The sequence below is a fragment of the Clarias gariepinus genome, chromosome 27 (assembly GCF_024256425.1).
Source record: "Clarias gariepinus isolate MV-2021 ecotype Netherlands chromosome 27, CGAR_prim_01v2, whole genome shotgun sequence".
In the NCBI taxonomy this organism is placed as follows: Eukaryota; Metazoa; Chordata; class Actinopteri; order Siluriformes; family Clariidae; genus Clarias; species Clarias gariepinus.
This window is the reverse complement of record NC_071126.1, coordinates 20,213,841-20,321,742: the sequence shown is the minus strand read 5'-3', so window position 1 is coordinate 20,321,742 and position 107,902 is coordinate 20,213,841. Positions and strand designations below refer to the sequence as shown.

Sequence of the window (107,902 nt, the reverse complement as noted above, 5' to 3'; positions counted from 1 at the left end):
TGTTTATCTAAGTATTATATAATTATTCTTAGAGAAACAGATGGGTCACAGCTCAGTCATTTTACAGATGAAGCGGACTAGGTGGAGAGCGAGAACTGCTAAACCCGCCTGAAAGTAGACTTTTTAAGTAACAATTTAAGTAGACTTAAATTGTAAGTCTACTTAAATTTAAATTTAAGTAGACTTACAATTTAAGTAGACTTAAATTGTAGGAGGTATATTAATAGTAAATAATATCTGTTACACACATTTGTGTGGTGTGTGATGTCAGTTAAGACCCTGAATGTTATTTTTTTATTTAATTTTGACTTTGAAAATGAAAAGGAATAAACAATATCTTAATTGTTACTAAATACAGTCGGTGTTAGGACTTCACTGATGGTCCTGCTCCATGCAGATTGTTGTGCTGACTGTATAAATGTTCTCTTACTCTATTTAAAATGTAGAACTGGGCTCTGGTGGACTGTAGATACTAATAAGTGATAATGAGTAAACCTGATTGGGTTGGTGTTAGCTCATTGTGTAATTTAAATTCATTTAATGTATATCCAGATTTAAGAGGTAAGGCTAGAATATCTTTCTGGAAATTTGATGATGATGATGATGATGATGATGTACATGGATGCATGTTCAGCAGATTATTAGATTATTAGAACAAACTTTCTAAGAACTTCATCATGTTTATTCTATCTGGCTTGGGGGAACAGACAAGTCTAAATATAGGAGAACCTGGAACAGGAGGAAGTGAGGACTGCAGGCCTTCTGTTAATAGGGAAGAGAAAGTAGCAAAGAAAGTAGCTGTGTGTGTTACATAATCTTGTTAGATTCTGCCAGCTCAGCATTGTTTAGTTAAAGACTAAGCTTCAGCCTTAAATTGTTAAACTTAAACACACTTTCAGTAACTGATTTTCTAATCACTGGATTATACAAGTCTTACATCTCTTAAAGAAAGAATAAAATGCTTTAGTTCATATTCCTCACTTTAAACCACTGACACACACTATCACTCTAGAGGTGGAAACTAGAGGACAAACATCTCAAACCAAACAGCAGCGTTAGAACATTTTTTTTTTGGTAGCAAAAAAACTCAAGGTTTTGCTACCTCAAAGGTGCTGAAATTCATAGACACTATATCTTTATTCTTTTCATGCATATGTCTAAATAAGGGAATATTTTTTTGTAATTTAATATTTATTTTTAATAATAATAGTTTAATATATTTTTTGAGAGTATTCCAAAGTTTCCATCATTTAATAGATCCTTACACTGATTACTGGTTTGATTGATTTTTCTTTTTTTTTATTTCAGGCTGGGGGGGTGAACCCAAATAAGTAACAGATAGGTCTTTAGTTTAGACGTCACTTAAAGATTGCCAATTACTCAGCTGTATAGACATCTGGAGGGAGTTCATTTTACCTCCTAAGTGCCCGAACAGAAAACAGTCTAAATGAATGTGTTCCTCGATCTCTGAGAGATGGTGGGACCAGGCGAGCAGTTCTAGAAGATTGGAGGAAACGTGGTGCTGTGATTAGACATGAAAGGTAAGTGAGTGCTGTTTAATCAGTCTTACCGCACACATGCCTGCTGTATGTTTGAGCAACTGGCCATGATGTGAGTTCTCACACTGTACCCCTTTTTTTTTTTTTTTTTTTTTTTACAATGTACAGTTTAATTTTTTAAGAAGTGCAATAACGGTCTATTCAAACTAAATGAAGTAGTGCAAATATGGCAGTTGTCCATGTCTTGAAGCCATCACACTATGTTTGACTTTTGGTATGATGTTCTTTTTATGAACATTTCTTGCCATCTCTTCTCATTAAGTTCTTGCTATCAAGTTCTCTTACAGTGGTTATATTGACTGACTATAGATACTTTTTTTTTTAAATGTTCTAAATCAAACTGCCAAATGCACCATCATGGTGCCATTCATTTCACTCAATGACGGCAAGGAGGTCAGAAAGCAAACTCTCAGTCCGATTTACCCTAAGCCTTTAAGTATTTACTCATGCTTAATTAATGCTTCATAGTGTACCATTATTATAAAGAGTTACCGATTTTTTTGGCAAATGCCAAAAAGAGCCTTTGGGTCTTTTTTGCTTAGCATTGGCGGTTGCCTTGGAACTCTCAAATGGATGCCATTTTTGCCCAGTTTCTTATTTGCTCTTCACTCTGCATCTTTGCATTATCTCTCTCTCTCTATATATATATAGTGTAATAGAGCACAGTTTTGCTTAAAATATTGCAATGCACACAACATTATGGGTGACATATTAGACTTCAAAAGAGAATAAATTGTTGGTGACCAAGACAGCAAGGCTTTGTGATGTATCAAGAGCCACAGTATCCAGGGGAATGTCAGCATACCACCAATAAGGATGAACCACATCCAACTATGGACACAAGAGGAGGCTGTCTAAATGGGATGTATCTACATGCCAACAAGCTGTTAGGGAGGCATGCAAGGAAAAAGCCTTTTTTCACCTATGATCACAAACATAAACATCTGGAGTTTGCTGGGACTTCAACTGGTACTGAGTGCTGTGGTCAGATGAGACTAAGAAAGAGCTTTTTGGCAACAAACAATCTGGGTCTGGCACAAAACAAAAGATGAGTATACAGAAAAGTGCCTCATGCTCACTGTGAATATGCTGGAGGATCTGTGATGCTGTGGGGCTGTTTCTCTTCCAAAGGCTCTGGCTTAGGTTAGGGTGCATGGCATCATGAACTCTAAAATACCAGCACATTTTTATCAAAACCTATCAGAAAGCTAAAGATTAGTCTTCAACAGAATATTTACCCAAAACATGTTACAAAATCTACACAAAAAAGGTTTAGCAAACACAAAATCAAGCTCCTCTCATGGCCATCTCAGTCCCCAGACCTCGACCTAATTAAAAAAGCCTGTGGGGTGAGCTGAAGAGGAAAGTGCATAAGAGAGGACACAGGACTTTGGATTATCTAGATTGTGCAAAAAGGAATGATTAAAGATCCCTCTATACTGTATCTATTCTCCAATCTTGTTATAGAAGGAGATTATGTCCTGTCTTCAGGTTGTATGAAGCATTCACATAAGGGATGCCAATAATTGTGGCACATATGATTGCATGTAAAATAAGAATTTAAAAAATCCACTGATTAATTGTACTTCAATTAAAGGTTGGATTTTTTCTCTGTTTTTGCATTGGGGTTCTACAGTATATTGTTTAAATAAAAAAATAATTGATTAGAAGCCTAAGAACACAGACTTAAAATGGGGTGCCAATAATAGTGACCAGTACTGTACATCTACACTCATCTAAAGGATTATTAGGAACACCATACTAATATGGTGTTTGACCCCCTTTGACCCCTTCAGAACTGCCTTAATTCTATGTGGCTTTGATTCAACGAGGTGCTGAAAGCATTCTTTAGAAATGTCGGCCCATATTGATAGGATAGCATCTTGCAGTTGATGGAGATTTGTGGGATGCATATCCAGGGCACGAAGCTCCCGTTCCATCACATCCCAAAGATGCTCTATTGGGTTGAGATCTGGTGACTGTGGGGGCCATTTTAGTACAGTGAACTCATTGTCATGTTCAAGAAACCAATTTAAAATGATTCGAGCTTTGTGACATGGTGCATTATCCTGCTGGAAGTAGCCATCAGAGGATGGGTACATGGTGGTCATAAAGGGATGGACATGGTCAGAAACAATGCTCAGGTAGCCCGTGGTATTTAAACCATGCCCAATTGGCGCTAAAAGGGCCTAAAGTGTGCCAAGAAAACATCCCCCACACCATTACACCACCACCACCAGCCTGCACAGTAATAACAAGGCATGATGGATCCATGTTCTCATTCTGTTTACACCAAATTCTGACTCTACCATTTGAATGTCTCAACAGAAATCGAGACTCATCAGACCAGGCAACATTTTTCCAGTCTTTAACTGTGCAATTTTGGTGAGCTCGTGCAAATTGTAGCCTCTTTTTCCTATTTGTAGTGGAGATGAGTGGTACCCAGTGGGGTCTCCTGCTGTTGTAGCCCATCCGCCTCAAGGTTGTGAGTGTTGTGGCTTCACAAATGCTTTGCTGCATACTTCGGTTGTAACGAGTGGTTATTTCAGTCAAAGTTGCTCTTCTATCAGCTTGAATCAGTCGGCCCATTCTCCTCTGACCTCTAGGATCAACAAGGCATTTTCACCCACAGGACATATTTTATTTTGTGTCTGTGTGTGTGTACAGCGCGCACATAAAGTAAAAGCAAGTCTTATTAGAGAGGTTAAAGATCTATTTCCCTCTGCTCAAGGCTTAGCCTGCTCTTTGTGTCTGTGTGTGCATCATTGGACACTGTGCCACACACACATTTTGTATTAATTATTTTTATGTATTTATTTTATTTGGGCTGTGGAATGAATAATTTGAGTTGGGGTCTCGACTTGACTCCAGTTCTTTATCGTAACGGATTTTAACAGATTTATGAACAATATTTGAAGGATATAGTTATTTTGTGTATTTAGAAAATGTTTCAGATCTTTGAGTTCATCTCATAAAAAATGGGAGCAAAAACAAAAGTGTTGCGTTTATATTTTCGTTCAGTATAGAACAAACTTTCTAAGAATTTCATCATGTTTATTCTGTCTGACTCTAAATCTAAATATAGGAGAACCTGGAACTCAGGAGGAAGTGAGGACTGCAGGCTTTCTGTTAATAGGGAAGAGAAAGTAGCAAAGAAAGTAGTGAGAGAGAGAGAGAGTGAGTGTGTGTGTGTGTGTGTGTGTGTGTGTGTGTGTGTGTGTGTGTGTGTGTGTGTGTGTGTTACATATTCTTGTTACATTCCACCTGCTCAGCATTGGACTACAGTTCGGAAGATCCCAGGTTCAAACCCCACAACCACCAAGTTGCCACTGTTGGGCCCTTGAGCAAGGCCCTTAACCCTCAACTGCTCAGATGTGTAATGAGATAAAAATGTAAGTCGCTCTGGATAAGAGCGTCTGCCAAATGCCTAAATGTAAATGTTTAGTAAAAGACTAAGCTTCAACTTTAGATTGTTAAACTTAAACACACTTTCAGTAACTGAAGCTTTAACCTGAAATGTTCTAATCACTGGATGTATACAAGTCCAACATCTCTTATAGCCCTTGTTACATGACAACCAGCTGTTGCAGTCTGTAATTCACTGGTCCCACTCTTTCCAATGTGATGAAGGGCCCTTGTCAGCAGGTCAGGAATTTACAGGTGGCACTGGGAAGCAAAGGACATGATAAATATTATTTTCCAAACCTTTCTACAATAATGTATTCAATTACTGATCTGAAGGGTGATGGCTGCTTCATGGTTCATCTGTGGGTGTAACACAAAGGTGCAGATCTGCAACAGCCGACACACATCAGACATTAACTTTGACATAAAGGCCGTCACTTGGTCAGTGAGGATTTCTTTTATTAATCCTTACACAGATGAAGAGCTGTACCAGTTCACTAGTGATGTTCTTTAACATTACTTTCTGCAGAAGGACTGCCTTCGAATTTCAGGTCGTGTAGTCAAATATAACCAAGATAAATTCATGTACTTTTGCAGATTTCAGGAGGGGGCCGCTGATATCCATCCTGATATCTTCGAACGGCACATTGACAATCAGCAGAGGAATCAGCTGGGTGAGGGTGGGTTTTCGTCGGCACTACCTTTTGGCAGTCCGGGCAGCGCTGATAGAATTTTTTCACCTTGGTGTGCATTTTTCTGGCCAGTTGAAATGATCACAGATTTTTTCGATTGTGTTATTGGGCACTCAGTGTTCTTCATTGCGATCATTAAAAAAATTTTCGGACCACATTTCTTCCTTGAGCATGAAGGCTCAGCACTATCCTTCCAAATTTTGATAATGCAATGGACAGTTTTGGACCCAGTTTTGGTAGGTTTAACCCAGTTCTAGTCATTTCAAATCTCCTTAGTTGTTTTCTTTGCTTGATGCAGGACAATAAATAAACTCTTCTGAAACAGAGTGAATCTATTATTATTATTATTATTATTATTATTACCTTTGTCTTCGCTATGAATACTAAAAGTGCTACTGTACATGATTAACGTTATGTCGATAATACATCCTTATTGCACACACTTAAATAATTTTTCCCTTCTTCTTTTCTTTGTTTGTTTTATTTCCACTTTTCGTTCCTTAAACCTGTTTAAATACCTGATTTTACCAGTATTTGTACAAATAACAAATACTGTGTTTGTTTAGTGGATTACAAGGACATTATTGTGTTTTTTATGCTCTAATCACTTTTTATTCATGATTGGTGTAAAGGTTTCGCTGATGCTGAATTGGGCGTTTTAGGACGAATTAACAGGGCGAAGCTGACGTCTCTGCCTAAAATTTATTTCTTCAGCAAAACATCAAATAGATAAAAATACAAATGTTTTAGTTTAATTCATTAAACACACAAATAGGACAAAATGGTCATCACAAAGCTTTTATTTTTTTATTGATCATACGATTTGTCTCTTTTATGGCATTAGACTGTAGTTTTTAGCTACAGTATTTTTGTGTGTCCACGCTGATTATTAAAGAACTCAAACACAACATACAAAAACATATAATCTCAAAGCTTTTTATTATTTGAGTCATAAATACAGTTTTAGTTACATTCCAGTGTGTCCACCTTGATTTTTACCCACAACTGGAAGAACTTTAAACATCCTATTTACTGCAACCAAGTTTTTGTCAGAGTCAATATATTAATCTCTCACTGATGTCTCACTCCTTTGTCACGCCACAGGTGAGCTTGCAATCAATTCGTTGTTACTGTATGGCAAAAAAAAGAAACTGCACTTTTTTCACGTAACTATTTAATACGAACATACTGATTTGGGTTGATTCATTGACTGATTTGATTGGTCCATTAGCTGTAATGAGATGTGAAGCTCACAGTGAATTCTTGTCTATTCTGATGCTGTGATGAGTCACATGACTGATTTTGTTCACTTTCTCTAATAATACTTGGAGAAACAGATAAAATATAAAACATAGGGGAATGGGTCACGGCTCATTTTACATTTTCTTCTGCTGGAGGAACCAAACCAGACTCCAGACTCCCAGGAGCGAGAACTGATAAACCCCCTGGCTGCTTGTAAATATGAGTATGAATCATAGATCAAATACAGTTGGTGTTAGAACTTCACTGACGGTCTAATTCTTGGCTCTTTGTAGAAAATTTCCCTCGCTGTATTTAACATGTAGATCTGGCCTGTAAATACTAATTAGTGACTCGTACTGTAGTAGACCTGGTTCAGGTAGCACTCATTGTGTTATTTAAAATAATATATATTCAGATTTGAGTTTAAAAGTTGTTAATATTGATGGTGTTCGTACAGTAGCTGTTTCCAGATGTCCAGCAGATTATTAGATCTTTAGAACAAACTTTCTAAGAATTTTATTATGTTGGTTCTGTCTGGCTTTGGGGAACAGATACAGTCTAAATATGGTGGAACCTGTGTGTGTGTGTGTGTGTGTCTGTGTGTCTTGTTAGATTCCACTAGCTCAGCATTGTTTAATAAAAGACTCTCCTTCCGGTCTGAGTGCACACAGTCATAACACAACACGAAAGAAAGAATCAAACTCTTTAGTTTATATCTCTCACTTTCAACCTCTGACACACACTGAGACGCATTGGGAAACAGGAAGCAACGAAAGCAGATAAGATCTTTAGAAGTCAAACAACATCTGTGTGTGAGATGTAAAGTGCGGTAACTTTTCTAAACTGGGTACTTTAACTGCCAAGAATTGCTCTGAAGGTTCTAGAGTTGCGAAACAGTATTAAAAAACAATTATATTGCAATCTATCTTCTGCACCAATCTATTCTCAAGACAATTCAAACACTGCACCGAGAATTCTGGAACCACATGAACTTAGAAGTGCACCAACAGAACTCCACTGACAGTTCTAGAACCCCCCGTCTATGCTGGTTTATTTGAGACTCTCTGAACTGCACTAACCATTCTAGAACCTCACAGCACGCTGACTTTAGGTCTCGACCTGGTCCTGGTGACCTTCATACTGCACTGAGGTATATAGAACTTGCTGTCGGTTCTGTAGCTGATCTGAGCTTTTAGGCTTTCACATCAATGCTAAAGCTGTACTGAATCTGAACGCTTCAGTTCAAATTTAGAACCAGGACTGATCATTATCATTACCACACTTTGGTGCCTGGAATTGCTGGAACATTTATATATATATATATAGATCCATGTTGTGGGACTGTTAAAAATCATCTGAACTAAAACTCCAGAGATATGCTAATTAACCCAGCGCGGCTCTGCAGTAATCTTCTCCCCACCTAGCGTCTGTCTGTTATGCATGTCTCTGTTTGTGCATCCTTAAAGCGCCCGCATTAAATTTCCAAGTTCAGTCCTACAGTTAGAACGAAGTTATGAGCTGCTAGCTTGTAAATAATTTAGTCTTGTTGTGGATGCAAACGAAATGAGTGTCTACATATTTTGGATTGAGGTTGGTGTCCTTTTTCCCAGTTTTTTATGTTTTCAAATAAAGATATGCATTACTACCTTACACACTACGGGCATCTTGTAAATGCCAATTATCCTAACCTGCAGGTCTTTTGACTGTGGGAGGAATCTGGAGTACCCGGAGGAAACAAACCAAGCACACTGTATGCACACACAGATGGAAATCAAACCTGGCCGGGAATCGAACCCGGACCTTGGAGGTGCAAGGTGCTAGTGCTAACCACTACACCACTGTGCTGCTGTTTTAGTGTTAGTTTATCAAAATTGTAAACTCGAGAAGCATCTTCTTCACTGGAGCTTAAATTTGCCCGTAAACTGTAAACAGTAGCCCCAAAGTCCTGCCTCATTGTGTTTTCAAATCTGTGTTTTTGTTTCCCAAAGGCCTCAGGTTTTTTCAGGGATTTGTGTGTTCAAAGGACTCGTGTTTTAAGGGCCCTCTGTGTTCAGAGGACTCGTGTTTTGAGGGGACTCGTGTTTTGAGGGGACTCGTGTGTTTAGAGGACTCATGTTTTCTGGGTTTCGCCTTTTCAGTGCAGTGTGATATTCCGACACTTGGCGATTTCAGAGATCTGTTTTTCTCTGTTTTCAGAGACCCAGTCTTTCTGGGACCTGCGTATTTAATGACCCGTGTGTTTCTGGTGCCTATATTTTCAGTGACACATTTTTGGGGATTTGTGTTTTCAGGGCATTGTGTTTTTTTTAGGGCATTATGATAAACCGTATAATCCGTAGATCCGTAGATCCTACATGTTTGAGTTTTCAAAGCTCTCCTTTTTTAGAGCTGAATGTGAATCTGTGTTTAAAGCGCACAAGCTTTCAAAGCTTTATGTTTTCACAGGATTTCTCATTTCAGGGATTTTTTTATGTTTTTCAGAGCTGCGTATTTTACTACGATTATTACATATCCCCAGTAAACTGTGTTTTTAGGGTCTTGTCTTTTGGGGGTCTTGTCAGAATCTGATGCATGTTTTCAGAATCTCATGTATTTTGAGACGATTGCATCGTCAGGACCCTGTTTCTCTAGGGATCGGAGCATATTTAAGGCTCTGCACTTTATGCTTTTTGTCTAAGACTCTGTGCTCACTCCTTCATACTGAATAAAATGTGGGACAACTGAGGCTGAGGCTCATAGCACTACTTCCTGTCTCTTATCTGGTGAGTCAGTGACTGACAGCGATTGGTCTGAAATGTGACATGAATGTCAAGTCACACACTGAGTATAACGGCGCTGACGGGTACAGTGATGGCGCCACTGTGCTTCTGTGTGGAAACGGTTTATAAGGTCTCAGTAACGTAATGGGTTCCCCCCCCCCCCCCCCTCTCTCTGTTGTTCAGAGGTGGAAGCGAGGGAGGCGTGTGACTGGCTGAGAGCAGCAGGGTTCCCACAGTATGTGCAGCTCTATGAAGGTAACTGATAACAATCAATTAATCATCATGGTTTAATTCACCTAATGTCTTCTCCCTTTCTCTCTCTCTCTTACACACACACACACACACACACACACGCACAGATATGGAATCTTTCACACTCTGCCCTATACATACCTTTCATCTTCACCTCTCTCTCCATTTTATGTCAATTTCTCTAAACTCATACACACAATCTCTCTCTCTCTCTCTCTCTCTCCTTGTCGTGTTGGTTTATTGTACTCGCACATTGAGAAAGAATTGAAAGGATTCTTAGGTTGTTAGTTAGTGAGGGATTATTTCACACCTGAGCGCGACAGATATATTTAGAGCTTTAATGATGCCGCTGGTTGTTTTTAAAGGTGCGAGTTTACAGCGAGGAGTAAATAATTAAAGACACTGTTCTGGTCTGAGTGCACTGGTCACTAAATCACAGTCATAACACAACACGAAAGATATAAACTCTTTAGTTTATATCTCTCACTTTCAACCTTTGACACACACCCTCTGGTTCAAGATGGATACTAGAGGACAAATGTCTTCAACCAAACCATGAAAGTTTTTTCACATCTTCTTCTTCTTTGTCTTTCGGCTGTTCCCTTTCAGGTGTCGCCACAGCGAATCATCTCTCTCCATCTAACCCTATCCTCTGCATCCTCTTCTCTCACACCAACTAACTTCATGTCCTCTCTCACTGCATCCATAAATCTCCTCTTTGGTCTTCCTCTAGACCTCCTGCCTGGCAGTTCCAACCTCAGCATCCTTCTACCGATATATTCACCATCTCTCCTCTGAACATGTCCAAACCACCTCAATCTGGCCTCTCTGTCTTTATCTCCAAAACATCTAACAGGGGTTGTCCCTCTGATGAACTCATTCTTGATCCTATCCATCCTTGTCACTCCCAAAGAGAACCTCAACATCTTCAGCTCTGCTACCTCCAACTCTGCCTCCTTTACACTTTTCCTTTCATTCTCGCTGATACTCTTTTTTACATAACACACCTGACACTTTTCTCCACCCGTTACAACCTGCCTGTACACAAAGACATATTGCAAATACAAATCTAGTATTGTGATGGTGAATAAGGAGTAGTAATCAATACATTTTAATATTATATATATATACAAATTGTAAAAATCCTTGAGAGCTGGAGTGCAGACCAGAGTGGTAAAGGCATTGAAATAATCATGTAGTTCATTTTAGGTATTTTGTATTAAAAATAATGAGTACCTGTCTAAATCCTTCCATTTAAATATGCTCTTATCTCCCCCTAGTGGTCAGTAGGTCCCAGTGGGTAATCAGTCACCTACTGCAGGATTACATTAATTAATTTAAAATTAAGTTACATAATTTTTTTCCCTTTTGACCAAAGTGATAAGAAAATATGCGAATGTGTCATTTCAGGCTTAAAAATCATTAATAGTGTAATAAATAATGAGGATCATTTGGTGTCCCATGTCAAAAGATTTTTTTCTTTAATTTTCTTGTATGTCTTTGGCTTTCATGGCTTTTATATATAACAACACTTTAGGAAAAAATAGTATGATGTTTATTATAGTACTATATTATATACTAATTGAATAATAAATATATAACATACAGCAACAAATTTAGTATTTAAGTATGTGTGTTTTAGCAAAAAACAAGACAAACATAAAGAAAGATTAAAAAGTAAAGTTATTAACAGCTTGCAAACAGGTTGATTTTTTTATTTATTGTTTTTTAATACACATTTTTAACAGGGCCACTGTTGGGCCTTTAACCCTCGACTGATCAGATGTGTAATGAGAGAAAAATGTAAGTCGCTCTGGATAAGAGCGTCTGTCAAATGTGTAAATGTAAATGATAATGAAACAAACCACTGAAAACTGCTCCTAGAGTGTCACCTAGTGGATGCCTATAGTTATTGCATGTTTTTTAAATTTAATTCACAGTATTTATTTTCTTCTTGTATATAGATTGTAAACTGGGTGACAGATGTGTTCAGCTCTGCCACTGTGTGTTAATAAAAAGTTTTAAAATAGATTATAACATTCCTGCTTTTTAATAAGTTGTTGGGACATGTCCATACCTCTCTTACACCTTTTCTAGTTTTTAAGGTTTTAATCTTTGAGGACAAACATCAGATAAATTAATTTCTTCTCTGATCTTGGGTTAGGGTTGGGGTCATTATTAATAAATGGACAAACATCTCGAATTGTTTATCTTAGACATTCCTTTTCTCTTTCGTTTCCACGACTGAAAAAGGCAACTGAAAGTAAACTGGTGAGACACAGAGAGGTTGAAGCTGATTGGCTGTCTGGCTCTGTGGACCCGCCTCTCGTTCTCTCCATCTGTAAAGATCTCAGAGGAGCTCAGGTGACACCAGACAACCTGAAACACGGCCGAGTCACAAATCAGCTTCTGCTCGTTCCCAGGTAAGTGTAGACCTTCTGTACGTTCTCACTAACCCGAGTTATTAACATGAGAAGTTATATATGTGTTATTTATAAAGACATCTGGAGTGTGAATATAAGTCTGTTACCTGAATAAAAATAAAATCTGAATTAAATTTAGGTTTCGATCTAAATCAAGGTTAAGCTTAATTTTTGTTTTTTATTTGGAAGTGATAGTTTTAAATAAGTTTGTTTATCCTAATGGAGATCATTAATGTTATATTGTACAGTAGGTATAAAACACTCGACCTCATGGCTTTTATTCCAAATAAAATAACAGACAGCAGAGATGAAAACATAAAGAAATTTAAATGTTGAATTCTGTATTTTCCTATTGACCTGAACATTTAGTATTTTAGGTTTTTATACAGTATGTTTAGCTTAGTGGTAACTTAACAAATCAAAAGACAGAAATATATTAGTTATGTTTATTCCATTGTCGAGTCTCCAGACACAGTGCAGTTCTCTCAAAGGAACTCAAACCTTCTGTGTGGGATGCCAAAGGGGTCACATTCTACAAACAAGCCCTGTTTACTCCTAATATAGCTCATTGAATGTTTTTATGCTGCAACATTTTTAACTTTTGACAAATAACATTAAACTGCTGTGTTGTTATTATTTCCTGTTTGTTAATGTAGAATGCAGAGATTATACTTGCTTTTAATTTTGTGCTGGGGGGGGGGCACAAAATTAAAAGCAACAAAACATATCAGCACAAAACTGTTACACACCAATACACTCTCTGTTTTTATAATGAGATTGATTTTATGTCCTAACATAGCAGTTAAACTGTTGTTACGTTTATTATCTCCGAAGATATAATCATAAAAAATTGCCTCCTCCAATGTTGCCATGTTTATTGTTTTAATGCTTAGCTTTAGAGAAATACTCCAGTCCCAGCCAGAGATAGTGTTAGTGAATACAAATTGTCATCTACACGACATGCAGACCTGTGACCTGTGACCTGTGTCATTGACCTGTAACCTGTGACCTGTGACATTTAATGTCATTTACTGACTTTTTCATCAGGCTTTAGCTACTTTCTATTGAAAACATTAGGCACCGCTGCTGTCTCGTCTGTACAGTGTCTGCTTTGCATTCTATAAGGGTTACACACTGCATCTGCTACACTGTGACATGAAAGTAAAAACAATTATTGCAAAATGGAATTGTTTAGCCTCAAACTAAAAGTAAACTTTAATAACTGTTTTGATCTTTATTGTTTTATTGTTTTATTAGCAAGATACGGTCAGGTGTTCTAAATACTAAAGTGTAATATAATGTGATTATGGTGTGGAGAATACTGCAAAATAAAAATGTTTAATGTGTAAAGTTAGTAAATTGGAACATAACTTTATTCAATAAAAAGAGAAAGAAGAGAAAGAGAAGAGAATGATCAAATATATAAAAGAATATTAATGTGGATTCAGACAGAAAAATTAAATGGCATGTGGAAAAAGAGTTTTGTTTTTATTATTATTATTGTGCAGTAACATCGTCATCCTCTAAAACAGCCTTGTGTTTTTCTTCAACAGACACTATGGAAGAACGTTTTCTAAAGAATCACAGGAGTGAAATTATACAAAAGACGAGAGAACCAATCGCTCTGGCTGACAGGCTACGTGAAAATAACTGTATATCAGATGAACTGTACAATAAAATACAAACACAGAGACACAAAGAAGATCAAATGCGTGAAATTTACAAATGTCTTAATAGCAGAACACACTTTATCTGTACGTATGATTGGTTAAAGGAGAGAGAGTCCAATGTGCTCGAAGACCTGGGTAAGCTGATTTACTTTTCTTTTTTTACTCCATTTATAAACAATCCTCATTTATTGTAAGCAATAACAATAATTTTCCAGGCCATAATATACGTACGAGGAATATTTTAACCCTCATGTTGTGTTACGTAACGTACGTTTCCCCTCTAAAAAAGGGCAGTAAATTATATTCATTTCTTGTAAGGTTCAAGGACTTTGTTCGCACATGGCATTTAAACCCATCAAATAAATTTGAAATATTTAAAAAAAAAAAATTGTGTGTTTTATGAACCTTTTATATACTTATGGTGTTCCCAGTCAAAAACGACCGATCATTGGAAATGAATGGATGAGACTATAATTAGTGTAAAAAACAGAGTTCAGCACTTTTCTACACTCCTCTCGCACACCTAAACACACAGGTGTCTTTGAGCAGACACACACACACACACACACTTCTTATGCCGCTTTTTGAGGTTAAGGATGACCGAGTTAACCCGAGGAGGAAGACTCTGACACTGATGAGGAAGAAGATCCAGCTGAAGTTGTGGTCTCCTTTAGAACTAAACCCTAACCCTAACCCGATATGCCATATCCCGAGTGTAACCACTGTCATGAACAACCTGGAGGGGAGATGCGTTTATGGAAACATCTGGAAAGAGGTCGACCCGATGAATATTGAAGCCTATTCGTGTGTGAGGTTTTTGTGTGATGTCTACAGATCCTGCAACAAATCTATCTCCAGCCTATGGGATAAGAACTTCCTTATCTTGTCACGTGTGATTCGCTTTAATGACAAGAGCAGGAAAGTCTAGCAGAAGTGGGTGGAGCTTCTGTTACAAACCAAGACATGACATCACGGTTGATGAGCATCTCGTTGGCTTTAAGCAGTATATCCCAAATCTTAGTATGGTATAAAGATATGGGCAGCATGTGATGTGAAGACATAAACATGCAAGTGTACACAGACAACCCGGCTGATGGTGTTTCTAAGAAAAATTAGGAGAATTGATTTCACCCTACGTTAAAATAGTGAATATGGTCATACAGTGTATGGATCAAGCATTATATTTGTAATATGGTTTTCCCTGTGTACATCTGGGCTTTTGTTTACTATATATCATACCGGTCAGCTTTCACAGGGAACACAAAAGTTGTTATTGAAAAATCAATTTAAAAAATTTAACCTCTTTCGAAAAGTGACTTTGGTAAACATTTCAGTGAAGAACTCTGTGATAAACAGTACAATCGGTTTCATCTTACTACTTGTTACAGTCAAATAATATCTATATAATGTTAATTTCACTATAAAACGAGTGGTATGAGCTCAGGTAAATTAGGCCTGCAGGACACACACAGAAAACACAAGCTTAAAACTTGTAATGTTTACACGAGCTGAAGTAGATAAAACGATCTAATACAACATTAGGTGATAATCTATGTATTATTGTGGATTGATAATAAAATGAAATGATCCGGACAAACATTATGAGTGTGAGCCACACGTGAGAGTAATTACTTAGCTTACTTCCAGGTCATCTTGTATCTCTTTTGGAGTAACTGCTGGATTCTCTCTTACCTTTCTGATCATCAGTCTGGAAGAGCATTGTGAAGTTCTGCTCAGGTCACCTCTGTGGAGACAATTAGCTCTGGTTTCATGTCATTTCCATGTAAAAATGATCAAATAAATTGTATTGACAAAAATGATTTCGGTCTTTGCTATGGTTCCTCATTTAAACTAATATCACAGTTCACTTGGGATGCTCTCACATTATGGTCTACTTGTGTAGAAAAAGACACGTGTTGTAAGAACAATCGTACTAAGGTCAAAGAAAGAGGATCGAGCGGGGCGGTCTTACGTTCCAGCTCAGAGTCACATGTAATTGGACCATGCTTTTGTTTTAATCACACTCTGTCCAATATAGGTGATTTTTTAACGTTTTATGATATTTTTTGTTTGTTTTTATTTTTAACCATGCAGACAAAAGACCTAGAGATGAGACTCACCCAACTGTGGATGAAACTGATAACATTAGTTCAGAATTACCTGGTGAGTAATTCAATGTAATTACTTCATGTTTTATAGATTTAGATTCCTGGATGTGAAACAATAAAATCATTTTAACTTATGCATTATTGTAAATACAAGCACAAAACATGCTTTTTATTTTATCTAATGTTTATGAATGTTTGTGTTTCAATCTCTTTAGTTTCTTGAAATTAAACAAAATGACTTAACAATACTATGAATTTCAAACAGATCTCAAGATGATCTCCACCTTCGCCAAACTGGAAACCTGGGTGTCTAACAACAGTCAAAAGCTGATCAGTGACTTGAAGGAAAAACTTGGAGAAAGTGGCATGGAGGCTTTAAAAAACGAATTAAAGAACAGAGAGTCAAAAAATAATTTGTGCTTCAATTCTTATAATATTAAAGACATCAAGGGAAATAAGGAACTTGACGACTTTCTCAGTAAAAAAAACACAAAAATTCCTAAACTGACATTTAGCATGTTTTTTAAGAAAAATGATTTTGCATCATCGGGGGAAAAAAATGGAAACACAACAGACTATGATGAGCCCATGGACACAACTGAGTCTATAAACATCAGCAATACAGACTTTAATGCGAAAAAGGACAACAACACAAAAAGGAAAACGTCCACAACCGGAGGAGTAAAAGATGAGACAGGAGAAGGTTCAAGAAGAAACACTGATTCTGCTTCAGGATCATCTGTGAAGGGAGGCAGGAAGGTTAATAAGCTAAAGAAGAAAAATGACATGAACAATCTCCTTCGTGATTGGGCATCGAGACAGTGTGATGGTTCTGATGAAGAGATAAAGAACGTATTTCACCAGATCTCGATTATAAACATGGCAGAACACAGGGAGTATCCGTGCTTTACTGCTGAAAATGTCAGAGTGTACAAGAACCCAAAAACATGTGAAAGCCAAATCATCTTTATTGCTGATGAAAAGATGCCCAAGACCAGCGCTGACACCATGGTCCATTATCACATGTTTGTGTGTGACCTCCAGAAGGCAATCCTGTTGGGGACTAAAGACAAGACTGAACAGGAGATTAAATATGAAGAGGGTTTCATACGTATAGACAAGTGTAAAAGGTTCATTTTTGAAGTGTTTGCTCCCACAGTTGCATTGTTTAAAAAGATTCAGAAAGAAGAGCTGTACTCTCTCATCTGAGGACGATTATCCAAAATTCAATTGCAGATTATTTGTATAGCACTTTTAATAATGGCCTTTAATGGATATAAGTTTAAAATAAGAAAGTGTACAGTTTTGTCAGTTTATCCCTAATGAGTATGATGGGTGTGGTGGTGCTGAGTGAGAAACCTGTTGAGTTAACTTGAGGTGGAAACCTTGAAAAGAATCTGACTTAAAAGGAACCTGTCCTTATTTGGTTCATACACATAGCGAGACCATAAATAATCTTATTCTATAACTGTTATCTGGCCAAAAGAGCAAACAGATGCATAGCCAGATGTAGCCTGTTCCCTTGTTAGTCCATGACCAATCAATCAGATAAAGGCCTGGAGATGTTCCTGAGTGTTACATTTGCATTTCAAATTCAAATTAAAATTTTATTTGTCACATACACAGTCATACACAGTACGAAATGTAGTGAAATGCTTATACGACTGCCATTGACCCTAAAAGAGAATTAAAGTTTACAATAAGAAATAAATATGAATAAAAGAAAAACGATAGAAAAATTAAATAGAAAAATTAAATTAAACTAGGAAAAATAGAACTAAAAATAAAAATAGAAATATGATGTACATAAAAATAGAAATATACTGTAAAAATTGAAATATACTGTACTGGGTGTGCAAATATGCATAGAATAAAGTGTCTTTGTGCAAAGGTTATTAAAGTGTCTTTGTGCACTGGTCCAGGATGTAAACGTACAACATGTAGTGTAGATATGAAGGTAGGTGTGCGTGTAATTGTAAAGATTGAAAGCTCCAAGGAAGCTGTTTAAAGCTGTTTACTTTAAATCTCAATATGAGTCTATATAATGTGTCCAATAATGTGTCTATGCAACCAAAGGTGGCCATCATTATGCTGAAAAAAAACAACAACAACAACAACAGCAAGATAGCATAAACATGGTTTGGAACACATTTTAAAAGAAGGAATTAACTGTCAAGCTCAGGTACAGCAGAAGGCCTGGAATACCACGGAAGACAACTAATGTGGATGAGAGATAAATTCTGTCCATGGTGAGGAACTTCACTGTATTCAGCCAAGTCAAGAACAGAACACTCTTCAGAAGGTAGGTGTGTCATTGTCAAAGTCTACAGTCAAGAAGACTGTATAAAGTAAATACAGAGGCTTAACAACAAAGTAATGCTCAATAACAGGAAAGACAAATTAGACTTCAGCAGAAAACTTTGCTAGATTCTTTTGACTGATGAAACCCAAATTAACTTGGAGCAGTATGATGGGAAGAGAAAAGTGTGGAGAAAGAAATGAACAACTCATCCAAGCATGCCACATTATCTATGAAAAATTATGGAGACAATGTCATGGCATAAACTTGTACGGCTGCCAGCACAACTGGGTCATTGGAGTTTATCGATGTCCTGACTGCTGATAAAAGAATGAATTCTGAAGTGTACAGGGTTATACTCTCTGCTGATTCATAAACCAGATGAGCCAAAACATACCATGAAAGCTACCCAAGGCAAAGAAATGTGACGTTCTCCACTGGCCAAGTAACCTGGTCTCAACACAATAGGCCCTTCAACAGCCGAGATTATCATACTGTATTTATGGCGGAGATATAACAATAAAAAATTGCCACCTACAGTGTTGCCATGTTTACTGTTTCAAAGCTAACTCGGTAGACAAGGGAAATACTTCAGTCCCAGCCAGAGATAGTGCTAGTGAATACAGCTTGTGATCTACAAGATATGCAGAAAACTAAGCAAAAATGGCTGCAGATGTAAACAAATAGCGAAAGGTACACTATCAATAGAAAAAACAATTACAAAACAATTACAAAATACAATAAAAAAAGTGTTTTGTTTGTGAAAAACTGTGACACTTTTCAAATGTTTAAGGCTTCCACAGAAGCTGGGTGTGAGGTCACTCAAACCAGGGCTTTCCACATTATAAAGATATTGAGTATAACCTCCTACATATTAAAGAAAAATCTAATCATTACCTGAATCACTGGCATATTGAAAAACTTGTATTAATTATTTTTTATATTAATTACTAATTATAATTATTTTAATGCGAAAATGTGCTTTAATGTACATATCTAATGAAGGTTAATACATCACTGTTCATAAAAAAAAAACAAAAAAACAACACGACCCCCATCATACAGTATCTTCCAGTCTGAGTCGTCAAAGATAGCCGCGTGCTCACTGCCGAAGCTTCCGCGGTTCTTCAGCTCTTACGCGAAGCCAGATTTCGTGACCCTGCCGCCGAAAAGGAAAAGGCCGCAATGCAGTACACGTCACGGCCTCTGTTCCGAGCCGAGCAAAGCCGCCCAGCCGCCGGACGTCACCCTGACAGCAGAGCCAGCACGAGCAAAATGCGCAGGAGCTGCTGTCCACAAGGGCCCACGCTGCCACTCTGCCCGCTGCCCACTGCTCACCAGACCTGCATGTGCACATCATTCCTTACCTTTCTTTTCATTCTCCCTCCTTTAACCCATTCCTTCCCCATTTATCCTAAATAAATTACCCTTTTTCCCATAAGAACTTGTGTCTGTGCTTTATGGTGCCGCTGGTGCACAAAGGGTCGAACCCATAACAGTTGGGTTAAAACTTACCTGAGAACAAAGTGAAAGGCGAAAGCACCTGGGTATATGTCTGTGGATATCAATAACTGGACGGGCACCAGAGGCGTTTCCATATGCTCAGGCGTTGGAGCTCTTCTTTGAGAAACGAAGGAAGATTTGGGGCTCTGAAAACAGTTTCACGTTTGTACACCAAAGAATGTTAAAGTTTTGACTGTTTTTGTTTGTTGTATACTTCACATATGGGTAAATGGGACACCTATTTAGCTGACTATTTAAGACGAACCAAATTTACACCATAAATTATTCTAAAGTACTATACAAAAGATAACACAAGACAACATAAAGTACAAATGTGCAAACACGGCAGCAACACGACGACGTGACACGATGCAATGAACTGATATACTGAGATAGTGGGTTGAGGTCGTGCAAGTTAATGGCATGAGAGATAATAAACAGTAAACATTCTTGTGAGTTACAGCAGAGACGAGAAAGAGTCTATGTGCAAATAGCAGCTAATATAATTATTTGTGCAAAAAAATATTTCATGTTGGTGTTGCAATTTGCTGGATGGTTGTAGATCAGTGTGTATGCGCATGTGTGTTAATCTGTCTCACTTTATAGGGGTGAATGTTTTTCCAAATGCTTCAGTAACTTTTTCCAGATGTCGGGGGGCAGCAGGGTCTTGATATATCTCAAAACGAGCAGCTTAAAGCACTCACCCTAAAAAATGCTGGGTTAAAAACAACCCAATCTGGGTTGTTTTTAACCCAGCTGCTGGGTAACTATTGGACTAACTAAATGCTGGGTTAATTTAACCCAGCAAAATGGGTTATTTTTTTAACCCAGCAAAATGGGTTAAATATTCAACCCAAATGCTGGGTCATATTTAACTATAATGCTGGGTTAATTCTACCACATAAATTGGTTAAATGTTCTACCCAGATGTTGGTTCATTTTAACTGGAATGTTGAGTTAATTCTACCTCACAAATAGGTTATTATTATTTTCATGTTTTACAGTGAATCTGTAAAAAAAAAAAAAAAAAAAAAAACTACCCACGTCTATTAAACAGTTAAATTACTTTGATATACTGGTTTATTACAAAAAAAAAAAACTTAAAAGTTTTGCAAACCATACATATATGCAATAAACAACATCCTATTAAATGTTCATAGAAAAAACGTTTATTTTTCAAAAGCACAAGAACAGATAATCAACAGCGACATCATTACTATACTATTACTCATAAGGGCAGAATGGAGTAAAAACACAAATAGGCTGAGGCAGCTTCTACAGAGCAGGATCGCTCTGTGACATTAGATATATCTTTTCTGCAGAACAAAACTATCCAGCCCTGGTTCCGTTTTAACATACAAACACTGTCTATGACTTTTCAAGTAGGCCTCGCTATTTCATAGCAACATTACAAAAAGTCCTATACAGGTGCACACTACTTTAAATAGTTAATGTCAAAAATATAAAATGCCTTGAAGCACACATCAACCGCCCCAAGTAGTGTGCATTGCTCCAGAGCCTGTCCCACCAGAATGACGAATGCCTGAGAGCAGCGCTGGTCATTATCTCCCAACGTCAGGATGTACAGTAGGGGTACGGCCTTGACACTTCAGCCTGCTGGAGGTATTCCACCATGTTGGTGCCAACCTTAGAAAGAAATGAAAAAAAGTTAAAAATTGGTTGAATAACAAAGATTAAACTGAATAAGACTATCAATTTAATGTGTAATAGGATTTATACTAAATAAAAAAATGACAAAGCTAGGGTATAGGTAACATGAAACAAAAACATGGAGACAGCTACTACCAAAAATAAAATAAGCTAAATAAGCATGGCTTTTGGGATAAAGCTCATATTAGTCAGACTAGTTGATCTTGTGGTCTGTGTTGATTTTAAGCTAATTACCGAGGAGATGCATTGTCATATCTGGGGTCATACTGGCACATTACAATCACCCAAATATTAATACTTCCATCTAGTAGTTATCTGTACAGCTGACTGATAGTTAATTTAGTCTAAGTCACAAGAAACTCTGGTTAAAGAGGGCTACCTGGTTAGCTTACATGCAGCAGTCATATTTTCATACTACTTGCCAAAGGGGGAAAGGTGTAAAATATTGTTATAACTCGGGAGAAACGCGGGCGACTTTTGACCGCGGAGTAAATTACTAGCTTGTGAAAAACGGGAGGGTTAGCAGGTGTGTATATTTGTGAGAGGGTCAGTGTTTTGTAACACCCCAGCATTTTATTGTCTCAAACAGTGAGATTAATAAAGTTCTAATGTTAATGTGGTTGCTAACGCTAGCAACCTAACTAAATGCTAGCGTCATGCTAATACTACAGTTACAGTTTCGTCACCCTGCAAACATTCTACAGAGAAAGATAAAAAGCTCAGACATCTTATCCGTTTCCTTCACACACAGGTGGGGTTCTGTGGCTAACTAGCAGCTATTGTCAGCTAAATTAACTTACCTCAGACCAGCCTGAAAGTTTAAGTGTAACCGTAACACGGTAACAGTAGTAAATGTTATATATAGTAATAATATTTCAGTCATATGTGACTTAGGTGAGTGAACATGTGAATACAGACCTTATATTTAACGTCATTTTCCCCTAAATGAACTGTCATCAGCGGTGTAAGAGCTGAAGAGAGACACGAAGCTCTGACTGACAGCCGCTGAATCCACCGGTGACCTTTGGGGGAGGAGCCAATCAAACTTCAACCCAGCAGCTGGGTTACACAAAAACTACCCAACTCTCTGTAAATAACCCAGAAAAAATACCCCCAACAGAGGCAACCCAGCGCTTGGGTAGAAAAAACAACCCAGCGTTTTTTAGAGTGCTGCATTATGATGGGTGTGAGTGCAACAGGACGGTAGTCATTGAGACATGACACAGAAGACTTCTTTGGCACGGAGACGATGGTGGTGGACTTGAAGCACATGGGAACGATGGTGGTGCTCAGAGAAATGTCGATGTGAACATCTGCCAGCTGTTTAGCACATTCTCTGAGCACTCTTCCAGAGATATTGTCTGGTCCAGAGTTTTCCTCACATCAGCCGTGTTGAGACACAGCACCTGGTCGTTGGGAGGAGAGGTGGTCTGACCGTGTGTGCGCTTTGATTCTCTGATGGCCCGGGACAGTTAGGACCCTCACTGTTCTTAGGGCCACCTTGTCTCTGGTCTTCAGAAGTGCACGCACCTCTGCAGTAATCCACGATCTACTGCATAATTTCTTATGTTTATAAATGAGGTTAGTGAGTATGTAGGTCTACACGAGCTATAGATTTCTCACAGACAGACTGGGGACAGATTTAAACTGAAAGGAAGGTGAGGGAAATTAGGACCAAAAGGTGCAACATAGGACAAGGTTCAGCTTGTGTGCTCTCTCCTGAGCTGAACTGGGAGCTATACAGGTCCTTCTCAAAAAATTAGCATATTGTGATAAAGTTCATTATTTTCTGTAATGTACTGATAAACATTAGACTTTCATATATTTTAGATTCATTACACACAACTCAAGTAGTTCAAGCCTTTTAATTATTTTAATATTGATGATTTTGGCATACAGCTCATGAAAACCCAAAATTCCTATCTCAAAAAATTAGCATATCATAAAAAGGTTCTCTAAACGAGCTATTAACCTAATCATCTAAATCAACTAATTAACTCTAAACACCTGCAAAAGATTCCTGAGGCTTTTAAATACTCCCAGCCTGGTTCATTACTCAAAACCGCAATCATGGGTAAGACTACCGACCTGACTGCTGTCCAGAAGGCCATCATTGACACCCTCAAGCAAGAGGGTAAGACACAGAAAGAAATTTCTGAACGAATAGGCTGTTCCCAGAGTGCTGTATCAAGGCACCTCAGTGGGAAGTCTGTGGGAAGGAAAAAGTGCGGCAGAAAACGCTGCACAACGAGAAGAGGTGACCGAACCCTGAGGAAGATTGTGGAGAAGGACCGATTCTAGACCTTGGGGGACCTGCGGAAGCAGTGGACTGAGTCTGGAGTAGAAACATCCAGAGCCACCGTGTACAGGCCTGTGCAGGAAATGGGCTACAGGTGCCGCATTCCCCAGGTCAAGCCACTTTTGAACCAGAAACAGCGGCAGAAGCGCCTGACCTGGGCTACAGAGAAGGAGCACTGAACTTTTGCTCAGTGGTCCAAAGTACTTTTTTCGGATGAAAGTGAATTTTGCATGTCATTCGGAAATCAAGGTGCCAGAGTCTGGAGGAAGACTGGGGAGAGGGAAATGCCAAAATGCCTAAAGTCCAGTGTCAGGTACCCACAGTCAGTAATGGTCTGCGGTGCCATGTCAGCTGCTGGTGTTGGTCCACTGTGTTTTATCAAGGGCAGGGTCAATGCAGCTAGCTATCAGGAGATTTTGGAGCACTTCATGCTTCCATCTGCTGAAAAGCTTTATGGAGATGAAGATTTCATATTTTAGCACGACCTGGCACCTGCTCACAGTGCCAAAACCACTGGTAAATGGTTTACTGACCATGGTATTAATTCAATTCAATTCAATTCAATTTTATTTGTATAGCGCTTTTAGCAATTTTCATTGCCGCAAAGCAGCTTTACATAGTCAAAAGAATTATTTAGGTTTGTATGAAATGTGAATTTGTATGAATCAAAATGGTCAGTTTGTCCCTGGTGAGCAAGCCGAGGGCGACAGTGGCAAGGAAAAACTCCCTGAGATGGTAAGAGGAAGAAACCTTGAGAGGAACCAGACTCAACAGGGAACCCATCCTCATTTGGGTGAAACAAAAAGCAGTAAATGATCTGCATTTATACAGTGTGTAGGGTGGGAGGCAGTTCAGCTATAATAGCTGATGTTAATTGATGTTAATATGGAGTCCAGGTAGTTATTGAAGACCCAGGTAGACTTGTAAGAAGTTCCAGTCATGAACTATCGAACTGTCAAGTCCCCAGAGAAACAGTTGCCAACACCAGTCAAGGCCAGAACCATTTTCTAGGTAGAGAGAATCATTCCCAGACACCAGACGCATCCCAGAGAGACACACGGGGCATCCATGTGACGAGATCTTCAGCCAGAAGCGGGGCACCAGGATGGGTCAGACAGGTCCGGAGGGCAGAGGGAGTCTGGATCACTGGCAGCTCAGGAACGACATGTGTAGCTCGACAGAGAGAGAGAGAAAGAGTGAAAGGGGGGGACAGGAGGAGAGAGGAAAAAGAAAGAGGGGGGGAAAGAGAAGAAGAGGAGAGATGGCAGTTAGGTATGGTAATTGGCCTGCCAACTCTCCTGACCTGAACCTCATAGAGATTCTGTGGGATATTGTAAAGAGAAAGTTAAGAGACACAAGACCCAACACTCTGGATGAGCTTAAGGCCGCTATCGAAGCATCCTGGGCCTCCATAACACCTCAGCAGTGCCACAGGCTGATTGCCTCCATGCCACGCCGCATTGAAGCAGTCATTTCTGCAAAAGGATTCCCGACCAAGTATTGAGTGCATAACTGAACATATTTATTTGAAGGTTGACTTTTTTTGTATTAAAAACACTTTTCTTTTATTGGTCGGATGAAATATGCAAATTTTTTGAGATAGGAATTTTGGGTTTTTATGAGCTGTATGCCAAAATCATCAATATTAAAACAATTAAAAGGCTTGACCTACTTCAGTTGTGTGTAATGAATCTGAAATATATGAAAGTCTAATGTTTATCAGTACATTACAGAAAATAATGAACTTTATCACAATATGCTAATTTTTTGAGAAGGACCTGTATATTAGAACAACAAAGCACTTCCTGGTGAAAAAGAGAGGCAGCTTCCGTTCAGCAACCACAAAAATAGAGTCAATATTTGCATAATCCCTGTCTCATGCTTCCTGAACCACATTCTCACCAAAGGTTTAAGTTATCATGAAAAACTAAAACGCTGATTGGAGGCTGCTTTTTTCCGAGCTCCGCCAGACTGACCAATTTTTCTACTTTTTCGTCCCCTTACGAAGAGTAAACATATAACACCTTATAATATATTCACTCGAAACGCGTGTTATATCGTTTTCGTATAAGTTTATTTCGCATAAGATTTAATTGTTTTGCAGCACACCGCTTCTAGCCGGCTTTTCATTAGCATCGCTAGCCCGTTAGCCCGGCTATCACAAGTTTGTTTACGCTCTTTCGCACCGGTTATTTCTATTTTAAGACACCATGTCGGTTGTGTCTCTGCCTCTGTGTGCAGGTGAGGAGACATTGGAGCTGCACTCGGTGGACTTGGAGATGGAGGCCGTGAGGAAGCTGATCCGCGACCTACAGGTGAAGCTGGCCCGGCTACAGCAGCGGAAAGCCACGCTGGAATCATCGCGGACCGACGCTCACCTGTCCCAGGTAAATTCTCGGCATGAGAATTCTCCGACAACCTCTACTCCGCGTGCTTCTCTGCCCAGGTCCAACGCACCGAGGACGCAGCCCGCCCAGGTTTCCTTCACCCCGGCGCCGGGATACCACGAGGCCTGGATACTGCAGCAGCGGAAGACGCGCGCCAAGCCCCGGGCGAGGACCTCTCCTCCTCCGCCACCACCCGTCTTCGAGATCTCAACCCGAAACCGCTTCGCTCCTCTCCGTGAGACGGCACACGACGCGCTGGTCATCGGAGACTCCATTGTCCGGCACGTGCGTGCTACCATAGCTAAAGGTAAGGCGTACACGCGCTGTTTACCTGGTGCACGTGTTCTTCATGTTGCTGCACAGGTGCCTGCGGCCCTGAGGAAGAACATTCGAGCTGTGGTTCTTCATGCTGGCACCAACGACATCAGGCTGAGGCAGACGGAGATCCTAAAGAAGGATTTCAGGAGCCTGGTCGAGAAGGTCCGCAGCACATCACCCACGACAAAGATCGTCGTATCTGGACCACTTCCGACATTTCAGAGAGGAATCGAGAGGTTCAGTAGATTATTTGCCTTCAATGAATAGTTACAATCTTGGTGTCAACAACAGAGATTACCCTTTGTTGATAACTGGAATGTTTTCTGGGAGCGTCCTAGGCTTTACCGCACAGATGGCCTGCACCCTAGCAGAGCTGGAGCAGCGGTCCTCTTTGACAACATCTCCAGGACATTACGAACCATCTGACTTGCGGTAAGTCATACCTCAGATTCTTTAGATATCAGCCACAATACAACTCACCATACTAATAGACGCACACACATAGCTTGTACTATACAAACTGTGTCTGTTCCCCGAATAGTGAGAAAAAAGAATAAATTCGTTAAATCCAGCCGAAACAATCTGGTAACCATTAAACCAGAAAAAGGCCAAATAAGTAATCGAAGTCTACCTCTAAAGTTTGGACTTCTCAACATTAGATCCCTTACGCCTAAAGCACTTATTGTTAATGAAATGGTATCAGATTATTGCCTTGACGCACTCTGCCTCACTGAAACCTGGCTTAAACCAAATGAATATATTGGTCTGAATGAGTCTACTCCGTCAGGATATTTTTATAAGCACGAGCCCCGTCTAATTGGTCGCGGTGGTGGTGTCGCCACTATCTACAAAGATGTACTCACTGTTACTCAGAAAATAAGGCCCAGGTTTAACTCATTTGAAGTGCTCGTCATTAATGTTGCACTTAATGAAATACACAATAAACCCGCGCTATATTTTACTCTGGCCACCGTGTACAGACCCCCAGGGCCATATGCCGATTTTCTTAAAGAATTTGGACATCTGCTATCAGACCTAATTGTTAACTCTGACAAAGTGTTGATAGTAGGTGACTTTAACATTCATGTAGATGATGCTAACGACACTTTAGCCCTCGCATTTATGGACTTACTAAATTCCTTTGGGGTTAAACAAAATATAAATAGATCAACTCACCGCTGTAATCATACACTAGATTTAATTATATCTCATGGTATAGATGTCACTAATATAGAGATTTTAACTCAAAGTGATGATATCACAGATCATCACCTCCTGATATATACTCTACCCGTAGAACAGATTAGCTGTGTCTCTCCACGTTATCGATTTGTTAGAAATATGAATCCGACTACTAAAGACAGATTCACAAGTAATCTACCGGATCTGTCCCAAATTCTTATTAGACCCCTAAATGCAGACGATCTAGACGAAGTGACCAGCAGCATGGGTACTATTTTTACCAGTACATTAGACACTGTTGCTCCCATCAGATTAAAAAAAGTCAGAGATAAAACACTTGCTCCTTGGTACAATAGTCATACTCGCGCCCTAAAGAGAGCAACCCGTAACCTTGAGCGAAAATGGAGAAAAACTAAATTAGAAGTTTTTCGAATTGCGTTTAAAGACAGTATGTGCAGCTATAGACAGGCTCTAAAAACCGCTAGGACCGAGCATCTTACCCAACTGATAGCAAGAAACCAAAACAATCCCAGGTTCTTATTTAGTACAGTAGCCTGCCTAACAAAACCTAAGATGCCTGCAGAGAGTACTCCACAACATTTTAGTAGTGAAGATTTTATGGACTTCTTTAATGAAAAAATCGATAGCATAAGGAAGAAAATAACAGAGGTTCAACCTCTAATAGCATCTCATGATCTAGTTCAGCCTAGAGCTTCACATTTAGATTTTCAGTGCTTTACAGGTATAGGACAGGAAGAGCTGTATAAACTTATCACCTCAGCTAAATCAACAACGTGCCTGTTAGACCCAATACCAACCAGATTTTTAAAAGAAGTGATGCTTACAGTTGGAGAGCCACTACTAAACATTATTAATTCTTCATTATATCTAGGTCACGTCCCTAAACCTTTGAAGCTGGCAGTTATTAAGCCGCTTCTTAAAAAATCTAATTTGGACGCGAATGAAATAACAAATTATAGACCGATTTCAAACCTTCCGTTCATATCAAAAATATTAGAAAAAGTAGTATCAGCTCAAATATGCACATTCTTGCAGGAAAACAACATCCTAGAAGAATTTCAGTCAGGTTTCAGGCCCCATCATAGTACAGAAACTGCACTAGTTAAGATTGCAAACGACTTGTTTTTAGCTTCAGACCAAGGCTGCATCTCAATACTAGTCTTACTTGATCTAAGTGCTGCATTCGACACCATAGATCATAATATTCTCATAGACCGCCTACAGAATCATATAGGTATTCAGGGGCAGGCATTAAAATGGTTTAGATCATACCTGTCTGATCGATACCATTTTGTAGATCTAAATGGAGTACCGTCTGATGTAATGCCAGTGAAATATGGGGTCCCACAAGGGTCAGTTTTAGGACCTCTCCTGTTCTCAATTTACATGCTTCCCCTGGGAAACATCATCAGAAGGCATGGGATTAGTTTCCATTGTTATGCTGATGATACCCAATTATACATCTCAACAAAACCAGATGAAATACCCAAGTTGTCTAGATTAACAGAGTGTGTCCAGGACATAAAAGATTGGATGACCAATAACTTTCTTTTACTAAATTCAGATAAGACAGAGATATTGCTCATCGGCCCAAAAACCAGCACACAACAGCTTTCACAATTCAGCCTGCGTTTAGAAGGATGTACTGTTACTACTAGCTCAACAGTAAAAGACCTGGGCGTGATATTAGACAGTAACTTGTCTTTTGAAAATCATATTTCCAATATCACAAAAACAGCCTTTTTCCATCTTAGAAATATTGCCAAACTTAGCAGTATCCTATCCGTATCTGATGCAGAAAAACTAGTTCATGCATTCATGACCTCCAGACTGGACTATTGTAATGCATTACTAGGTGGTTGTCCTGCATCCTCAATAAACAAGCTACAGTTAGTCCAAAATGCAGCCGCCAGGGTTCTCACTAGATCCAGAAAATATGATCATATAACACCTATATTATCATCCCTGCACTGGCTACCTGTTCGATTTAGAATTAATTACAAAATAGTATTACTTACATACAAGGCTTTAAATGGTTTAGCTCCCTCATACCTAACCAGTCTTTTGATACGCTATAATCCACCACGCTCCTTAAGATCACAAAACTCCGGACTTCTGTTAATTCCCAGAATTTTAAAATCTACAAAAGGGGGCAGGGCATTTTCATATTTGGCTCCAAAGCTTTGGAATAGCCTTCCAGACACTGTTCGGGGAGCAGACACGGTTTCCCAATTCAAAAGTAGGCTCAAGACGCATCTCTTTAATCTGGCATACGCGTAACTCATCCCATAACCTCATACTCCAGTACACCTATCCTGAATGGCAACTACGCTAATTCTCTCCATCTTTTCTGTATTTTTCTACCCATCCTGAGACATCTGGAGATTGTGCAAGCTTCAGTAGACAAAGGCCAACCCTGCGAGGTTTCTAAGGCATCTTGAGAAGGACCTGCTCCAGCTAGATTCTGCTTTATGATGGCTGGAGCTACACATCCTGCTCCTGTGCTTCCAGTGATCTGACCCCATCTGCCCTCTGCACCTACTGCTGAACTGAATTTACACAACTTCTGATATATTGAACTTTCACCTGCACAACACACTTGATGTTATTTCTATCTGTTATCACCCAGATGAGGATGGGTTCCCTGTTGAGTCTGGTTCCTCTCAAGGTTTCTTCCTATTGCCATCTCAGGGAGTTTTTCCTTGCCACTGTCGCCGTCACCCTTGGCTTGCTCATCAGAGACATTTCATTCATCATTCATTCATTTCATTATTATCTAGACACATTTTTCTCACACATACACACTTCCAAATATTTTCTTTTCTTTTCTATAAAAAAAAAAAATCTTTAATTTTTTTTTTTTTTGTGAAGCTGCTTTGGGACAATGACCATTGTTAAAAGCGCTATATAAATAAAATTGAATTGAATTGAATTATCTCTGTTTATGAAGTTATCACAATCATTTAATATTTTTTCTGACCACTTTTCTTCCTTGAAGATGAAGGTTCAACACTATACTACCAAAGTTTAATAATGCGTTATAATACCAATATGTCAGGAAAAAGTATATGAATCTTTTAGAATTTCATTATTTTCTGCATTCATTTGTCAGAAAATGTCATCTGATGTTCATCTTATTCAAGAGTATTGACAAATATAATGTGCCTAAAATAATAACAAAAAAAATTATATTTTATGTCTTTATTGAGAACAATCATAAAAACCTCTAATGGTGCGACTTCTTGAGTTAATGACCTCAAAAATGGAGTCAGGTGTTACCTAGAGTCTTGTTAAGAAAATGATTGTGGAGGTGTGGACTGGAGCTACTTTGTCTGATAAAAACCACTTAAACTTTTAAAACATCCTTAATAAAAAAAAAAGTCATAAAATAAACATGTTTAACAAAGTACAAAGTAAAGAAAATAAATGAACAACAAAAAAAAACTGTACATGGTTTTCAGAAAGCAATCAATGTATTGTGTTAATGACACCAGAGTACTACAGCTGTTTCTCTATGCCAAGAATAATGGACTTCATACTTAAAATAAATAACAATATAAAGTAATAGCATAAAATGCAAAATTATTCCTAATATCAGGGCTGGCATTATTTTACAAAACAAGAAATTTCAGGGTTTTTTTTTTTTTTTTTTTTTTGCCTCTACTCTAAATCTTGTGTTCTTAGTTTTCTTGTGTTTCTGTTGCTGTTGGATGTTTACCAAAGGTGTGGTCTGAAAATGTTAGCCGTTATTTCTGTGGTTGATATCTCTTGAGCCGCCTCTCTCTTTTGACAGAAAGTAATTTGTTGTTTCGACATACGGTATCGTTTAAAGTTCAGCTCAAGCGAGAGCACACGATCTGAACCCTGACTGTGTGTAGCAGACCTACTACTCATTTACAGGTATGTATAAACCTACATTTTCATCAATGTTGGCGACATTACTTTTTAAAGTAACTAATTACATTACAATTTTTTATTGTAATTTTCTGCAATTTCTTATGACAATACTGTCATTAAAAAAGTAATCAGTTACATTACAGTGTTACTGTGTTAAGTAGTTAGAGTATTTTTCCATTGCAGAAAATGAAAACTCCTTTCGGACCATAATTTGTTAACCTACGCCGTTTCGCCCGCGTCTTTTGTTCATACTGTAGCTTTAAAATAAAACTTAGCTTGTTTTGTCTCTCTGTTTGATCCTTTTGGTGTCTCATGATGTAAATTCCAGGCAGTAATGTGCAGAAACAAAATGTGCTCCACATTTGTGGCAAAGATTCCAAATATGTTGAGAATAAGCTTGCAATTTTACCCAAATTTTGAGCTGTGTTTCTGGTTAAAATGTTAACACTTATGCATCATTACACCCCTAATAGTATTTATTTTATTGCAAGTGCCCTATTTTTATTTCTTTTCTCTGTATGTTGTAATAATAATAATAATAATATTATTATTATTAATAATAATAATAATAATAATAATAATAATAATATTAATAATAATTATTATTATTATTATTATTATTATTATTATTATTATGTTAGCAACTTTAATAAAAAAATAATAACTCAGTGAATAAAGTCTAAATGTGGTTTCAGGCTAAGCATTGGATCCCATTTGGAAATGTATACTCAGTTTAGTTTCAGGGTTGTTCTTCCGTTTTGTTTTGTTTTCCATGGTTCTATGCAGTGATGTGGTTATAATTTTATAAACTCTTTTTTTCTTCTTTAACAGTCAACATGGGCGAAAATGAAATGCTTCTGAAGAGACAAAGGGGAAAGATTGTACAAAGCATAAGAAATCCAATCCAATTGGCTGATACTCTGTTATCCAATAAACATATTAACGGTGAAATGTACGCGAAAATCAAAGTCAAGGAAACTACACAAGGGCAAACTCGTGAAATTTATGCCTTTCTCAAAGGCGAGGGGTTTGACTGCATGAACGATTGGTTGAAGGAGAACGAGTCAGATGTGTTTAAAGAACTGAGTAAGCTGCTTCAGTAGTCTTTTAAACTTTCTTCACTATTACACAACTGCTCATAAATACACATAGAATGTTTCAGTAACATGCATTTTACTTATTGTAGTGATATACATTCCACTTAGTTTAAAGGTTTTGACAGTTTTGTATTTGCTTCACACAGAAAAGAGCGAAAGCGAGACTGAACCACCACAGAGTAAGTTACTGTAATATTTTTTTTTTATTAACGGCTAGTATTTACAGGCACACTAATATATTGGTCCAATACTTACATACAAACACTATGTTGCCATAAGTATTTGCTCTCCTGCCTTTACCTGCATATGAACTTGCGTAACATCCATTCTTCAACCATAGGGTTTAGTATGATGTTAGCCCTTGGTAGCTACTGTATAACAGCTTCAACTCTTCTGAGAAGGCTTTCCACAAGGTTTGGGAGAGTGTTCATGGAAATTTTGGAGGAGACTGCAAGACAGGCATACTCATCTAACATCCTTGTCTGACCTCACAAATGTGCTTCTGGAAGAATGCTCAAAAATCCCCATAAACACACTCCTGAACCTTGTTAAGAGCCTTCACACAAGAGTTAAGACTGTTATAACTGCAAAGGGCCAACATCATATTAAACCCTATGGGTTAAAAATTAGATGGTACTCAAGTTCATATGCATAGGAAGGCAGGTGAGCCAATACTTTTGGCAAAAAATAGTGTATCTATACAAAAAAAATGATTTTGTTCACAAAATGGTTTGACTTAAGCAGTTAAACTTGATTTTCTGAACTCTTAATTTAGAATATTGAAATCGAATGTGCAGGTGATACTTCAGAGGATTCCTGACTGTTTTGTGGTAGAAATAACTAAAGATCATTTAAATGTTTTGTTAATCCAGTGCACTCCCCTGCTCATATGTTACACCCATGGTTATGGTTGGTTCCTCTAACAATAAGGCTCTAATACAGGACTGGGTGGAGGCTTGGCATGGGGGCTGTGGTTAGGGTGCTGCAACAGGAGGTACTCACACCATGGTATGCAGTAGGGCATGGCAGGAAATAGGGTCTGATTCTGGGTCTGTACGGCTTAATTCTGGATTCTTAGGTCATTAGTTAAAAGACAGGGCTTACGTAAAAGAAGACAGGGCTGTCAGGAAACATCTTTGAATTAACAGAAAGCATGTTTCGCTCAACAGAAAACATCTCTGGGCTAACATGACAAAGAAGATATAGCACCGGGCTAACATGACTAACAGGTTATAGCTCTGGGCTAACACAGATAAGGACTATGTGACAGTGTCAGGTGATTTGGGTGATAGGATGGCTTCTACTAGCCCTGGCAAGATGATATGCATGAATGTTAAATAGCAAAAGCAGAGGTTTCAAGATTACAGAATCTTCAGCAATCTATCAATCAGGAGCTGATTCTGAGTTCATATTTGAGTTCACTCTCCTCCACAATTATGGTCTGTTCATTGGATGGCCATATACTTCACTTATACTTATAAGACCTTACTGCCATTGGAGAAACACATTGAGAATGGCTCCATTTTCCTCCATCCCATCATCCTTAGAACCAGCTCGACACAACCCTCACCTGGTTTGGCTTAGTGGAAAAGTTCTTGCTTGGGCGGCAACTTGTTAGACCTCTCCTACCTTTGCCACCACCCAGAGTTCTGTAAACTCACACTCTGATTTTAATTCTGTCCTATCCTGTTCTAATGATTTAATTCACATTTTTAAAAGTCCAACTCTTACACCCCACAGACTGTATGACTGCACAATAGATCACCTCCCAGCAACTATACCTCCTCCTGTGCGACTTTAACACTTTTCTGCACCAGAAAGAATCATCAAAGAGAAATACATTAAGGAATCACTAGTTGGAGATCTGACCTGTACTTCTTCCTCAGCCGGGGTAGGATTTTTCTTTGTCAAGAAGAAGGACAAGTCTCTCTGCCCATGTATTGACTTATTTGGGCCTCAATGCCATTGCTGGTAAGAACCGCTCCCCATTAAAACTAATGTCAGGCTCAAAGGTGTTATCATCTTCTCCAAGCTGTGCCTATCATCTACTGCGTATCTGCAAAGGAGATGAGTAGACGGCCTTCAACATACAGTACTAACTTGCCACTAAGACTATTTGGTGATGGCAGTCGGGCTGAACTTAAATAACATTTCAAGAGATGTGCTGAATCACTGTGTTTGTGTACCTAGATGATAGCTTGAGTTTCCAAAGCCATAAAGGATCTTCTCATTCCACAGCAGTGTACATCAACAATCTATTTTTACATGACACTGTTTGTTCCTAAGTCCTGTCCTGTTGTTATAACTTGAAAGTTTTCTGCCATCCTGGTTTTTCACACAGGCTATCCATTGTACATCAATGATTGCACAGGCCCGGCCCTCACCAAGATTGTGCCCTCATTTTTTTCAGACCATTTCCGATCTCCAAGGTACTCACCTGGTGGCAATCTGCCTGAAACTTCCCAAGGTCTTATAAATCCAGCCTACATCGAATCAGTCTGGGCTGGTTCGCTATTGCAGCCTACTTGCCAAACAATACTTATTGCAATCCCTATTGAATCTAAACTCTTAAAAGTTTCTAAAACCCTCTGTTTGTGTTGTGTCCAAGTAAAATGCTAGGCTTCTGATTCCACCAAACACCAGCTGGAGTCAGGTATTAGCAAAAATAGAGTCCAGTCAATGACCTGAGAATGAGGTGTGTTTTAAAGCTAATTCAACTTATAAAAGGCTCAAACAGTGTCAGGATGCTATTCACACAAAGCATCAAATTAGAGATCTTAGTTTGGTAAAGATGACTTTGATACTCCATAACACTACTGAGAAAATGACCCTATACAATGCCTTTAAAGACACAAAAGCAGCCCAGTAAGACCTCAACCCAACAGGCAGTTCTGTAATAAAGAATAGACCAAATCTCTTCCTAAACATTGTGCAGGTCTAATCCAGTTACAAGAAGTGCTAGCTTGAGGTTTTTGCTGCCAAAGGTGTTTCAATCAAGTATTTAAAAAATGTTTCACATATTTTTCCATCATTACTTTGTATGTTTGCAGGGTGTGTTCAATGAATATAAAACAAATTGCGATTGATTGTGTTTTTTAGCCTAGAAATATTTTTTGTTTGTTTGTTTGTTTTTTATTTGTGACAGATCACATTCACCAATTTATGCCAAAAAAAAACTAGAAAATTGCAAATGGCTTTTTTTTTTGCCACCATAGCACATTTCAGTCAACCTTTGCCCCTAACAATAACTTCTAAATATTACTTCTGTAAAAATATTAAAGTCTGTAGTTACATCTCAGGTCTCAATACTGATGTCACAATTTTATTAAGAAATCACAGTGCACGCTACTAAATTTTGACAACAACCCATTGTGTCTCATGTTGTTTAGATGTTTCATGTAGATGTTTCATGTTTTTTTTATATATATATTTTTTATTTGCACTTTGTAAACTTACAGAAAAACGAATCAAACTTGAAAATGAGGATGAAACAGATACTACAGGATTTCCAGGTAAGTTAAAAAGCTGGATTTCTGGTTAAAAAAAAAACAATATGCTGTGGCACGTTTTTTGTTGCTGCAGCTAGCACAATTCTAAGGAAGTTTATCATTCTACAAGGATTGTTTAAGCCTCATGACTAAAATTGCCTTATATGAATCAAAGTTAGCATATGAAGCCATATAAAGTCTCTGTTATGTTAAAAATCTACATCTAAATGTACTCACATTGCGTTCTTGGGTAGAAGTTAGGAATAATGGTAATGATCTAAAACAAAGATATATTAGCAAGCTAACAGGGCAGTAATGTACAGTATGCATTGGTATGCCTGGATCTACCACAGGGTTCTTAGTAAATTAAATTGTTGTAAAACAAGGGCAAAATAAAGTATTTACAATCTAAATTGGTTGTTAAATAAATAATTATTTATATAACTATTTATTTATATAAATTATCTATTTTACACAATAAATCAAAATGACTTTATTAACATTAGCTTTGTCTGAATATGAAGCAGATCTAAAGATGGTATGCACATTCGCCAAACTGGAAAAATGGGTGTCTACACCAGAAATCAGCCAAAAGCTCATCAGTGACCTGGAGAGAAAACTTGACAAAAATGGCATGGCAGATTTGAAAAAGAGATTAAAGGACAAAGAACCAAAAGCTGTTTTAAGCTTCAGTGTTCACAATATTGATGAGATCAGGAGAAATAGGGAGCTTGAAAAATATCTCAATACAACAAAGGCCACAGCAGTTCCTAAACTGACATATGGCATGTTTTTTAAGAAACATTGTTCTGTTTCATCAGAAAATAAAAATCAAAGCTGCGGTGATTATGTAGATTTAAGCAGCCATGATTATGTGGCTGTGGACATGCAGGATACATATACTGATAAAGAACAATGTCAAAGATCAAATGTTTCAGTGCATGAAGAAACGACAATGCACCAAAATAAACAAATCACCAAAAACCAAACACCAATCGATGACAGATGTGGAATCACAAACATGAAGGAAATCACAAAAAAAGGAGCACCAATTGAAGATGGATATGGAGGCATAAACATGAATATGTACATTAATAGAAATGAGGAACTCCAAAAATCAAATTTCTGCAAAAATGGCAAAAAAGAAACACCACTAAAAGATAAAATTGGAAACATATTTATGCAAGAAATAGATGAGGAATCTAAGAAATCAAATACCCCATTAAATCAAAATGTATTGATGCACCAAAATGAGAAAAACACCTGTAAAGAAACACCATTAGAAGATGGACTTGGAAGCACAGATATAAAAGATGCAGATATTAAAGAGATTAATGATAAACCTCAAATATCAAATGCCCCTGATGTTCCACCACATAAAGGTATGTATCTGTGGCAAAATGAGTCAACCACTAAAATAGAAACACCCCTAGAAGATAACCTTGGAAGCGCAGTCATACCGGATAAGAACCCTTATGAGGCAGATGATAAACCTGAAGGATCAAGTGTCCCATGGGATGAAAATGAATTGCTCTACCAAAATAAGCAAATCAACAGTAAAGAAGCACCATTAAGCATTGGTTATATAAATGAGAAACCACAAGGAGTATGTTTTCCAAATGTCCCAAGGCATGAAGATGAATCTTTCGACAAAAATGTGAAATTGACCAAAAAAGAAACACCTCTAGAAAATACACTGGAAAGCAACATCATGCAGAACGCACATATTGAGAAGATGGATCAACCACAAAAATCTGATTTTCAAAATGTTTGGAAGCAGGAATATATATCTTCGCACAAAAATGAACAAATCATCAGAAGTGAAATACAACAACAAGACAGGGTTGAAAGTATAAACTTGCAGGATACACGCATTGATGAGACAAATGATGAATCTAAAAATTCAATTGTGGCAAAGAATGAAGATGTATTTGATCAAAATGAGCAAATCACCAGTAAAAAAACACCATTAGAAGATGGACAGAAAAACACAGATACGCAGGATGCAGATATTGAGGAGATGAATAATGAACCTCAAAGAACAGATGTGCCTCATGTTATACCAGATAGAAGTATATATATGTGCCAAAATGAGCCAATCACCAAAATAAAAACATCAGTAGAAAAAATAAACAAATCCGATATTCAACCACCATATACAACCACAGACATGGAGGAAATGCACATGGATGAGATGGATGTGCAGTCTCAAAGATCTAATATTTCCGTGCATGAAGATGTGGCAATGCACCACAATAAGTCATCCACCAAAAACAAAACACCACTAGAAGATAAACTTGGAATCAACGTCATGAAAGATACACACATTGTTGAGACACGTAATGAACCTAAAACATCAAGTGTCCCAAGGAGGGAAGATGAATTGCTATATGGAAATGATAAAATCACAAGTAAGGAAGCACTATTAAAAGATAAGCTTGAAAGCATGGATGTGCAAGATATAGATGAAAAACCACAAGGAGTATGTTTTTCGAATTTCCCAAGCCATGAAGATGTATCTTTAGACAAAAATGTGAAATTAACCAAAAAAGAAAGACCACTAGAAAATATACAGGTAAGCAGGAACATGCAGAATACACACACTGAGAAGATGGATGATGAACCACAAAAATCAAATGTTTCAAATGTTTGGAAACACGAATATATATCTGTGCAAAGAAATGAGCAAATAATAAAAAAAGAAAAACAAGAAACACAGGAGGCAAATACAAGATTGAATGTCCCAATGAGAGAATACGTAATGCTGAATGACAATGAGCAAATCACCATTAAGGAAGCAACTTTAGAAGATGGACTTGAAAGCACAGATATGCAGGATGCAGACATTGGGCAGATGAGTGACAAACCACAAAAATCAAATGTCCCTTATGTACCAACATACAGCACTTCAGAGCCAATTATCAGAACAGAAACACCAGTAGAAAACAGACCTACAAGCAAAGACATTGATGTGCAGTCCCAAAGATCTAATGTTTCAATGCATGACGATGTGGCAATGCACCGCAATGAGTCACCTGCCAAAAGCAAATCACCACTAGAAGATAAACTTGGAAGCACAGTCATGAAAGAAACACACATTGATGAGATAGATGAAAAACCTAAAACATCAAGCGTTCCAAGGAAGGAGGATGGGTTGCTGTATGAAAATGAGCAAATCACCAGTAAGGAGGCACAATTAGAAAACGAGTTTGAAAGCATGGATGTGCAAGATATAAATGAGAAACCACAAAGTGTATGTTTTCCAAATGTCCCAAGGCATGAAGATGTATCTTTGGACAAAAATGAGACATTCTCCAAAAAACATCCACCACTAGAAAGTACACTGGGAAGCAGGAACATGAAGGATGCACACATTGATGAGATAAACGATATAGAGAAGGAACCTCAAAGATCAAATGTTGCTAACATCTCAAGCCATGGAGATATATATCTGTGTCAAAATTACCAATTTACCCACAAATTTACACCAGTAGTAGATGAAAGTGGAAGTATAGACAAGAAGGAAATGCTGATTGATAAGATGGATGAGAAGCCTTTAAGATCAAATGTTCCAATGTTTACTGCATGTCTGCCCCAAACTGAGTCAATCATCAACTCCAAAATGCCACTACCGGACAGGTGTGAGAACGTGAACATGCAGCCAAGTAAACCAGCTGTTACGCTGGTAAACCCTGAGCCTCGTTCTTCAAAGCCCCTGCAGCAGAACAATCCAGGTCCAGCACTGGAGAATACACAAAGAATTGATACAGAGATCTGGGCAGAAAATAGGGACAAAGCCTTGCAAGCTCGAAACAATGATTTGAAAGCTCAGAATGATGCTATGGGAAAAAGGGGAAATTTAAAACAACAGAGGGAACAGAAGAGAAAAGAAAGGGATGGACTGATTTATAACTGGGCAAAGAGCCAATGCAATGACCATGAAAAAATAGAAAACATACTCGACAAGATTTCCATCATAAACATGGCAGAACACAATGAATATCCATGCTTCACTGCTGAAAATGTCATGGTGTATAAGTACTTAACTCCTGAAAGCAAAATTCTCTTTACCACTGATAACAGTACCTCCCCCAACACTATGACCATGGTCCACTATCAAATGTTTGTGTGCGACATTAAGAAAGCAGTAATCCTATGTCCTGAGGAAACCAACGAAGTGAAATATGATGAATCATTAGTGCCCATAACAAAGTGTAAAAACTTTATATTCCAAGCGTTCGCTCCTGCTCTTGTAGTGTACAAAACAATTCAGAAAGAAAAACATTTGTGCTCTTTATCTGAGTGTAGTCAAAAGTTTTAAAACTCCCCAAACGCTTTGTGGGATTATATTCTATTTTTCCATTCCAAGATCATTTCTGTTTTATGTAATTTCTATTTCTTGGTTATCTTACTGCTGGTATAGCCGCGGTATTTTTATGCATACCCAGAAAAAAATTATAACAAACTGTAATGTTTTACTAATAGTCAGACTCAACTGTTGAACATTTATACTTTTGTACTGGTTCTACATCCGTCTTTGGAATATATATGCAGCATAATTCATTGAAAAATTCAATGTCGGCTATAAAAGGAGGTCAATAGAATACTCATTGCACAACAGCCCACCACACACAGGGTCCAACAGCTGAAGGTCACCAACCCGGCCTCCAAATGTTTTAGATCCCAATCTGATTGAGCCCCAATGGATACCCACAAGATTCTGTGAACCACAAGACCCGTTGGTAACATCCTGTTGCCCGACACCACACCCCCAGTGACCCTGCTAACGGGTCAGAGTCGCCCTGGAGGCACAAGGGGAACCTACCCAATACTGGGCATAATGTTACAATACTCTGTAATGCTATGGCTGATTGGTATATAACAACTGTTCATTAGAATACTGTACAACTTTTCTGATAATTGGATTGTGATAATTGTAATAAAAAATATTTTTAAAAATGCTACTTGCTATGAATTTTTGTGATTTCTTTTTAACATGAAATTATATTTAGGCATTTGGCAGACACCCTTATCTAGAGTGACTTACATTTTATGCTATTATACTGTACATCTGAGCAGTTGAGGGTCTTGATCAAGGGCCCAACAGGGACAACTTGATGGTTATGGGATTTGAATCTATGACCTTCCAAACTGTAGTCCAATGCCTTAACCATTGATACTACTACAAGTACTGCAAATAATAATACTAACCAGGTACAATTTCTGGAGAGATTGTGAAGTAGAGGCACAATGACACAGAGCTTTTCACTGCTTTTTGACTCAGTAGGTTCACTAAGATGACCCACATTAATCTCATATAGTTTTTATGCTTCAAAAATAACAATAACAATAGAATGGGCCGCCCTACTAAATAAGACTTCAGTAAGGGCTTCATCTTAAACAACTCCATTACATGATACACACCATCTACATCCTCATTCACACACAAATTCATTCACTCTTTCACATCTAGGGGTAACATCTCTTAGCCCACTCACCTTCTAGCATGTGATGGGAGATGGTGGAAACCTGAAAGAAACTGACACAGACATGGAGAAGACATGGCAAACACCACACACATGGAGGAGCTGAGAGACAGAAACACCACCCACCATACTATGCTGAATTTCCTGAATCCTGAATCCTGAATCCTAATAGTGAATATAAATCATTTAGCCATTTAAAATCATTTTCATTCATGTTTAGATTAGTTCATGTGTGCCTTAACCAGAGAGAGAGAACGGTATAAAAGCCACATTAGTGGGGCTATGACTCGGAATGAGAAAGTCTTGTGGTGGTGTGAACTTTAGTCTCCATCTGACTGTTTTCATCAGCACTGACGGTAAGTGTGATTGCTGTACATTTGAATTATTCTATTGTTATTTGATGTGATGAGAGAATTACCATTTTACCCTTGGGTTCTGTTTCTATTTATTTATTTATTCATTTATTTATTTCTGGTTTAGTAGATCGTGTTTTGCGTGTCTTCTGAATGCATGATCCTTTTCTGTTTCTGTTCATATATTCTTTGAAATATAATCAGAGCTGTAGTGCCGTATGTGAAAGTAGCAGATGTGTATCTATGACAGTCACATGTGTGCACACGTACAGTTATCACAAGACGTGTAACACGTTTATTGCTGCTACCTTTTAACTGCCATCTCTTTTAATTATTGTTTGACATTAGTTAGGCACACAGATATATAATAACAATTGTTAAAAAAGTCCCTTTGAAGTGGACATATAGATTAGGTTGTGGCAACATATTTGTTTAATGAAACTCATTATTAATCTCACTCATATTTAATTATTAAATCTTGTACAGTATAGCAATGTGCAACCTTCAACCTATTATCCTTTACTTCTCGAGTTAACCTCAGTACAAATGAGGCGACACGAGGCCATCCTTTAGTCATCTGTAAGCACAGGAAAGAAAAGAGAATGCACAACTGGGTAAGGGAGAAGTCTGTTGACCTTCATAAGGGAGACACCACACGCTTGATTTGGGAGAGGAGGACTGTACTCTCTGTGAACTGTTTTCTGCGCACAGAAAATAAATGTTGAGCGCGCAGTGGAGACGCTGCACGCGCAGAATCGAGCTGTTGCGCGCGCAGTGGAGACACTGCACGCGCATAGAGTGCTTTGTCTGCTCTCAAAATGTCAAACCCCGCGCTCAGAATTGTGGCGGGAATACAAACGCCATAGATAGTATGTTTCCTAATCTGTGGTGTGTGTGTGTGTGTGTGTGTGGAGAGAGAGGCGTAAAAGGAGCATGTCTCAAAATTTAACCAACCATGTTAGTTTGTTGCTTTTTTTTCAGAAAGCATGTATCTGATTTGCTGTCGAGGTTTTGGCGCCATTTCTGTAGACGCTGTCTGGGTTTTCCAGCTGTCCGGTTTATTATTTCTGCATGTAGCTCATACTGTAGTTCAGCCCAGATTTCAGCACAAACACTAAACCCTAACTGTGTTCAGTGACTCTCACACTCATTTACAGGTGAGTGTAAACCTACATTTTCACTAATCTGACTAATATACAGGAGAAACGATGCACAACAGGCAGCTGATATTTATTTATGAGGGCATGTGGGGTGTGTTTGTGTTTTTCCATTACCTGAAAAACAGATTTAAAGCAGGAAGGTTTAAATCTGGTTCAAAAATCTCTAAAGTATTTTGGATTAAAGAGAGAGAGAGAATGAATGAATATCTCGAGTGAAAGGGGGGATTGTGTGTACAATTATTTTTAAAATAACTATCTGTAGATAGAACACAATAGTTAACAATAGTACATAGTACACATACACATACAGTATGTCTGTTATTCCAAATGATGTAATGTATTTGTTAGACGGCGTGTAGGATGAAGAACCTTAATATTTCCAACAGAAAGTGAACATAAAGATCACCAGGTGAAGATAAATTTAACTTTTATCTTAACCACATCGTTAAAAACTGACGTGTATTAGTGTAGATTAGTGAGAATCAAAAAAAAAAACCATTGTACTTCTTTTTATTTATTTTTTTATTTACACAAAGTTCAAAGTTTCTGTATGAAAATCCAAATGGGTCAAACTGGGTATCATGCTTGCCTTTAGTTTGCAGTGTGCTCTCGTTTTCTTACACAATAGCGCATGTAGATAAACACAGTGTGCACACAGCATTAAACTAAGCCTTATTTACAACCATATGATGCTTAAAACAAATGGTTTGTGATCAAATGTGCCCCTTTGGGCATTTCATAAAACTGAGTGTTAATACAAGAAAGAGAAAGTACTCTGGACTTTATGGAGTAGATAAAGTCCATTAAAGATAAGGGAAAGTAAGGAACTGTATTAGGGAGAAACATGAACACTACACTGAAAGGCAAAAAAGATAAGCTTCTTGTGTTTTTTATAAAAAGAAAAAAAATGTTTGATAAAGATAGGTGGATGGATTTTTTTTTCCTGTATTGATGTATAAATGAGAAAAGAACATGTGTTGAAAACAAGTGTAGAAAATACTTACTTAATTACTGTTAATTACTGAGTTAATTATATAACATTACATAATATTTATTGGTTGCAATTTTTTAACATGAAGACTAATAATAATAATAATAATAATAATAATAATAATAATAATTGGTAGAATAAAAGACATTAAATAAAAGTAGTGACATGATGAATAATAACAATGATAATGTAACTTGTAGGTTGAGAACAGAATGTCATTTTAACATGTTAATTTGTTCCTGACTTGCAGTGACTCAGTCACACTCTAATACTGTTGTTTTTTTCTTCAACAGACATCATGACTGATGTCAGTGAACAATTTCTGAAGACGCACAAGAGTGCAATTATACAGAAAACGAGAGATCCAATGGGTTTGGCTGATAAGCTGCATGAAACAGAAGTAATATCTAATGAACTGTATGGTAAAATTAAAGAACAAAAGTTCAGCCAAGAGCAAATGCGTGAAATTTACCTGAATATCAATAGCAAACCGCACTTTGACTGTGTGTACGAATGGTTGAAGAAGAACGAGCCCGATATGCTTGAAGAACTGGGTAAGCCTCTTCAGTTGAATTGTTCTGCTGTTTTTGTTTGTTTTTTATACCATGGGTTACTTATGTAAATATGTAGTAAATTGTAGTAATTATTTTTTTTTGACACAAGTTTGTCACAGTTATGTATTTATTTCACACAGAAAAGAGCGACAATGAAGCTGAAGCGCCACCAAGTAAGCATGATTAGTCCTAGCGAATGGGTTGTTTATTTTGGGTCAAATAAGACGTAGTGGGTCATTTACTAATTATTGTCGGGTTATTTTGACCCAACAACTGGTTTATTCTTTATTCTCTGGTTTCTCAAAAGGCAGCCTGCAAAATGTTCAAGATATTACTGTTATTGTGTCACAAAATGTAGTTTTAAGAGTTATTTAGGTGAGAATGTATGTGTGTGTAGAGCTCAAAACATCAATCGGTTATTAAACATGGCATTTATTTAAAAAAATCCCTACAACGTTTTAGAAAATTTGTGCTGCAGGTGCTCTGCGATCATGTACCGGTTAACAAACAATCCTTATAACTAACCCCTAAACTAAATATTAAAATATAACCAAAATCTTCAGTGCATACAGTGCCTAACTGAACTCCTTTAAACTAAAAAAAACAAAAAAGACATACAAGGGTACAAAATCATTTTGTTTTTTTCCCCCCAGTATTATCCTGAATCAAAAGACATATTAAGACTGTCATTAAACATTCCCCAACTGCTTCTTCTGACAACTATAAAATAATATAAAATATGCCAACAGACTTTCCACACATAGCTTTAGTAAAGATTACTAGTAATTTACCTAAAATTACATTAAAGATTACTTTTAGTAAATTTAGTTTTTTTATTTTATTTGTGTATGCTACAAACGCACTGGCACAGAATATAAAAACTCTCCACAGCCCCATATCAAAGTGCGAGGGTGGAAAAGTGAATAAACATGGAAATGAGCTGCTCCTACCACAACTACAACATTTAAAATTTAGGTAAAAATTCATATTAACATACCATAAAATACTCCCAGCTTTAAGTGGCGTGACCCTCGTTTCAGAAGTGAAGAATCCAGAAAGTTTGTCATGCCATGTCTCAATTCTCAGAACAGTCTTGACTTGACTGGAAATTTCCACTAGAGGGTATGAGGACACCGGATATAGTATAAATGCAAAGCAGAGTACAGGATGCATCACACAGCCGCGATATATTATACCATAACCGTATTATACCAAAAATTGACTTTTAGAAAAATATAAAGTGAAATAAATCCTCTATTTTAACCACCGCAGAGACTCACAGCCAGCCGTAGGTTTCAGAAGGTCTTTCCGAGGTGAGGCAGTGTTGGGCGGCTACATGAGTCCAGGTCACCTGTATTACCTGGAGCTCAAATCTCCGAAATCGTTGGGGCGGTTTTTAAATAGACGCTATCGTTAATAACCGACTGATGTTTTTGAGCTGTACACACATACATTCTCGCTTAAACAACTCTTGAAACTACACTTTGTGACACAATAACATTTTGCAAAATGCAAAAACCCAGGTGTTAATTTGTAATTGACCCACTACATTTCATTACCCAACCCAACAATGTGTTTAAAGTACCCGATATAACCCAGAATTTTGACCTTGCATGAACAACCCAACAATGTGTTTATTCAGCCTCTGAATAACAACTCTAAATACAGCCAGGGGTCAATTCATTTTAAATTTTTTTTGGCACTCATGTGATCTAGTTTAGTTATTATTTTATTTACATTTTTAATAATACAGGAAAACGATCTAGAGATTCAGAGACTCACCAAACAGAATTACCTGGTAAGTAAACAAGCTTAATTTTTTCAGTATGAAAATGAGTGTAATTATTTTAAAAGGTTTTTCCTATTATGTAAAAAATAAATGATTTTGAATGTATATCTTATTTAAAATACAAAAGTAAGCATCCTTTATAATTATAAATGTTATAAATGAAACTCTGTTAATCTCATTAGTTTTCACTTATTAAACAAAAATACTTTATTAACATCAGTTTAAATCTCAATCAAACAGATCTCAAGATGATCTCCACCTTTGCCAAACTGGAAACCTGGGTGGCTAAAAATAGTCAAAAGTTGATCAGTGATTTAGAGGGAAAACTTGGAGAAGAAGGCCTGGAGAAGTTGAAAAAAGAATTAAAGGACAAAGAATCAAAAAATAATTTAGTCCTCAATGCTTACAATATTGATGAGATCAGAAAAAATAAAGGAATTGATGAATTTCTCAATAAAATGACTAAAACAAAATTTCCGAAATTGACGTTAAGCATGTTTTTTAAGAAGAGCAGCTTTGCATCATCAAAAGAAAAGACTAAAATCTGCACTGATCATGACGAGCCCATGGACACGATTGCAGATGAATTAAACAGCAGTGGACATGGATCTCATAAAAGTGACCAGTCTGTTCTAAGTTTGACCCTAAATGAGGAACAAGCTGCAGATGAAGACGTCTTATCTGATTGCAGCAATCTGATTGAAGACAACAATGATGTGCTGGAAACACACTTTGATGAGATGGATGGGAAACCTAAACGTCTAGGCCAGTCTCCCAATGTATCTCCAAATTGCCCAAATGAGCCAATCATAAAAACCGAAACTCCACTAGGAGACACATATGGGGGCACAGTGTCTTCTTCAGATTTGCTGCTGAAAAACAGTCCAGTTTCAGCATTTGATAATATGTCAAGCAAGGGGACATGGGATGTATGGGACAAGATTACGGTTAGGATCATAGTAAAAGATCAGGACACCGCCATGCCGGCTCCAGGGGAAACACAGGATACTGTTCGGCAGACGGATGGTAGCAGTACGAGCTTCCTCACATCTCCATCTGGGGCAGTGAAAGATCAGCTTGGAGAATCTCTGGTGAGCAAAACTGAACCTGTTTTAGGAAGAAACAAAAAAGGAAGCATGAAGGAAAATAAGCTGAAGAAGAAAAATCACATAAACAAACTGCTTTGTGACTGGGCTTCGAGACAGTGTGATGGTTCTGATGAAGAGATAAAGAACATATTTGACCAGATCTCAATTATAAACATGGCAGAACACAGGGAGTATCCGTGCTTTACTGCTGAAAATGTCAGAGTGTACAAGAACCCAAAAACATGTGAAAGCCAAATCATCTTTATTGCTGATGAAAAGATGCCCAAGACCAGCGCTGACACCATGGTCCATTATCACATGTTTGTGTGTGACCTCCAGAAGGCAATCCTGTTAGGTCCTAAAGACGAGAATGAACAGGAGATTAAATATGAAGAGGGTTTCATACGTATAAACAAGTGTAAAAGGTTCATTTTTGAAGTGTTTGCTCCCACTCTTGCAGTGTTTAAAAAGATTCAGGAAGAGCTGAACTCGGTCATCCAGATTAATGCACGACCCTAACGTCCTAAGGACTAACGAAAAAACTGAGGAAAACATAAAGCAAAATAGAAGGTTGCTGCAGAGGTTCATTTATCAGCTTCAAAATCAACAATTAACAGCAAATCTGATTAAACCTGGTCAGTCATTCATACGGTCTTTATACCTTCTATCCTGTCCAGTGTTGTAGGAGTCCTGGAGTCTGTCGTAGGAGACTCTGGGCATTGCAGGGCATTTCACCTGGACTGGGTGAAGGACAGATGGTTAAAGCCTCACATCAATACCATGTGTCTTTCTCAGATTTTATGGGTGTAACAGCAAAAATGGATGATTTATTCAAACTTTAATATTTTTTATTTGTAAGAAACTTGTGGAAATTGTTATTTTTTTCCTTTCCACATAAAAATGCTTTTTGTTGTTGCTGTTGTTGCTGTTGTTGTTTTTCTTGTTTTTGTTGTTGTTTTAGATTCCTAACATTAAATCTTAATTTCAGATTAAAGGGGCTAAAAATTTATGCATTATATATTACATTATATATATATATATATATATATATATATATATATATATATATATATATATATATATTCCCTATATTCTGAACACAATAGGCCCTACAACAGCCGTATTTATGTCGGAGATACAACGATAAAAAGTTGTCACCTCCAGTGTTTCCATGTTTACTGTTTCAAAGCTAACTCGATAGGGATTGGAAATACTTTAGTCCTAGCCAGAGATAGTGCTAGTGAATACAGCTTGTGATCTACAAGATATGCAGAAAACTAAGCAAAAATGGCTGCAGATGTAACCATACTGAAAAATACAAATCAATAGAAAATTACAAAATTTACTTTACTTACTATAGTAATACTTTACTACTATTTTACTACTATTTGTGATATACTGTATATATATAAATATACCCGTACGGTGTGTGTATGTGTATATGTATATATACAGTATATATACACAGTTGTAAATTGGTCGCAGGATTAGTAGGTTGGATCTCTGGAATTTGAAAGTAATAAAAAATATTAAACAAATCAAAATATTGTGTTAAAGGTTGCATATATTTGTTATGTGTCGTATAGAATAAGGACTTTAATGCTGTCAGGTAAAATATATTTTAGACCAATGGAAGTCAAACACATGTTTAGGCATGAAGAGACAGGAAGCCCAGACACATGATAAACTTCATTGCAAAAAGAGAAACAATTTTACAGAAAAAAATAGTCCTTCTGTGAGAACGCTCATAGCTTGTAGGAAAGAAAGGCCTCATTAGATGTTTTTTAAATAAACCACAAACTGAGGCACTCAGAGAGAGGATGCAGGGTTACAAATATGTTTTTAGATATATTGTAAAAAGACAATCACTTACCTGACATGCCTTTAAGAGATGTGGCAGAGGTTATTTACAGCATTTGGCCGACACCCTTATCCAGAGCATTTTTATCTCATTATCCATCTGAGCAGTTGAGAGTTAAATTCCTTGCTTAAGGACCCAACAGTGGCAACTTGATGGTACCAGCAACCTTCCAAAACATAGTTCAATGCCTTAACCACTGAGCTACCCCTAACCCCAAGGTGGGCCTGGTAATGACCTACCTAGGATCTTTACAAAGTGAAGTTGCCAATGGGACAAAAATGCCTTGTATGGTGGCTTGAAGTGTGCTTTCAGCTTATTTCTAGTTCAATTCAATTGAATTTTATTTGTATAGCGCTTTTAACAATTTTAATTGTCCCAAAGCAGTTTTTTTTAGTTTGTATGAAATGTGAATATGCATGAATCAAAATGATAAGATTGTCCTTAATCAGCAAGCTGAGGGCACCTGATAGACTATTCATGTAATAAAAACCTTCAAATTACAATATTGTCTCTAGATGCAGAAAAGGCTTTTGATAGGGTTAATTGGAATTTTTTATTTGCAACTTTACACAAATTTGGTTTTGGAAACTCCTTCATAAACTGGTTAAAAATATTATATAATTCTCCAACAGCATGTGTCAGGACAAATGACCAAACATCCTCCAGCTTCCATCTTAAGAGGGGCACCAGGCAGGGATGCCCCCTCTCCCCTTCACTTTTTGCAATTTTTATTGAACCACTAGCAGCAGCTATTAGACAGACTATAGCGATTAAAGGCATTAAATGCAAGAATATAGAATATAAAGTTTTTTTATTACATTAATAAACTCTTTCTCAAGAATCTCAGATTATTCAATAAACTGGTTAAAATCTACTGTTCTTCCGATTAACTGCTCCTTTCAGTCCTCCTCCTCCACTCCACTACAATCTGGAAATATTAAGTATTTAGGTATTAATGTCTCACCTAGGCTCGCAGATTTAACAAAATTAAACCACATCCCACTTTCAAAGACGATAGAAGATGATCTAACCAGATGGAAGTCTCTACCCATATCACTCATGGGAAGGGTAGCTTCAATAAAAATGATGGTTTTGCCGAGAATTAATTACCTATTTGCAATGATCCCAAGCAAACCGTCAACTGACTGGTTTAGATCTCTAGACTCCTCCATCTCTAAATTCCTTTGGAAAGGTAAACCCCCGCGTATTAGCTTAAAAACACTACAAAAGACCAAGGACAAGGGAGGACTAGATCTGCCGAACTTTCACCACTATTTCTTAGCCAACAGGCTTCAACACATATCAGGGTGGTTAAAACACACCTTCTTAGATGAGCCTTGGCTAGATGTAGAACAGGCACTATGCAATAATATAGAGATTTCAGATCTACCATTCATTAGCTCAAACATCAAACGACATGTTTGCTTCAAAAGCATCAGTATCAGCTCCTCTCTGACAGCATGGTGGGAGTTTCTTAAAATGACTGAGTCTTCACTAATCCCATGCAAACGCACTCCCATATGGAACAACCCTGACATAGTACAAAACAATAATATGATAAACTTCAGGGACTGGGGTGGTAAAGGTATTAAATACTTGGAACATATATTCGAAGGGACAGATTTTATTCCTTTTGATATATTGGTCAATCAATATGGGATTAACAAGAACAGATTTTTAGAATATCAACAAGTTAAATCTATAATAAAAAAGAAATTTAATTCTGATCGTATCAAATTACAAATACCACCAAGAGTGGCAGAATTCCTTAACCTCAGGACCCCCAAATTATTATCTAAAATATACAGGACACTATCCAAAATAGATGAATCAGTATCGATTCCTATTGCAAAATGGGAGGCAGATTTATCAGTCAGCTGGGACCACAATTTCTGGTCTCAGATATGTTTAAAACCTTTTGAACTGATTAGAAATCCCAGTTTACAATTAATACAATACAAAACTCTGCATAGAGTGCACTACACAGGTCATCGGATGTTCCGGATGGGTCTTACAGCTTCTAACAACTGCTCACACTGCCAAAACAACACACCTGACAATTACATACATGCTCTATGGTTCTGTCCACCTGTTCAGAAATTCTGGTATGAGATTTGTGAAGACTTATCAAAGTGTCTTAAATGTTCCATTCTAGCCTCTCCTTCAGTTTGCTTGTTGGGTGACCTAGAGGGTGTCACTACAGAGGTCAACACAATCCACATGGCTTTCACCGCCTTATGCATTGCTAAGAAGACTGTCCTCATGAACTGGAAAAATAGAAATAATCTTAATATCAACCAATATAGAGATCGTTTGTTAAACTATATTAGTCTTGACACGGCGTCTGCTGCCACATTAGATCAATCTCTCTGGGCTCCTTTGATCGGCTTCATTACCTAGTGTGGCTGGGGGCCGCAGTTCTGTCCGGTTTTGGTCCTGGTTGCTGATGCGGCGGGGGGCATGCTGGCCTGGGGCGTCTAGGCGTTCGTCTAGGCGTATAGGGTTTCTTGCGGGGTCCGGCGCTGGGGCTGCGGTCCTGGCCTGGAGGGGGCGCGGGTGACTCCTGGGCGGTGTTTTTTTTTAAAAATTTATTTATTATAATCCCCCCCCCCCCCTACCGTCCGCACGCGGCGCTGCTGGGGAGGCCCATGTCGGCGGACGTAGGTTGCCGGCCTGGCGGCCGTACCGCTCCGAGATGGGGGGGGGGGGGGGGGGTTGGGGTCCTGGGGCGCTCTACCTCTGGGCTGGGGTTCCGGCTGGGCCTGGGGGGCCTGGGTCCTGGCTGGTGTGCTGCCGGGATGTGGGTTGGTGCTTGCCCTGGTGCCCGGCCCTGGGCGGGGACCTTCGACGCATCGGTGGAGCTGGGGGGCCTCTTCAGTTGGTGGGTGTGTTTCTACCATCTGCAAGTGTCCTCTTTGCAGGGGGGGTCCATTACAGGAGGAGGACGGGCCTAACTTGGGTGTCTATTGTTCTATGTAGTCTGGGAGTCGACTGAATGTGGGGCCTGGTGGGCTGCCCCGGGCTCTGCGGTGGCCGGTGGGGCCGCTGCCATGGGCCCTGGTTTGGATGGGCCTGGGCCCCCAGCCCTGGGCGTTTTTTTTTGGGCAACGGGGGTGCCTATGGGGGTCAGTAGGGGAGCTGGTCCCAAGGGGGGGGTACTTCCCCCCTCTGATTATTTTTTCCCCATCCCCGATGCTTCCCTCTTCCCGCTCCATCACAACACCATACAGGTAGGGCTTTGGGGTGCAGGGGTGTTGCTGGGATGCAGGGGAGGTTTTCCTTCCCTGTCTCCTTGTGACCACCTGCATCTCAATTTTATATCACATCTTAGACACTCTCATTACTTACTGTCATGTTACACATACATATAGGGCCTTGGGGGTGGGCACACTGAATGGCGTCCAGAGGGCGGGCTGTTTAATCAGCCTTACCTCTGGTGCCAGTGCCCACTTCCCAATTTTAAGTGGCACGTAGACATTTAGGGTTCCCTTGTTTTAAAGCACTTTAGAACAACACACACCAACACTACATTAGAGCGGGAGAAGCGCTTCCTTTTTTTCCACACCCCCGTTCTCTATCCGCGGTCCAGGGCCGGGGGCTGAGAGGAGGAGCTGGCCGTTCGGTCGGGGTCTGGGCTGGTGGTCCTTTCCGCTGCTGCGGGGACCGGGGGGGGGGGTCTTTCTGTCCCCACAGCGGAGGGAAGTGGGTATATGGGGAGTGTGAGTGTGTATACTGTCTATTTTTGTGTGTCTACATGTGTGAGTGTGTGAATATTTGTTTGTATGTATGAGGGTGGGAATGTATGTTTGTGTATGTGTGTGCCTGGCTGTCTACGTTGCCGCTGGTGGGTTGTTGGTTTCTCGCTCCGGGGCGGGGCGCTCGGGTAAGCGCTGGCTCACTCGCGGCGGTCGCTGGGCGGGATCTGGCTCTCCTGGCTTGGCTGGGCACCGGCTGGTGGATGGGGGGGCCCTGGGCTCTCTGGACCCAGGGACCGGACTGCCTCGGAGTGGACGACCACCGGCGGAGCCTGCGGTCCTGTCACCACGGCCCCCTGGGGCGTCTGCACTGGGGCTGCTAGATGACCCCCCTCTGGGCTCTCCGCTGCCCCTTTCGGGGTGGGGGGGCTGTCCCTTGGGTGGTTCTCCTGAGACTCCTGTGCTCTGGGGGGCCTCTGGATGTCTGGGACCCGTGTCTCCGCCGTTTCTGCTCCATGCCTCGCGGGACGGGACTGTGGTTCCCCACACACACTATTAAACATTTACATGGAGGAGCCCTATGAACACAAGCGCGCTCACACACACAGGTGTGCACACAAACGTTCACACTGGTGTACAAACAGGTGCTCACACACACACTGTCTTTGCTGTTGCTTCAAAACAAAATGTTTATTTCAAAATATTTTATTATGTGCGCGGCTCAACAGGTTTTGGGATTTATGGTTTGCCGCGAGTCGTGCAGGTGTTGGTTGTGGCTGCGGTTTCTCTGCTGTTGTGTCTTCTGTTGTTTTTTCTCTTTTTCTTCGGCAGGTGCGGAAGCGAATTCTGACTGTATTCTCTCCCCCCTCCCACCCCCCCCTCCTTTTTTTTTTCTCTTTTCCCTTTTTTTTTTCCCTTAAATGTTTGTTTGTTTATTTATTTTTATTCTTTTTTTTTAATTATTATTATTATGATTATTTTTCTTTTTTTTTCTTTTTTGGTTGATTTTTTTTTTTTTTTACTCCCTCGGTCTTGTCTGTTATAATATGGGAAACAAACAAAATAAATTAATTAATTAATTAATTTAAAAAAAAATGGCTGTAAATGATGATAGAACAGCACATGCTCTGCTATGTGTTATCTGTGATACTGACAGGCCGAAAAAAAAAAAAAAAAGCAAGCTGAGGGCACCTAGTGATGAGGAGTTGTTAAAGCCAAACACTTTTAAAATAATCTTCACCAAAATAGACACTTTATAATTATTTGCAAAATCTGCAGCATAAAATGGTTAATTTAGTATTAATAAATTAAGGGTTTAAATTGTTAAATTGTCACAATGCTAAACATTTAAAAGCATCACTTTTAAATGCAGACGTAAATAAAAAAATATTGAATTTTACTACAATAAAATATAACATTAATCACATACTCTGTCACTATTCGGGTGTCTGTGTCAGCGTGGCATAATTGCAGAGGCACTGGTGACGATTTTTTAGGTCTTTATTTACTGTTGTCTTTAAAGTCAAATCGGGGGTTTTCCAGAAAGCAGGTTATGTGACATACCCGGGTAAGTACCTAAACACTTCTTACACACGTGTGTACAGCTTCCTGGTCATAAACCTCTGCGTGGTATTAAAGGGGAATTCCACAGAGTGGCAGGTTTGTCCTTTGTAGTAAAATCGATGACGCATATTTAATATGTAGTCATACTATTTATATACAGTACATGTATTCATCCTGCACACACACACACTTGATCCGTACATATATGACTTTCTATTTCAGGGTTTCCAAATGTAATTGGGTGCATTGATGGCAAACACATTCCTATTAAAGCTCCTTTAATAAATGAGGGAGACGATGTTAATAGAAAATCTATTCATAGTATCCATGTTCAGGAAACAACTTAATTTTGTGTGCTTAATTTTTTGCCGTGTTAAAATCATTAAACTCATTACTTTTTTAATATGTAAGGCAACTCACATCATTACTAATGATGATGCAAAATGGTCAGGATCTGTGCATGATGCCAGAATTTTCCACAAGTCATCATTATGCCAGACATTTCAGCAGGGTATGTTTTGCTATATACAATGTGTTTTTTTTTCTTTCTTTTTACTATATTTGTATATTTGTATTGTACACTTGAATCATTACAGGACAGTACAATGGTTACTTGCTGGGGGACAGAGGATACCCTTGTCTGCCCTATTTAATGACCCCCTACCCACTATAAGAGGAGAAAGCCACCCTCCTTACGCTGAAAAAAATGATACTTTGGATCAACTTTAAGAAATTGCTTCAATTTGTTACCAGCTATTTTTTTTACTTTCTCTCAAATCAAATGTTATTTTTATTTAAGGTTTATCTTTTTTTATTACCAACACATGCACCCGTAAATATTATAAAAATAAAATAACATAAGTTACTAATTATGCTGCAGTGCTATCTTATTTTTCCCGGAGCTGTTTATATGTATAACAGTGGGTGTGATGAGCTGCTGAAGGACATTAGCTGCTCAGTTTTATTAAACGTCGTGTCACAGAACCAGTCGCCGTGCTTTTAAAGACTTTGTTGCACCTGATTTTTTTCAGTCATGCAAGAAGCTTCCTCTCTTTTTTTTTTGTCTGAAAAGTGCTTTTACGTAATATGCTGCTTAATTTTCTGGCCTACAGATATGTTCCTGTAAGATGATTTTTTTGGTTGGAATACAAATTTTTGGAAATCAATTTTTAACAATGTTTGTTCCCTAAAACAACAACTAAAAAAAAGAACAGACAGGCCTTTGATCCACACTCACACACACACTCACACACACACACTGTTTACCTGTTGCACACCTCTGGGACTTTCCACATTGTTCTGCTCGTGTTTGGACATCATTGGACTTATTATTCACACAGATGAGGACTAACTGCACTCAGCTGTAACTTATCCTAACTTATACACTCAACAACTCACACACTGGGACTTTAAATTCTATTTTATTACTTGTACATAATCTATTTGCGCAGTAACCAAAATGTAATTTGCAAAGAAGAGTAATTTGTGAGCACACAATGTGAACCCTGGCTGTGCACAGCAGATCTACTGCTCATACACAGGTACGTGTAGACCGACATTCTCACTAACCTGATTTATAAACATAGAAAATGTAATTTTTACCAGTGGGGAAAAAACAGAATGGTGTCAATCTGGTTTTAAAATCCTTCATTTGGGATTAAGGGGTGTACTCTGAGAGAGAGATCATTAATTTCTCAATAGAGAAATAAATATGTTTTATATACTGTATATGTTCCTTCTAGAACGGCTCTGTATCTGTACATATCCTAGTGTAGGTGATTAATGTTATATTTTATTCATAGAATTCAGCTTTTTTGTTTTAAATCCTGTTGTGTATCAGTAAGAAGGTGTGTACGATATAGAAGGAAGGAAAAACTTGCAAAAACAATGTAAAAGAAAAAACTAAAATTTTTATTTAATATTTTCTTATTTAGCTTTACTTTTTAAACTGAGGTTTCTGTATGTTTAGTTTAGCAATAATTAAATAAATTAGGCACGTTTTCTTTTTTTTTTTCTACTCGATTACAGCAACGTTGGTTCAGAAAAGCAGCTCATTTAGATGGTGTTTTTGTATGGAATTCCGTGGGGCTCACATTCTTACATAATCATGTTTTTTGCATTAATTACAGGGTATTCGCCATTTTTAGCTGCAACTTTTACAGCATTTAGCAAATAATTAAAAAGCATGTATTTTTGTATGTGGAGATCATTAGTAATCTTTCAAAGATGCATACGCAACATGCATGCTGTATATGTACTACTCTAACTACGGTTCGGAAGGTCCCAGGTTCAAATCCCACAATCACCAAGTTGTCCTTAACTATGGAACTCCAAAGTGTTCAAAATTAAATAAATAAATAGGACATGAAGAAATAAATAACTCTATGAATAAATAACACACATACTTGTAATATGAAAATGACATTGTGAAATTATGGAACATATTTTTGGGGAAAAAAGCTTATTATTGTGAAATATATATAATTTTTCCCAATAACAGAGATTATTGCAGAGGCATTTTACTTAATTCCAGCTGTTTTTAATTCAAAATGTTATTTTTTCAAAGTCAGTTTTTATTTAAAAATCCTGTTTTTCATGATGGCCTATTTATTTAATGCGACTTTTCAGCAGATTGAGTCGTTCTGTCAATCAGCGCCAGTGGGTTGGACCTGCGCGCCTATTGGCTGATCCTTTAACATCGATTAGTTTCCCTGGATACAGTACCTGCTCCGCGGACCAGCGCTACAGCTAGCAATAACGTGCTAGGCTCAGTGGCGGACTGGCCGTCTGGAGCTCCAGGTGTGTGTGTGCGCGTGAGGAGGTGTGTGTGTGCGCGTTAGGAGGTGTGTGTGTGCGCGTTAGGAGGTGTGTGTGCTATCTTATTTTTCCCGGAGCTGTTTATATGTATAACAGTGGGTGTGGTGAGCTGCTGAAGGACATTAGCTGCTCGGTTTTATTAAACGTCGTGTCACAGAACCAGTCGCCGTGCTTTTGATGACTTTGTTGCACCTGATTTTTTTTTCAGTCATGCAAGAATCTTTCTCTCTTTTTTTTGTCTGAAAAGTGCTTTTACGTAATATGCTGCTTAATTTTCTGGCCTACAGATATGTTCCTGTAAGATGATTTTTTTGGTTGGAATACAAATTTTTGGAAATCAATTTTTAACAATGTTTGTTTCCTACTAAAACAACAACTAAAAAAAAGAACAAACAGGCCTTTGATCCACACACACACACACACACACACACACACACTGCTTACCTGTTGCACACCTCTGGGACTTTCCACATTATTCTGCTCGTGTTTGGACATCATTGGACTTATTATTCACACAGATGAGGACTAACTGCTGTAACTTATCCTACACTCAACACCTCCCACACTGGGACTTTAAATTCTATTTTATTACTCGTACATAGTGTACATTTTCCAGCTAAACATTTCTATACTTGTGAAATATTTTCTCTTCTTTAATATTTAATTTCTTTATTTGAATACTCTTATTTTTTGTTGTTGTAAATTTTAGGTCATGTGCAGTTGTATAAGCATTTGACTCCATATCATATTGTGTGTGACCGTGTAAGTGACGAATAAAATTTGAATTTGTATTTGAATACACACATATACACACGGTCAGTCATAACATTGTTATATACTGCTCAAAACAATAAAGGGAACACTTAGTCCCAGTTTGACTTGAACCATGCATACACATATGAGAGGCGTTCAAGTCAAACTAGGACTAAGTGTTCCCTTTATTTTTTTGAGCAGTATACTTATATGTGAAGTGAATAACATGGATTACCACCTATACAGTATGCCAGTAAAAAAAGCAGTATTAAAATCTGTAAGGATAGTGGGAATCATCATAGTCGAGGAGGAAATGGAGTCGAGAAAAAATAATTGAAATATGCACAGTAGAACTCATGGCTATGTTTACTAGTGAAAGTTACACAATGTGAGAAAAACTAAACTAAGGAGGAATTGAAACTAAACTGCTGTGTAACCATAAGAAACCCACTTAGTGAGACTGAAAAAAGGCTTCAGTTTGCTAGGGAGCATAAAGAATGGACTGTAGAGCGATGGAAAAAGGTCATGTGGTCTGATGAGTCCAGATTTACCCAGTGTTATGATCTCGGGTTGCTCCTGTTTGTCAGATCTGGGTTCAGTAATGTTATATGGGAATAAAATGAAGTCAGATGATGATCTGAATGTACTGAATGACCAGGATTTTCCACCAACGTTTTTTTTTCTTCCCTGGTGGCACGGCCATACTCTAAGATGATGATGCTAGGGTTAATCGGGCTCTAATTGTGAAGGAGTGGTCCAGGGAGCATGAGACATTATTTTCACATCACAGAATCCGGACCTTAACCCCATTGAGAATCTTTGGGATGTGCTGGAGAAGTGCATAAAAGCTTTGCTTTTTCTCCCTATGCACTAAACAGGTGATGCCGGTCTGGCTGAAGACTTGATGCTAATTAATTGAAAAACTGTCTATATGACGATGGTATTGAGCTTCTGGGTCCATGTCATCTCCAGACCTAAACCCAACAGTAGTGATGTTACTACTGTGACACAGAACCTCCGAAGCTTGTATTGAGCAGAAGGGGGCGTGTCCAATGAAGCGTGTCGGTTCCCTGAGAGTCATGTGACCAATGATAGATTGAGCTTCGTGTTTGCAGGAATCACGTGACTGAATCAATATACAGTATGAAGATTTTTGTTCTTAAATTTATAACCCTTTTTTTTTGCATTTCACAATAAACTTTACATTTACTTCGTATATAATATATAAAGAAGCAACATGCATGCAAGGTACATAGGTTTTTTTATCTCCTCTATTAATTTTCTTAATTGTGTGTTTTATTCTTTGGTTTGTGTATTTATGTATTCTGTATCTGGCAAATATATTTATTTTGTTCAAATATTCCAAACAGTGGCTTGTTAATTGTATTTATGTTTATAATTAAAAAAGAAAGAAAGTAAGAAAGACAGAAAAGGCCTTCCCTATTTCTTCTCCACTTTTCCTTTGTATTCTAGATCTTCAGTTAATTTTCATAGAGATGGTGATTATGTGCGTAACCATTTCCTTGAACAGTGAAATACTGTACTGCAGCTGCATGAACATATCAATTGTGCTGTTTGCAATGTTACAATCTATTTGCGTGGTAACCAAAATGTCATTTGCAAAGAAGATACAATTGGTTGGCTAACAAGTTTTTGACGTCATTTCTGTGCATGCTGAATGGTGCAAATTTTCGCGCCGTTTCTCTGGGACAGTCCCTCTCTCTTCACAGGAAGTGTTTGGTGCCTTTTGACATAAACAGTTGAGCTTAAGTAAGAGCACACAATGTGAACCCTGGCTGTGCACAGCAGATCTACTGCTCATACACAGGTACGTGTAGACCGACATTCTCACTAACCTGATTTATAAACAAAGAAAATGTAATTTTTACCAGTGGGGAAAAAACAGAATGGTGTCAATCTGGTTTTAAAATCCTTCATTTGGGATTAAGGGGTGTACTCTGAGAGAGAGATCATTAATTTCTCAATAGAGAAATAAATATGTTTTATATACTGTATATGTTCCTTCTAGAACGGCTCTGTATCTGTACATATCCTAGTGTAGGTGATTAATGTTATATTTTATTCATAGAATTCAGCTTTTTTGTTTTAAATTACCTCAGTAAGAAGGTGTGTACGATATAGAAGGAAGGAAAAACTTGCAAAAACAATGTAAAAGAAAAAAACTTAAATTTTAAAAAGGAAAACTGTGGAATTTAATCTTTTCCCATTTAGCTTTACTTTTTAAACTGAGGTTTCTGTATGTTTAGTTTAGCAGTAATTAAATAAATTAAGCATGTTTTCTTTTTTTTTTTCATCTACTCGATTACAGCAACGTTGGGTCAGAAAAGCAGCTCATTTAGATGGTGCTTTTGTACGGAATTCCGTGGGGCTCACATTCTTACATAATCATGTTTTTTGCATTAATTACAGGGTATTCGCCATTTTTAGCTGCAGCTTTTACAGCATTTAGCAAATAATTAAAAGCATGTATTTTTGTATGTGGAGATCATTAGTAATCTTTCAAAGATGCATACGCAACATGCATGCTGTATATGTCCTGTGTCTGTTTAGAGTATCACTACTCTAACTACGGTTCGGAAGGTCCCAGGTTCAAATCCCACAATCACCAAGTTGTCCTTGAGCAAGGTCCTTAACTATGGAACTCCAAAGTGTTCAAAATTAAATAAATAAATAGGACATGAAGAAATAAATAACTCTATGAATAAATAAGACACATACATGTAATATGAAAATGACATTGTGAAATTATGGAAAATATTTTGGGGAAAAAAAGCTTATTATTGTGAAATATATATAATTTTTCCCAATAACAGAGAACATTGCAGAGGCATTTTATTTAATTCCAGCTGTTTTTAATTCAAAATGTCATTTTTTCAAAGTCAGTTTTTATTTAAAAATCCTGTTTTTCATGATGGCCTATTTATTTAATGCGACTTTTCAGCAGATTGAGTCGTTCTGTCAATCAGCGCCAGTGGGTTGGACCTGCGCGCCTATTGGCTGATCCTTTAACATCGATTAGTTTCCCTGGATACAGTACCTGCTCCGCGGACCAGCGCTACAGCTAGCAATAACGTGCTAGGCTCAGTGGCGGACTGGCCGTCTGGAGCACCGGGGGTTCTCCCGGTGGGCCGCTGGTCAATGTGGCGGCCCAGTCAGTCCAGTGGCGGCCGGCCCATAGGGGGCGCTGGGGCACCGCCCTCCCTGATAAGAGGGGCTAAAAATGTAAAATATATTTTTTACAAATTAAGTTTTTAAATTCGGTTTACCCACCAGTATGTGCCTACATGCGATATGAATAACATATACAACATTTCCCACCTAGTGACATTCATTCACCAGTGAATTTCCACAGACAGACTTGTATCGTTTCTGTCATGGGGCGCTGAGAAAAAGCGCCCCTGAGTGCAGCCAAATAGCCCGTCATGTAGCTGTTGCTAGGGTAAATTAATAAATATGCGGCCAATCAGGTTCTCAGAATTTTATGGTCTTGGGGCGCTGGAAATTCTGCCCCAAGCCGCAGAAAATACCGCGAGATTTAAGGGTTTTTTTTTTCTTTTGAGGCGCGGCCAATCAGAGAGAGGCGCGGTCAATCAGAGTAATGATGGCGAACTTAACGAGCGAAGAGCAGTTTCCACCAAATTCGGTGAGATCCTTATTAATATACCCGTTTTAGACTGTTGTGTTAAATTGCATTTTTAAAACTGTTTTTCTTTGTGTGAACCACTTTGAGATGCAACTTTGCTTGAAAGGTGATCCAGCTGATCATACCCTTTGATGTTGATTATTGTATTTGATACTCTCTGAAGCATGCATGGCGTATTATACAATGGAAATTTGTTCATTTACTTTATCTGTGAAACTGGTGATTTTGAGGAGGAGATTAAATCATTACTGTTAATTGTAATCATCGTCTGACTGTTGATTTTAATTCTTATATTGGACTAAGCAAAGAAATATTTTGTCACATCAGCCCCACCAGGAAAAATTTTCACCAGCCGCCACTGGTCAGTACGTAAATTTATTTTAAAAATGATGGAAACTATAATATTCCATCTCTTTGAGCATACGCCGAGCGTGTGTTTTGTAACGGCCAAAACTATGTTGTATATCACATCATGTATGTACAGTATGTTGCTCTTTATGAGTTACTGCGCGTGAGGAAGTGTGTGCGCGTGAGGAGGTGTGTGTGTGTGTGTGTGCGCGTAAGAAGGTGTGTGTGTGTGTGTGCGCGTGAGGAGGTGTGTGTGTGTGCGCGTGAGGAGGTGTGTGTGTGCGCGTGAGGAGGTGTGTGTGCGCGCGTGAGGAGGTGTGTGTGCGCGCGTGAGGAGGTGTGTGCGCGCGTGAGGAGGTGTGTGTGCGCGTGAGGAGGTGTGTGTGTCTGTGCGCGTGAGGAGGTGTGTGTGTCTGTGCGCGTGAGGAGGTGTGTGTGTGCGCGTGAGGAGGTGTGTGTGTGCGCGTGAGGAGGTGTGTGTGTGCGCGTGAGGAGGTGTGTGTGCGCGTGAGGAGGTGTGTGTGCGCGTGAGGAGGTGTGTGTGCGCGTGAGGAGGTGTGTGTGCGCGCGTGAGGAGGTGTGTGTGCGCGCGTGAGGAGGTGTGTGTGCGCGTGAGGAGGTGTGTGTGCGCTTGTGAGGAGGTGTGTGCGCGTGAGGAGGAGAAAACAGAGCAGGAGCTGAGCCCCCCTCACTTTTAAGTTACAGAGGGAGAGATATGGATCATCTCTTGATACAGCAAAGAATAAATAATTGCCATGGATGAAAAAAAAAAAAGAAAAGGTGGAGCTGAAAATTTATGCGACAAAAATAAAAAGCTTTAAAAGCAGATTCTGTGAAATTCTTCAAATTAACAGATTCTGCCTTTTGCGTGAGGGAAGTGAGCTTACACTGATTGGAAATTACAGTTCCACAGGCTCTGACAGCTCTAACATTACGGTCAGGGACAGAGAGTCTGGATCCAGCAGCCTCAGGGTCAGTGATGACGATGACCAACTCCCCTTCTGTACCCAGCACCTCTCCCCTTCTGTACCCGAGCCAAGTGAAAATCAACTGAACAGATAAACTGGAATAAAATCAGAGGCAGCATTAGCTCTTTAATTAGTTACTCATATTAATTATTATTGTAGACAATATTAATTCAAAATAGGGCCAAGAAAATATTATTTTAAAATAATATTGACTACAATAATAATTACTAGCATGAGCTGATGCTGCTACTGATTTTATTCCAGATGACCTGTTCAGTTTGATTGGCATCATTTTCACTCTGGTCGAGAAGGGGAGAGGTGTTGGTCATTATTTAAATCTGATTTCTTTCAATTCAGTACCCTCTCCTGCTCATATCTTGCACTTACATCCACGATTTGTTTTTCCAATGTTGGGGCTTTGATACATGTCCTGGCACCTGGATGAGGGCTTGGTTGTGATGATGGCGCTGTAACCGTGAGGGACTCACAGCATGGTATGCAGTAGGGCATGGTTCTGGCATTGCATGGTATGAACAAGGATCTGATTCTCGGTCAGTATGGCTTAATTTAGGTTTCTTAGGGAATTACTAAAAGCAGAACAGTGCTCAGGTAAAACAAGACAGAGCTGAAGGAAACATCTCTGAGTTAACAGGAAAAATCTCTGGTGTTGGTCATCATCAGCAGGTACTGGTTCATCATCACTGACCTGCTGCACTTGCAGCTTACACTGATTGGTGTATACTTGCTTGCTGATACACTGAGTGGTGTATCTTACACTGACTGCATCAAGATGATCCTCCATGACCTGCTAAAATATTGTCTTTATAGTTTTATATGTTGTTTGTCCTAATGTTCTTTCCTTTGTTTTACAAATATGACCCAATATACACTACCGTTCAAAAGTTTGGGGTCACTTGCTAATTTCTTTATTTTTGTTTAGTGATTTATTTTCTACATTCTACAACAATACTGGGGATTTTAAACTATAAAATAACAAATATGGAATTAGGTAATTATGTAACAACAAGAAAACCAACAGTTAGTTGTTATTTTAAGACACAGAGGTCGGCCTTTCTGTAATAGTTCTTGCAAGAACAGTATTGTCAAGTGCATTTGCGAAATTCGTCAAGCACCATAATGAAACTGGCTCTCATGAAGGCCGTCCCAGGAGGGCGAGACCAAAACCTACCTCTGCCGCAGACCAGAAGTTCATTTAGAGTTATCAGCCTGAAAAATGACCAATTAACAGCACCTGAGATTAGAGACGTTATGAAGTTTTTACAGAGCAGAAGTAGCAGAAACATCTCACCATTAACTGTTCAAAGGAGATTAATGCATTTTTTGGACGCCTTCAGCCTTTACAATGTAGAAAGACATAAAAATCAGGAACCATCATGGAGTTAGAAAGTGTTCCAAAACTTTTGAACGGTAGTGTATGTACAGTGATACTTTAAATAATATACTTAAAAAGCATTTATTTCTGTATTGAGTTATATTTTTATTTTAGTAGGTTGTGTGCTAAGTCAAAAGTCACGGAAGATGGTGGACTGGTGTAAACAGTTATGGTCATTTTAGCAGATCAGATAGAGAGGGATAGTTTACCAGTAGACACTGTACTGCCACCTACTGCATAGAATACGTATTGCACCATTAGACCTAACTCGATACTTCATGCGCTAATACTTACGTCTGAATAAAGGAGCAACCAATCACACAGCTGGCTCCGCCCTATCGCTCTTGATTATCGCATTATAAAAAATAGGCCATCGTGAAAAACAGGATTTTGAAATAAAAACTGACTTTAAAAAAATGACATTTTGAAATAAAAAAAAAGAATTAAATAAAATGCCTGCAATAATAGAGTGCAATATATTTCACAATAATGAGCTTTTTTTCAAAAAAATTTCCATTATTTCACAATATCATTCTCATATTACATGTATGTGTCTTATTTATTCAAAGAGTTATTTATTTCATCATGTCCTATTTATTTATTTAATTTTGAACACTTTGGAGTTCCATACTTAACCCTCTACTGTTCAGATGTATAATGAGATAAAAATGTAAGTCGTTCTGGATAGGGGCGTCTGCCAAATGACTAAATGTAAATGTACCACTAAATGCTACTGGAAACAGTGAGGCATGAGGGATATGATGTTATATTACATCAGCATCAGACTGGCACATCACATGATGAGATCGGTTTAATGGGTTAATATACAAGTTACAGTGATACCAATGCTGCTGTTCCAAGCATCTTAAATAAGATGAATATAAAGTAAAGCCTACAGCACTGTTGCCGATGCCATTGCAAACACTTTCAGTTTTCATAATATTAATTTTATATTAAACGTGTATAATAATGATAATATCATTATTGATTTTAATTGATTTTAACTTTTTTATTTTAATATCACAGTTTAATTTCATGGTTGTTGTTTTTTTTTCCTGTCATTGTTTTGTTTTTGTTTTTTCTCATAAATGTGCAGTGACATGGTAATAATCTCATAAACTCTTTTTTATTCTTTAACAGTCAACATGGATGCTAAGAAAAATTTTCTGAAGAAACACATGGGAGAGATTGTTCAAGACATAAGAAACCCAATTGAATTGGCTGATACTCTGTTTGCCAAAAAATATATCAATAATGAAATGTACGCAAAGATCCGAGTCAATAAGACCGAACAAGAGAAAACCCGTGAAATTTATACCTTTCTCAAAAGCGAAGAGCAGTTTGCCTGCACATACGATTGGTTGAAGAAGAACGAGGTTGAGGTGTTTAAGAAACTGGGTAAGCCTACTGAAGAAGCTTTAAAAATTTAAAATTTGTTCGGTATCACAGGAACGCTCATAAATATGCATGAAGGTTTTTAGTAACATGCTTTTCACATTGTAAAAATATTTATTTCACTTAGTTTGAAGGTTTGTGACAGTCTTGTATTTGCTTCACACAGAAAAGAGCGACAGGGAGACTGAATCACCACAGAGTAAGTTACAGTTATATTTGTATTAAAGGGTTGTATTCAGAGTCAGCACTAAAGTAGCCCATGATCTAGCACATTATTATTTAAAAAAAAAAATACTCTGATAATTAGTCAAATTATTTAAATCTGATTTCTTTCAATTCAGTACCCTCTCCTGCTCATATCTTGCACTTACATCCACGATTTGTTTTTCCAATGTTGGGGCTTTGATACATGTCCTGGCACCTGGATGAGGGCTTGGTTGTGATGATGGCGCTGTAACCGTGAGGGACTCACAGCATGGTATGCAGTAGGGCATGGTTCTGGCATTGCATGGTATGAACAAGGATCTGATTCTCGGTCAGTATGGCTTAATTTAGGTTTCTTAGGGAATTACTAAAAGCAGAACAGTGCTCAGGTAAAACAAGACAGAGCTGAAGGAAACATCTCTGAGTTAACAGGAAAAATCTCTGGACCAACAGAAAGTATTTTGCACAACAAGAAACATCTCTGCGCTAACATGGCTAACAAGTTATAGCTCTGGGCTAACAATGATTAGAAATAGTTTGTGACAGGGGGGGCACAGGGGGGAACTGTGTAGTAGTTAGCACTACTCGTGATAATATGAATATTGAAATATGTTAAATAGCAAAAGCAGATGTATATGTATACCCCTTCATTTGAGCTGAGGACATGCAAGAAATATGCAAAAAGTTTAAGATCAAAATCACATATAGCACATTTCAATCAAACTCTGAGTATTAACTTCAGAGTATCACTTAAGTCTGTAGTTATGCCTGTGGTCTCAATACAAATGTCACTATACAGTACTGTATATATATATATAATTTTGTATGGTTCGTTAGGAACCCTAGTAATTATCCCTCTTTTTTTTCCACACTGAAAAAAATAAATCTGAGATGTTGTAAATGTAGCATAATTAAATCTGTGTAATCAACAACAAATAATTAAGTTTGTACGTTTACATAAATATATCTAAGTTAGAAATTTATCTGCATTTGTTAAGAACACAAGACAATGTGCATTTTTCCTTAACATATATTTTTTACGTAATCCCTGACAATCTTTTTAAGTGCACACACACAACAAGCAATAATCTTGTTCATTTTACTCTGTTTAAATAAAACTGCCTGCCCATGGAAAAAGCATGGGAAACCTCGTATCAAATTAAAAGTGTACCAAAGCCTCACTGCGGTAGGAAACAACTCTTTGGAGCATTATGTTCACCTCGTGTGCTAAAAGTTTTAACAAGCAGAAGACGACCTGTGGATTCAGGTCCAAGTGCACTTTGAAGGAACTGTGGATGTTCAGGAGTGTATGCATGGGTTGTTTTTTCTACCCAAGCGCTGGGTTTCCTCTGTTGGGTCATTTTTCTGGGTTATTTACAGAGAGTTGAGTAGTTTTTGTGTAACTCAGCTGCTGGGTTGAAGTTTGCTTGGCTCCTCCCCCAAAGTTCACCGGTGGATTCAGCGGCTGTCAGTCAGAGCTTCGTGTCTCTCTTGAGCTCCCACACCGCTGATGACGGTTCATTTAAGGGAAAATGGCGTTAAATACAAGGTCTGTATTCACATGTTCACTCACCTAAGTCACATATGACTGAAATATTATTACTATATATAACATTTATTACTGTTACCGTGTTAAGGTTACACTTAAACTTTCAGGCTGGTCTGAGGTAAGATAATTTAGCTGACAATAGCTGCTATAGTTAGCCAAAGAACCCCACCTGTGTGTGAAGAAAACGGATAAGATGTCTGAGCTTTTTATCTTTCGCTAAACTGTAACTGTAGTATTAGCATGACGCAGGCACTTAGTTAGGTTGTTAGCGTTAGCAAACACATTAACATTAGAACTTCATTAATCTCACTGTTTGAGACAATAAAATGCTGGGGTGTTACAAAACACTGACCCTCTCACAAATATACACACCTGCTAACCTCCCGTTTTTCACTAGTTAGTAATTTACTCCGAGGTCAAGTTTCTCCCGCGTTATAACAATATTTTACACCTTTCCCCCTTTGGCAAGTATGCAAATGTATCACCAGTAATTGCATGTTAACCAGGTAGCCCTCTTTAACCAAAGTTCCTTGTGATTCAGGCTAAATTAACTATCAGTCAATGCACCAACTACAGGAAAAAGTAGAGCTGTACAGATAACTACTAGATGGAAGTATTAATATTTTGGTGACTGTAATGTGCCCGTTTGACTCCAGCTATGACATTTTTTCGGGTAATTAGCTTAAAATCAATTCAGACCACAAGATCAACTAGTCTGACATAAAGAGCTTTATCCTAAAAGCCATGCTTATTTTGCTGTTTTATTGTTGGTAGTAGCTGTCTCCATGTTTTTATTTCAGGTTACCTATACCCTATCTTAATGGACAGCTTTGTCATTTTTTATTTAGTATCAATCCTATTACACACTAAATTAATAGTCTTATTCAGTTTAATCTTTGCTATTCAACAAAATGTTTACTTTCTTTTCTTTCTTTCTTTCTAAGGTTGGAACCAACATGGTGGAATACCTCCAGCAGGCTGAAGGGTCAAGGCCGTACCCCCACATCCTGATGTTGGGAGATAATGACCAGCGCTGCTCTCAGGCATTCGTCATTCTGGTGGGACAGGCTCTGGAGCAATGCACACTACTTGGGGTGGTTGATGTGTGCTTCAAGGCATTTTATATTTTTTACATTAACTATCCAAAGCAGTGTGCTCCTGTAGAGGACTTTTTGTAATGTTGCTATGAAATAACGAGGCCTATTTACAAAGTCATAGACAGTGTTTGTATGTTAAATAGAGACCAGGGCTGGATAGTTTTGTTCTGCAGAAAAGATATCTAATGTCACAGAGAGATCCTGCTCTGTAGAAGCTGCCTCAGCCTATTTGTGTTATTACTCCATTCTGCCCTTGTGAGTAATAGTATAGTAATGATGTCGCTGTTGATTATCTGTTCTTGTGCTTTTAAAAAATAAATATTTTTTCCAATAATATTTAATAGGATGTTGTTTATTGCATATATGCATGGTTTGCAAAACTTGGAAGATTATTTGTAATGGATAAGTATATCAAAGTAATTTAACTGTTTAATAGACATGGGTAATTTTTTTTTCTACAGATTCACTATAAACAAATAACCCATTTTGCTGGGTAAAATTAATCCATCATTATAGTTAAATATGCATTTGGTTTAAATATTTAACCCATCTTGCTGGGTTAAATTAACCCAGCAATATTAACCCAGTATTTTTTTGGGTGGTTCTTACTTCAAGTTTTGTGCTGGATGAAGTTGCATTTCAAAGTACAAAATTACACAACTGGTATTTTAACTATAATATATAAGAAATGCCTAACTAGATAATGTAAGTATATGTAACTTTAAAATGAGATTAGGACATTTAATAAAACAAAGTAGCCCCACTCCAAGTAATATGGAAACTTAAAAAATAAAAATAAAAATTCAATTAAAAATACATATTTTAAACTCTTAAAGTTAAGTAGAGCATGGACACAAAAAAATTACTAGGGAAATTATTAAATTAAGTAGGGTTTACTTGCGAAATTAAATAGACTTAACTAGAAAAAATATTTTTTACATAAAGAAACGTAAGTAGTAAATACAAAGAATAGTCTTGTTTGAACTACATAATAATCTGATTCAAAAAGTTACCTTTTTAAGGTATTTTTAATTTTTTAAGTAAATCAGGCTAGATATTTTTATCAGTGCATGGTAATGTTAAACATCACATGGAATTGCTCACCAATAAAAGACCCAGGGCATTTATATGGTCATATTCATAGCTTCAACACAGCACTACCTACTGTACCTAAACACACTCGTGAACACATAAACCCCTTACATTTACTGTTGGCAGGTTAAAACCACATCATTTACATTTACTGTGGCATTTGTCAGATGCCCTTATAAGATCAAAGCTTATAAGTGCTTTGAAGTCTCTTTCATTCAATAAATTCTTATCCTGGTTCACTAGGTTTTGTTGTTACTTTACGTACTTAATACAAGGTAGATCTTTAGATGTTAGTTCATTTAATGAAACTTTATCCCAGCGAAACTAAAGGAATTAAATACTACAAGATTGAATACAGAAAGAGAAAAGAAGAGGGTAAAGTAATGTGCCTTGTGGGACACCAGTGGAGAATATTTTTAGAGCAGATGTGGATCCCCTCCAAGTTACCTTATATGACTAATGCCGTGCTTTGCCATAGAATCCAAGACTTATATGGTTGGACAAGAAAGTTAACCATGTCACACACTGAATAAAGGTAGATGTGGATAAGGAAAGATGAGAGTTTGGCTGGTCTTGCAGTATGGCACTTCTCATTGATGGCTTAAATGTGGTCTCTGTTGAATGCTGATTTGAATCCACTCATCACTCACTTACTCATCGTCCATACCACTTTATTCTGTATTCAGGGTCACGGAGACCTAGCCTATCCCATGAGGAAACGCCAATTAGCCCAACCTGCATATCTTTGGACTGTGGAAGGAAACCGGAGTTGATTTGAATCCAGACTGGTTATAAGCTTGAATGTGGTGTGAAAGACAAAGAAACAGTTGATTGTAGAGAATGCATTGTAGAGATTGATGATGGCTGTAAGAAAGTGGTGGAGTTCTTGTGAGAAGGATTTGTGGCTGGGTGGTAAGATTGTACGTAGGATGAGATGGTATTGCACAATCTCTTCTGTTGCCAGGTGAGAACCACGTCACTAACTGATCCAGAATGCAGCAGCACGTCTCGTTTTTAACCTCCCCAAGTTCTCCCACACCACCCCACTCCTCCGCTCCCTGCACTGGCTTCCTGTAGCTGCCAGCATCAAATTCAAAACGCTGATGCTTGCCTACAAAGCTAAAAATGGCCCAGCACCCACTTACCTCTCTGCGCTAATTACACCACGCACTGCACCAGGCTCCCTCCGATCCTCCAGCACTGCTCGCCTCATCCCATCATCTCTCAGGGATCGAGGGCGGCATTCATCCAGGCTCTTTTCTGTTCTGGCACCTAGGTGGTGGAATGAACTTCCTCTTCCTTTTCATTTTGAATTGATTTATCAATTTGAATAAGTAATCACTGTGAACTCTGAATACAGCCCTTTTTATTTTAGTTTGTTTTACATGCTATATCTTTCATTTTGATTTTTTTAGATGTTTTATATTTACTTTGCATTTTACAAACTTACAGAAAAACGACAGAGAGTTGAGAATGAGGACGAAACAGATAACACAGGATTTGCTGGTAAGTTCAAAAGTGGTATTTTGGATTTTAAAGATGATATTTTATTGTTTTAAAGGTTTAGATTTCTGACTGGCGACATGGTGGCTTAGCGGTTAGCACTATTGCCTCGCGCCTCCTGGGTCCGGACAGTATAGAGGTACTGTATAGACAATGAGTGAGAGTGTGAGATTTTATGTGAAAATTTCAAAAGTATAAATTTTTTAGATTTTCTTCAGTTCATAAATTGGTGTAAATGGCAAAATAATCTGTATAATTTAAATTTGTTGTCTAAATTGTTTTAAAATAATCTTTTTAATACATATTTAATTTGTTCATTTCTGTTTTTCAATAACAAAAAAAGAGAAAACTGCTTGTTTTTTGCATATTTGTTTTCAAAAAACAAGATATTTACATAAAAAAATGGAGAAAAAAATAGTGAGTGCTCAAGTGGCGTGATCCTGATTGTTTTTTTGCTTGCCATTTAAAAATAGCAAACATGTAACCGTATGAGAAACTGCATATAAACTAAGATGAAAGCAGCTGGGCTTTTAGGGGCGGAGCTTTAACTTATTTAGAGTTGCTGATAGTGAAAAACACGCATCCATTAGCTCAATTGGATCTCTCCAAAATTATTATTTTCAAAAATATAAATATTAACTATACGGGCATTGATAATAATTTTTAAATAGAAAATGGCAAAATTGATTAAGTTTAAATAGTTGGTGTGTCGCCGGTACCATGTGATGGGTTGGCAGCCCATCCAGTGTGTTTCCCATATTAGGCCCTGAGCTCTATGGTACTGTTTGTAATAATCGTTTGGTCACTGCCAGTACCAAAATATAAATGAATTCAAAGGAGCCATGAAAAGTTTAATCCATTCTGGAATGCTTGTTTTACAGTGACAGACCATCACACAACAAGATCTTTTTTTGTGTGATGGTCTGTCACTGTAAAAACAAGCATTCCAGAGTGGATTAAATCTCTCACAACCACTTCAGAGACAGCGGCGACACACGGCGCATGTGGCAGGGTTTACAAGCCATCACTAGCTACAGGACAACATCACCTGCCTGTGACGGTGACGGATCCCTCCAGGTGCTGTGTCTCACTACAGCTGATGTGAGGAAAACTCTACGCAGAGTCAACCCACGTAAAGCTGCTGGACCAGACAACATCCCAATTTCATTCATATTTTAGACTTGAATTCATAATCTGTTAACTTTCTGGAATAGAATTTATGCATTTTATTTGGCATATAGGGTACCTTCCTATAAACTGATATAAATGGGTTTAACCTTTCATCAGGCATTATTTATATAGATTAATACTATATAATATCTCTTATGGCTGCTTTCATCTTGGTTTATAGTGTATGCAATTTTTCAGATGTTTGGCTTCCTTAAATAGCCATGCTCTTCAGATAAAAAAAAAAACAAATCAATAGTAATTAATAAAATAAAACACTTTAAACAAGCTTTGAGGAGGACAAGCTATAACACAGACACCAGAACAAGAGGATCAGTGAGAAAAGTGCTCTTTTATTAAAAATTATTAAATCAATAAAAGGTAGTAGGGTAAGGGTCAAAGGAAGTTGCAGACAGTGCAGGTCCTAGGCCTGTAGTGCTGAGAGTCATGGCACTGTGGTGACCCTTTCTCAGCAGTTTGTCCCATGTAGAGACATCTCCAGAGTCTTTCACAGCACAAAAGAGATGATAAGAGGCACCGGCTGTAGGCCCACCATCACAGCACCCCCTTCACTGCATGTTCTCGGGCTGTCCTTCCCTGAGCAGATTTGAAAGGGGTGCTGCCACAAAGCAGACATTAAGTACAAAATAACAATAATATCTTGCTAGCCCCATAAAAACGCATAAATGTTTTTTTATTTGTCCAGTGTGGAAATAAATTCCCACCTAGGGCAATCGATTTGTGTCAACCTCGGAAATCTATTTCAGACACTTAAAGTCATTGCACAGCCTTGTACAACAATTGTACTGTTGTTTTTGTTAGACCTGGATTTTGGTCTCCTCTATGTTGCTATCGCAAGGCATCTTGGTCACCTTTGCTTCAAATACATGATGGTGGGCCTCTGGGGCTCAGTAAGGGCGCTGATGGACAATCATGCCAGACAGAGTTTTCATATTGTGTCTCATGAGGTTAGTGAGCCCTGGTCCAGTGGAGAATACATCCTGAAATTGGTCCACCTTGTTGAGCTCTTGAAGTCTTCTACTCACTGAACTAGATCATGACCCTGTGCCTCAGAAGAAAGAGTGGCAAGAGCTGAGATGACTGGTAATAGTTAAACTTTTTAATAGGTTAACATGATAAAGCTTATAATATTTTCTTACTCAACTGTTGCAGTCTGTAGTTCTCTGTCCATACTTGTTTTACAATGGTGAAGGGTCCTTGCAACCCAGGCAGGAACTTACAATTGGCACTGAGCACTAGGAGGAGCATGCAATCACTTGATTAGAACTTCTAGGGCTGTGCTGGCTGGCTATAAGCTTTTTTCTGCTGTTTAGTTTGAGCAGAAATAATTAAACAGGACATTATCCATTATTTAATTTTACCTTTGCAAAAAGTGGTTTTCTCATTTTTAGTTTTGACTTCAATATTTGACTTCCAAAATTTGACATATGACTTTATATTTGACTTCAAAAATCAACAAAGGATACATACATTTTCCATTCCTCACAATAAATCAAAATTACTTTATGGAAACATTAGTTTAACAATTAACTTTAGCTTTGTCTGAATTTGAAACAGAATTCAAGATGATATGCACCTTTGCGAAACTGGAAAAATGGGTGTCTACACCAGGAATCGGCGAAAAGCTGATCAGTGACCTGGAGAGAAAACTTGGCAATGATGGAATGGAAGATTTAGAAAATGGATTAAAGGACAAAGAACCAAAAAATGTTTTATGTTTCAATGCACACAATATTGATGAGATCAGGAAAAATAAAGAACTTGCCAAATTTCTCAGTACAACAGAGGCCACAACAGTTCCTAAACTTACATATAGCATGTTTTTTAAAAAAGGTGGTTCTGGCTCATCAGAAAATAAAAATCAAAGCTTCAGTGATGTTGAGGAGATCACTGATATGAATGCAGATGTAAGCAGCAGTGGTTATGAATCTGTACTAAGCTCAACTTTAAATGATGGAGACGAGGATAATATGACTTCTGGTAATGAAGACAAGAGGAGTGAGTCCAAAACTACTGAACAGCTCCATGGACAATTAGTTGTCCCAATGGACTATGAGGTCAAAGCTAACGGACCATCACAGGAACCTATGGACATGCAGGATACAGACATTGATAAAGAGCGGTGTCAAAAATTTAATATTGTAGTAAATAAAGAAATGACAATGCCAAATAAACAAAAAAACAATAAGGTAACACCACTTGAAAATGGATTTGCAAGCATGGAAATGCAGAATACACACATTGATCAAATGAATGAGGAACTCCAAAAATCAAATGTTCCAAATTTCCCAAGACATGAAGTATACCTGTGTCCAAATGACAGAATCACCAAAACAGAAAAACCACTAGCAGATGAACCTGAAAGCACAGTCATGAAATATAAACACATTAATGAGACAAATGATGAACCAAAAAGGTCAAGTGTCCCAATTGATGAAAATGTATTGCAAATCTCCAGTACAAAAGCATCATTAAAAGATGAAAAGGGAAGTACAGATGTACAGGTTGCAGACACTGATGGGACAAATGAAAAAACACAAAGACTACATTTCCTGAATGCCCAAAGGAATGAAGATTTATTCATGGACAAAAATGAAAAGTCCCAGAAAATTGAGAAAGATGTGATAATGCACCAAAATGAGTTAACCACCAAAATCAGAACACCACTAGAAGATAGATTTGGAAGGACAGTCTTGCAGGATGCACACATTGATGGGACACATGATAAACCTAAAATGTCAAATGTCCCAATAAATAAAGATGTATTGCTGTATAAAAATGAGCAAATCATAAAAGAAGGAAAACAACAACAAGACAGACTGGGGAAAATTAACATGAAGGATACACCCATTGGTGAGCTAGATGAGAAACCTGAAAAATCAAATGTCCCTATCAATAAAAATGTATTGCTGGACAAAAATGAGCAAATCACCAGTAAAGAAGCACTTTTAGAAGATGGATTTAAAAGCACAGACATGCAGGATTCAGATACTGACGAAACAAATGATGAATCTCGACGGGCAAAGGGCCCTCATGCTCCAACTTTTAAAAGTATTTATCTGGGCCAAAATGAGTCAATCACCAAAACCAAAACACCACTAGAAGATAAACATAGAAACATAGCCATGCAGGATACACACACTGATGAGACAAATGCTGAACCTAAAAGATCAAGTGTACCAAGGAATGAAGATAAACTTCTGTATGAAAATAAGCAAATCAAAGAAGCACCTTTAGAAGACAGATATGAAAGCATGGATGTGCAGGATGCAGATATTGAGGACATAAATGATGAACCTCAACGATCAAATGTCTTTGATGTTCTACCACATGGAAGTATATATCTGTGCCAAAATGAGCCAATCACCAAAATGGAAACACAATTAGAAAACAAATCACCAACCACAGACACCAAGGAAATTGAGGAGATTAATGTGCAGTCTCAAAGATCTAATGCTTTAGTGCATGAAAGTGTGACAATGCACCTAAATGAGTCACACCAAAAAAACAAAAAAACACTAGAAGATAAACTTAGAAGCACAGTCATGCAGGCTACACAGAATTATGAGATAAATGATGAACAAAAAAGATCAAGTATACCAAGGAATGAAGAAGTTCTTTACCAAAATGAGCTAATCACCAATAAAGATGCACCATTAGAAGATGAAATTGAAAACATCAATGTACAGGATGCAGACATTGAGGACATGTATGATGAGCCTCAAAGATCAAATGTCCCTGATGTTCTAACACAAAGAAATATATATCTGCACCACAATAATTTAACCACCAAAATAGAAACACCAATAGAGGATGAACTTAGAACCACATTTATGAAATATAAACACATTAATGAGACAAATGATGGGCCTAAAAATTCAATTGTTTCAAGGAATGAAGATGTGCTGCTGTACCAAAATGAGCAAATCATTAGTAAAGAACCAACATTAGAAGATGAATTTGAAAAAACAGATATGCAAAATGCAGATAATGATCAAATAAATATGAAACCACAAAGCCATGACAATGTAAGTTTGAACAAAAATGTGAAATTCCCTATAAAAGAAACATCACTAGAAAATACTAGATCAAATGTCCCAATCGATGATTTGTTGCTGTACCAAAATAAGCAAATCACCAGAAAACAAGCACCATTAGAAGTTGAGCTTGAAAGCATGGATGTGCAGGATGTAGATATTGATGATATAAGTGAGAAACCACAAATAGTATGTCTGACAAATGATGATGTGTTGCTGAACCAAAATGAGCAAATCAATGATAAAGAAGCACCATTAGAAGATGAACATGAAAGTACAGATATGCAGGATGCAGATATTGAGAAGATAATTGATGAACCTCAAAGATCAAATGATTCTATTGTTCCAACTAAGGAAAGTATATATCTGTGCCAAAATGAGCCAATCATTAAAATAGGACCAGCAGTAGAAATCAACCCTGGACGAACATACATGGAGGAAATTGAGCAGATGAATGTACAGTCTCAAAGATCTAATGTTGCAGTGCATGAAAGTGTGACAATGCACCGAAATGAGTCACCCACCAAAAACAAAACACCACTAGAAGATAAACTTGGAAGGACAGTCAGGCAGAATACACACATTAATAAAGCAGATGTGCCTAAAAGATCAATTGTTCCAGGATATGAAGATGAATTTCTGTATGAAAATAAGCAAATTACCAGTAAAGAAGCACCATTGAAAGATGAACTTAAAAGTATGGTTGTGCAGGATGCAGACATTGATGATATAAGGGAGAATCCACAAAAATTATGTTCGACAAATGCCCCACAGAATGATGATGTATTTTTGGACAATAATGAGACATTTTCCCAAAAACAACCACCACTAGAAAATGGTGGGAGCAGGTACATTTATGAGATAGTTGAAGAACCGCAAAGGTCAAGTGTTGCAAATATCCCAATTTATGGAGACACATTTCTGCATCAAAATGACCAACTCACCAACAAAGTTACACCAGTAGTAAATAAAAGTGGAAGCATAGAAAAGAAGGAAATGCTGATTAATAAGATGGATGAGGAGCCTTTAGAATCAAATGTTCCAATGTTTACTGCATGTCAGCCCCAAACAGAGTCGATCATCAACTCCAAAATGCCACTACCGGACAGGTGTGAGAACGTGAACATGCAGCCAAGTAAACCGTCTGTTACGCTGGTAAACCCTGAGCCTCGTTTTTCAAAGCCCCTGCAGCAGAACAATCCAGGTCCAGCACTGGAAAATACACAAAGAATTGAGACAGAGTTCTGGGCAGAAAATAGAGCCACAGCCACGCAAGCTCGAAACAATGATTTGAAACGTCGGAGTGAATCTATAAAAAGGAGAGAAAAATCTAAACAACAAAGGCAAAAGAAAAAAAAAGAAATGGATAAACTGATTTATAACTGGGCAAAGAGCCAATGCAATAACCATGAAAAACCAGAAAACATCCTGGAAAAGATTTCCATCATAAACATGGCAGAACACAATGAATATTCGTGCTTCACTGCTGAAAATATCATGGTGTATAAGTACTTAACTCCTGAGAGCAAAATTCTCTTTACCACTGATGACAATACCTCCATCAACACTATGACCATAGTCCACTATCAAATGTTTGTGTGCGACATTAAGAAAGCAGTAATCCTCGGTCCTAAAAAACCAAAAACACAGGAGATTCCATATAATAAATCATTAGTGCCTATAATAAAGTGTAAAAACTTTATATTCCAAGCGTTCGCCCCTGCTCTTGTAGTGTACAAAAAGATTCAGAAAGAAAAACATTTGTGCTCTTTATCTGAGTGTAGTCAATAGCTTCAAAACTCCCCAAACACCTTGTGGGATTATATTCTATTTTTCCATTCCAATATCATTTCTGTTTTATGTAATTTCTATTTCTTGGTTATCTTACTGCTGGTATAGCCGCGGTATTTTTCATGCTTACCCAGAAATAAATTATAACAAACTGTAATGTTTTACTAATAGTCAGACTCAACTGTTTATACTAGTCCTACAAGCCATTTATACATTTATACTGGTTCTACATCTGTCTTTGAAATATATGACAATGCAGCATAATTTATCAGCGCCGCCCTGGAGGCACAAGGGGAACCCACCCATTATAGGTATAATGTTTTTTTCTGTAATGCTATGGCTGATTGGTATATAACAACTGTTTATTAGAATACTGTACAACTTTTTTAATAATTGGATTGTGACAATTGTAATAAAAGATATAAAAAAAAATACGAATTTTTGTTGATTTTTTTCTCTAACATGAAATTAGATTAAATTAATACTACTACAAGTACTAATATATAATAATAATAATAATAACCAGGTACAATTTCTGGAGAGATTGTGAAGTGGAGGCACAATGACACAGAGCTTTTCACTGCTTTTTTGAGCCGATAGCTTCACTAAGATGACCCACGTTAATATTTTTATGTCTCCAAAATAACAATAACAATAGAATGGGCCGCCCTACTAAATAAGACTTTAATAAGGGCTTAACCTTGGTCATAAACAACTCCATTACATGATACACACCTTCTACATCAAATTCATCCACTCTTTCAGATCGAGGGGTAAAATATCTCACCTTCTAGCATGTGATGTGGAAACCTGAAAGAAACTGACACAGACATGGAGAAGACATGGCAAACACCACACAGATGGAGGCGCTGAGAGACAGAAACACCACCCACCATACTATTGTCTCCTGAATTTCCTGAATCCTAATAGTGAATATAAATCATTTAGCCATTTAAAATCATTTTCATTTCTGTTTAGATTAGTTCATGTGTGCCTTAACCAGAGAGAGAGAACGGTATAAAAGCCATATTAGTCTGGCTGTGACTCAGAATAAGAAAGTCTTGTGGTGGTGTAAACTTTAGTCTCTCTGATTGCTGTGTGATTGCTGTACATTTGAATTATTCTATTTTTATTTGATGTGATGAGGGAATTAACATTTTACCCGTGGGTTCTGTTCCTATTTATTTATTTATTTATTTATTTCTGGTTTAATAGATCGTGTTTTGCGTGTCCTCTGAATGCATGATCCTTTTCTGTTTCTGTTCATATATTCTTTGAAATATAATCAGAGCTGTAGTGCAGACGTGTAACACGTTTATTGCTGCTACCTTTTAACTGCCATCTCTTTTAATTATTGTTTGACATTAGTTAGGCACACAGATATATAATAACAATTGTTAAAAAAGTCCCTTTGAAGTGGACATATAGATTAGGTTGTGGCAGCATATTTGTTTAAGGAAACTCATTATTAATCTCACTCATATTCATTTATTAAATCTTGCACAGTATGGCAATGTGCAACCTTCAACCTATTATCCATTACTTCTCGAGTTAACCACGGTACAAATGAGGCGACACGAGGCCAAATTCCTTTAGTCATCCGTACGCACAGGAAAGGAAAGAGAATGCACAAACAAGTAAGGATACACAAAGATAATTTAGGCAACTATTTAAAAACAATTAAAAATGTACATTTCTCCTGTTAGAATAATGATTTAACAAAGTGAACATCAACTGGAGCAGTTGTGGATAGGTGAAGAAAGAATTTCACTGTGTGGTAATGTATACATGTATGTAACAAAAGAAGGCTTAACTTTAACTGTTAGAACCTTATCTGAAAGCAGACCCAAGCTCGTCTGCCCTCCTGTCCAGTGAGGAGGATAGTAAGGGAGACCAATAATCCCCAAGGACCGCTGATGTTGAATTACAACACATACAATCTGAGGGTTAACAGGTTTTCAAAACCACCATCAGACATGGAAAAAGATTATTTGGACTGTATGTTAGAGGGAGAAAAAAGCCTTTTCTGTCAGTTAACCACAGACACAAACACCTGGAGTTTGTGAACTCCTTTCCTCCAAAGGACCTGAAAAGCTTTTGGGCAGAGCTGAAGAGGAGAGTGTGCAGGAGAGGGCGCTATGATCCTGAATGATCTGGAGAGATTCTGTAGAGACGGGTGATGTCCCGCTCTGTATTCTCCAACCTCAACCTCAAAATGTTACAGGAGAGGTAGGGAAATAATGAATTTCTGATGAAGGTTTATTTTTCTCTGAAAAAAAAAAATATATATATATATATTTTTTTTTTTTTTATGTTTAGTGTAAGCTACTTCAAAAAGGTGTATGTTTCCTAATCTGTGGTGTGTCTCAAAATGTAACCAAACATGTTAGTTTGTTGCTTGTTTTTCAGAAAAGATGTAGCTGATTTGCTGTCGAGGTTTTGCCCCTGGTTCTGTAGACGCTGATTGGCTGTCGAGGTTTTGGCGCCATTTCTGTAGACCTGCCTCTCTGGGTTTTCCAGGAAGGGGTGTACAGTTTATTACAGTATTTCTGCATGTAGCTCATACTGTAGTTCTGCCCAGATTTCAGCACAAACACTAAACCCTAACTGTGTTCAGTGACTCTCACACTCATTTACAGGTGAGTGTAAACCTACATTTTCACTAATCTGACTAATATACCGGAGAAACGATGCACTTTTTTTATCATTTCCTGCCTTGCCTTCTGAGAAGGAAAGTATTATGCTTGCTCTTAGTTTGCGTTTCCCAAACAGCTGACACAGCAGTGTGCTTTCGTTTTCTAACACAATAGCGCATGTAGTCAAACACAGTGTGCACACATGAAACTAAGCCTTATTTACAACCATATGATGCTTTTAAAACAAATGGTTTGTGATCAAATGTGGCCCTTTGGGCATTTCATAAAACTGAGTGTCAATACAAGAAAGAGAAAGTACTCTGGACTTTATGGAGTAGATAAAGTCCATTAAAGATAAGGGAAAGTAAGGAACTGTATTAGGGAGAAACATGAACACTACACTGAAAGGCAAAAAAGATAAGCTTCTTGTGTTTTTTATAAAAAAAAAACACAACAAAACATATCTATCTATCTATAAAATACTTTTATAGATAGATACTGTAGATACTAAGTTAATTATATAACATTACAGAATATTTATTGGTTGCAACTTTTGAACATGAAGACTAATAATAATAATAATAATAATAATAATAATAATAATAATAATAATTTGTAGAATAAAAGACATTAAATAAAAGTAGTGACATGATGAATAATAACAATGATAATGTAACTTGTAGGTTGAGAACAGAATGTCATTTTAACATGTTAATTTGTTCCTGACTTGCAGTGACTCGGTCACACTCTAATACTGTGTTGTTTTTTTTCTTCAACAGACATCATGACTGATGACAGTAAACAATTTCTGGAGAACCACATGAGTGAAATTATACAGAAAACGAGAGATCCAGTGGGTTTGGCTGATAAGCTGCTTGAAAGAGAAGTAATATCTAATGGACTGTATAGTAAAATAAAAGAACAAAAATGCAGGGAAGATCAAATGCGTGAAATTTACAGGAGTATTAATAGCAAACCGCACTATGACTGTGTGTACGAATGGTTGAAGAAGGACGAGCCCAATATGATTGAAGAACTGGGTAAGCCTCTTCAGTTATTTACTTAGTAATGCAATTACTTAAATATGCAGTTGTATTAATTATAAGTTGTATTAATTCATTTTTTAAGTTTGTGACAGGTTTGTATTTAATTCACACAGAAAGGAGCGACATTGAAGCTGAAGCACCACCAAGTAAGCACGATTAGTCCCAGCTGTAATGATCTAATTAATTATTTGTTTAAATTAACATCATTTCATACTCATTATTCAGCAGGGAATAAAGAAGTCAGGAATGTGAAATCAACAAAAAAAGCTTTTCTTTTATGCACACTCATGATTCAGCATCAGCATACACATCTGTAACAAACCCTCAGTGTTAATTAACACAACTCTAAATACAGCCATGTGTTATAGATTGTTTTAATTGCCACTTACGTGATTTAGTTTTGTTTTGTTTGTTTTTTTCTTTACATTTTTTATCATACAGGAAAAAGATTTAGAGATTTAAAGACTCATCAAACTGTAGAAGAAAGAGATAACAATAGAACAGAATTACCTGGTGAGTAAGAATTTAATTATTCGTAGAAAAATTAATGTAATTAATCTATATTATATGTTTTTATTATTATTATTATTATTATTATTATTATTATTATTATTATTATAAGTTTTAGGTTTGTTGTTAAAGAAACACAATAAAATGTTTTAAGTTTATAACACATTTTTAAATGCAAAAGCAAAACATATTTTATAATTATAAATGTTATAAATAAATCTCATCTCTATTAATCTCATTAGTTTTCAACAATAAAGAAATTTCTTTATTAACATCAGTTTGCTCTGAATCTCAATCAGATCTCAAGATGATCTCCACCTTCCCCAAACTGGAAACCTGGGTGTCTGAAAATAGTCAAAAGTTGATCAGTGATTTAGAGGGAAAACTTGGAGAAGAAGGCCTGGAGAAGTTGAAAAAAGAGTTAAAAGACAGAGAGTCAAAAAATAATTTATGCCTCAATGCTCACAACATTGATGAGATCAGGAAAAATAGGGAACTTGAGGAATTTCTCAATAACACGACTAGCAAAAAAATTCCTAAATTGACACTTGAAATGTTTTTTACAAGTAGCTTTGCATCATCAGGAAAAAAGATTAAAAACTTCACTGATTACGACGAGCCCATGGACACAAATACAGTTGAATTAAACAGCAGTGGATATGGATCTCTACAAAGTGACCAGAGTTTGACCCTAAATGATGAACAAGCTGCAGGTGAAGACGGCTTATCTGATTGCAGCAATATCAGAGACGGAGACTTTAATGGGAACAAAGACCACAATGATGTGCAGGAAACACACTTTGATGAGATGGATGGGAAACCTCAACCTCTAGGCCAGTCTCCCAATGTATCTCCAAATTACCCAAATGAGCCAATCATAAAAACCGAAACTCCAGTAGGAGACACACATGGAGACATGGAGGAGATCGAGGAAGCAAATATGCAGAATAACTCTGAGTCTTCTTCAGATCTGCTGCTGAAAAACGGTCCAGTTTCATCGGATGTACGGGACAAGAGTACGGGTAAGATCATAGTTAAAGATCAGGACACAGCCATGCCGGCTCCAGGGGAAACACAGGATACTGTTCGGATGGCAGATGGCAGCAGTACGGGTTTCGTCACATCTACATCTGGGGCAGTAAAAGATCAGTTTGGAGAATCTTTCATGAGCAAAAAAGAACCTGTTTCAGGAAGAAACAAAAAAGGAAGCATGAAGGAAAATAAGCTGAAGAAGAAAAATCGCATGAACAATCTCCTTCGTGATTGGGCATCAAGACAGTGTGATGGTTCTGATGAAGAGATAAAGAACGTATTTGACCAGATCTCGATTATAAACATGGCAGAACACAGGGAGTATCCGTGCTTTACTGCTGAAAATGTCAGAGTGTACAAGAACCCAAAAACATGTGAAAACCAAATCATCTTTATTGCTGATGAAAAGATGCCCAAGACCAGCGCTGACACCATGGTCCAGTATCACATGTTTGTGTGTGACCTCCAGAAGGCAATCCTGTTGGGTCCTAAAGACAAGAATGAAAATATTGAATATAAAGAGAGTATCATCATAATTATAAACAAGTGTATAAGGTTCATTTTTGAAGTGTTTGCTCCCACTCTTGCAGTGTTTAAAAAGATTCAGGAAGAAGAGCTGTACTCTCTCATCTGAGGACGATCCAGATTAATGCATGACCTAACATCCTTAGGACTAAAGCAAAAAAGAGAGGAAACCATAAAGCAAAATAAAAGGTTGTCGTAGGAGACTCAGGGCATTAAACAGGGCATTTCTCCTGGACTGGGTGAAAGACAGATGGTTAAAGCCTCACATCAATACCGTGTGTCTTCCTCAGTAATTTTTTTATTTGTAAGTAACTTGTGGAAATAATTTTTTTCCTTCCCACATAAAAATGCTTTTTGCTGCTGCTGTTGTTGTTTGTCTTGTTTTTGCTGTTAAACACACATAAGAGAAGCTGATGTTGTTTTATTAATAACAGAACTGATTTATTTTCTGTTTTGGCCCAACCCCATTACAGTGTATAAGAGAGTTCGCATATACTTCCACATGTACGATAAGTTAACATTGCTCAACTTTAAACTACAATAAAAAAAATACAATAATTAATTTGTTGATTTGTTTTTGTTAGTGCTTCAAACGTCTTGATGAAAAACTCTTTAGTTGAAAAGCTCTATTTTGAGTTGAGCTACTGCCACGCTAATGAAAATACATTTTACTCTTGTAATATTATTTTATACAGTAGTGTTAAAGAATGAACAGTAATGTATTTTAATCTAGCGCAGGGTCAGCCGTTATACAGCACCCATGGAGCAGACGGGGTCAAGGACCCTCCTCAAGGGCCCTACAATGGCAACCTGGAGGAGTTAGGGCTCAAACCGCTGACCTTCTGATCAGTAACTCAGAGCCTTAACACACTGAGCCGCCAAGTGTCTTAGAGAAGATGACAGAAGACAAACTGAACCACGAAATAGCAAAATATCTGGAAGGCATAACAGTTAGGCGGCACGATGGTGTAGTGGTTAGCGCTGTTGACTTGCACAAAGCATATTGAAGGCATATTAGTGTGGCTCTGAGCCAAAATGAGGGGACCTGGAGCCTATCCCAGGAGACTTAGGGTGTGAGAGGAGTACACCCTGGACAAGGGTGCCAATCCACTGCAGATCACACACATACAGTATATATGCCAGTTAGACTAATCTGCATGTCTTTGGAAGAAACCCAGAGTACCCAGAGGAAACCCACCAAGCATGGGGAGAACATGCAAACTCCATGCACACAGACCCGAGGCGGGAATCGAACCCGGACCCTGGAGGTGCGAGACCACGGTGCTAACCACTAAGCCAGCATATTGGTTAAGCAGATTTTTTCTGTTGTGGGAAAAAAGATCCATCTGGATGACACAAGCATGGTTAGAGTTTCAATAAGATAAAAATACACTCATTTTGAAAGTAACTAAGGAGAAGGGTGTCAGACTGAAAATGATTTCCGGTAAATAAATGGGGACTTGAAAGGACACCATAAGGAAGTGAAAGTCAAATCATGTACTGCTCCAGGTATCGGAACAGCTTACAATAAAAAGTGATGTGGTGTTGTTGACAGTTCATTAGATTGATAAATCACTGATTGTAAACAGTGCTATTAAGGTTTTTTTTTTTTCCAAGGAGATGATTTCTTGCAATCACTGTGCTGTATAAGATCCCAACAATATCTTAACTGAACTCCTTAACCATGTGTTCCCTGGGTGAGATTACACATTAATAGATGGTATAATCTCATGGAGAAAGTGGGCTTCATGAACACAAACATGCACTCATTCTCTATACTGCTTACCCTGTATAGGCTCACGAGAAGCCTAAAGCCTTACCAGGGCACTGGAGGTACCAGGTGGGGTACACCCTGGACGGGGGACCAGTCCATCACAGGGCACACATAAATATTCTGTACATTCACACCAAATACTATACTCTGTATGTCTTTGGGTTTTGGGAAGAAACCCACCAAGTAGGGGGGTAGAACATGCAAATACAAGCACACAGACTTGAGGCAGGAATTGAACCCTTGCCCCAGAGATGCAATGCCACAGTGCTAACCACTACACCAATGTGTTGGGCACAAACATTTAAGTTTCATTTTCATTTTTCTCTCACCACTACCACATTCCCTGTCCCGTGGCCTTCCTTCCTCCTTTTTGTGGTCACTGGATATCTTTGGTCACACATGCAGAATATATGGGTGTTGAGGGTGTTACTGTAAATTATGTCTCTTAATAATTAAGCCCATGTGGTGGTGTGCTTCTTAACGGGCCACTCTTTGGTAAGAATGCAATAATTTCTGCTTCTTCAACCTCGCATCCACAATTTTCCTCAACAAAGCCTTCAATAGAAGATTATTAATTTATCTCACACTGCAAGTCTCTGGCTGTGTTCTGCCCTTTACTGTGATTAGTCATGGTGCTGGTTAAGAATGGAAGCATTTACACACACTCAGAACCCAAACCCAGCATGGACAAAATTCTGTAAAACTTGTTACAGCAATATGCTGCCACCCAGAGGATGCTTCAAGCTGGATGCAAACCTGAAGTCTTCTGTCACTGTGAACCTTAATGGGGCCCTTGCCCTTGCAGAAACTTACACCGAAAGTTTGGACACGTTTAGTCAAAAATGGAATGAATTTAGGCAAGTGTGTGCATGCAAATGTATGGACAAGTATGAAGAGCTATATAGGTCTTAAACGTGTGTGCGTGCACAAACGTCTCATATGTTTATATAGTAATATAGTTTGAGCACTTAGTAGTGTATATATGTGCATGTGTGTATGCCAGTGTTTCATGTGTGTGCATGAATGAAGTCTGATTTAAGCCCTATAAGCCTCATGACATCCTGTTACTGCGCGCACATACTACTCCTGATACGCAGCGCACTGTGACCTGTGAAACACTACTGCTCTCGTCATAATGAATGAACAGCGGATTGAGACGAAAATAAAATGTTTTATTCGTTTTTATTATTTTAAACCACATTTCAGTCTCGTCTTTTTCCGTCGACTATATTGCATGCTGATTTCGTCACTGTTCATTGATATCCATGACGTCTCGTCTTGTCTTAGTCACAGGTACAATGGTCGTCAACTAATATTTTTCATTTGCACCTTAATTCTCTTTTTTTCCCCTCATTGTAATTCTTGTTTGCTGCTTAAATACAGTATTGTATATTATGTGAACTGGCTGCTGTAACAATACAATTTCCTTTGGGATTAATAAAGTACTCTATCTATCTATCACCCCGTTGAAGGCCTGGATCGTGGCTCGAGTTCAAACTAAAAACTGGCCTCTTCTTCTCCTGTAGTAATGGGTTGTTCTTAAATGATTTGTTCTTTTCGAAAGAGTCTTTAACATGACTCATACGAACGAGTCGTCTTAGCGAGTGATTCCTTTGTTTAGGTTATGTACAGGAAACAGAAATGAGTTGTTACCTTTGAGTCTTTTAGTCCGAGTCGTTCGTTCTTTTGTCACGTGACTCCCATAGATACTATGCAGTGCAGGACACAGAAAACAGAATTCAGCAATTCTTTCTCAATGACTCTTTTACTCCGAGTCGTTCGTTCATTTGACATGTGACTCCTATAGACGCTATGCGGTGCAATAGATTCAAAAGAACGAACGACTCAGACTGGAGGATACGAGAGGTGAACTACTCATTCTGTTTATTATAATATGTCCTTAGCTGCATTGTAATATTTTCATTACTGGAACTAGAGCCAAAATTTGTGTATATAGACGTATTGGGGGTCTGTTTATTGAAAATGAAACATTTTATTTTATTTCTGATCAAAAGAACGAAATGAACTAAATGACTTTAAAAAAGATTCGTTCATTTTGATGAACGAGATTCAAAGAACTGAGTCACTAAAATGATCCAAACTTCCCCTCACTACTGCTCCTAACCACACACGCCCCTGTATTCTCCCCAGGGGGAGGGGCTTAAACCACAGTCAAGGCCAATCTAACCTGTAAGGCAAAAGCACATTTTCAGACTTGCTACAGCTATTCACAGACATTCTTAAAGACACAGACACACATTATGCGACTCTCAAGTGTGAAGTGTAAGACTCTATTCACATTTAAACTCCGCATAAGGGGTTTAAAAAAAAATGATATAACCCACTATCCTATAGAATAATAGTCTATAATTCAATAATTGCAACAGCATTTCTACTCTTTGATCTAGTTTCATTTTTAAGTAGCCCATGACAACAGTCACTCGGAAATATGTTGACCTTGAACTACAGTAATTATACTAGTTGCCTTAAATAGTTAGCTTCATTTATGCATTGTGTTAAAATTACATGGTTTCAAGCTGTTATATGGTAAAACGAAAAAAGTCAACACAAACATTAGACAAAGACCATCTTTAGTGGTTCAAGTACAAATGCTAAAAAATCTGATTAGAGTCAGTAACTCTATAAGGAGAATTTATCCTCCTGCAGTGTTAACTCATAGAGCTGATCCGCTGTAATTAGCAACAACTATGAAGTGAGTCATTTGACCCGGAATCCAAAAGTGCACCTTCCCTAACGTGCTTTTTTTACATAAAGTCTTTATTTTACTAGTTCACAACTGACAATTACATGAATATAGTTCACACAGTAGCAGACAGAAAAGTGTTAGTGGCTACAGCAGAACTTTCACATCACCAGGCCATTATAACATTAATAGCAACGTCAAGCTTTGTAAAGCACCTGAAACTAAACTACCCTTTCAGCAACATGCACTTCCTTTCAGACCTTAATACAGGACTCGACCAATCAAGTCCGTCCACAGCCTCAAAACATCCAATCAGGCGTGAGTCTGGACCTGGTTTTCTACTGAACACACAAGTTCATTACCTCACTATCACTTTGTCTAAACAGGAACGATGATCACACTCTTTGTGGCTCTTTACTCTCTGCTTTGTCTCTGCACAAATGGTGAGGAACTTTTTAAACTTTAATCTAAAATAGTCATTTTACATGTTTTACTAATTCATTAAAATGAAATATTAAACACTTTTTATAGGAAACACGTCTGACATCAAGGAGCTTTATGTGAAAACAGTAAAGCGTGGAGAAGCTGTAACTATGGAGTGTAACATTAGTGAGATCACGAATAAACTTAATTTAGTTTGGTACAGGCAGCGTTTTGGAAAATTGCCTCAGTTTTTGGCCAAACCGTATAATAACGCTCAGGGCTACACGTTCGATACAGGACTTAATGATATCCGCTTCAGTTTTACTGTAAATGATCAGAAATTTGACCTCAACATTAATAAAACAAGAGAAGATGATGGAGGAGAATATTTTTGTGGAGAAATGGAGGGAAACACGATAAGGTTCACATCTGGAACACGTCTGCAAATTCAAGGTAAAAACCTATAAGATAAGATAAAATAAACCTTTATTTGTCCCACAGATGGGAAACTTCAGATTCATACTATACTATACTATACTATACTATACTATAGTTAAATTTAGAATTATGCATAAATCTAACTTTATGGTTTATTATTTAACACCCTTTTATTGGTTTTATTTTTTTTATTTCTTGCATTGATTCATTCATTTATAAAGACCGTCCTACACTCAGAATGTTGAAGACAGAGTTTGTTACACCCCAGTGTTCAAACAGCAGCAAAGTAGAAGGTAAGAATTTTGAAAAATTAAATTAGTTTCCACTCTTAAATGTATTATGTATTTCTTTTAATACATAGTGCGGATTAATTGCAGTAATAATTGCAAAAGCCTTTAAAAATTCTGACCAATCAGAATTCAGAATCCAGAACAATAACCGTATGTCTCTCTGTAGGTGAGAGCTGTCCTGATAACATGAGCATTTTCTTCTGGCTTTCCATCTCAAGGATCGGAGTTCTCTTCCTCATGGTTATTACCCTCACCATGTCTACATGGATTTAAAATCAAAAAGCTTTGCAAAGAATGTTTTTAACTATGATAACATTAACCTTTTTCTATTTTTCTATTTCTATATTATAAATATATATTATTTTTATATTTATATTTCTTTGCTCTATAAGAGAAAGTTCTGTGGTTTCGCTCTAGTCAAATATTTTGTGCAACACAAATGTAATCGGCCAAAACACAGTATTGGTGCTGTTTTTATTCATATTTTTATGTAGTGGCCAAAGAAGCTACTTCTGAAGTTTATGTGACATGGAAGTGGTCAATCTCGCTTCCCTAAAAATTTCAGCCGTTTTTTTTTCTAAAGACGATTTTATATGTGACCCAAAAATGCAAATTATTCATATTACTTTGAATATTGATGTTAAATTCGGTTTTTGGTAAAGGCTTAAAAGGCAAAAAATCTGTGGTGTCCATAAACATGTCACATTCATAGGGCAATATCTTAACAGTTTAGAATTTTATAATACAGTAATACAGAAAATAATCCTCAGGTTTATGTCTTTTCATGTGAAATCTAATTTTCCCAAGTTTTATCTGAATGACAGTTAAGATCGTTGGAAGATTTGATTTAAAAAAGTTACAGACACTATATATATTTAGCATGCTATGTAAATAGCAAATTATATATTTGATAAAATTATAAACATTTATGCACGTTTACAAAAAAAAACATTGTATGGATCAGGAGATAATAACAAAGTATTATAAATACTGATTGTTTGAAGTGAGACAGTATAACGCTGAAAAATAGATTTAAAATCAGATATAAAATCATCTCTTCAAAACAACTGAAGTCAGAAACTTGACATTTTTAGGGAAGCGAGATCGGTCACTTCCATGTTGTATAAACTTCAGAAGTAGTTTCTTTGCCCACACACTGTATTAGATGTATTTATTTTATTATTTATTTTTAAACATCAGCACTAATACTGTGTTTTGGCCGTTTGGATTGTGAATGCAATTAAAATGCATTAAAAAAATTACTCATTGTTTCCAAATGAAAACATATTTTTAAAGTACTGAAGCCATTATGACCATTATTTCCACTCTAGTTATTTCCAATCACATTAATTTTATTTTCTGTGTATAACACTTTGAGAGAAATAATAAAGATAATGCAGTAGGTTTACTTCATTACTTTACCTAAATACATAATAACATATCTGTACTTCAGTAGTTTGATTAGCCAATACTTTCTATTTTTACTCCACTACATTCTTCAGCAAATATCTTTATTATATGGACTTGGTTACATTTCTGCATGGCATTGCATTACATAACTACTGTACAGATGTAGCAGGAATGTCGCCCCCTCCTGACTGTTATGTGTAACTTGTCCTCACTTAAATGCTTAATCATGTAACAGGAGCTGAGAGGGTTTGATGAGAGCAGAGAGAAAGAGAGGGTTTTTACTATGACATAAAAGCTACAGTGAGTTAATACAAGCTCAGAACTTTTTATTCTTGAGTAAAATAAAGAATTGTAAGAATTTTACATTTCTACTACTTTCACTTGATTGATGGAGGATCTCTTCTTTTACTCAAATACACAATTTGAGTACATTGCCCAAAACTGTGAACATTTAACAATGGAGATTATCACAAAGCAGCTTTAGAGAAATAAAATTCTGAATATAAATATAGATTTTATATATATATATATATATATATATATATATATATATATATATATATATATAGTGCTATACATTTATGCCATCAAGAACATGAGAGAGTAAGTAGCTCCTATTTTTTGACGATGGATCAAAGGCAGGGAAATCTGCGCAAACAACAAATTATTTAAAAATCAATAAAGAAGCTTCTGTTTGTTTGTTTGTTTTTTCATTCCTGTAGCAGGACAAAAGTTTTTATCTGTAAAGAATGTTTTGAAAATATTTTTTAATTAATCTGATGTATTATTAAATGTAAAAAATATTATTTTCATTAAAAAATTTATTTCTTTATTTCCATGTTCAGTACACTGTATTTATTTTTTTTTAGCCGAGAGATTTCATTGATTGTTATTTGGGAAAAAAAAAAAAACATTATTTGTGATTTGTGCTTTTCTAGTTTTCTAGAATTTAGTCATAGAAACATCTCATTGTTTTTTTTACACACCACATCAGATTTTTATTATTAACTTATTTTGACAGGTCAATTAAATATAATTGTAAAATTTAAATAATTACGACTCTCAAGGGCTTAAGACACAAGTTCCATCTCGTAAGCGAGCCCAATCCAGTCGAGATGTTCCGGGAAGTCCACGGTCATTTCTTCCCCAGAAAGACCTGTTCCAAAAATATTATTTATTTATTACTGCGCATCCTGAAGCTTAAAGTCACATGAAAAAATGTATAACGTACCGTATGTATGTATGTGTGTGTGTGTGTGGAGGCGTCAATCGAACGACTTACTCTTGACCACGCCCACACTTTCGTGCGTCACTCTTCCCCAGCTGCGTTTTGGGCTGTTAACTGATGACTTCACTCGGACTCGGTCTCCAACTTTAATCTTGGTCTGCTGAGCAGGAACTTCTACGATACGCAGATTTGTAGAAATCACATGGACGTTATTCCACTCGCAAACATTTTATTTAAAATCAGAGAGAAACTGGACTTAACTATAGCACTATAGCACATTTCTGATAAAGCTAGATAGTTTATAATATAAATCCTTATTTCATCTGTTTCCTGACTGATTCGCTTTATCACTTCCCTGTTGCACAACAGTTCTCCTAAAATTTGGGAGGAGATCCTGCCTGGGAGAAGATCCTAACCTCTAAAACAAGTGCTTAAGTTAGTAGCAGCAGCGGGATGAGGAAGTCAGTCTAGACCACTCTGTCCCAAACCAAAAAGTCCAGCTTCTTCAAGGGAATAGGAAGGGGCCCGCTGTTCTTGTGAGGGCCCAACATCCCCAAACCAACTGTGAGGTATAACCACCTCATCCACATCTCCATCCAGTAGGACGTGCCTGAGAAAGTACCAGAAACTCCTTGTACCATTTATGAACCCTGATGCAGAAAAAAAGCATCATCTCTACTGCAGAGATCGCCAGGTTCCTCACCATATTGTAAAGCGCCAGCCTATACACCCTGCAGACCGAATTTATTTCCACCATTACACCATTTTTTTTCCTGATCACTAAAGTTGACGATATGGATGGAGATCATTTAGGAATTAGAAAGATTCATCCACAAAATGGGTGGCACGGTGGTGTAGTGGTCAGCACTGTTGCCTCACACCTCCACGGTCCAGGTTCGATTCTCGAATCGGGTCTGTGTGCATGGAGTTTGCATGTTCTCCCCGTGCTTGGTGGGTTTCCTCCAGGTTCTCCGGTTTCCTCCCACAGTCCAAAGACTGAAGAGTAGACTAGCTGGCGTACCCAAACTGCCCGTAGCGTGTGAATGTTGACCGGAGGTTCTACCACAATCGTACAAATGGGAATAATAAAATGACCTCCACGCTCCTTAATTGGACTACAGAGATTCCTAGATGGATCGATCCACAAAATGATGGAAGCTGGAAACTAACACTGCTGACTCTGACCTGAGACCTTTTTCAATCTCGCCCTTATTCCTTAACATTATGAACGCAAAATTATATATATACAGTCTATACTGTATGTATACTGTATATATATATATATATATATATATATATATATATATACTTAAATGCTTTTGAGAATAAACAATATTTTAAAACAAAAAAATATGTTTTTAATTGTAAAAAATATTAAAAACAGAAATACATTTAATTTTATTTATATAAAACAACTGTCCATTTGAGTTGATTGTCTTCACTGGAAAAGGGACAATAAAAAAACCCAAGCTGCCCATACTTTACTAATAAAAAAAAAAAGACAAATGTTAATATCGTGTCAATCACCACATGTCGTTCTTTCAACAATAAAACGCACTATGAAGTATAAACTCAACACAATCATGTAGTGAAAATACTGTATAGTGTGAACAGAACCACAACATGGTGCTCTATAAGAAAGTAAGAAATGTTAAACTGAGCCTAAATATAAGAAACTGGAAAAGATGCATGTGGATAAAGAAATAAAAACAAATATGCAACATTAGGAATCATAACAAATACAGTAGTAGGGTACATATTAAACAAAGTAGCTTCTATATGAGAATAATTCCTTATACTACTGAATAAAACTGACCAATCAGTGGTCTGTACTGTTGCGAGCTCCGCCCACATGCACCTGATTGAGCACCTAATTTAGTGCTTAATTCCCTAAAGTCGTGAAATAATGTTACACCTATAATTTGCTGCTGAAGGTTGCAGGTTTATGTACCTGAGACATCAGCAGCAGTGACGCGCTCCATCTCAGACAGGAGACCCTTCCAGTTTTTATGTTCGGGGAAGTCCACGACCACAGTTTCATCAGTCACGGCTGTGAGATGGAGCAGATTTCAACTTATAATTAGTACTGATTATGATCAAACACAATAAATTCATGCCTAAACTTGATTTAAAAAAAAAAACCTACATTTGATGACGCCGACACTCCGGTGTGTGACGGTGCAGCCCCAGTTATATTTAGGAGTCTTCACAGAAGGTTTCACTCGAACTCTGTCACCAACCTTGATTTGGACTAGCAAAGGATAAAATAATAAAGATCAGGAACCAGTTGTTAAAGGAAAAAGAACTTTTCTGGAGATTAGGCGTCTTTTTCTGGAGATGAACTCACATTTTGTAAACATATTGTCAATTTCCTGCTTGCAGAAACTTTCCAGTTTTGCTTTAAACTCAGAAAGCAAGTTGCTCATTTCACTTAAAGAGACAACTGGCTCTACAGTCTGACGGGGCGGAGCTTCAGCTCCGGGGGGGCGGGGCATGCTCTCAAAGTTCTGTCAGAGGACAAAAAAAAAACACTTATTTATTTATTTACTTACTTACTTACTTACTTTAGTTACAAACTTACCCTACTTTTTCTTTGCGTATACACTTATACTTACTTTACTTAATTTATTTACGTCACATACTTCACTTACATACCTATTTTACTTAGTTAATTTAGCTTACTTCACATGCTTTTTCTCAATTATATTACTTACTTTACTCAATTTATTTACTTCATGTACTTACTTCACTTACTTACACATTTACTTACTTTACTTAATTATTTTACTTACATTCTTACTTAACATACTTTACTTATTTACATATTGACTTTTACTTCATTATATACATACTTACTTTACTTACTTTGTGTACTTCTTACTTGCCCCCCTACTTCACTATATTTTATTACATATTATATATAATTTCTTTCCGCTGTCAAGTAAAACAGGATGTACAATAAAAGAAAGAGAACCTAAATATGGAAAAGAAATATGCTAATATAATGACGTCTGAATAAGAAAGTGGCGACTGTAGGAATAAAGTCAGTCGAGTGTATCTCTACAATACTACTGGATTAATAGTGTAAGCTGTAATTATCATATTGTTTTCTGGTTTAATTTTACTAAATGGCTTCCACACTCATTATTCAGAATCCAGAGTTTTAAGATTCACAGATACGTTAATTTCCATTTCATTTGTTTACATCGTGCCCTGACAGAAAAATGGGCGAAGCCCTGATATTTGAGCTGCTAAATTCACTAAATAATCCCTTTGTTTGGGTTAATTTGGTGGGATTGGTTTTAAGATCATGTATAATTTTGATTTATTTAACCTCCACCCCCTGTGTGTAACTCCCTCACCACTTGTTAATAGCGCTTAAGTTTGTAGCTATATGTCTAAACCTAATTATTAAATCTTTCCGCACGCTCAACTCAACCCTGAAGATTCTCTTCCCTTTTTTTCTCAACATTTACACAGTACGCTCTTAGACACTTCCTGGTCGAATCAGACCTGAAGGAAGTAGACGTTATCCTCCGTCTGTAAAAGCTTGTCCATGACGTCTTCCTGTCCCATCAGCATGGCGATTTCGATCTCCAGCTGCTCCTGAAGATCTGCAGCTCGATCGTTGTAGATCTCCTCCTGATCTCTGATCCTGTTCTCCATCTCATTGCAGCTTTTCTCAAGGGTAGTGATTAGCGACCTAAAGGCTAGTGCTGTGTCTTCCACTGATTGCTCCATGGACCGCTGTTTAACAAAAAACACACATACAACTTTTATTTAAATTTAATAGAGATAAGTTTATCAGTTGACTGTTTATAGTTGACAATATAAACAAGTAACCAAAATAACCCAAACTGGCTGTAGTCCACTCCTTAGGGTTCAAGGCTATGCAGTTCCTACCTGAGACCTATGGCATAGACTTGACTTGGGAGTGGAGTACACTTGACCCCAAATCCAGTACTTTTGTTTACCCTCTGTACTGTACCCAGAAACAGATCAGCACTTCATGCTTGGCTCAACTTAAAAAAGCATAAAATAAAAGTAATAAAAAGCATTTCTTTACAATATAGGGACGGGTCTGACATCTTTCTACTGCACAGAATGTCCAGATGATTAAAATATAATGAAGGAACCCATTACAAGCACATAGATTATGTCTGATCCGACTTAGAGTCATGTCAACCACAGTATCTCAGGTTATTTGTAATAAATGGGTTCATATAATCATTTCCACCTGGACGTTTGGTCAGGAGCAGTGGTGTCAAAAGTATTCACATTCATTACTTAAGTAGAACTAGAGATACTAGGGTTTAAAAAGACTTCTTTAGAAGTTGAAGTATCAACTCAAGCTTTTTACTCAAGTAAAAGTGTAAAAGTACTGGTTTCAAAACTACTTAAAGTATAAAAGTAAAAGTAACGTGAGGGGGAAAAGCATTAAGGATAAACGCTTAGGCTGTTAATAAACAATTAACAAATAAACTAATAAACATTAGTGCTGTCAGAATGAATGATTAAACCAAGTGATTAATAAAAAAAATATATATACAGTATATACTGTTTATACTGTATATATCATTCCTGTTCCCTTCCTGGTGCTGTTCCCTTCCTCGCTGGAGCTTGGTTGTGACATTTCAGTCGAATCTTGAGTCTCTATCACGGACATCTTCGTCTACTTATCACAACCTTATAAACCGAAAATGCCATTTTATTCAAACGTCCTTGCTGGAGTGTGTGACTGACGTCATGTGCAGGTGCGATGGATCGCGTACCAACCCATAGGGTGTCGGAATGGTATGTTTATACTTCTCATCCAACCACAATCAAATTCGCTCCATCCGGATGAAGCTGAAATAAAATAGGAGTAACGAGGCCATTTTTAAAATGTAAGGAGTAGAAAGTACAGATAATTGCGTGAAATGTAAGGAGTAGAAGTAAAAGGTCGGCTGAAAAATAATTACTCCAGTAAAATATAGAAACCCAAAATTTCTACTTAAGTAAGGTAATGAAGTATTTGTACTTTGTTACTTGACACCTCTGGTCAGAAGGGATTCTGTAGAAATGAATGTGTTGTTCTTGGTCCTACAGTACGTATGTCCCTCTTCTTAGAACATTGGGGTGCATAAAACTTCTCCAGTACTCATGGATTATTGATTCACTTTCAGTAGCATGCTTTCTGGATCGCCACCATTTTACTCATTCGATCAGATTTCCAGTGGCAGTCCAGAAAGCATGCTAACGGGAGTGGATCAAGGGCCAAGCGTTGATGTGAACGGTATAGCGGGCAGTGGTGGCTCAAACGGTTACGGCTCTTGGTTACTAAATGGAAGGTTTGTGGTTCAACCCCCAGCCCCTTAAACAAGGCCCTTATCACTAATCCAGAAGTGCTGTGTATCCTGGCTGACCCTGAAGTCTGACTCCAAATTCACTGTGCTATAAAATACAAGTAACAAATAATTGAATTGTAATCTTAATACATGCACTCCATGTATGCGAAACATAATCCACTGAAGTGGAATAAGAGGAAACAATGACATGTAGTTTTGAGGCATCTGTTAGACACCCTCATCCAGAACAACTTTTTTTTTTTACATTTTTATCTCATTAGATACATGAGCAATTTATGGTTAAAGGCCTTGCTCAAGGGGTTTAAACTTGCGAAATTTAACAAAGTTTAACACAAGACTTAGTTTTTGATAGAAATGTGGTGTTTCTGGGCTGCTGTTTAAGAAGTCAATCTGTTTCTATAGAGCTGAAAACACTTTAAAGGAATGAATACTGTGTGTTTGGTCATTCGGACAGTGAGGTGTTTTTATAGCAACATTTGTGTGTGAGTGAGAGAGAGAGAGAGAGAGAGAGAGAAACTGCTTTAACCTGTTTGAGCAGTTTAGGTATACAGTGTGTAGATGTAGAGCGCCAGTTATTCATATGTTAAACTGACAAAAGCATGTTATACATCACAGTAATACGAGTCGGTGTGGATTGTTCTTCTATAGTAAAATTGTGTTAATGTTTAACCAGAAAAATAACATGTATCACTTTACATTTAATAGCATGTATGTTCTCTTTATGCTGCATTTCTTTACTTACTGCATGAGCGGCGTTGAGTTTCCTCAACTCGTCGAGCTCTTTCTCTGTCGCTTTGCGTTTCTCCACAAATTTATGTTTATTAGCCTGAAGTGTGACCTGTACAGAACCCGAAACAGTTAACCAAAAAACAGCACACACTCTCAAAAATATAGTGGTACTTTTCATTGTGTTGTACCTTTTTTTCATTGTTGTTGTTGTTACTCAAAGTAAGTTTCATCCTATTCAACAACTCTAATGATTTCATAACATCTCAAATTTTATATTTAGCCTGTTCTGACTGCATTTCTTAAACAAATTGATATGAAACATTTCCTCGCTCATCGTCTATACCGGGTTGGAGAGGGGCCTGGAGCCTATCCCAGGAGACTTAGGGCATGGGATGGGGTACACTCTGGACAGGGTGCCAATCCATCACAGGGCACACACACACTTCAGGCAATCTGGGAACGCTAATTAACCTTAGGCTTCCCTGAGGAAACCCACCAAACATGAGGAGAACCTGCAAACTTCATGCACATAGACCATGAAGTGAACCCTCGACCCTGGAGGTGTAAGGTGACGTGCTGACCACTAGGCCACCGTGCCGCCCTTTAGCTGACATGATTTATTTATTATTTTTAATTTCCCACTGATGATGTATATGTCTAATCTCAACCAGCTTATTAAATAATAAACAATGCACCTCCTACAGATATCAGTAACATTTTCATCCCGGCTACAAAGAAGCGTACCTTTATTTCTAAGCGTGATCTGTAAAACTGATTTCCAAAAAGGTAAAACCTCCCACCTGTTTCTTGTCTCTTTCCACCGCAGTTAAAACCGTGTCGTGGCCTTTGTGCTCGTCCATCAAACAGCTCATACAGATGCAGGAGTTGTCGAAGCGACAGAACACCTCCAGCAGTTTGTCGTGCTTGGGACACATGGGAATGATGGTGGCGTCGACCAGCTTGTGTCTCTGGAGGGCAGGGAAGTCGTGGTGAGGCTGGATGTGCATCTCGCAGTAGGACGCCAGACACTCCAGGCACGACTTCACCGCTTTGAGCTTTACAGTCGTACAGAAGTCACACGCCACCTCTCCGGGCTGAGCGGTGCACCGAGCAGGAGAACCGTCCAGCTTGGTGCTCCTCAGCTTCTCCAGGATTTCCGCCAGCATGGTGTTCTTGTTCAGGGCGGGTGTTGTGGAGAATTCCTGCCTGCACTGAGGACAGCGAGACTTACTGAAATTATCCAGTGTCCAGTAGTCTTTAATACAGCTCATGCAGTAAGAGTGTCCACAGGGGATCGTCACAGGCTGCACCATCAGCTCCAAACACACCGAGCAGTTGTACTGGTCCTTATCTCTCAGCAGAGCCTGGGCCATTATTATTGTTATTATTGTTGTTGTTGTTGTTGTTGTTGTTGTTGATTGGAGAGTCTGTGTGAAGTTCCGGAGTCTTTACAGAAATCAGAAACACTTCCTGATCTCTCGTTGATTCCAGACGAAGTTAAAAACACACAAACCGAAAGTGAAAGTGATCGCGCGCGCTGGAGCTCCGGAACAGTGCGGTGACGTCACACACAAAAAAAGAAGAAAAAAAAGTCACGCCGGTGGAGTTCAGCCTAATTATACAACACCATGGATTAATGACTTCAAATACAATATTGAAAAAATCCCGATTGTTGAGACGTAAATGTAGTATAATATCAAGTGGAGCGTATTTTAATACTTTATTTTAATACACTTTATGTGTATTAAAATATATATATATAATATATAATATATATATATATATATTGGAGAATTTAGAGATACAGCAGTATTTTTTTGCTAATCTTTTGGATATATAATTATTAAGCATATATTTTTATGTTGCATTATTTAGCATATTTTTGGATATTATTATTTAGTTTATCTTTTAATGTCGCTGTCATGATTCCTTAATCGGTGTCTGCGTTTTGGTGGCATAACTGCTGACGTTTTAATAATGGCTTTTATTAAGTGTCACAAAGACCAACACCGACATAAATCAAATTAACAACAACAACAACAAAAGCTAGACGCCTGGGGTCCGTTCTTCGTACGTCGCTAACTCAGTTAGCTGGATTTGATTGTTGTGGATTTGTCCTGATCTTGGATTGTTTCGTTCTTCGATGCGCTTCTAGCATTTGTTGTCATAGCAACATATCCGTAAGCTTGAACCTGCTCGGGAGCAGCTTTATTTCATGTAAACAGGATTTAGCCTGCGCTCCTGGCGGGTTATGATTGGTTGAAATGGCGAGGTCACATCTGATTGGTTAAAGAGCACGACTGACTCACGTGGAAAAAGAAAAGTATATGCCCCCTGCCATGGACTCCCCCCCACTCACACACACACACACACACACACACACAATCGCTATCAAATATTATATATGAACATAAATTCATAGGTTTAGTATTATCAAATATGATATTACTATTATAATAAACCCTAGGCATGAGACAGCCGTCGAGACCATTATTACAAACTCTTGTATAATGTTTATTTTGTAACATTTACTTTTCAGGGGTTTGTCATAAAAATATGCTAATAAATATTTATATATATTAAAAATTTATATTTTATAATGATAAATTGGACGAAACTAATTTTATTATAAAATAAACAATATAAAAGTATACATAATATTTCTATTTTTTCATATACAACATATTTATTTTCATATTGCTTATTTTATTTTATTGTCTCATGTAATTTGTAATTTGTAAACCATTAACCTATGAATTTATGTTCTAATATAATATTTGATAGCGATTATGTAGGGGGGGCAATCCATGGCAGGGGGGCATTTCAGCGCATAACACGTGTTATAAAAAAATTGAGCCGCTCTTTTTCCATTTCGTCAACCAATCGGAGGGCTTGTGATCAGTGTTTCTACTGTCGATCATATCGCCTTTTAAACCAACGCACAAGCGCGCAATAATCCTAGACAACTCAGTCCAGATATACTAATCATCAACAACAGGTGAGCTCAAAGAACCAACTTAGCCGGATCGTAATTAGCACGATAATCTCATCTTAGATGTGTCAATTCATCTCGGATGTGTCAAGCGACGTCAAAGAACGGACCTCTGACTGAGCTCCAGTCAGGCTATTTATGATAAACTTAATTACCTTTCCTCGGTTCAGGTGAATACTTACGTCACCTGACCGAGGTGCAGTCTGGGACACGAAGTCCAACCTAAACAAAACTACAAACAGAAAAGAACACAAACAAGACGCTTTGGCGCCCTCTAGGGGTTAACCATTACAGTAGCATTATTTAGCATATTTTGGATATTATCATTAAGTTAATTTTTTTATGTAGCATATTTTTGGATCTATAATTATTAAGAATATTTTTGGATATAGCATTTAGCATATTTTTGGATATAGCATTATTTAGCATATTTTTGGATGTAGCATTATTTAGCATATTTTTTAATGTAGCATTATTTAGCGTATTTTTGGATATAGCATTATTAGCATGTATATATACTTCTAGGTAGCATAACTTGATGGCAGCACGGTGGCGTAGTGGTTATCACCGTCACCTCGCACCTTCAGCATCCGAGTTCGATTCCCGTCTCGGGGTCTGTGTGCATGGGATCTGAGTTTGTATGTTCTCCCTGTGCTTGTCAGTTTCCTCAAAACACTCCCACAGTCCAAAGACCTGCAGATTAGGCTAATTTGTGTAAGCAGGGACAAAAGAACAGAAGGTTCATAAAATCAAAGGGGACTTTAATCTTTTTTATGAATAACTGGATTCTCTTTTGAAGCATTCACTCGAACCTGGTCAGTTAGTATACTGTATAATATTAAGTGAAGCATGATTTGATACTTTATTAAAACATACTGTATATTTATTGGAGAATTAAAAGGTAGCGTATTTTGATAAATGTCCCCCTCAAACGCGCGTGAACAAGTTTTTCACAAAATCTCACAGGGAAGAGAGAAATATAAATAAATAAAAGAAAAGGAGAAGTTGGAGAAAAGTGAAACAGAAATATACACGCACGTGTCCATCAGCAGAGCAACAATAACAGAAAAATGAGAACATGAATCGATCATTTAGAAGACGCCCTTATCCAGAGTGACTTACACAAGTGCATTGAAATCTACATCAATAAATATTGTATAGACTAACACTGGTTCACTAGGCTGCGAAATAGAAGTACCATCAGTTAAACACTGTTGGGAAGTTTGTTTGTTGGGGAATTCATGTCGCGCTAGTGTATTAGAAACTCTAAACTCTAAAAGCATTACAGTTTTTTTTTCTTTTCATCCCTCAGTACAGTGGTACTGTTCTCACCCACAACACTGAGGTCTTGATTTCCAAAAAAGGAAATCCCAGCCAGGGGAGTTGCATAAGTTAGTACACCCAGAGTGCACTAACTTATAAACCTGGATAAATGAAAAGTGTTGCAACATCAAGGGCTTTCCAATGTAAAATTGGTGCCAAATCCTCTAAAGAGGCAGCCGAGGAAGGGTGAACTACAACTTTATCTTCTTATTTAGTATTTATCGAACTTGAACTTGACCGGGTGATTGGCGGCTCAGTGGGAGGTTTCTGCTGGTCCCAAGCGTGAACAGAATAGAAAGGGAACCTTGTGCCAGTAGGGGCATTTAGTGTGAAACCTGCACAAACATGTTGTATAGGGGTCAGATGTTGCACCGTGGTGACCCCTGACACAAGCAGCTGAGAGAGGAACCACGACAAGAACAAACCTCAGCTTCACAAACAAATCTATTTTATTAAACTTCCACCAGGTGCTTCCTCAAAAAAAGGATTTTGTTAGCAATATACAATTCTACTAAAGTTTCTCTCTCTTTCTTACACACACTCACACACACAGAGACTACTAAAGTCAATCTTTAACAGAGGGTGAGGAAAAATAATTGTTATAAAATTGGTATAGAGCAGAATAAAGTTTAAACAATAAAATAAAAACAAATATGAAAAACATTAGAAATTTAGAAGATAAAATGTTTTGGCCTCAATTGTGTTGACAAGACAAGACAAGACAAGATAAGACCAGACAAGACAAATCGTGCAGAAAAAGACACAGGCAAAAGACCCAGCCTCTGTCTCCTTAAAATGCAGGCGAAAGAGAGAGAGAAAGAGAGAGTGACATGTTAGTTCGGTGTGCGCTCTTAGTTATAGTGCAAAGCACAGAAAACAGTCTCTCTCATAAATCCTCGGTAAGGGCGAAGGCCCGCGAGGATATAGCTTTTGTTTTAGTTTCCAGTTCTCGCGTAGATGGCGGTTTATTTTGTGTTTTCGGTTGTCTTCATTTCCTTTTAAGTTCTTTAATTAATAATCCCACACCATCTGCGAACGGGAAGGTCTTCCCATTTCTGTCATAAGCACTCTCACCACCTCCTACTTTATTGACCCCCTCTAAAGCCCTGCGTCAGGGCTCTTATAATCATCCATGGATTTTCATACCATCGTTATGCAGATGACGCGCAACTTCTTCTCTCATTTCCTCCCTCAGATACTCAGGTTTCCACCCGGATCTCAGCATGTCTGGCAGACATCACGTCCTGGATGGCAACTCATCATCTGAGGCTCAGTCTGAGTAAAACTGAACTACTGTTCATCGCTGGTGACTCACCCCCAAGTCAAGACCTTGTGATCTCCCTGGACAACAATCAGATCACTCCTTCAGCCACCGCCCACAATCTTGGGGTAACCGTGGACAATCATCTGTCAATTTCCCCACACATCGCTAACCTCACTCGCTCTTGTCGATTTCGTCTTTACAACATCAGAAGAATCTGTCCATTTCTTTCTTCACAGGCGACTCAGGTGCTTGTTCAGTCCCTTGTTATTTCAAGACTGGACTACTGCAACTCACTCCTGGCAGGTCTGTCTCCTCAAAACACCTCCGTAGCGATTTGCTGTTAAAATGAAAGCAGTTTATCGCTGACTCGGCGGAAAGAGACCAGCGCTTTGTGATTTTACTCACATCAGAATGCAGCAGCACGTCTCGTTTTTAACCTTCCCAAGTTCTCCAGCCCCCCACTCCTCCGCTCCCTGCACTGGCTTCCTGTAGCTGCCCACATCAAATTCAAAATGTTGATGCTTGCCTACAAAGCTAAAAATGGCCCAGCGCCCACTTACCTCTCTGCTCTAATCACACCACGCACTGCACCACGTTCCCTCCGATCCTCCAGCAATGCTCGCCTCGTCCCACCATCTCTCAGGGATCGAGGACGACATTCATCCAGGCTCTTTTCTGTTCCTAGGTGGTGGAACGAACTTTTCTCTAGACGTCTGTACAGTAGGGCCTTTGACGATCTTTAAACAACGACTCAGTACGTATCTGTTTCTCCATTACTTGGACGAATTACCCCCCATAAAAAAAAAGAAATAAAAAAAAAATTCTTCCCAGTTGTGTTTGACTGATGGCACTTAATTAGTAACCTAGTAACCCAGTGTAAGTATCAACTTCAAAGGACTTTTTGTAAGTCGCTCTGGATAAGAGCATCTGCCAAATGCATAAAAGTAAATGTAAATGTAAGTCAAAGCCGCCAACTCTCATCACACACTGATTCATTTACACACACACACACACACACTCTCTCTCACACACCACACTTCCAATTTCTCACATTTTCATATTCAAAGCTATTGTCTGTGCAGGATGTGAGTAAAATCACAGAGCGCTGGTCTCTTTCCGCCGAGTCAGCGATAAACTGCTTTCATTTTAACAACGAATCGCTACAGAGGTGTTTTGAGGCCGGAGTGACGCCCATGGCCCATGATGACGGGCTCGAAGTGAAGAGAAAAGAATATTTACATAATCCAGTGGAAATTCACAAATTTACACATTTACAGCTGAGTGAGGCGACAATCACGCACAAGAGAAGGCCTTATTGTCTGAGAGTCTGAGGGTGACTCAGGGCCTTTACAGGGGATTGTGCTGCAGAGCTCATACACACCATACACACCTGCACATATACTGTACATGTCAACCTCAGTGCAGCTCTGCATCTCATTCAGCTGAACAACTTCCACTGTACATGTGATGCGCTCAACTCAACTCAACACCACGGCAGATATTTTGGGTCATTTGCTAAACACACTTGAAAAACACAATTGAAATTAGCACTATTAAATACACACACACATTCTACTGTGTATATACACACACGCGCACATAGACACAAACACAGTTTACACACATACTGTACTATACTCACACACATCCTATAAACACACACAGAGTATACACACACATCACACACAAACACAGTACATTTAGTCATTTGGCACACACTCCTATCCAGAGCAACTTACATTTTTATCTCATCATACACCTGAGCAGTTGAGGGTTAAGGGCCGCGCTCTTATACACACATACTATGCACTACACACAGACATATAAATATTTTTGTTATTATTATAAAAAATCAGTTATGCTGTATTAAGTCTGTATTAAGTCAAACTGTGCTGAGAATATTTGTAAAAATATGTGCCAGTTTCCTAAGTTCTCACCTGTACATACGATCATCACGCACATGTACGTGGAGAGAAGATATTCATATTGACATATCTGCAAATGAAAACCCCAAATTCTGTATCTCCGAAAATTATAATATTTTCATCTGAATATGTGACAACTAAAGACTGAATTTGAACCTTTACTTTACATTCTCCTCAGTGCAGCTCTTGCTTGTTGTATAATATCTGAACTGGCTGCTCTAACCAAACAATTTCCTTTTTCATCTGTCTGTCTACATCTGAGGTCTAATAGTGAGCTGATAGTGGACTTTAGGACAAAGCAGGAGAGGATCCACCAGACCCCCGTGATCAACAAGAGCCCAGAGGAGAGAGTGGACAGATTCAGATACCTCAGTGTTCACATCACGCAGGACCTGTCATGGTCCTGTCACATCAACACTGTGGTGATAAAAGCCTGGCAGCGTCTCTACCACCTCAGAGACTTCAGACTGCCATCTAAGGTGCTTATGAACTTTAACTCCTGCTCCATAGAGAGCATCACAACCTGACATAATTCATACCAAGCTCCCTGACCTGCACTCAGTCTACAACAAGAGGTGCTGGACCAAGGCCAGGAGGATCATGAAGGACTTTAGCCACCCCAGCAATGGACTGTTCTCTCTGTTGTGTGGTCACTCCCTGAAGGCTAAGGAGAAGCTTCTTCCCACAGGCGATATAAACTCTTAATTAGAGCTCTTAGAACATTGAGACCGGAACCCTAATGAGCACCTGTGGGACGCTCAGTGATTAAGGCATTGGACTACGGTTCGAAAGATCCCAGCTTCAAACCCCACAATCACCAAATTGCCACTGTTGGGCTCTTGAGCAAGGCCCTTAACCCTCAACTGAGCAGCTCCATGATATCATTATGGAGGAGTGGAAGAGGATGCCAGCAACATCATGTGCAGCTCTGGTGAAGTCCACGCCCAGGAGGATTAAGGCTATGCTAAATAACAACGGGACTCACACTAAATACTGACACTTTGGACACAGTTTTGACATGTTCACTTAGGGTGTACTTATTTTTCGTTGCCAGTTATTTAGACAATAAGGTCTGCATGTTGAGTTATTGTTAGAGGACAGTAAATCTGTACATTTCTATGGTAGTGTCCAACATAAAACATATAATAAAGTGGTTGATAAATTGTGAGGGGTGTATTTACTTTTGTAAGCTACTGTAAATGAGGACTGCTATTGCACTACTGCACTTTACAGGTGGACAAAACCACTGCAGCTCATCATTTCATTTCACACTCCATGTAGCCCCCGTGCAATATACTTTATGCAGTTTGTTTATACAGTTTATAATTTTACATTTTAACATACAGTATTTTTACTTTTTATTTTATTGTAACAAATCCGTATATATTGTGGATTTTATATTTTACATTCTTTTCTATTTGGCCTTTTTGCCTCCCTTAATTTCTTTTCTTTTTTCGTGTGACCATCCCACTGCATATCGTATTGTGTATGGTTGTGTATGTGACGAATATATATATATATATAATTTTTTTTTTTTTTTTTTAACTTGTCTCTTCATTGGCCCCTGAGGGACATGGATGGGGACAGGGGACACACCGCTTGCACCATTTTGATTTCAGTTTAAAGAGGAGTCAGGTAGGACAGGGCTCCCCCCACCCCACTCTACCCCAGTACCCCATCCCCCTGGGGGTGCT

The 107,902-nt window shown here is 37.9% G+C and overlaps 6 protein-coding genes and 1 gene segment (V, D, J or C); 6 read left to right on the top strand and 1 right to left on the bottom strand.

The window, feature by feature from the left end:
• The first annotated feature begins 12,227 nt into the window (after positions 1 to 12,227).
• Positions 12,228 to 18,017, top strand: LOC128515162 (uncharacterized). The gene is made up of 4 exons (XM_053489218.1): positions 12,228 to 12,332; positions 13,886 to 14,137; positions 16,097 to 16,165; positions 16,376 to 18,017. The coding sequence occupies exons 2-4, from the start codon at positions 13,891 to 13,893 to the stop codon at positions 17,317 to 17,319; spliced, it is 1,260 nt and encodes a 419-aa protein (XP_053345193.1). The 5' UTR covers positions 12,228 to 12,332; positions 13,886 to 13,890; the 3' UTR covers positions 17,320 to 18,017.
• Positions 18,018 to 31,593: 13,576 nt separating this feature from the next.
• On the top strand, positions 31,594 to 84,916 carry LOC128514890 (uncharacterized). 2 transcript variants are annotated; one of them, XM_053488788.1, is made up of 10 exons: positions 31,594 to 31,690; positions 32,519 to 32,773; positions 66,317 to 66,349; positions 71,545 to 71,598; positions 79,377 to 79,540; positions 81,021 to 81,250; positions 82,027 to 82,287; positions 82,407 to 82,439; positions 82,735 to 82,806; positions 83,103 to 84,916. In XM_053488788.1, the coding sequence occupies exons 7-10, from the start codon at positions 82,032 to 82,034 to the stop codon at positions 84,467 to 84,469; spliced, it is 1,728 nt and encodes a 575-aa protein (XP_053344763.1). In that variant the 5' UTR covers positions 31,594 to 31,690; positions 32,519 to 32,773; positions 66,317 to 66,349; positions 71,545 to 71,598; positions 79,377 to 79,540; positions 81,021 to 81,250; positions 82,027 to 82,031; the 3' UTR covers positions 84,470 to 84,916. The 2 variants fall into 2 exon arrangements, with proteins under 2 accessions (XP_053344763.1, XP_053344764.1); XM_053488789.1 differs by lacking the exons at positions 31,594 to 31,690; positions 32,519 to 32,773 and adding exons at positions 60,141 to 60,210; positions 65,896 to 66,153.
• Positions 36,249 to 41,153, top strand: LOC128514889 (uncharacterized). The gene is made up of 2 exons (XM_053488787.1): positions 36,249 to 36,296; positions 36,800 to 41,153. The coding sequence occupies exon 2, from the start codon at positions 36,808 to 36,810 to the stop codon at positions 40,591 to 40,593; it is 3,786 nt and encodes a 1,261-aa protein (XP_053344762.1). The 5' UTR covers positions 36,249 to 36,296; positions 36,800 to 36,807; the 3' UTR covers positions 40,594 to 41,153.
• LOC128514891 (uncharacterized) lies at positions 43,152 to 48,532 on the top strand. Of its 2 annotated transcripts, XM_053488791.1 has the most exons (6): positions 43,152 to 43,268; positions 43,620 to 43,680; positions 44,556 to 44,816; positions 44,957 to 44,989; positions 46,570 to 46,614; positions 46,846 to 48,532. In XM_053488791.1, the coding sequence occupies exons 3-6, from the start codon at positions 44,561 to 44,563 to the stop codon at positions 48,210 to 48,212; spliced, it is 1,701 nt and encodes a 566-aa protein (XP_053344766.1). In that variant the 5' UTR covers positions 43,152 to 43,268; positions 43,620 to 43,680; positions 44,556 to 44,560; the 3' UTR covers positions 48,213 to 48,532. The 2 variants fall into 2 exon arrangements, with proteins under 2 accessions (XP_053344766.1, XP_053344765.1); XM_053488790.1 differs by lacking the exon at positions 43,620 to 43,680 and having other exon boundaries at positions 43,160 to 43,268.
• Positions 71,627 to 80,753, top strand: LOC128514912 (uncharacterized). Its single transcript, XM_053488830.1, has 3 exons — positions 71,627 to 71,734; positions 74,341 to 77,094; positions 80,695 to 80,753. Exons 2-3 carry the CDS (start codon positions 74,349 to 74,351, stop codon positions 80,751 to 80,753), a joined length of 2,805 nt encoding a protein of 934 aa, XP_053344805.1. The 5' UTR covers positions 71,627 to 71,734; positions 74,341 to 74,348.
• Positions 84,917 to 89,229: 4,313 nt separating the features above from the next.
• On the top strand, positions 89,230 to 91,904 carry LOC128514613 (Ig kappa chain V-III region MOPC 321-like). The segment is given in 4 exon segments: positions 89,230 to 89,281; positions 89,370 to 89,714; positions 89,921 to 89,992; positions 90,156 to 91,904. Coding segments are annotated over 4 exon segments (576 nt in total).
• A 70-nt stretch (positions 91,905 to 91,974) lies between these two features.
• Positions 91,975 to 100,230, bottom strand: LOC128514612 (E3 ubiquitin/ISG15 ligase TRIM25-like). Its single transcript, XM_053488402.1, has 8 exons — positions 99,505 to 100,230; positions 98,718 to 98,813; positions 96,141 to 96,374; positions 94,975 to 95,134; positions 94,774 to 94,878; positions 94,579 to 94,677; positions 92,682 to 92,801; positions 91,975 to 92,555 (listed from the first exon to the last, which is right to left on the bottom strand). Exons 1-8 carry the CDS (start codon positions 100,075 to 100,077, stop codon positions 92,470 to 92,472), a joined length of 1,473 nt encoding a protein of 490 aa, XP_053344377.1. The 5' UTR covers positions 100,078 to 100,230; the 3' UTR covers positions 91,975 to 92,469.
• Positions 100,231 to 107,902: the final 7,672 nt, after the last annotated feature.

Excerpts from the sequence above, each read along its gene's own strand:
- LOC128514612 (XM_053488402.1), bottom strand. The coding sequence starts at position 100,077 with ATGGCCCAGGCTCTGCTGAGAGATAAGGACCAGTACAACTGCTCGGTG. Across the intron at positions 96,375-98,717 it reads AACTCAACGCCGCTCATGCA|CGGTCCATGGAGCAATCAGT; the intron begins GTAAGTAAAGAA and ends TTTGTTAAACAG. Across the intron at positions 92,802-94,578 it reads CACTGCTGCTGATGTCTCAG|AAGTTCCTGCTCAGCAGACC; the intron begins GTACATAAACCT and ends TGCGTATCGTAG.
- LOC128514912 (XM_053488830.1), top strand. The coding sequence starts at position 74,349 with ATGATATGCACCTTTGCGAAACTGGAAAAATGGGTGTCTACACCAGGA. Across the intron at positions 77,095-80,694 it reads ATTAGAAGATGAACATGAAA|GACCTGAAAAGCTTTTGGGC; the intron begins GTACAGATATGC and ends TTTCCTCCAAAG.
- LOC128514889 (XM_053488787.1), top strand. The coding sequence starts at position 36,808 with ATGGTATGCACATTCGCCAAACTGGAAAAATGGGTGTCTACACCAGAA.
- LOC128514891 (XM_053488791.1), top strand. The coding sequence starts at position 44,561 with ATGACTGATGTCAGTGAACAATTTCTGAAGACGCACAAGAGTGCAATT. Across the intron at positions 44,990-46,569 it reads TGAAGCTGAAGCGCCACCAA|GAAAACGATCTAGAGATTCA; the intron begins GTAAGCATGATT and ends TTAATAATACAG. Across the intron at positions 46,615-46,845 it reads TCACCAAACAGAATTACCTG|ATCTCAAGATGATCTCCACC; the intron begins GTAAGTAAACAA and ends TCAATCAAACAG.
- LOC128514890 (XM_053488788.1), top strand. The coding sequence starts at position 82,032 with ATGACTGATGACAGTAAACAATTTCTGGAGAACCACATGAGTGAAATT. Across the intron at positions 82,288-82,406 it reads CAATATGATTGAAGAACTGG|AAAGGAGCGACATTGAAGCT; the intron begins GTAAGCCTCTTC and ends TAATTCACACAG. Across the intron at positions 82,440-82,734 it reads TGAAGCTGAAGCACCACCAA|GAAAAAGATTTAGAGATTTA; the intron begins GTAAGCACGATT and ends TTTATCATACAG.
- LOC128515162 (XM_053489218.1), top strand. The coding sequence starts at position 13,891 with ATGGAAGAACGTTTTCTAAAGAATCACAGGAGTGAAATTATACAAAAG. Across the intron at positions 14,138-16,096 it reads CAATGTGCTCGAAGACCTGG|ACAAAAGACCTAGAGATGAG; the intron begins GTAAGCTGATTT and ends TTAACCATGCAG. Across the intron at positions 16,166-16,375 it reads CATTAGTTCAGAATTACCTG|ATCTCAAGATGATCTCCACC; the intron begins GTGAGTAATTCA and ends AATTTCAAACAG.